At 35.5% G+C, this 112,446-nt stretch overlaps 17 protein-coding genes and 2 long non-coding RNA genes across 34 annotated transcripts in view; 10 read left to right on the top strand and 9 right to left on the bottom strand.

The window, feature by feature from the left end:
• The window catches only part of LOC111792335 (protein FAR-RED IMPAIRED RESPONSE 1-like), a 4,978-nt gene extending 916 nt beyond the window's left edge, over positions 1–4,062 (top strand). For both annotated transcript variants that reach the window (XM_023673739.1, XM_023673731.1), the window contains exons 2-8: positions 576–2,866; positions 2,947–3,003; positions 3,090–3,158; positions 3,221–3,292; positions 3,383–3,454; positions 3,546–3,587; positions 3,672–4,062. In XM_023673739.1, coding sequence (XP_023529507.1) covers positions 809–2,866; positions 2,947–3,003; positions 3,090–3,158; positions 3,221–3,292; positions 3,383–3,454; positions 3,546–3,587; positions 3,672–3,728 — 2,427 coding nt within the window. In that variant the 5' untranslated portion in view covers positions 576–808 and the 3' untranslated portion in view covers positions 3,729–4,062. The remainder of the gene's footprint in view (positions 1–575; positions 2,867–2,946; positions 3,004–3,089; positions 3,159–3,220; positions 3,293–3,382; positions 3,455–3,545; positions 3,588–3,671) is intronic.
• Positions 3,961–10,423, bottom strand: LOC111792362 (cytochrome P450 97B2, chloroplastic). The gene is made up of 14 exons (XM_023673773.1): positions 10,048–10,423; positions 9,581–9,761; positions 9,260–9,367; positions 7,669–7,753; positions 7,346–7,584; positions 6,942–7,115; positions 6,016–6,063; positions 5,860–5,919; positions 5,568–5,654; positions 5,372–5,460; positions 5,106–5,197; positions 4,786–4,847; positions 4,478–4,627; positions 3,961–4,388 (listed from the first exon to the last, which is right to left on the bottom strand). The coding sequence occupies exons 1-14, from the start codon at positions 10,188–10,190 to the stop codon at positions 4,164–4,166; spliced, it is 1,743 nt and encodes a 580-aa protein (XP_023529541.1). The 5' UTR covers positions 10,191–10,423; the 3' UTR covers positions 3,961–4,163.
• Positions 10,424–13,980: 3,557 nt separating this feature from the next.
• Positions 13,981–14,947, top strand: LOC111792371 (VQ motif-containing protein 22-like). The gene has a single exon (XM_023673784.1). It carries the CDS (start codon positions 14,126–14,128, stop codon positions 14,783–14,785), a length of 660 nt encoding a protein of 219 aa, XP_023529552.1. The 5' UTR covers positions 13,981–14,125; the 3' UTR covers positions 14,786–14,947.
• A 1,977-nt stretch (positions 14,948–16,924) lies between these two features.
• LOC111792356 (ATPase WRNIP1) lies at positions 16,925–19,075 on the top strand. The gene has a single exon (XM_023673763.1). It carries the CDS (start codon positions 17,107–17,109, stop codon positions 18,868–18,870), a length of 1,764 nt encoding a protein of 587 aa, XP_023529531.1. The 5' UTR covers positions 16,925–17,106; the 3' UTR covers positions 18,871–19,075.
• A 1,532-nt stretch (positions 19,076–20,607) lies between these two features.
• On the top strand, positions 20,608–22,663 carry LOC111793376 (probable carotenoid cleavage dioxygenase 4, chloroplastic). Its single transcript, XM_023675255.1, has one exon. It carries the CDS (start codon positions 20,758–20,760, stop codon positions 22,516–22,518), a length of 1,761 nt encoding a protein of 586 aa, XP_023531023.1. The 5' UTR covers positions 20,608–20,757; the 3' UTR covers positions 22,519–22,663.
• Positions 22,664–23,048: 385 nt separating this feature from the next.
• On the bottom strand, positions 23,049–26,801 carry LOC111798922 (probable apyrase 7). 2 transcript variants are annotated; one of them, XM_023682285.1, is made up of 3 exons: positions 24,585–26,801; positions 24,360–24,488; positions 23,049–23,653 (listed from the first exon to the last, which is right to left on the bottom strand). In XM_023682285.1, exons 1-3 carry the CDS (start codon positions 26,311–26,313, stop codon positions 23,343–23,345), a joined length of 2,169 nt encoding a protein of 722 aa, XP_023538053.1. In that variant the 5' UTR covers positions 26,314–26,801; the 3' UTR covers positions 23,049–23,342. The 2 variants fall into 2 exon arrangements, with proteins under 2 accessions (XP_023538053.1, XP_023538046.1); XM_023682278.1 differs by having other exon boundaries at positions 24,360–26,477; positions 26,580–26,801.
• Positions 26,802–27,421: 620 nt separating this feature from the next.
• On the bottom strand, positions 27,422–31,163 carry LOC111791981 (ABC transporter G family member 14-like). Its single transcript, XM_023673437.1, has 5 exons — positions 30,950–31,163; positions 30,057–30,864; positions 29,285–29,461; positions 28,858–29,048; positions 27,422–28,147 (listed from the first exon to the last, which is right to left on the bottom strand). The coding sequence occupies exons 1-5, from the start codon at positions 31,034–31,036 to the stop codon at positions 27,497–27,499; spliced, it is 1,914 nt and encodes a 637-aa protein (XP_023529205.1). The 5' UTR covers positions 31,037–31,163; the 3' UTR covers positions 27,422–27,496.
• Positions 31,164–43,140: 11,977 nt separating this feature from the next.
• LOC111789324 lies at positions 43,141–47,391 on the top strand. 5 transcript variants are annotated; one of them, XR_002814318.1, is made up of 6 exons: positions 43,141–43,263; positions 44,598–44,681; positions 44,995–45,040; positions 45,138–45,214; positions 46,815–46,906; positions 47,183–47,391. It is a non-coding gene; the product is annotated as an uncharacterized LOC111789324 (long non-coding RNA). The 5 variants fall into 5 exon arrangements; XR_002814315.1 differs by having other exon boundaries at positions 47,180–47,391; XR_002814311.1 differs by having other exon boundaries at positions 47,173–47,391.
• Positions 47,392–49,484: 2,093 nt separating this feature from the next.
• On the top strand, positions 49,485–51,524 carry LOC111779303 (glycine-rich protein A3-like). The gene is made up of 3 exons (XM_023659429.1): positions 49,485–49,589; positions 50,524–50,811; positions 51,054–51,524. The coding sequence occupies exons 2-3, from the start codon at positions 50,544–50,546 to the stop codon at positions 51,299–51,301; spliced, it is 516 nt and encodes a 171-aa protein (XP_023515197.1). The 5' UTR covers positions 49,485–49,589; positions 50,524–50,543; the 3' UTR covers positions 51,302–51,524.
• A 7,102-nt stretch (positions 51,525–58,626) lies between these two features.
• On the top strand, positions 58,627–61,301 carry LOC111790974 (abscisic acid 8'-hydroxylase 1-like). The gene is made up of 7 exons (XM_023672127.1): positions 58,627–58,889; positions 58,978–59,296; positions 59,395–59,781; positions 59,875–60,046; positions 60,120–60,226; positions 60,332–60,450; positions 61,180–61,301. Exons 1-7 carry the CDS (start codon positions 58,693–58,695, stop codon positions 61,271–61,273), a joined length of 1,395 nt encoding a protein of 464 aa, XP_023527895.1. The 5' UTR covers positions 58,627–58,692; the 3' UTR covers positions 61,274–61,301.
• Positions 61,302–61,795: 494 nt separating this feature from the next.
• On the top strand, positions 61,796–62,847 carry LOC111778909. Its single transcript, XR_002812614.1, has 3 exons — positions 61,796–61,841; positions 61,947–62,065; positions 62,795–62,847. It is a non-coding gene; the product is annotated as an uncharacterized LOC111778909 (long non-coding RNA).
• A 1,496-nt stretch (positions 62,848–64,343) lies between these two features.
• Positions 64,344–69,993, bottom strand: LOC111790708. Of its 3 annotated transcripts, none has more exons than XR_002814546.1 (9): positions 69,655–69,993; positions 69,375–69,443; positions 69,038–69,067; positions 68,073–68,105; positions 67,416–67,486; positions 67,050–67,131; positions 66,314–66,406; positions 65,968–66,102; positions 64,344–64,576 (listed from the first exon to the last, which is right to left on the bottom strand). XR_002814546.1 is itself a non-coding variant. In XM_023671735.1 (8 exons), the coding sequence occupies exons 1-8, from the start codon at positions 69,760–69,762 to the stop codon at positions 66,043–66,045; spliced, it is 546 nt and encodes a 181-aa protein (XP_023527503.1). In that variant the 5' UTR covers positions 69,763–69,993; the 3' UTR covers positions 65,691–66,042. The 3 variants fall into 3 exon arrangements, 1 of the variants encoding a protein (XP_023527503.1); XR_002814547.1 differs by lacking the exon at positions 64,344–64,576 and adding an exon at positions 64,908–65,072; XM_023671735.1 differs by lacking the exon at positions 64,344–64,576 and having other exon boundaries at positions 65,691–66,102.
• Positions 69,994–70,446: 453 nt separating this feature from the next.
• On the bottom strand, positions 70,447–71,362 carry LOC111803449. Its single transcript, XM_023687851.1, has 3 exons — positions 71,258–71,362; positions 70,963–71,180; positions 70,447–70,684 (listed from the first exon to the last, which is right to left on the bottom strand). The coding sequence occupies exons 1-3, from the start codon at positions 71,360–71,362 to the stop codon at positions 70,447–70,449; spliced, it is 561 nt and encodes a 186-aa protein (XP_023543619.1).
• A 1,725-nt stretch (positions 71,363–73,087) lies between these two features.
• On the top strand, positions 73,088–73,723 carry LOC111790256. The gene has a single exon (XM_023671153.1). The coding sequence runs from the start codon at positions 73,121–73,123 to the stop codon at positions 73,721–73,723; it is 603 nt and encodes a 200-aa protein (XP_023526921.1). The 5' UTR covers positions 73,088–73,120.
• A 5,143-nt stretch (positions 73,724–78,866) lies between these two features.
• On the bottom strand, positions 78,867–87,164 carry LOC111803351 (beta-amylase 8-like). 4 transcript variants are annotated; one of them, XM_023687723.1, is made up of 11 exons: positions 86,578–87,164; positions 85,897–85,918; positions 85,697–85,794; positions 84,949–85,029; positions 84,601–84,804; positions 83,801–83,995; positions 83,426–83,590; positions 82,897–83,157; positions 81,076–81,288; positions 80,380–80,602; positions 78,867–80,055 (listed from the first exon to the last, which is right to left on the bottom strand). In XM_023687723.1, exons 1-11 carry the CDS (start codon positions 86,992–86,994, stop codon positions 80,024–80,026), a joined length of 1,911 nt encoding a protein of 636 aa, XP_023543491.1. In that variant the 5' UTR covers positions 86,995–87,164; the 3' UTR covers positions 78,867–80,023. The 4 variants fall into 4 exon arrangements, with proteins under 4 accessions (XP_023543491.1, XP_023543499.1, XP_023543483.1 ...); XM_023687731.1 differs by having other exon boundaries at positions 85,697–85,785; XM_023687715.1 differs by having other exon boundaries at positions 85,697–85,918.
• Positions 87,165–87,671: 507 nt separating this feature from the next.
• Positions 87,672–94,413, bottom strand: LOC111800659. Of its 3 annotated transcripts, none has more exons than XM_023684460.1 (8): positions 94,238–94,413; positions 94,092–94,161; positions 91,148–91,407; positions 89,707–90,783; positions 89,402–89,596; positions 89,166–89,317; positions 88,931–89,041; positions 87,672–87,993 (listed from the first exon to the last, which is right to left on the bottom strand). In XM_023684460.1, the coding sequence occupies exons 3-8, from the start codon at positions 91,334–91,336 to the stop codon at positions 87,927–87,929; spliced, it is 1,791 nt and encodes a 596-aa protein (XP_023540228.1). In that variant the 5' UTR covers positions 91,337–91,407; positions 94,092–94,161; positions 94,238–94,413; the 3' UTR covers positions 87,672–87,926. The 3 variants fall into 3 exon arrangements, with proteins under 3 accessions (XP_023540228.1, XP_023540237.1, XP_023540244.1); XM_023684469.1 differs by having other exon boundaries at positions 94,092–94,156; XM_023684476.1 differs by lacking the exons at positions 94,092–94,161; positions 94,238–94,413 and having other exon boundaries at positions 89,166–89,296; positions 91,148–91,864.
• Positions 94,414–95,539: 1,126 nt separating this feature from the next.
• LOC111800679 (pectin acetylesterase 8-like) lies at positions 95,540–98,792 on the bottom strand. The gene is made up of 13 exons (XM_023684487.1): positions 98,587–98,792; positions 98,207–98,334; positions 98,019–98,101; positions 97,804–97,933; positions 97,605–97,684; positions 97,411–97,497; positions 97,175–97,299; positions 97,033–97,093; positions 96,884–96,937; positions 96,730–96,807; positions 96,538–96,643; positions 96,039–96,184; positions 95,540–95,928 (listed from the first exon to the last, which is right to left on the bottom strand). Exons 2-13 carry the CDS (start codon positions 98,325–98,327, stop codon positions 95,824–95,826), a joined length of 1,176 nt encoding a protein of 391 aa, XP_023540255.1. The 5' UTR covers positions 98,328–98,334; positions 98,587–98,792; the 3' UTR covers positions 95,540–95,823.
• Positions 98,793–102,382: 3,590 nt separating this feature from the next.
• Positions 102,383–106,211, top strand: LOC111801979 (pentatricopeptide repeat-containing protein At4g19440, chloroplastic-like). 3 transcript variants are annotated; one of them, XM_023686249.1, is made up of 5 exons: positions 102,383–105,036; positions 105,143–105,258; positions 105,377–105,522; positions 105,633–105,725; positions 106,084–106,211. In XM_023686249.1, the coding sequence occupies exon 1, from the start codon at positions 102,552–102,554 to the stop codon at positions 105,018–105,020; it is 2,469 nt and encodes an 822-aa protein (XP_023542017.1). In that variant the 5' UTR covers positions 102,383–102,551; the 3' UTR covers positions 105,021–105,036; positions 105,143–105,258; positions 105,377–105,522; positions 105,633–105,725; positions 106,084–106,211. The 3 variants fall into 3 exon arrangements, with proteins under 3 accessions (XP_023542017.1, XP_023542002.1, XP_023542009.1); XM_023686234.1 differs by having other exon boundaries at positions 102,383–105,258; XM_023686241.1 differs by having other exon boundaries at positions 102,383–105,258; positions 105,377–105,540.
• A 961-nt stretch (positions 106,212–107,172) lies between these two features.
• LOC111801998 (phosphatidyl-myo-inositol mannosyltransferase) lies at positions 107,173–108,852 on the bottom strand. The gene has a single exon (XM_023686261.1). The coding sequence runs from the start codon at positions 108,769–108,771 to the stop codon at positions 107,233–107,235; it is 1,539 nt and encodes a 512-aa protein (XP_023542029.1). The 5' UTR covers positions 108,772–108,852; the 3' UTR covers positions 107,173–107,232.
• Between the last annotated feature and the right edge of the window lie 3,594 nt (positions 108,853–112,446).

Genomic DNA, 112,446 nt, shown 5'->3' with positions numbered 1-112,446 from the left:
TCCCCCCCCCCCCTATATCTGTTTTTTTGCTGAGGGAGTATCGATGGAGAATTGTATCTATATGTTTAGCGTTCTTAATGGGGTTTGGGAAATGTGCCATTCAATAGTTGCTGCTCCTTCCCCTCCCACTTAGTTTTAGCTAAGCCGAGAAGGGTTTTTCTGTATGTTTGGTTTCTCTATCAGAGTTGGGAAATTATGTCCTTATAGTACTCCGTACTTCTTGAATTGGGTTTCTGTCGATTATCACTTCTAGACTTTTGTCTCTGAGTTGCTAACAAATCTCTGTGCTTTTAGTCAGCGTAAAAGTTGACGTTTTAATGAACTTTCCTTTCAAGAATCTTGCGACATTAGGTCGGGATTGTCTACAGGATTTCTAAAAAACAGGCAAATTGCAGTTCTCACAGATTTTAATGTCAGTCGTAGTGTAGATTTTGTAACTTATGGAGGAATATATGTTTAAAGTATTCGATGCCTCATTTGTTTGTAATTCGATGTCCCTGTTTTTAAAGTCTTTAATCTTGTGAATGTTGGCATTTGGTAATCTACATACTAAGTGTATTTGATTTGTTGAACAGGGTGAATTAAATAGCTTGAATAATGGATTTGAGAGTTCCTGGATTATGCCTTGGGATGTTGTCAAGTAAAGTGAGTATGATCTCTCTTATCATTTCAGGATTATATAGAAAATGACTTGCAGGGAAATTCTGTCAAAGAGACAGATTGTAAATTATGCTTTGATGAAAAGGAAAGGATTATGTAGCAACATCTAGGTGAGATGTGAAAACTCTGCTTCTTACTGCTGGAAAAAATGGTCGACGTTGTGGCTGAAATGCATGATAGAGATGATGGAATTGTTAGTTTACCAAAGGACATCCTGTTTGAAAGGGACATAGATTTTGAGCCACGGAGTGGAATTGAATTTGAATCCCACGAAGCTGCATACACATTTTATCAAGAGTATGCCAAATCAATGGGATTCACCACATCGATTAAGAATAGTCGACGTTCAAAGAAATCAAAAGAGTTTATTGATGCAAAATTTGCATGTTCAAGATATGGAGTTACTCCAGAATCTGAGAATGGAAATAGTCGAAGGCCAAGCATGAAAAAAACCGACTGTAAAGCCAGTATGCATGTGAAGAGAAGGCCAGATGGAAGATGGATTATTCATGAGTTCATAAAAGATCATAATCATGAGTTTTTACCTGCTCTTGCATATCATTTCCGCATCCATAGGAATGTAAAGCTTGCAGAGAAGAACAACATCGACATATTACATGCTGTTAGTGAAAGAACACGGAGGATGTATGTTGAGATGTCGAAAAAACGTGGCGTGTACAGAAATGTCGGTTTCCCGCAGATTGACACAACTTATCAGTTCAACAAAGGCCAGTATTTAGCGCTTGATGACGGTGATGCGCAAGTATTGCTGGAGTATTTTAAGCGTATCCAAAAGGAGAATCCTTACTTTTTCTATGCTATAGACTTAAATGAAGAGCAGCGTCTGAGAAACTTGTTTTGGGTCGATGCCAAAAGTAGGAACGATTATGTTAGTTTCAGTGACGTTGTTTCATTCGATATATCATACATTAAAACCAATGATAAGCTTCCCTTTGCTCCTTTCATTGGAGTGAACCATCACGGGCAGTCAATGGTGCTTGGTTGTGCATTGGCTGCAGATTGCACTAAACCAACATTTACCTGGTTGTTGAAGACATGGCTTAGAGCAATGGATGGTCAAGCTCCCAAAGTTATCATTACCGATCAGGACAAAGCCTTGAAATTAGCCATTGAAGAAGTGTTTCCAAATACCCGCCATTGCTTTGCTCTTTGGCATATAATGGAAAAGATTCCTGAAACTCTTGCTCATGTAATCAAACGACACGAAAACTTCTTGTCAAAATTTAAAAAGTGCATTTTGAAGTCGTGGACGGATGAGCAATTTGATATGAGATGGTGGAAGCTGGTTACTAGATTTGAGCTTCAAGATGACAAATGGATTCAATCATTATATGATGATCGTAGAAAATGGGTACCAACTTATATGGAGGAAATCTTCTTGGCTGGAATGTCAACTGCTCAACGTTCTGATAGTACGAACGCTTTCTTTGACAAATACGTTCAGAAGAAAATTACGCTTAAGGAGTTCTTGAAACAATATGGAAACATTCTGCAAAATAGATATGAAGAGGAAACAATAGCAGATTTTGATACATTACACAAACAACCAGCCTTGAAATCTCCTTCTCCCTGGGAAAAACAAATGTCTACAATTTACACGCACACAATATTTAAGAAATTCCAAGTTGAAGTTTTGGGCGTAGTTGGCTGTCATCCAAGAAAAGAAAGTGAAGATGGTGGCATTACTACATTCAGAGTTCTGGACTGTGAGAAAGATGAGCATTTTTTAGTGAAGTGGCATGAATTGAACTCTGAAGTTTCTTGTTTCTGTCGTTTGTTTGAATATAATGGTTTTCTTTGTAGACATGCATTGATTGTGTTACATATGCATCGTTTTTCAAGCATCCCACCTCAATATCTTCTAAAAAGGTGGACAAAAGATGCAAAGAGCAGGCAAGCAAATACTACTGAAGGAACAGACTTCAGACAGAACAGAGTACAACGTTACAATGATCTATGTATAAAAGCTATTGAATTAAGTGAAGAAGGATCACAATCAGAGGAGTGTTATAATATTGTCATTCGTGCATTAGTAGAAGCTCTGAAGAATTGTGTCAATATTAACAACTCAAAAAGTGCTCCAGCAGAATCGAGCGTTAATGTCTACGGTCTACGTGAGGAAGAGGAGAACCAAGAAAGCATAGCTGCTAAAGCAAATAAGAGGAGTACGAACAGAAAACGAAAGGTTGGTTTTCCAGTCAGTGTTTGATATGCTAAGACAAACAAGGCAGAAACATTTTTTGATTCTGGAATTCCTTTGTTCAGGTACAAACAGAAACAGATATGATACTTGATGAATCCCAGAACAACTTGCAGCAAATGGTTGAATCTCCCTACTATGTTCTTCGTTAGCAATGTGCATTTATCATCATAGATAAGCAAATTCTTATTGGATTTTCTACTTGCAGGATGGTTTAATCTCAGATAGCATGACCCTGAGTGGATATTATGGATCCCAACAGAATGTTCAAGGATTGGTAGGATATTTTATTAGCTTATGACTTCATAGATGCTATTGTTAAGCTACTGGTGATTGCAGGTACAGTTGAACTTGATGGAGCCTCCCCGCGATGCGTCGTATTATGTCAATCAACAAAGTATTCAAGGGCTGGTTAGTCTTGCTATGGTTCTGTTAGATACTCAATGATCATGAAGGTTGTTTAATTGTTTATGAATCAAGTTCAATATATTCTTTTTTCAGGGACAATTGAATACAATTACAGCCAGTCAGGATGGGTTTTTTGGGGCGCAGCATAATGGCATTCATGCACTGGTATCTGAGATTATTTCAAAAAATATACTAGAGGGAACGTTTTCTTCAACAGATATCTGAAAGATCTTTTTCTGGTTGAATTTACATACAGGTGGATTATCGGCCAGCAACAAGTTATAGTTATAGTTTACAGGTCTGTTTAATAAGTTATTTTAGAACTGTGCTGCAATCTTTTGTTGGTGGTTTGACTGTTCTTAACCTGTAAAAACTATTGCAGGATGAGCAACATTTAAGATCTGCCCAGCTTCATGGCAGTACTTCAAGACATACTTGATGAACCAACAGACATCTTTTCATGGTTAGTTGAGTTGTACAAAAAGTATATACATGACACAGGCCCAGACGCCGTAGTATGCCACGTAGTTTCGATACTCAATTGTCTTTTACTTAGAATAGTGATAGAAGAAAAAGCTGCATATTTATCAGTTAGCTTAGCTTTGTTATTTAGGCTGTCCAAAGAGCAGTTTCATCTCAACAAGTTGATAAATGCTTAGTTCCAAGAGTAATCTGTTCGATTCGACTCTCTGTCGAGAATTCTTACTCAACATGTATATTTCTGCTCGAGGATAACGCACCATTATTGATGAGCTGAACCGACATCCAATGAACTAAATTCTCCCCAGTGAGAAGAAAGATATATATTTCCCAAGCATTATCATGTAGCACAAATAAGTGTACCATATTCATGGGGTGACAAGAATGTTAGCTATCAATTTACTTGTGATCTTCTTCTCAGTTTGCACCACAACCCACTTTTGGTATGTATGGTAGCCCCAGTGACTAGTTCCACAGATTCTGGACTTCCTTTTAGTTGCACATCAAACTTCTGCAGCAACATGGCCAGTGCTATAGTTGACTCCATTAGAGCAAATTGATCTCCCACACATTTTCTAGGTCCTCCTCCAAATGGCAAGAAGGAAAAGTCTGATATAATCTGAGATAGTCGTCGGAATGAATCCATCATTAACCGATATTGATCATGATGCATCTGTTTTATATTAGGACCAATGGTTGGTACGTTACCTCATTTGGGTATAGAGCTCCCGGGCTTCTAGAAGGATCGAAACCATCCCATCCTTCGATTCCATCGCTCACTTTGTTTACCTGAAATCTCTCTGGTTCGAAATCTTGAGGGTTATCCCAGAAGTATGGGGATCTATGGAGATTGTAAACCTAAAAGTTACAGAATAGGTTCATGAAAAGCAAGTAGACAACATGCAAATGGAAGAGAGTGAAAGAGACATCAGAATATTCTCAGCTTTACCACAAAAAAGAACCAATGCAATTAAAAACACTCAGAATAAGCACCTCCAGTGCCATCTTCAACTTACAGAGATGAAGATGTCAGTCCCTGCAGGAATTGGATATCCATTTTTGTCACCATTATATCCTCCTGCACAATTACCATTGCACACATGGCTTAAGGGTATAATAACAGCATTATCTTTAAGGTTGAAAAGACGAGAGAGAAGACCATTCGACTAAACTTTGTGTATGCTTAACATATTCAACCATCAAAGCTGAACAGCTCTTCTTAGCTAGCTCTAGCTTTCCAGAACACATTCAGGACATGGTGATTTAAACAGAAAATTTCCCTTCAATGTTCTCTTTGCACCACTTACATGTGATGAAGGTTATTTTCAGTTGGTACCTGGTAATGTATCTGGTTTGAGAGCTCGTCTTATTAGCAATGGTGGTTGAGGAAACAAACGAAGAGTCTCCGCAATGATAAGTCTGATGTACCTGATAGCATATTACAAAACTGTAAGTACCAAACTTCACTCAAGCAAATATGCTCACAAATCTATGAAAATTGGAACAACTGAACTGATGTGTCTCCATTTTAACTCTTAAGCTTTGAGGGAAACAAAAAAGAGAGTATTAAGCAGAATACTTGGAAACAGAGATCTTTCTTACTTCAATTCTTTGAGTAATTCAAAATTTGGCCTTCCCTTGCCAAGAACCAAATCAATCTCTTCTTGAGCTCTTTTCATTTTTGAAGGGTTCTGCAAAACCAACAATGAGGCCTTACCTTAAACAAAAGAAGCCATCATAGAACTTGAATCTATATCACTTTATGAATGATGGCAACGAGGCAGAGCCAAATGCTTACTTGTGCAAGCAAAAAAACAGCCCATGTAAGCACAGCAGCAGTTGTTTCATGGCCAGCAATAAGCATCGTCATCAGATCATCCCTAAGCTGTTGACATTACATATGTAGATGTGAAAGTTGATCAAGGTAAACACATTTTCCCCATTTATAATCTGATAGGTAAGGAAAAATCTGAGACCTTCCTATCCACTTGAACACTTTTTAGACACTTACCCGAAAAGTATTACTCTATTGTAGCCTAACTACCTAGCAACATTCGACTTCACAACTTAAACTTTGACTATCGCTTTACCTGTCGATCATCGACATCAGCTCCCCGCATATCAACTAAGAAACGCAAAAGGCTGACATCCTGAAAAATATGACATAATACAGTGAGCCATTTATGATCTTTGTGAAGCATCTAAAGTACAACACCTGTAAACACTCAGGAGGATAGAAGAGACACCTTAAGATTTAAATAGTCCCTTTGCTGCAATTTCTCGACATCGGCTTCCTGTTAGGAGATGCAACCAAAGTCAAGTCCAGGCTGTTGCTTCAAACAAATTTGTTCTGACATGCCTACACAATGAGTAACTAAGGTGTGTACTAATTAAAGGCACCTGTGACATGGAAAACAAAGGACAGATCTATGCCTTGCTTCACCATGGAAGAAGAAAAGAAAAAAACAGCTCAAAAAGGTTCAAGCAAGAAAGAGTAGTTTCTTAAACTAGCTTGCCAGTTATTGCTTTCAATAGATTTTTCAAATATGGGTCTTAGGCTCATAGTTGGAAGAAGAATTCGGTATGTTGATGTCCTAATCAATAACCTACTATGAACTATTTGTGTATCTTGCTCAAACAATGTGTTTATTTCTACAAGAAAATAAAAACACAGCCACGGGTAGAGATTTGAAAACATGATCGAGTTTTGTAGTTGTAGCAGCCAAAGTCCACCGCTAGCAGATATTGTCCTTCTTGAGATTTCCCTTCTAGGTTTTCCCTTAAGGTTTTAAAACGTGTCTGTTAGGGAGAGGTTTCCACACCCTTGTAAAGAATGTTTCGTTTCCTTCTCCAACCAATGTGGGATCTCACAATCTACCCCCTTTGGGTGCCCAGCGTCCTCGTTGGCATACTGCCTGGTGTATGGCTCTGATACCATTTGTAACAGCCAAAACCCGCCGCTAGCAGATATTGTCCTCTTTAAGCTTTCCCTTTCAGGCTTCCCCTCAACGTAAAAGAATGAAATTTAACTTATAAAGAATATTCCATGCTAAAAGATCATCAATATGAATATAAATTGCAAACGATAGCAACATGGCAAGATTTCCTACTTTCCTAGAAAAGTTTACTTCACCAGAAAAATTTGCCAACTAAGTGTCAAGCCTCAGCTCACCTCTCGGGTTTCTCTTGCGTTTCGTATTAGGCCATCGAGACAGTCGTTAATAACCTTAAGGTCACTATGGAATTTACGTTGCCTTGGGACTATCCACCTTGCCAAAGGTACTTTCCAATATGGGATATAGAAAGTTGATCTATGCTCTGCTTCAAAAAGGGTTCCATATACAGCCTGCAAAATATTTGTAAAAGTGCTGATTAAGAATGCTTGATGTTCATGGTTTAGGTATGCACTAGACATAAAATTAAGACGACAAAAACCATACGATCTCTAAAAATAACGGGACACCAGACACAACCTGGATCATGTTACAAAGAGGTTCCAAATCCTAGCTTGATAACGAAAAACAAACCACCGTATACGTGTAGGATTATAATGTGGATAGTTTGATTTCTTCAAACCTTAATCACTGGGGATTCCTTGGTTACAGAACCAAAATCATAGTTGAAAACACCAAGTCCAATGATATCAAGAGCCAAATTTGAAAACTCTGCTTCCATATCCAACTCAATGGTTTTATCCTCCTGACCTTCACCTTCTCCTAAAAGCTTCTCTAATTTTCGTATCGATCGTTCTGAACAATCAGCGAACACTTTGGCCATAGCTTCCAAGTATAACGCGTGGAATCCAGGAGCTATAACTGTAACTCAAAATGAAATCATTTAACATCTTTAAAAGGTTATAAAGCAGAAGTCAATATATTGATCAAATTTTGCTTGCTCACCTCGTCTCCTCTGCTTCCAAGTGTCTAAGTCAGCTGGTATTAGTCCTTTACCCATTATGGGTTCTAGAATATCAGCAAGCACTCCCTAGTTGAGTATATTTACAGTACCAATAAGACGTTATGACAACACAAAGTGCTAAGTATATTTGATTAGTATGGAATTTTACACGAATATTGCGGCTAATCTGAAGAAAAGCTGTAAGAACATCGACAATACTAGCCATGTCCTCTACTGTATTGATAGTGACCAAATTCACTCAAACCAACAAATCAGTGTACTAACGTTTTAGCTAATCTTTCATGTGGTTGTTTACATAACTATTAAACAGATAAATTCAGATGTTACATTTTCCTTTCCAGAAAAGAGATAACAACATCAGGATAGTACAAGAAAAAAAGTGGTAGATGGTCCATGTAACGACCCGAGGCCACCGCTAGTAGATCTTGTCCACTTTGGCCCATTACGTATCGCTGTTAACCTCACGGTTTTGATACGCATCTACTTGGGAGAGGTTTCCACACCCTTATAAGGAATGTTTCGTTCCCCTATTTGTAACAACCCGAGGCCACCGCTAGTAGATATTACCTGTTTTGGCCCGTTACGTATCGTCGTCAGCCTCACGGTTTTAAAATGGGTCTACTAGGAAGCGGTTTCCACACCCTTATATGAAATGTTTCGTTCTCCCATTTGTAACAACCCAAGGCTACCGCTAGCAAATATTATCTGCTTTGACCCGTTACATAACATCGTCGTCGCCTCACAGTTTTAAATCGCGTCTACTAGGGAGAGGTTACCACACTCTTATAAGGAATGTTTCGTCCTCCATTTGTAACAACCCGAGGCCACCGCTAGCAAATATTGTCCGCTTTGGCCCATTACGCATCGTCGTTAGCCTCACGGTTTTAAAACGTGTCTACTAGGAGAGGTTTACACACCCATATAAGGAATGTTTCGTTCCCTCATTTGTAACAGCGCAAGGCCACCACTAACAGATATTGTCCGCTTTGGCTCATTACGTATCGCCGTCAGCCTCACGGTTTTAAAACACATCTACTAGGGAGAAGTTTCCACACTCTTATAAAGAATGTTTCGTTCCCCCATTTGTAACAACTCGAGGCCATCGCTAGCAAATATCGTCCACTTTGATCCATTAGGTATCGCTATCAGCTTCACAGTTTTAAAACGCATCTACTAGAGAGAGGTTTCCACACTCTTACAAGAAATGTTTCGTTCCCCCATTTGTAACAACCCGAGGCCACCGCTAACAAATGCTGTCCGCTTTGACCCATTACGTATCGCTGTTAGCCTCACAGTTTTAAAACGTGTCTACTAGGGAGAGGTTTCCACACTCTTGCAAGGAATATTCGTTCCCCCATTTGTAACAACCCGAGGCCATTGCTAGCACATATTGCCCGCTTTGGCTCATTAAGCCTCACAGTTTTAAAACGCGTCAACTAGGGAGAAGTTTCCACACCCTTGTAAGGAATGTTTCGTTCCCCTCTCCAACCAATGTGGGATCTCATACTTCAAAATCTAGCTGAATTATACACCGCCTAACAATCAGAAAGAAAGAAGTTGATTCAACATTACCTTATCATAACTAAATGCATTTTCTCGAAGAATATATCTTGCCACAATGGGATCCGATACAACAACAAAGGCTTTTGGTCCAAAGGCAAGTTTATAAACAGATCCATGCTGCAACATGAAGAAAGAAATCAACAGGTAAATGTTCATTCCAAACCGAAGAAACATAGAGGACTTAGAGGACTTTTACACAACAATGTCCAACCATGTCGAACTAGCCACAACGTCAACCAATCAACGACATTATAAGGCGTATAAGGGAACGAGTGTCCTTGTAAGGTCAGTTGAAGAAACTGATGAACAAGTTATGAAAGATATGCATACCTCTAAGAACCAATCATATAGTGCAAAAAAGAGTGGGCGACCAAACAAATCAGAGACTGCACCTTCAGCTATCGGCATAGATCCAAGATTTCCACCGTTTAACAAATTAGTTAGAAGATTGCTTGCATTGTCAAGTAAATTTCTCTTAGTTTTAGGTTCATCAACTTGAGTTGATTGGCATCTGCACAAACATTCAAACGATTGCCCTATAAACAACGAGTTCTACAAGCATAGCCACACTCTCTAAACAGAACAACAAAAACTACAGCGAATTTGAATGAATCAATCAAGATCCATTTCCGAAACCCACGAATGATTTCCCAAAAAATATTGAAAAACAAGAGAAAACAAGCATATATATGCTATCTATCTGAGAATCAACCCAAACTTTCACCAAATTAAACTCACGAAAACAACTGAAATAGAAGCGAAAATCATCAGCAATGAAGAAAAACCGAAACAATTACCTAAGAACACGACCTCTACGATTGGATTTGAGATACTTGGCGGGTCGTCGCGGCATACCCACAAACCCAAATTCATTTTTCTGAAGGTTTCCATTGAAGACAGCGGAAGGCAGATTCGATAGGGAACTGGCCGCCATTACCATTCCCACAAACCAACCGAGCGGTGAAGCTTAATAAGTAAATCACTTGATGAACTGAGTGGAAGTGGGAGATAAACTTTTTTATTTCTTCAAAAGGAAAATCTATGGTACGGAAGGTCACAAAGGATTCGCAGTGCCTGACCTAATAAAGCTCTGTGGGAAAATGGTCGTCTGCTGAAGGATACTTTCGGTTGGTAAGATAAGAATTGAGGTGGGTGCTGGGTGAGTAGTGCCGCTTACGAGCTGTCCACAAGCAGCAGATTTTGCGTGTTCGTCGTTAGTACACTTGAAATTGGATACTCAACGAGTTATGCACATCTAAATTTATGTTTTGGGTCGTAAGATTATGATTTGTTTGTCGTTACTAATCGTCGTCAGCCTCATAGTTTTAAAACGCGTCTATTAGGTAGAGGTTTCCATGTCCTTACAAGAGACGTTTCGTTCCCCTTACAATCTACCTCCTTGGGAAACCTTCAGTTTACACCCTTATAGAAAATGTTCCGTTCTCCTCACAATTCACCTCATTAGGGGTCAGTTCTCCTCACAATTCACCTCATTAGGGGTCAGTGTCCTTGTTGGCACACCATTCAGTAACCTGGCTATAATACCATTGGTAACAACTCAAACTCACTACTAATAGATATTGTCTGCTTTAGCCCGTTACGTGTCGCCATCAACATCATGGCTTAAAAACGTTGCTGTTAGGAAAATTTTTCCACGCCCTTATAAGAAAAAGGTTGATTTGTTAATCACATCATCTAAAAAAAAAGAGTAATTAAGAAGGTACCGAGTAATTTCCACTTAAAAGAGGGACCGAGTTGAAAATGAAATTTAATCTTATTGAAATTTTGAAATGGACCAGACGACTAGACTCTCGTGATAGAAATGTTTGACTTTTAATTTCAAATTTTTACTCTTTATTTACCTTTTTCTTCCGTCAAATAAATAAATTAATGTCAATTATTATTTACTTTAGTTTTTCATTTTTTAACTTTAAAAAAAAAATAAAAACACGTTAATAGGAAAATAACTCAATTAATTAAAATATAAAAAATATAAAAACTAATAAATGAAATTATTTGATTATTCTTAATCATTTTATTAAGATTAATTTTATAGTTACAAATTATACAAAATAATAATAATAATAATAATAATAAAGTAAAAATTCTGTCCTTATCCTCAATTTTGACCGCAATCTTAGGCAAGACTCGGTCTTCCTTGTCCTACTCTATCCCATCAACCCTAATTTGAATTCTAGAGCTTTTGTTTCACANGTTTAGATTTAAATTTTATAACCTTAAATGATACAATAAAGTAATAAGTTAAATAGATGTTCGTATTGATATAGATCAACGGTCAAGAATAAACAGTTCTATTTATATTGACATAGATCGATGACTAAAAATAAACTGTTCTAATCATACTTGCATAGATCGAGGACTTGGAACAAAAAAATTTATTCATATTGATATAGAACGATGACCGGTTCGTTTTCAAGTAATAAATGTAGATTTTCAAATCAACTTTTAAAGGGAGTCAAAAGCCACCCACCAACAAAATAACTCGACCACGTAAATGTGATTATGATGTCATTAATTTGCACNTTTTTTTTTTTTTTTTTTTTTTTTTTTTTTTTTTTTTTTTTTTTTAGGAAGCCCCTTTTCTTTTTGGGTAAGTGAGAAAAGTGAAGCAAAACACGAAAAAAAAAATTGAATATTCAAACGTCATGATTAATTTTGTGTCGTTTTTGTTTGGTTTGGTGAATCATTTATCTTCGTTGAAACATATTAGATTTTGTCGAGGGTAAAAAAAATAGATTACTAGTCATTTAAATCACAATCTACTCAAGTCGAACTAGTGTCAACGATGACATTGGGCCTCAAATTGGGTAGATTGTGAGATCCCACGTCAGTTAGAAAGGAGAATGGGACGTCGAAGGGCCTCGTAGCGGTGGATTAAAGACCTCACATTGATTGAAGAGGAAAACGAAACATTCTTTATAAGGGTGTGGAAACCTCTCTTTAGTATACGCGCATTAAAAATCTAAAGAAAAATCCAAGAGAGAAAGTTAAAAAAAAAAAACAATATCTACTGGCGGTTGGCTACTAAATATGTTCTTTAGGCCAGTATATCAAGATATATTTATTTATTTTTTCTTTTTATAATAGTATTTTATTATGAAAAACATTTAAAATAATTAATGTAATTCACTTTATTTTATTATAAACTCAACATTCAACGTTTAAAATACTTATTTTATTCTAACTTTTCAAAATATCTATTTTGATTCTTTAAAAAATAAAATAAAATAACCCTTTATTTAAAATTTCAATAAAAAAAACATATTTAAAACATAAAATAAACGAACCTTCGTGTGGACACAGATCCCATGACACAACCAACAAACAACATTCTATCCATAATTTGGTCTTTTAATTTTCTCTATTTTCTCTTAATAATATGATAAAGACTTTTATGAACATACATACCCACATTCTGATTCTTTGTCTCTACCACTGCCATCTGGGTGGCGGCGGCTGGCCGTTGAAGACAAACGTGATCCGAGCATCGGTTGCGACGTCGTGTAGAGGCGGCAGCAACCGCCGGCCGCCGTTTTCTGTCGTCACTCGTGGAGGAGATGAACCAGAGAGCGGCAGCGAACAGTGCCGGTGGGGGCTTGGGCGGCTGAACCTTCGTCGGAGGGGAGAGGAAGGTTCGAGGAAAAAGACAAAAAGTTGTCTTTTCAGGATTTTTAATAAATAAAATAAAATAAAAATAAAACCCCAACTTTTCTCAATCCCTTTTATACCCTTTTGTTTAATTTCTAAAATATTAAACTCTTAATTAATTAGAAAAATAAAAATTATAATTATAATTATCCTTGATTAAATTTAAGTAATATTTAGAAAGTGGGCGTTACTGTGGCATTATTTTATTATATAATGTTTGTTATCGGTGTATAATAAACTTTAAAAAATATATATATTTTTCAAACCTTAGTATTATCATACCATGTGATATCCACTCACCTAGTACTTGCTTTAACCAACATATGCGACTTTGAGGTCACTCACATTAATACACACCACAAATCACATTAGCATAAATAAAATAAACCAACTTCGATCCGTACTCACCATAACCAACAGGGTTGGTGGACGGAGTGGGAAATACCCCATTAAGAGGAGAATGAGTGATGTAACGTCCCAAGTCTATAATATTGTCTTCATAAGCTCTCATGGGACCTCGTACCAATGGAGAGAGTATTCTTTATTTATAAACTCATGATCATTCCCTAAATTAGCAGAGGTGGGACTTTCATCATCGAACAGGACCCAAAAAGGATCCTATCTACTGGTGATGGGTTTGGGCCGTTACAAATGGTATCAGAGCCAGATATAGAATGATGTGCTAGCGAAGAGGCTGAACCTCGAAGGAGGGTGGACACGAGGCGGTGTGCGAGCTAGAACGTTGGGGTCCGAAGGGGGTGGATTGAGAGGTCCCACGTCGATTGGAGGAGGGAACGAGTGACAGGGAGAAGAATGAAACATTATTTACAAGGGTGTAGAAACCTCTACAAACACGTTTAGCTAAAAGAGAAAGCCTAAAGAAGACAATATCTGCTAGTGGTGGACTTGAGGTGTTGCGCGTGAATGACACTGTTAGTTAAATGGGGACAAAAACGTAGACCAGTCCGTCCCCGACCCTGCTAATCCGGTCGTTATCTTAAAAAATAAAAAAAAATAAGAAAAGAGGAAAGAAAATTATTCCATTAATTTGGTCTTTAGTTTGACTAGAGTGATTCAACCATAAATATGACTTCAGCTCCTTCAACTATCCTTCCATTCTTACCAAAACCAGAACACTCAAGAAAAAAAAAAACAAGAACACGAACAGAGATAGGGATTTTCTTTACCTCTTGGCTGTGTTAAATCATGTCCAGCCCCGGCGATTGGCTTCAATTTTACCATCAAAATCTTTCTACCACGGCGGCGCCACCACCTCCTTCCGATTTACCTACCTCCTCTGCAATGATCTTTGCAGAACGAGTTTCTGACGCCACCGCCGTCCCCACTACTTCCGCTGCTATCATCGGAAGTTCGGCTGGAAACACCGGCTTGAATCCGGAAGGTCGTGTCGGAAAGCCGATTCGTCGCCGGTCCAGAGCGTCACGGCGGACTCCGACGACGTTGCTCAACACGGATACGACGAATTTCAGAGCGATGGTTCAGCAATTCACTGGCGGTCCGACTTCTTCTTTCGCCTCATCGATTTCCCCCAATTTTCCGCTAGGGTTCCGCGGGATTTGTCAATCGAATTTCGGCACTCCACCGAACGCCGTGATTTCTCCACCGTCTGATTATCTACAACCGCCGCAGTTTTATCATTCCAACCCCCAGCCGTTCATGTTTCCGGCCGCTGCACATGGCGGAGACTTTATGCAGAGGATATCCGTTGCGAGGCCGGCTAATGACGGAGCCACCGGAGATGGATTTCTGATGGAAAGTGCGGTTTCTTCTCAAATTCCTACCACCGGAGCTTCTGCAGATTCCTCCAACAAGACCAATCACGGTAATGGTGGCTCACTGTTCTGACTCCGGCGAAGGAACTCCGACGCCGATGACTGATCCGATTAATTTTATAGAGTATGTAGAAATATCTGATAATTTGATATATATTTTAGGATTTTCTTAGTTTTTTCTTTGGTGGGTATATTGAGATAATACTAGAAGAAATGGGAATTTGGCTTTTATTTATTTATTTATTTATTTTGATTTTTCTTATTTTGTGATTAAAAGGGAGTTAAAGGTTTTATTTATTTAATTTTTCCTAAAATTTTATGCATTTTATTTTAATGGACGACATAATGGGAGAAGTTTTGACCGAGCTAGGTCCTCGTATAGTCATATGCTTATTCTAGAAATTACTCTTTAGTAATTTTTTTCAGTTATGGCTTTGATCGGGAACATCAATTTTCAGTTGAAATCTCCTCTATTAAAATTTCGATAGAGAAAGCAACGTTATAACAATTTTGATAGCATATAACCTAAATAAGAAGACGGGACTTAGATTGTATTCAATGACCAGGGGCATATACGTAATTTCACATTTTACTTTGCAATACTTACCCCTCAATCCTTATCAAAGGGTTAATAAATAAAATGGTTTCCACATGGGTATTTTATATTAAAAAAAAAAAAACTTGTAGGGCTTTTATTATTATTATTTTTTTATTCTTTTGTCACGCTAATTTCATGTGTATGATTCTCCATTCAAAATTAATTTTAATAATTTTGATTTTATCGGTTCATCTCAAATTATATATATATATATATATATATATATATATTTCTGATAGATGATTGGAATTAAGACATATTTAAGTATTTGATTTTATTATGTTAGTGGAATAATAATAATTAAAAAAAAAAATCTAACAAGGTATTTCAAAACTGGAACAAAACACCTTTTAATGGTGTTCTCGTAGCAGACACGTTTGAAAAGTTTGAGGGAAAGCCCTAAGAGCACAATATTTATTAGTGGTGGATCTGAGGAGTTACATTCCAAGCTCGTGATTCATGTAAAACTATTAAAATATTGACTTTAAGAATTATAGAATAAGTCATCAAATAAATTATTTTAAAGAAAATAATAATTTTTCATTGTCGTGTGCCCCTTCAATGTACTAAAATATGTATATTGGTCGGGTCACTGAAAAAGGAGGATATACTTGTATAAATAGTGACTTTCAATTCTTTTAAGCTTTTCTATCCTCAAAATCGCTCTCATTCGAACGTAATCTCGGTTCATTCATGTAGTCCACATGAAATACGAGAGCCAAATTAATTAAAAGAAAATTCCATTTTTACCCTTGAGGGAGATGACATGAAATAGGATGGAAAGAGGGAGTGAATCTTAGGTAATGCACCACTCATCACACATCACAAAGACCCCACTAAACTAAACCCATTCAAAAGTCAAATCCCAACACTAATGCCCTCATAAATGCCTTATGATTCACTAAGATCTTCATTAACCTTTAATGGTTGAATCACCCTAATTTTGGTCCTCTTTTTTCATATAATTCCAAACTTGTTCGCGTGCATATTCAATAGTCTGTGACACAACCAACTTGACTCTACACTAGACCAAGTCATTCAGCTCGACCTTACCTTTACCCACGACAAAGATCTTTCAATACAATGTCGCATTTCATCGTCTCATCTCAATTCCCAAGTAACACGACCCATATATCTTGACGACATTCCAAATTACACGATGCCATCTGTAAGAAAAAATAAATATATTTATTTAATTTTATTCCCAACCATTTAGCTTAGTCGTTTATTGTTTCCTTCAAATTTCTAAAAAATTATTTAATTAAAATTTGATGAAATAAATATTTAATTGCTTTAAATTTTATAATAAGTTCAGAATTTTGTTAATGCTATAATGATAATAATAATATTTTTATTTTAGTTTATAAATATTAAATTTGGTAACGGAATTGATTGAAACATCGAAAATGGGCTTAAATTCAAGGCCCAAAAGTGAGCCCAATAAGGATTTGGTGTTCTCGTTAGTATTAGTTTGTATTTTTTTATATTATTTTATTGCATTTAATTAATATATAAAAATTAAATTATAAATTATAGTTTTGTAGTAGCTAAAAAAAGGAACAAAAAGTTGGAAAAAGAAGGATAGTGATAGTGAGGTTGCGGGATAAAGGTTGGAAGCAGTGTTCATATTCATTATTCTCTCTTTCGTTTTGATGTGCAGAGAGAGAGAGAGAGAGAGAGAGAGAGAGAGAGAGAGAGAGAGATCCGCATTCCCCCACTGAGCAGTAAAGCAGTATCAATACTGTGCTGAGATTTTGGAGGAGGAGGAAGAAGAAGAAGAAGAGGTAGAGATTTCAATGGGGGAAGAAATGGAGCAACTGGTAAACATGGGTTTTCCCGACGAACTGGCGGCGCAAGCTTTAGCTGCTACCGGCGGTAAGTCTACTCTCAAAGCCACGGAATGGATTCTCACACATAAATCCTCTTCTTGTTCTTCTCCTTCACCTTCACCTTGCCCCAAGCCCAATCTCCCTATTTCGAACCCTAATGTCCAGCCCAAGCTCGACCGCTTCTTCCTCTTCCAGTCCCGCCCTCCGACCACGCCCTCCGCTGCGCTTCCTCAATCGGTTCAGAAACGAGACCCTGCTGCTATCGATTCCGACGTTGCTGACCTTAACCTCCCCCAACTCTCCTCTAAGCGTCCGAAACTCTTGTCCTCCTCGATCGTATCGGTACCGGATTCTTCTGCTGGGAAGGGGAATCAGCCTCCGGACGAGCCTCTGTCGGAGCGGATGCGGCCTCGAAATGTCGATGATGTGGTAGGGCAAGATCATCTACTGGCGAAGAATTCGATACTTCGTTCTGCGCTGGAATGTAATCGATTGCCTTCGATTATCCTTTGGGGTCCGCCTGGTACAGGTAAGACCTCCATTGCCAAAGCTATTGTAGGTTCCACTTCTTCTTTCTCTCAGTCTTTTCGATTTGTGTCCCTGTCTGCTGTGACTTCGGGCGTTAAGGACGTTAGGGATGCTGTTGAGGAAGCTAGAAAAACTAGAATCAAGAACAATAAGAGGACTGTTTTGTTTCTGGATGAGGTTCACAGGTTCAACAAATCCCAACAGGATTCCTTTTTGCCTGTCATTGAAGATGGAAGCATCATCTTCTTGGGTGCCACTACCGAGAATCCTTCTTTCCATTTGATCACCCCTTTGTTGTCTAGATGTAGAGTTCTTACACTTAACGTATTGAAACCCCACCATGTTTCCGTGATTTTAAAACGAGCTATTGATGATTCTGAGAAGGGACTAGCTCGAACTATTTCCATGGGGGTTCAGGTTGGGGATGAGGCCATTGATTTCTTAGCTGCTAATTGTGATGGCGATGCCAGGACTGCTTTGAATGCATTGGAGATCTCTGCTATCACTGCTGCAGCCCGATCCAACCCCGCCCAAATTGACGATTGCAATGTAGAAGATGCCAACGGGAATGCCGTAAGGAATCGAGGCGACACGGCCTCATCATCGTCTGGGGCCGTTGTTACTCTTGATGATGTGAAGGAGGCACTCCAATGTAAGCATCTTGCTTATGATAAAGCAGGGGAGGAGCACTACAATCTCATAAGTGCACTTCATAAATCCTTGAGAGGGAGCGATGCAGATGCTTCAATTTATTGGTTGGCAAGAATGTTGGAAGGTGGAGAACAGCCTCTGTATATAGCTAGAAGACTTGTAAGGTTTGCAAGCGAAGACGTCGGGTTGGCCGATCCATTGGCTCTGAATCAGGCTGTTTCTTGCTATCAAGCCTGCCATTTCATTGGCATGCCCGAGTGCAATGTCATTCTCGCGCAATGTGTGGCTTACTTAGCACTCGCCCCGAAGTCAATTGCGGTGTACCAAGCCATGGGAGCTGCACAGAAGGCTGTGAGGGAATCAGTTGGGCAAAATGAAGGCGTGCCTCTTCATCTTAGGAATGCTCCAACAAAGCTGATGAAGGAAATTGGATATGGGAAAGGCTATATTTACACCCCAGACAATCCCTCCGCAGCTCAAAGCTTTCTTCCACCATCTCTTCAAGGTTACAAATTTCTCAACTGGCCAGAATCACAAGGTACACAAAAATGACCAGTTAACGGTAAGTTTTCTGGTGAATACCTGTTTTTTGGGACTTTTAACTTTCTTTTTGTGGAGCTTTAAACATTTTAGTCCTTTTTCTGTTTGCCATTTTCTTGGCAGGTCCTTATCATTGCATTAATGTTGATGTTTGAATGTAATGATGAATTCTGTGTGCCCCATCTGTCTATCAATGCCTTGATTTTGTATTGTTCCATGCCCTCCCTCCCTCCCTGCCCCTCCTAAGAATCTTATCAATAATTTGATGAAAATGACTGTTATGAATGAAGATGTGGGCTTATAAACATTACTACAAATGGTAATGGGTTTCTTTGTTTAGTTGTTTCGGTCTTGTATTGTAAGAACTAAAGAAAGGTAATTGAATATGAATGTGAATGGGTTCATTTTTGGACCTAAAGGCTGGCTTGGCCTTGGCTGCTGCAGCATAGTGGCTGGCTGATGAATTAGCGTCCCATATGGAAAATGTTATCCTCCATGGATGAGGAGAGCTTCCCCTCTCATCAACCATGGCGGCGCTACATTCATCCAAAAGCCTCGCCGGAGCAGCAGCAGCTGCAACTGCAACTGAACTGGATGATTTGATTGCTCATTAACACATCAAAAATCATGTGGGGATCTCTGTTTAATGGAGCCAAAATTGAGTTGATGTGTTGCTTAACTGTTGGATAGCTCATAATGGAGCAAGCAAGACGACTATGTTGCAGGCCATGATGATGAAGTTGGGCTCATAATAGATAGCTCATTAAGAATTATCCTCTCCTTTTATTTTGTGGAGCACAATATAATCTATTATCCCCTTGCGTGTGATGGTGACTATTGAATCATTATTCCACCTATGCTTCCAATTTAATGGCAATAACTATGTTAGTACCCTCTCATATTTCAATTTTTGGCCATCTTTCAGCTATATCTTTGATAGTAGATAGCCAAAAATCGAAATAACACTCTCCCATCTCAGCTATTCGAGCGTCTCAACGTAGATAGCTTTGTCTTTTTTCAGTCATCCAAATTTTTAGATAACCCAACTCATACAAGACCCATTCATAAAAATCCAAACTTTTTTATTCAAAAAGTCTTCATTAGCCACTTGTCACATATAATTATCAAAGCTCTACCTGCCCTTTGCTAACCGAGCTCGACTATTTTGTGTATTCACGCAACATCTTATTAATACGTCACATCTTAGACATTATTTATTATTATTATTTGGTTCAATAATGTTTGAAAATATGGTGCCACATAATTCAATTGACATTGAAAATTGTTGAACAAAATTTGGAACTCTAAAATTTATATTTTCTTATAAAAATAAAATATAAAAAATCTGTTTAGGCTAGCCACAGTGGGCCCACAGGTCCATTATGGATGCTATCACAAGGCCCACTGTTTCTTAGTTGGCCCCACTTCTTAAATTTTCATGTAATATATAGGTGTTTTTATTTTTTTTTTCAATTATTACTTTCTTTTTAATTTTTTTCAAGGTTCAACGTAAACGGTGGGATGCAAGCAAAGGGAACAACAACGACTTACATCATATAAATAAGGCAACAACAACGACTTACATCATATAAATAAGGCAACAACAACGACTTACATCATATAACAATCGGATACGAAAAAGTTGGTAAATAAAATATATGAATGAACCAATACTATAATAAAATAATTAAAAAAAAACTTAAAAGATCTTAAAATTAATATCTATTACCAATCTTTTTTCAATAATAAGAGACTACAAAAGTTATGGCGGCGCCCTCCCCTCTGTGTAAAAGAAAAAAGAAACAAATAATTCCTATTTTACCCTTTCCCCCTTTAAATTCGTATCACCGTTTTTTCGACTTCTGAGAAAATTGCAGGTTTTTCACTCCTTTTCGGATCATGGACGCCATTTTTTCCCCTTTCCTCACCGGCGGAAACCTCCTCCTCTCTCCGCCAATCTCCACCGCCCGACCGCCCTTTTCTGTGGCCATAACATCCGTTTTTACCGAAGAAACCCCCAAAACCGTGAAAAAAACGAATGCCGATTCTCCATCTCCCCGACGACCTCCTCCTCCTGCAATGGCGAAGGGCCCTTCCACCACACGACTCGAACCATCTTTACCGGCGAGGTTTTTCAATGCCTTTGACGACCTGATCAACAACTTCATAAACCCGCCGGTCAGTCCGTCGGTCGATCCACGGTACGTCCTTGCCGACAACTTCGCTCCGGTGGACGAGCTACCACCGACGGAGTGTGAAGTCATCCAAGGCTCGTTGCCTTCGTCTCTCAACGGCGCGTACATTCGTAACGGCCCGAATCCGCAGTACCTTCCCCGTGGGCCCTACCATTTGTTCGACGGCGACGGGATGCTTCACTCGCTTCGAATCTCCAACGGCCGAGCCGTTCTGTGCAGTCGTTATGTCAAGACTTACAAATACACTCTGGAGCGTGATGCTGGTCATCCTGTTTTCCCCAATGTTTTCTCCGGCTTCAATGGACTCACAGCCTCCGCCGCTCGGGGCGCCGTCGCAGCCGGCCGGGTGTTAACCGGCCAGTACAATCCGGCAAACGGCATTGGCCTTGCCAACACTAGTGTCGCTTTCTTTGGCGACCGCCTTTACGCCCTAGGTGAGTCCGATTTACCGTATTCGATCCGATTGGCTCCGAACGGCGAAATTGAAACTCTCGGCCGCCAGGATTTCGACGGAAATCTGTTTATGAGTATGACGGCTCATCCGAAATCCGATCCCGATACTGGTGAAACATTCGCGTTTCGGTACGGTCCTCTGCCTCCGTTTTTAACCTTCTTTCGATTCGACAAAAACGGAGCCAAACAGTCCGATGTGCCGATATTTTCGATGAATCGACCTTCCTTCCTGCACGATTTTGCAATTACGAAAAAGTACGCTGTATTTACAGAGATTCAGATTGGATTTAACCCTATGCTGATGATAATGGAAGGACGATCTCCAGTTGGAACAGATCCATCGACAGTTTCAAGAGTAGGACTAATTCCTCGATACGCTAACGACGAATCGAAGATGAAGTGGTTCGATGTACCTGGATTTAACCTGATTCACGCCATTAACGCTTGGGATGAAGACGACGCTGTGGTTCTGCTGGCGCCGAACATTCTCTCCGTCGAACACACGCTGGAGAGAATGGATCTGGTTCACGCCTTAATCGAGGAGGTCAGAATCGACTTGAAAACAGGAATAGTTACGCGGCGGCCATTGTCTACCAGAAACCTAGACTTCGGAGTGATAAATCCGTCGTACATCGGGAAGAAGAACAGGTTCATATACGCCGGCGTTGGAGATCCAATGCCTAAGATATCGGGAGTAGTAAAGCTCGACGTGTCTCAGCAAGAACGCCGAGACTGCATCGTTGCGAGTAGGATTTTCGGGCCTGGTTGCTACGGCGGCGAGCCGTTTTTCGTGCCGAGGGAAAGGGAAAGTTCCGACGAGACGGCGTTGGAGGAAGACGACGGATATGTTGTCTCGTACGTTCACGATGAAAACTCCGGCGAGTCGAAGTTCATCGTCATGGACGCCAAGTCGCCGAAGCTCGAGATTATCGCTGTCGTGAAGCTGCCGCGGCGGGTCCCTTACGGCTTCCACGGATTGTTTGTGAAAGAAACTGATCTCAATAAGCTATGAAATGAAATTAACCAACAATAATTTTAGGCCGAACCGGACCGCTCGAGTCGGTTCTCCGCTTAGATGGGTCATCATGAAGTAGATTTTGTATACCCATCTTCTTATATATATATATATATATTATAGTCTTAGACCATTTCACAAATTATTTTTATTTCTTTAGAATTTGTAATTGTAAAAATTATCGGTAAGTCTTAAGAGGTTTTATTATAATCATAAAGTGGTATTTTTGTTCCTTCTTGCACCCATCAACCTATCACTGTCGTTCTCGGCTAGGGCCATAGTGATGTAGCGCTTCAAGTGCGTGCGCCTATGCCACACTTGTCTAGGTTCTTGCGTAGTTGAATGGGGCCACTCGAGGGTCGCCAGTTCTTTTGTGACACGTGAGAGTCACAACCTACTCTCTTTACTGAAAAACTTCTCATTCTCATTTTTCTTCTTTTCTTCCATCACTATAGTGAACGAGTATTTTGTTGGGTCTTAAAGTACTAATTATAATGAGGCTTATTCATTTCGGGATATGTCGAGGCTTTAACGGGACTATATATGCACATCTACTTCTCATATAAAAATTGTTCCTTCAGATACAGAAAGAACTCCTAAATTGAATTCATGAACCTCTATGCAAACTTTTTCCATATATATTATCTATTCAAGAGTCAGAAAAGCAATGCAGGGGGGAAGGGAGTCAAATTAGTAGTGTCTACCAAAATTTCTGAAGTCTGCTTCTTCTAAAACCCTCAGCATCTGTGTGTTTCATTGGCCAACGACGAAGAAACATCCTCTCGAGATTGCGATCATCTACACTTTGAAGCCTGCTTCTTCTAAACCTTCACCATGTGTGTTTCAGCCGATGTCAATGACAGATCCTCTCGAGATTGCGAACGTCTACTTTGAAGGCGCATCTGACTACGACGTGGGGTCCAGAACGAACCGACGCTGTTATTGTCAAATTGCATTTGGCCAAGACTATTTGAAGAATAGCTATGCGAGACCATACTGCTGGATGACCGGTGCATGGATGACTCCATAAGTTGGATGCCACTACTGCTGCCAAAGCCATGTCCTAAGCCAAAGGGTCTTTCTTGAGAGCCTTTAACTGTTGGACTCAGTGGCATCTTCACTCTGCCATCCCCTGTCACACCATGTTTGACATTGCATTCATCATACTTTATACCAAAAAGAAGCTATCTTACAGAAAAAGCAGTCGAGATAACTAGATTAGATCCGAAACAATTTTATATACTTGTATCGATGTGCGAACGACCGAGTTTTTTTCAAGCTTTGAATGGTGCTTAAAATGATATTTGGTTTGAGGATAGATAAAAATGCATCTTCTACTTGGCACAAGCCTAGTATTTTACAATGATGCAAAAAATGCATTCAAAAGTGTATAACCTGAAGACAAGTTATACAACAACAATGGAGATTCAAACTTTTGATCTTTTTAGTTGATGGTATAATGCCTTAACCAGTTGAGATGCCCTTAAGTTAGAGAGTAACCGTTTCTTTTTTAGCTTTTCAACTTCCACAAGATCAGATGAAGATATATCGATCCACAGAAAACGTCACGATGACAATAACAAAGCTATGAGAATATGCATTCAGACCAAAAACCATTCTAGTAGATGAAATCTTCATGCATGAAAGGTTCCTCCATAAAACGAAATTTTAACATCCCATCAAATCAAAGATTGGCTTTAACACATTCACATTGCTCATGCGACTAAGATATTTCATGATAGACAAGCTCAACAAGAAGATTCACATATAAATATTAGAACACAGTCAGATATTGCAATGTAAAAAAAACATAAGATATTACAGGTGTAGAAACGTACCAGAACTCATTGGACTCCACCGCTGTAACCGAAAAGGAGATGGAATGTTTAGAACAGATGTGGTAGAGACAGTATTATGCCGGAAAATTGGGAGATAGGGTCTCCGAAAAAATCTAGGTATTGCACTACCTACACAGGATAATGCAAAAAGCAGGAAAAACAATGACGTGAACAAAACAACGATAAGAATTAGAGGATCTATCTTCATTTTAAAAATTTTATAACCATGGAGATGTAGCCTGGTTGTAACTGCAGACGTTTTCCCCGCCTCCAACAGCGAAACCCCGAGAGTCCAAGTTGTACTCCCCGAACCAATAATAATTTGTTTATCAGTAATATGCAACCCCTCTCTAAGGAGCGAGACTACATATGGTGCCCTAAAGCAGTATTGCTCAATAAAGGGCTGTGGAGCAACACTAGCCCGTGCAACTTCCCAAGGTTTCTCACAAAATTTGTGACCCTTTTCTAATACATCATCAAGTGCAGCCTCTGAAGTCAGATTGAAAAATCGAAACACCACGAAGAAACCAGAAATGGCATAAAAATTCCCATACGGTGGAGGGTAGTCATTAGTTATGGCACATGGTTGCACATCACAATCAAGTCCAGTGCTCGTATTTGACCATTCGGAAAAATTTACTGCAACTTTAGCAAGTGCAGAACATTCTTCCCAATTCGGAGCACCAATCAGCCTTAGAGAAATTCCTGAATTACCTCCTCTACCCAACAATTTTCCACACTGGTTACAGGTATACTTCTCATTGTACCCAGAATGCAGGCAAGGGTGGTTAAGCTTAAATTTAGACAGGTCTAGCTTTTCATGTTCTTGAATCCTTCTTAATAGATGGACAACAGACTTCCCAAATGCATCATTTAAACCATACCCAGTAAGCGAATAAGCATTAAGATGATAATCAACATTTCCGATTCTAATGTTCAAACTCGACTCATTTCGTTCCTTGCTTTCAAAAGTTACTTGCAAGGAAGACCCTCCCAAATCAAGTGCCCCATATGTTAGTTCCCTTGGTTTAACCCCCAACAATTGTTTTTGATAGTTAAGGGCAATCCATCCATAGTAAGCCTCTTCTGTACCTGTAATGGTTTTAACCCATTCTCTCTGGCAAAGAAAGCGCGAACTCTTTAATATAGACCAAGCATTGTCCAGAATCCATTTCGAATCTGCAGGTGGTAGTTTTCTAACTCCAGCGGTCGCATAGAGGAAAAGAGAAGTGCTTTCATGGGCACGCTTAGGAATCTGCTTCTCAGCCCAATGAAGCAGAGGTTTAATTGCTTTCTTCAAACCAGTCACATTACGAACCAACTTATCAAGCCCTGGTTCTGTTTCCATTCGATCATAAGCCCGTCCGCTCTGAGACTTCGATTTCTTCTTCTGTCCTGTATATGACCTGATGGCAATGGGAAGGGCTCCATCTTTCTTATAATTAATATTTGCTTGATATACATAAGCTCGAGTGCCAGTACTTCCACAGTCAAGCACCACAAAGTATCTTGGTGTTCCATGAGACCAATATGAATAAATATACATAGAAACCGTATAAATTAGAAAACAAACGAGCAAAAGACACAGAAAAAGAACAATTGTTCGCACCCACTTCTTGATCGGCCACCGGGAGGAGCCTCCAGGCAATGCCTTCTCCTTCGAGAAACTAGAGCCAGCATTCTCTCGCTGGAGCGTTCTAAAATCAGAAGCTGCATTCCCAAGTCCATGATTACCCTCTTCGAGATCAAGTCTACGGTAAGCAGAGAGATCCTGAAGAGACGATGAAAGCCTTATATTGTTCTTAAGCGCAGGACTTGAAAATCCAGCAACAAGAGGAGGCGAAGAATCGATCAACGGAGGCGACGATGATTTATACGCATCCGTAGAAGACTGTCGGCCCGACAAACGACTGGCTACAGACGAGAAAACATCCCTAAATCTACCCAACACCATTTTTCTCTGATTCGGCACAAAACTTCAATAATTCCTCAGAAACGCACCAAAATCCTTCATTATAACAACTGAATTGCGTAACTCTAGATCACAGTGATCCCCAAAAACCACAGTAGAGAGAGTGTGTGTGGGGATGTTAAAATTGAAGTTCGTCCGCGGATTGACTAGAGGGATCGATTAAAAAACATGGCGAGAAATCACGGTACAGAAGTGCATTGAACAGAATGAATGGGAGAGAGAGTTTAGGTTTAAGGATTAAGACTGACCTGAAGAGCAGATTATGAATTAAGATTACATCGAAAATGGCAGTTTGGATTGAGAGAATTACAGTTTCTCCTTCTTCTTCGCCGCTTTCTGGTCTCAATCTCATCAGACGATCAGATTCAGATCCACCTTCAGCGACAACCTACTCTGCCAGCAAGTGCCATCGGACCAAACCCCTCTTCCTCTTCCTCCCTCTTTCTCTATTTTTCTTTTTAATTAAATTTTAATTTCACTTGTATTTTCCCTTTCCACTCTTCATTAAAAATAATAATAATATTAAAATCTAAATATTTTTCAGCTAAATTATATATATATATAAAATCCAAAGCTTTTATTATCTCAAAAATTATAATATTTTCTCCGACTTTTTATAAATATTTCAAAATTATCTCTAAGGTATAAAAACATTCACATATTGAACAAAAATATGGTAATTATCTAAATTTATATGTCGGTGATATAATATTTTTTAAATTAAATTTAAAATAATGATATAGTGACATTTTGTTCAACCTTCTGAGATATAAATTTAGAGGTATTTTTTAGAATTTAATTTAATTTTTTTCTTACCATAAATATGAATTTTTATTAAAATAAAATTAATTCGTAATGGGTTTTGGACACGATGATTCAATTAATGGTTTTTTTTGTTGGGTTGCTCCAATTTTTTATTATTTGGCCCGCTTTCCTAACTAGGCGAGCCGCCCGTCTTTTTATATAAAAATTTTAAGATATCTATTTCAGTCGGAGATTAATTGAAAATATTAAACTAAATAATCAAATTGAAATTAAATTAAACGGTCGAGAAAATTATGATATGATATGATATGATATATATATTTGTCGGGATGATAGAAAACAAATTACAAAAACATATAATTTTACCAAAAAGAAAAAAAGAAAAAAAACCGAAAGATTTTCATCTCAATCTGACCCTATGAAGAGCCAAATACGCAATCAAGCGGTAACCCACCAACATGAGCGCCATAATACAGACACAAACCCACAGCCCATCCAACCCGACAGATTTAACGGCCGGGAAATCCGCCACCCGACAAAGCTCCCCATTCCGACACTCGTAAACGTCGTCGTTTTGATACTGCACACCCAGGAGCAGCTTGTAGCAGTAGTAGCTGTAGCTGAGGTACTTCATCCAGAGGATGAAGGGGGGGATTTGTTGGATGTAGTAGCCGCCGGCGATGAGGAAGACGAGGGTGGTGACGGAGGCGAGGGTGGTGGCCTGCTTGACGTCCATGAGGATGGCGCCGAAGGCCAAGCCGAGGCTTTGGGAGACGAGGACGCTGTAGAGGACGATGAGGAGGGAGAGGAGGAAGGTGGGTGGGTGGGGGTTGAGGCCTCCCATGAAGTAGATTATGAATACGAAGGCTGTGGGGAGGGCCAGCTCTAATGGGAGGTCGCCCACTGTGCGCGCTAGAAAGTAGGAGGACAGACGGTACATGCCGGATGAGCGCTCCTTTATTAGCATGCTGCGCTCTTGTGGGAATGTGAACACTGCGTTGTACAGTGGGTAGAACCCCCAAAATACTGAGAAGAAGAACAGCAACGCTATCTGAAAACGTCAAATTGTAGCGTTGTCAGAACAAATAGAGCCCGAGATCGAGATTATATTTTCAATTCTCATTTCTTACCCGTCTAAATCCTGATTTCGCTTACGATTTTCAAATATTGAAAAGGGTTTAATGAGATGGGGGCCGTCCAAATTTCGATTTTGTTCACGATCTTCAAATATTGAAAAAAGTTTAGAGAGAGATGGGATCGGAGATGGAGACTATATTCTCAATTCCAGTCTACGACCCCATCTAAATCTCGGTTTCGGTCATGATTTTCAAATCTTGGAAAAGGCTTAGAGAGAGATGGGGTTGGAGACGGAGATTATATTTTCAGTCTCAGTCTCCGACTCCATCCAAATCCCGATTTTGTTTACAATCTTCAAATATTGAAAAGGATTTAGAGAGTGACGGGGACTAAGAATATAATCTCCATCTTTAACCCATTCCAAATCCTGATTTCGTTCACGATAATCAAATACGGAAAAGGGTTTAGAGAGAGATGGGATTAGAGACTGGGACTAAAAATATAATCTCCCTCTCCGACTCCATCCAAATCTTGATTTGGTTAACAATATTCAAACATTGAAAAGGGTTTAGAGAGATGAGGTGGGAGATGGTAATTATATTCTCCGTCCCTATTCAAATCTCGGGTTGGAATCACGATGTTCAAAGGGTTTAGAGAGAGAAGAAATAAGAAAGAGATTCTTACGCGATCTTCAATGTGAGAGGATGGAGTGTGCCACCAAAGGAGTCCACCAAGAAAAGCAACGCTAATGACTTGAAAAATCCTCAGGCGATTGAAGGCGTCATATCGTCTCTCCTTCAGCCCTCTCTGCAACAGCACTCTGAATTGATACCACCAGCTGGTGCACCACTCCTCTGTGCATTTCCTTTCTCTCTCTACACCCACACCACACCACACCACACCATCCACCAATTAATCATCATTCGAATCCAATTCCTTTCTCAAATCATTCATTTTCCTTAAAATCTCTGTTCATTATCCAATTCCATTCCTGTTTTCTATACTTTTTCTTCAATGGGTTTCGTTAAAAATTAAATCTTTTTTGCTTTTGATCCATCTTACTTTAGATAAACAACAAAAAAATGTGTTTTTGAATGAGTGGGATTATTACTTGAGGCATCTTTTGCATAGTTGGTGAAGTTATTGGCATCCAAACTGCAAAGCTCAGCCTTCAAAGTGGAGGAAATGTTCTTGTCATAAGCTGAAATTAGTGCTTCCTTCACTCCCTTTTGTTCTTCTTCTATGTTCTCTCCTCCCTCATTTGCATACTTTGAATCAGGGGCAATTCCTGTCATTAAAAAAAAAAAAAAATTAAGTGTAACTGTCCAAGCCCACGATCTATATTTGCATCAATACGTGTAACAGTCCAAGCTCACAATCTATACTTATAAAGAATGTTTGGTTCTATTCACTAACCCACGTGTGATCTCACAATTCACTATCCTCAGCGCCTAGCGTCTTCACTAGCACTCATTCCCTCCTCAAATTGATGTGAGACCCCCAATCCACCTCCTGGTCCAATGTCTGACACTCGTTCCCTTCTCTAATTAACGTGGGACTCAATCCACCACCTTTTGAGCCAGCTTCTTCACTAACACTCAATCCACCTCTTTCATGGCTAGAGTCCTTACTAGCACACTGCCTTGTGTCCACCCCCTTTCAGAACTCGGTCTACTTGCCCAGTTTTTAACTCTAATACCATTTGTAACTGCTCAAGCCTACCGCTAGTAGATATTCTACTTTTTAAGCTTTCATTTTTGGGTGCTAGAAACAGGTTTCCACATCTTTATAAAAAATATTTTTTTTTCCTCCCCATCGACGTAGGATCTCAAAATATGCAAAAAAAAACTGAGTGTATTAAGAAAAAGAAAAGATTAGCATACCATTTGCAAGATCAAGAAGGAGATCAGCTGGATTGATTGTAATGGAAGTTGAGAATCCAATGGAGGAGAAGTAATCCATGGCAGATGAAGCTGAGCCATAGTAGATAGGGCTGCCTTCCGACAGCAAAATAACCTTATCAAACATGTGGTAGAGGCGGCTCGACGGTTGGTGAATCGTCGTCACGACGGTCCGACCGCCACTCGCTAACCGTTTAATGGTGGTAAGAATTCTCATGGCAGTGGTCGAGTCCAAGCCGGAGGTAGGCTCATCCAGCAACAGCAAGCTTGGGTTAATCAGCATCTCTTGACCAATACTAACTCTTTTCTTCTCTCCGCCGGAGATTCCCCGGAAAAGTGGGCCGCCGATCATACTATTGCGACACCGAGTCAGACCCAACTCGGAGATGACTCGCTCAACGGCTTGGGCTTTGTCATCGGCGGTCAGGGAGGAAGGGAGGCGGAGAAGGGCAGTGAAGAGAAGGGTTTCAGCAACGGTTAAATGAGGGTACAAAACGTCATCTTGAGCAACAAACCCAGTCCGGCGCTTGGTGGCGCCGGAAAATGGCTGGCCGTTGTAAGTGATTTTACCGGAGAGTTTCCCGGATAAACGGCCGCCAAGAGCCGTCAAAAGGGTAGTTTTACCGCTGCCGGAAGGGCCAAGCATGGCAAGGATTTCCCCGGGTAAGACAACGCCACTAAGGCCATTGAGAATGGTTTTTTCTCTAGTAGCTTCCAACGAACCACCGCCGCCGCCAAAGCAGCCGCCGCCTTTCCCTTGTAATTTCACTTTATAAACGAGTTCTTCAAACTGTAAAATCAAATTAACCACTCCATAAAAATCAAATAAGCTTAGATTAAGAAAATTACAGAAATGAAAGGTAAAAAAAAATGACCTTGAGAGTAACTGTGAGAAGGGGAAGCTGATGGTGGACATTATTGGTTTGGTAAGCAAGAACGGCGTCGTTCTGAGGATCAGACATTTCCTGGAAACTTGGAAGAGCTTCAAATCTTGTCTGGCTTCTAAACTCTGTTGGATTTGTTGTTTCTTAACTCTGTTTCATAAGAACAGAGAATTGGGAAATGGGTTTTTTTTTNTTTTTTTTTTTTTTTTTTTTTTTTTTTTTTTTTTTTTTTTTTTTGAATTGAAAGCTGAGAGAGCAAAGAAATAAATATATAGGGGAGAGGAGAGAGAGAGATGAGAGAGAGAGAAATTGAATAAAATAAAATAAAATAAAATAAAATAAAATAAAATAAAAAAATAAAAAAGCCTTTTTTTCTGATTTTCTCTCTCCCCCTGATGGGATTCCACCATCTTTGCTTTGCCTTTCTCTTTTCTATTAGTTTATTCTCTTATTTGCTTTCTTCACCATTCTTTATATTAACTCCTTTTAACCCTACTATTAAAGCCGGGTCTAGTTGGGTCGAGTTGGTTTGAAATGTCCAACCATTAAGGGTCGAGTCCAGTTGAGTTGGGTTGAGTCGAGTTGGTTTGAAATGACTTTTTTTTAATGGTTATATGGGTAGGCGTAGAAACATATGATTCGATTTTCTCTCTCTAAAGTTACATACCCGTCTATTAGTAAACCTCATATTGTTGTTCCGAGTTCAGTTACATTTAAGGTATATTTATCATTGACTTTGAAAAACATGTTTTGATGTCATTTTTTATAATGGTAAAAGTGATAACAAGACATTAATTATCAGCTCAAAAGTCAAAGTTTGACACATTTTGACTTTGATCCCTATCTAGGACGAGGGACGGGTTGAGCGTCTACTTTTTTTATTTTTTTAAAAAAAGAAATTAATGATTACCAAACTCATGAAGAAAAAGGGAATTCACTTGTTGTGATGCACTTAGTGTTTAAAAATTAGGATTCAACTTCATAAATCATAATCATCATTCATTTTGCCTTCCATTCATCTATTTTTTTTATTCATTAATATCATCATTTTTCCAATAAACTTCATTCATTAACTAAAGTTCATCTTTGTGGATTCTTTGAAAGCTACCTACAAACCCATTTTCTCAATATAATATAATATCTTTTCGGGTAATATAGTTTTCTAGAAAAGTTGTCTCCAGTCAGTTGACTATTTTCGTCCGTTTTATTCAGAGATCAAATATCTTAATCCAATATATATTATATTTGTAAGATCCCACATCATTTGGAGAGGACAACAAAACATTCTTTAATAGGGCGTTTTAAAACCCTCAATGATACCTAACAAGCTAAAGCAACCAATATCTGCTAACGATGGGTTTGAGCTGTTACAAATGGTATTAGAGTCAGATATCTTAATCCAATATATATTATATTTGTAAGATCCCAAATGAGTTGGAGATGAGAACAAAACATTCTTTATAAGGACGTTTTAAAAGCAACCAATATCTGCTAATGATGGGCTTGAGCTGTTACAAATGGTATCAGAGTCAGACACCAAGTCGCGTGTGTCACTGAGGACGTCAGACCACTCAAATCAAAGCTACAATAATTCTTTTCATACTTTTTTTTTTTATGAAAGTCACGTTACGAGCATATTAGATGGAACTAAACAGAGTTTCGATCACTCGCATTTAACAAATAAAATCTTTTAAGAGACATATTCGTAGTAAAAGATATATATATATTAAATTTGGTCCACTCGTTTAAATTTAGTAAGGAGTAAGGAAAGAAACAACATGACTCAGATTCCGACACATAAATATATAAACACATGAAGAGGTTGGGGGAAGAATTTTTTAAATTTGACAATACAAAGAGGGGGCCTCTTGGGCGGTTGCCATGGCTTTACTTTTTGTTGCAGATAAACCCTTTTTTTTTATGCCTTTTTTTCTTTTTTTCTTTTTTTAAAAAAATTCAATTCCGACTAAGACATCAATTATTATCACATTATCTGTAGGCTTGAGTTGTTATAAATAGTATCAGTCCAACGTTCTGCTAGCGAAGACAATGTACCATTTTCAAACTGGGAGAATGACAGTGATATGTAATAGGCTAAAGTGGATAATATCGACTAATAGTGGTCTTGAGCTGCTATAGATGATATCAAAACCAGACATTGAGCGTTGTACCAGTGAAGACGCTGAGCCCAAAGAGGTGGATTTTGAAATTCCACTTCCGTTACAAAATTTGGTTTATTTAAAAATTTTTAATGGTAATTTTATGAATTATTATTGGATTATATTTTCTTAAATTTTATTATCTCCCTAAAAAAGTGGAAAGAATCATATTCACTAAGTCTCCAACCATGAAATATTTATGGAAATTTTTTTAAAAATTAAATTAAAAAAAAAAAAAAAAAAAAAAACATAAAACATAAGAACCTTTTACTGGAATGAGATTCTTACAACTTTAAGTTAAAAACCCAAATTTATTAAAATAAATATAAACTTTTTTTAAAAAACTTTTTAAGAAAATTAAAATAAAATATGCCTTTACAAACCATACGAAGAAATGGGTATTAAAAATTTAGGGTTTAGGGTTTAGCGTTTAGGGTTTAACCCTAAACCCTATTGTCAATAATTCCAACACAAAGCTAGGGTTCATCCTTTTCGGGACGATGCTAAGATTTCTTTTAAGTACAGACAAAATTTTTAACATTTTTAAAAATTGCATTTGTATTTTCACAATTTCTTCACAACGATGTTTATCTTTTCTATGACAAAATATTTGAATTGTTAGTCGAATTTTAAGGGTAGGACATTTTGAGAGGACGAGTGATAGAAGTGAAAAAACATACGATACTTTCTTGAAGTGACAACATTATTTTCTCTCTTCGAGTGATCAAAACGGTTTATCTCGAAAATGAGGAGGTGGGGGAGAAACTTCCTTCACGTGGAAGGATCTATGGGCAAATTCCTTAATATTGAAGGATCTAGGCGCAAATTTCTTCATCTCGAAGTTTTGTGTGTTTTTCTTTTTCGGTCTCTTTTTAGGAAAAGAAATGACAATACGAGAAGTGGCTTACACCCGACTTATAGACCTCAAAAAACAATCATCAATGACCGACCCGTCTTAACATTTCATTAGACAAAAACAAAAATAATTCAAAATTTCAATTTCTTCGAATCAAACCATTTCATTTTTCAAACAAAAACGACAATTCTAAGAAATCGAGCATTATAAACTTTTCAAAGATACTATAAAAACAAAGTTCGAAAGCAAAAGAAAATTAGGTTAGATATAAGTAGGCCATGTTCGGAAGACACTTTAGAGTCTATGAGTAGAAGTTTCAACTAGCTATTACGATGGTCAAACATAGAATAAGATGTCGAATAAAAAATCACATGTAGTGCACGTGTCCAATTCTTATATATTTATTGACCCGAAAAAAAAAAACAATGTCTTTAACATCAAATATACCTATCTATTAATTAGGGTTAGCTTTTATTTTTGTTTGGGGCCATCTTTATATCATCAAAGAATAAATTTGAAAGGAACAAAACTTTGATTGGTGCATGGAATTAGGAGATCAAAGTTGGACTCAATTTGGTTATAGGGAGAGAGGAAAAGGGATAAAGGCATAGATTAATTGAATTCGATTGATATTAGTTACATCGGTCCCGACTACCTCGAAATATTCAACCTAAATCATAGAAGTTGAATTAGATTAGATTTTAAAAAAAAAAATTGGGTTGTGTTCGAAATTTTGGAAAACCAAAAATTCGGGTGGGTTCGTGGGTTGATTTTTTTTTATTGGGTCAATCCGACCCATCTAAAAAATAGGGTTATAATTCGACCGTATGGTACCCTACTTTTAAGATTATTACGAAAATTAAGAATATTTAATGTTTGTAACTAATGTTAGTGACCCACTGTGACTGGTAAGTGTTTAATATTTGAGGTTTACGAGTTACTAGTTATTAACATAACATGTATTATGGACCAGGATAATTTTTTAAATAATTAAAAAAAAAAAAACACAACCGACACCCCAACTCAACCTTACCGTGGTTGAGTTAGGTTGTGAACTCTATTCGGGTTAAAATTTTAAGTTAGTCCAAAAGATCTTTCGAACCCAACCAAGTTAGTAGGGTTAATTTCTACCTGGTTTAAATTATTTTATGCAAAATTAGGTGAGTCAATGGGTATAATTTTAATAGTTGGGACTAAGCCAACCAAATAACTGGCTCTGCCATTGGTTTGATGTGAACCAGACTTCCTCACCTCCAATCCGCCCCATTTAATTTCTCATAACGTTTTGTTCAATTTTACATATATTGGGGTTAGATTTTTTCCGAGAAATTTTTAGGGATCAGATTTTCACTAAAAAAAACTAATCCTTATTTACGATTACTATTTCCTCAATCTTGATTGAATCAAATTAAATTATTTTGTATATATATATTCGTGTGTGTATTAAATCTAGATAGAATAGGAACACGTTCACGTTTAGGTAACAAATAAAGAAGTCACCCTCAGCATTTCTCCCGTTTTTTACCTAAATAGTGATTCTCACCGAGTGGACGAAAAATGAGCATCCCATCTATTTTAAACACAAAGCTTGTTGAGAGTACTTGTTGTTCGTGTTTCTTGTTTATACCGACTATTATTCCTTGTGTTCGGGTTGGCCACGAAAATTACATCTCCACCAACTTTGGCTTTTAAAATATGGTGATTGAACCTTCAATGAAATTTGGGAAACATTCAAAAGGCTGATGCTCTTAAAAGTAAAGTATAAAAACCTAACTTCCCATGCAAATTTTGTAAAAAAGAAAAAAAAAAAGAATTTAACCAAATCTTAAAATATAATAATAATATTATTATTATTGTTTACAAAAATTTGTAAACCACGTGACTTTTACAAATAAGCATGTGTTTTAAAAAAAAATAATAAATAAATAGAGCGATCTGTCTCAAAATATATATATATATAGTCCGGTAATTATTTATTAAAATTTTTAATTTTAATTTTATATTTAATAGATACCTAAAAAATTTAATATATATTTTATACAAAATAAAATAAATAAAAGGATTAAGAACTAAGATATCGTTTTTAACTAAAGATGTCTACGGGGCAAGGATTTGGACAGAGTTGGAGGAGTGGACGGGAACGGAGAATACGATCTCTGTCATCGGTCCCATTTAGTTAACGGGTAAAAATCTCTTTGCACTCCCTTTTCTTTCCTTATTTCAATGAGGATTCGAGTTTCGGTAGGACCTCCAGTAAAAAAAATTTCTTATTTTCTATTTCACAACCAATTGTCGGGTAGGCGGTCGAGTTTCAAAATGATAATATATTTTATATTAAAGAATCTCCCAAATGACATATGAAAAAATATATATATATATATATATATATTGCTTTTTTTCTTAAAAAGCCCGCAGAGATTCTTATATTCCCTTATAAACAGTTTCTCACCCCTCCCTTTTTCTAATTTTCTAGAGAGAGAATTAAAAAAAATTAAAAGAATATTGTTAAAAAAAAAAACCATAAATCTTAATTATTATTTTTTAATTAAAAGAAAAGTAAAATTCCTTTCCCTAACTTTGAATGAATAATATAATTATTTAATTCAAAGTGTCGGTGACGCTCGACGTACTTGAATTAAATACGTTTATTGTTAATGACTAAATTTTGTTCTCTTTTTTATGTTCGGGCTGTGAATCGTCTTCAATTTTTTTCGAGATAAAATATGTGAAAACACGACATAAAAAAGTTTAATTGGAATATGAAAAAATTCGACTTTTTTTTTTTTTTTTTAGTAAAATAAATATACCGTGAGAATTCAAAACTTCGATACGAAGAGAAATAGATGTCTTGAATCATCGAGTAATAAGAGAAGAAAATGATCGATAAAAATTTAATTGTCCACTACATAAGCACTTTCTTCGATTAAAGAGAGGTAAAATCTAGTCACTTCTTCCTACTCGATAGTTATATGCAGTAAGCCGTTGTTGTTGTCTTTTGATTACAATTTCAATTTCTCAAACCTTGCTTTCAAAATTTCTCTGCCCCGTTTTTTAAAACTTTCTTCTTGAACTCGGGCTAGAGGCTCGAGCATACGTTGATTGCTTGTAGGCGACGTAAGAACGAATAGGCTTAACTCACTTGTTGCTGGGAAGTGAGTGACGCACAATTGCAAGTTCACTGCTATCAAAGTGCGATTATGACAAGTAGTATTTTGAAAGTAAAAAGAGGGAGAGAAAATACCTCGAGCGAATGTTTGAGTACCAGGCGCTATGGCGTTATACTAACTCATGTCATACTCACAGAAAAAGCTCAAACGACCTTCAACAAAAGGGTACCTGTACCCGAAACCAATACAGGTGGATAGGTAGAGAATATCAAGGGGCGCAAGACAACTTTCGCCAAGGTTTTTACACTTAGAAGTTAACGTGGTTGGTGGCATTTTCAAGCCTTTCATTTCACTCTTCAATTATTGTGTTATCTTTTGGTCAAAACCACTATGTTTTTCCAATCATTTCATTGCCTTAAATGGTTACAACTTCATTAAAACAATATTCCATTTTAAGCTAGTTTTATATTCATCTCAACCATAGATTTGAACTGATCTAGTTCGATTTCATCGTTCTAAGCTAACCATAGTGATCATAAGTTTTCGAGATTTATTTAAGTAGCTATTTTGAAACTCTTCCTAAACTATAACTTGTCGGAATTGCTCGGTAAATAGCTATTTGATTTTAGTGTATAATCATAGTAGCCGGTCGTAATGCAAAGTCGTTTTCCTTATAATTATACAACATGCGACTATTAAAGAGTTGTCAATTAACTTTTAACAGTGAACTGTCTCGATTGACAGAGTACACATTTGTATCACAGTAATCAGTAGATAAAACGTCATGTCCTTTATGCATATGATATACAATGCCGTTTTATCAAGTTATCGTGTATGGAGACTGTTAGGAACTCTCCAACTATCTAAATATTTCTAAATTTACAAGGGTCCATGTTATGAGCTTCCGTTAAAGTTTCGTATAAATTTTCACTTCGATTTTGATCGGTAACACTATTTGAGTTGTTATTTGAAGTTAAATTTTTTTTCGATAAACCAAATCAAAATATTTCAGCTAAAAATATTGCCCAATAAAAAATCGACACAAAAGAGTATACTCTAAGTAATATTTTTTAAAATTTACCAGTGGTTAAAATCAGATTAGACGTAATTAAAATTCACCTCGTAAAATAATCGAGATTTGTACCTATATTTATAAATTTTGTATTTTGTATTTGATACTCGATAAATTTAATTTTTTTATAAAAAAAGTAGCTATATAAATATTTTATTTTTAGGTATAATAATTAAATACACATAAAATTTAAATTTAACTAATAAAATATTACCAAAAAATAAGATATAAAATATTTGTGGGAACAAAATCAGAAATTGGTGGGGCCAAACAAAGGAATTGAGAGCCGTACGATCTCAGTGCATGCGAATATAAAATTACATATTTAATATATTTAAAAAAAAAATCAATTTACTAATGATTTATTTATTACAAAGTTGTGGCTAGTGGGCCGTGGGCCAAGCCCACAGTACTATTTACATCATGCGCATATCTTTATCTAAATCTACACACAACAATATCTCTAATATTTATTCTTTTAATATTTTCCAAAAATACTCATTTTTCAATCGGACGGTCAGAAATCAGTCTCCAGTTTTTTTTATTTCAACGTGGTGCGGAGGGTAAGATCGTCTTTGAGCAGTAACTGCGCTTTGTCGTTTAGTCAGTTCCAGAGTTTAGTTAGGATTTCGAAACGTGTCACGCACAAAAAATTAAAAAAAGATTTCCTTTTTCTTTTTTGCTTTAATTTAAAAAAAAAAGNAAAAAAAAAAAAAAAAAAAAAAAAAAAAAAAAAAAAAATCTTATCAGTCAATTTACTCGACCTACTTTTAATTACGAAGACGGGACAAGCCTTCAGTGAATTTCGGGATGAGTTTCATGATTAGGGGACGAAAAAAAGGTGACCAATATGCATACGAAACATATATTTGTTAGCACATCGATATCATTTCAGTGTCTGTTTCACACGAGTGTGAAGATCTAAATTTTAAATCTTGACGGGTTACATCAAAATAAATAAATAAATAAATAAATAATATATGTGTATGAGGCATGCATAGAGAATCCATTTTTGAGGTGGATGACCACTTAGAACATTAATGGAGATGATGCTCCAACTGATTGCAACTCATTTAATTTATATTATCTTTAAATATGTCATATTTCATTGCTTTTTTTATACAAAAATAACTGTATGGTTTGTATTTATGTGTATTAAAGGCTTAATCTTAGTTAAAAAGTAGTTTAGGGTAATGGAAATCTGACGATATAAGATAAGATAATTTGTTTAACGTCTGATCTTTATTATAAAATGTAACCCATGTGATATAAATAATTTATAGTATGACATACTTTCAAAATTGTATATGTAAGATTCCATATTGTTTGGAGAGGGGAACGAAATATTCTTTATAAGGATGTGGATACCTCTACCTAGTAGACGCATTTTAAAATCTTGAGAATAATATTTGGTAGTGGTGGGCTTGAACTGTTACAAATGGTATTAAAGTTAGACACCATGTAGTGTGTCAGCGAAGACGTTGGAGCTCGAATGAGGGTGGATTGTGAGATCTCACATCGATTGGAGAGGGAAACGAGTGTCAGCGAGAACGCTGGCCTCGATGGGAGATGGATTGTTAGATCTCATATCGATTGGAGAGGGGAACGAAGTATATCTTTTATAAGGGTGTAGGGTGTGAAAACATCTTTTTAGCATACGTGTTTTAAAATCTTGAGGAGAAGCCTGAAAGGGAAAACACAGAGAGAACAATATCTGCTAGCTTTATAGTTTATTTTAAAGCAGTGAACCGAACGTTTTGTGAGGTGAATATGATAAAGCTCAATGTACTTCCCGTGAGCTCGAGAAAAGGACACATGCCCTAAAAATATAGGGGTAGGGACTAGAAATAATTGATTAATATGGAGAAATAATTGATTAATATGCAAAGGAAAAGANAAAAAAAAAAAAAAAAAAAAAGTAACACATTTTACATGCAAAAAAAGAGAATGGTGGCATAGGCACCAAACCATGTCGACCAAGAGCGAGTGGAATGACAAGTAAGCATATATTAAAGGCTAAGCTAAAGATATATATATATATATTTGTATTTATAAAGAAAGATTTTGTTAGAGACAGGAGAGGCCAACTCGCAGAGGTGAATCTCACGCGTGTCTCTCTCTCTCTCTCTCTCTTGTTTCTTTTTGTTCGTGCTTCCACACCCACCTCAACTCACTCCCAAATAAAGTCGACCCCATTTAAGATTTGGATCATAATTTAAAATTGAAACTCGTAACCTAATGACTTAGCGACATAACCCAGTTCCTTATTTCTCGAGCCAAGATCGTCTTCATACATCCGAGATCATCTAACATACAATTGTTGAGGATTATTGGGAGTGAATCTCGATATTGGTTAATTTAGTGGAAGAGGTTTATAAGTGAGGAATACCCAAAGCAAAACCATGAGATCTTATGCTCAAAGTGGACAATATCATATCATTGTGGAGATCCGTGATTCCTAACATGACATCAGAATCATGCCCTAAACTTAGCCATGACAATAGAATTCTCAAATATCGAATAAAGAATTGTGAGTCTCGTAGGTGTAGTAAAAAAGGACTAAAGTGTCGAACAAATGGTTACAACCCTTGAAATTCCCCGAGTCAAGAGTTCTTATTTTGAGACTATATTAAACTATCTAAGTTAGACTTGGAAATGACAGTAAAAGAGTATTTGTGCTTTCATTTAGCCAATGACTATATTTCTTTACAATTCTATATAATTTAAGTTTTATAAGGTCGACCTTGTAGAGTGGTTCTGTGATGTTCCACATTGGTTGGGGAGGAGAACAAATCACCCTTTATAAGAGTGTGGAAACCTTCCCTTAGCAGACGCGTTTTAAAGCCTTGAGGGGAAGCCCGAAAGGGAAAGCCCAAAGAGGACAATATCTGCTAGCGGTGAATCTGAGTCGTTACAGGTTCGAGTCTCAAACGGAAACCTTCCCCTAGCAGACACGTTTTAAAGCCTTGAGGGGAAGCCCGAAAGGGAAAGCCCAAAGAGGAGGACAATATCTGCTAGCGGTGGATCTGGGTCGTTACAAGTTCGAGTCTCAAACACGTGTTTTTGTCTTTAAATATTTAATTAAATCTTACTTTCTCAGATCGAACAAATTGTTGAAAAAGAGAAGATCATAATTTTAAATGTCATATATTTTCTTATTTTCAACACGCTTATAATTGTTTCTCTATCCCTACATCTAGGGTGTATACTTTAAAAAACGGCTACTTTCTTGTCCAACAAACTCGACTAACCATTCTCAAGTGGGATCAAATGACATGATCGAATTGTTTGATGGATTTTGTCTGTATTATTTGACCCAACTTAACACGCCTCCTAACATCATTTCACGTGAAATCAGTAAGATTCTTTATTAAATTAAAAGAGATTGTCTAAGATATTATAAGAATCGTGATAGAGATAAAAACCCTAATGAAAGAGTTCGAGTTGAATTAGTGCTCGTTAAGATAATGTAAACTAGTGATTGGGAATGAGATGAGTACCTTGATCTAAAAAGAGAAGGTAGATGACAATTATTTATAACATCTATCGAATTTCAAAGTAGCACGAGTTGTCCGTACTTGAGCTCGAGAAAGATTTTTTACATTGATTCTGTCTGTTTCAACTCCACCCGTCATTCATGTTGTGTAGTGTAGCTGAAGGATGCCCCCGAAAAAAATGGAATGCTGCTTCGTTCAGTTGGATACGTCGAATCCCGTATAACAAGCGAGCTTTTTACCCTCAAATTCAAAGACGAAATTTATGATGAAATACCCTAGTGATGTCAAAGAATATTCGAGCTAGGAAGAGGATCTATTCCAAATAAAAGTGGTCGGTGAAATGCAAAAACGTATCCCCATTTTTTTTTATTTATGCCATTTTAAGTTGGCCATGATATCATTTGAATTAGTGGTCGGGAGTTTTCAAAAAATTTAATGACTTGAAAAATCAAAATTAGGTTGGTTCATAGATTTCCATAAAACTAGATTGGGTTGAATTGAACCGACCTGAATTTATTGTTAATTTTTAAAAAGATATTTTTACCATGCAAATATATTTATTTATTATTTATTCTCGAGCATCTCATAATTTTTTTTTAATACACAGATAATTTCTTAAAATATATATTCGTTAAGTTGAAAATTTTACAACTCGAATAATTAGGTTGAATCTAAAAAATATCTGATTAAACCTAACCCATAAACACGACCAATAATTTAATCGTAAGTGATTATATAAATAAACGAGTGACTTGTCGGCGCAATATGAATAAAATAAATAAATTAATTAATTAATAAAGATTTTAGGTTTTGTTTGCAACTATTGCAAGTGGGAAAAAAAGGAATAATTGATAATTGGAAAGAGGTATATCTGAGTTTATCATATTAATAATAATAACAACGATAATATTTAGCTTAAAAGGCACGCGCGCACAATCACGAAATCACTCTCACGTAAGCATGAGACCTGCGCCGACATGTCGTTTGATTTGGGCTTCTCTTGGGCTCTCAACATTTTTTTAAAATTATGTCTAAATTAATAAAAATAATTGTAAATTTTATATTTTGTCTAAAAAAAATATTTATAATCTTTTAAATAGTCAATACTTAATTTAAAAAATAAATTATTAAAAAGTTTTAAGATATTTTTATTTTATGACCCATGAAATTTTAATATATATATATATATTGAAATTGATTGAAAGATTGAATATTTCGAGAATATAGCTCGTGGAATCAACAAATTATGTCGTATAAATATAATAAAAAGATTTAATTACTACATTAAGTTCAATTGTGTGCTATCTTAATTTAGTTTATGTTTGATGTCTTATTAAATAGGAAAAGTTTAGAATATTAAAATTTAATTATAGATATTAAAAAATAATACGACTAAAATTGTGTAATTTTTTTAAAAAATAACAATTTAGTTTATTTATTTATTTTATTTTTAAACTTTATTATTAGTAATTTTTTAGGTTAGGACAAATTCATTACCGAGAGTAAATGGATGTGCATATTCATCTCTGGGAATTCCGCGGCATTCTTCTCGTTTCTTCCCGCGGCGAAATTCCGATCTTAGTTTCAACGTTCCTCAAGCTCGATCAACCTCAGGTTCATCTCTTGTTCATGATTTTGTAGTATTTTTATGTTACTAGTGGCTGATAAAATTGTCTGCCTCATACCTTTCGAAAATTTTTACGACTCGGCAATTTCAGGAACGGTTACCCTTGCTTCAAGTATTGGATCTTAGGTTATTATGTTGTGATGTTCCGATGAGGGAAACCTAATTTATTGTATATGTGAGATTCAATTTCTGAGTTCAACTACTTTCTGCTTCCCGTTCTTTATGATCAGCCTCTTTTTCCTCTACTTTCTAGTTTGTACTGATGTATATGTATCGCTGTTATTATTGCTTGTTGTGAACTTGTCTTTAGTTCTGTAAATTCTTGTTAATACATCAGTTGCATTGTACGTTTGTTTGCTTCGAAACACATCTTTTGATTGCTATTGTCTTATCTAGTGCTGACTTTTAGGTACTGCATTAATGTAAATCCTTATTCAGACGTTATATTCTGTTATCAGATTAGTTGAGTAAAAATTATTTGCTAATAGGGGATCGATCTGCTTTATTCTTGTTCCCACTACCTTAGTATTCGTATCATCATATTGCCTTAAGATACGACATCGAGTAGAATTATTTTTCTATTGAAAGTTATAAATTTCCCTCTTAATGAATGGGGTTCAAGTGGAGAGAGACAAGTTGGTTGAGAGTGATTGGTAAGATAATATTCCAATCTTAATGTTGAACTATGTTGTGGGGCAACTTTTAAGCCTTTAAGATTAATGATTTGTGGCAGGTGGTAGTTGTACTTTTGAAAGAAAAGGAAGAATGTGACTGTAGTGCAGAAATTGACAAACGCCTATGGGAGAAAGGGGGAGACTGGAATTGGAGAGAAGTAAAAGAGATTCATTAATTTAGTGGTTTGTTTGTTTGAGCAGATGAAAAATTTCTGTGTATTCTGATTACTGAAAGATAAAGAAAGTGTTATAACAGGTATCTAGTATGTTGAGAATTTGAGTTAACTGTTCCTTCGGGAAGAGAAGGGGAGAAGGTCGGTTCAAACTTGGGGATCCTGAAGAACTCAAACTGGTCAAACTGGATGGAAGCAAATCTTACAATCAAACAAATGTTGCTTTAAATTATTGGCATACTCCTAAAACACTGAAATTATTACTCATAATACACGATACCTTTTAGTTATTGGGCTTAAAGTTTTAGATTTCATCCTTGAAATAGGATTGTTCTTGCTTGAATTTCTGTTCCCAATCAATTATTTTAGCCTCACGTTAATTGTAGATTTGGCTTGTTCTGTAAAAGATAGAAATATTTGCGGTGTATTTCTTTTCGACATGGTAGATGTGTTGAAAAGTTCTTTGGTATGCAGAGCCCTGAGATCAGAAAGGACGAGATCTAGGAGGAAAGCTTAAAAGCATCACTACATGGTAAAGACAGAGTTGGGATGCCAGAGGTTAACAAAATTCTCTCTACCCCAATTCAATGATCCAAGTCTAAGAAATGTGGAAATGGAACATCAAAAAGATATCTGGTCATCAGGGATTTACCTTGTTTTTCCATTGTTTATTTCATGTTTAACAACACGTGAAATCACTGAATCTATGTCCATAACCTAAATCTGAATCCCTCTGCACTGATTTTGTTCATCCATTTCCTTCATCGTTGCTCTTTTTCTTTTCTGATTTATGTTTATTCAGAAAATACCTTGCTAAGCTTTAACCATGTTCTATATATACATGATTTTTTCCCCTTTTCCTATATGTTAGGCATGAGATCAAACGAGGTCAAAGTGGATAGGCTCTGACCATTTTGGTTACTTCTTTATACTCTTCTATTCCTCTTCAAAAGGCTTGTGCTTTTCAGATTTTGATCTTGCTTAATCTAATCAATATCACTGTCACTGCAGCAGGGGTGTGCCTTTGGGTTCATGAATGGAACTAGAAGCTGCTCTGTGGTTTTGTTAGACTCGCACTTGCGGCCTTACCTGTGAGCCTCATTTAATAAATTCATCTGTGAAGGACTGATTAGAAAGTGTCTCTCTGCTAATTCCATGTTTTGCTTTTCGTTCATCTTGACATCTTTATTTCAAGTGCGCTTGTGGGTTGTTCTGACCTGAAAATCATACTTTTGCTGAATCTGGAAGAATAGATTATCTTCCCTTTACTTTATAGCATATGCTGATCTGACCTGAAATTTATGACATTGGCACTCATGACATCCATAATCTATCTGGATTCGCTCTGGTTTCTTGTAGGCCATCTACTTATTTTTCTTTTTAATTGGACAATCTAGGTTCATTTTTAATCTATCATTTTTTAGTAACAAAAAGAAAGTGAAAAAGAGCACCCATTAAGAGTGAACGGTCTAAATTTATCACTAGACACTGGCAGACTGCCGCAGAGAATCCAGGCCCCATGTTTGATTATATTGCCATGGTCCCACTGATCTAATGCCTCTACTTTTAGGATTCCCATTTCTTCTTTTTCTTTATTTATTTCCATGAAATGACTTCCAAAGGGTATTGAGTTTAGATTTTTAGGGGTGGACGTGCGTTGAATATATGCCTAGAAAGTTCTCTAGGTGCGTTTAGCTTGATTTTAGTATGTCTTAGTTAAGAAATTTGGATTTACATAATGAATTTGGATTGTACAAAGGAATAAGTTATAGAAGCTTGTATCTCTGGACATGTGTTTGGTTCACGAATTTATAGTAGAGTTTTGAGGGAATTCTTGGTCAGAAACCAGTCGGTAGAAACTACCCGCTTTCAAATGACACGCTTTTCTTTTGTGATGATGTAGATGGGAATGTTAAAAGCTTGGTAGTCCATCATAAATCTGTTGCTTCTTCGTTTGGGACTAGCTATGAATAAGGCGAAAACTGCCCCTCATAGGCACCAACATCAACATCCAAAAAGTTGAATATCAACTACATTGTGGAAAGACTGCCTTGTAATTATCTAAGCTTCCCTTTAGGTGGAAATTTTCGATCGTTTGCTTTCAGGGATTCGCTTGAGGACAAAGCAAGTCTAAGTTAGATAAATGGGGAGAGAGAGAGAGAGAACCCGACTTCTTTCAAAAGCTAGGAGATTGATTTTGGCAAAGTCCGTCCTGAATAGTCTCACTATCAATTATTTTTCTCTTTAGGTAGTTCCTTGGGCTGGGATTCCATCTACCTATGGCCCTTAGGTTGTTCTCTTCCTTTTTTCTGGAATATAAATCCTTGTTTCTTGTAAAAACTGTTGTAAAGGTTAGTTCATATAAAATGTGAGTTTTATAGCATAAGTTTATGTGCTTGTATCGAAGGATAAGCAAACGGACCTATCTAACATAGGTTCGACTTCTTAAAGTTGTAAGGTTCCTCAGCTTTGAGCCCAATACATCCCCCAACCTTTAGAGCAGATTTATAGATTAAAAGTGTGACTTGGGGGGTAAGTTGCTCACAATTGTCATGTATTAGTTTTGGGTTTAAATTAATATATTGGTGTAAATGGTTATCTTAGGGTTTTCTATTAAATGAATTTTAATGCAATTGTTCATCCAATTCAATTAGATCTCTCAATTGGTTTTTTTTAAAAACTATTCCGCAGGTAAAAAGCCGATCCATTAACTAGATGTAGACCATTGGTTGATTTGAGAACCGACATCAATGGCAATGGGCAGTGGTCGGGTTTTAACCAAGGTAAATTCTCTCCCCCAATTGACCATATTACTAAGTAAAATTACGTTTTGCCCCTTTGCTCCTAGGCCCTTGTGGGTATGGATCCTAATCTTTCTCCACGGAATTGGCCCTACGGCCCACGAGACATGGATTTCTCAAAGGGTGCTTTTCATAACAACATTTTATATTTGCGAGAGAAAAGAAGAAAAAAAAGAAGCAAATCCAATTGATCTTACCATCTATTAATATTATTAATGTTATTATTATTGATCTTTGATATCTACCAGCTTTCAGCAGATCGACTATTCTTGTGAAACAGCCCAATGATCCCACCATATTTAGTTGGCCAGGTAACTTGTTGGATATTAAATCTTAGGTAGTCAATTACAATGGTTTACTCATTCTAGGTAATTTTTCTCTAATTGATCTCTAGACCAACCTTTACTTGTTGTGATAGATGTATATTATTGATAGAATGTTTCATTAATTTACATCTATCATTATATTACTGATATATATTACTGATAGATGTGACTGTAAAAAAAAAATGTAAAAGTGTTTAAATAGGGAACCAAATGATTTAAAAAGATTGTCATATTGGCAAAATTAGAGTTCTAGGAACGTGAATTGCACCCATTTAAAATTTTTATTTTGGGAGTCTAGGCATGGATGGAAACTCCCATGGGAACGGGTCCATCCCATTCCCTATTGGGACGTAAATGTAGTTGAGGATAGAGAGTTTATTTTGGTCTTATAATTTTTGGGAAATGAAATTGGAAATTGGAATGTATCCGAGGGAAATTCGATCATTCACCTCTTGGTCAATGATATAATATTCGTTGTTAATCTTTGTATTTATTAATTTAAAAAAGTGATAAAATGTGAAAAAGTTGATTAGAAATAATGAATTAAAAAAGTAAAAAATTATTCCCCGAAGATATAGATGAAAACAATGAAGATATATTTGACCTTTTTGCTCTATTGTTCCTTCTTATCTCTAACCTTCGTCCCCTCGAGCCAAAATCTTCTAAGGTCAAAAGTTCAAACTCGATGACCACTCAACATTCACTCCAACCAAAAATCGAGTCAAGCCCATTCATCATTGAGTTATTACTATTTAACTATTTGCCAATAGAATTAATGAATTTTGCAACAAATATCAATAATTGGAATATTGTAAAAAGAAATATCTATTAAAAATAATTTATTCGTGCTCTATTGAGGTTCAAATTGAAAATTTGAAAGGAAGGGATAAAAAGAAATGTCATTTTGTATTTTATATAAATTTTATATTCCCATTTATCAAGAGGCTTAATTTAAATAATCGAACATTAAAATAAAGTTAAAATAATTTTCAACTTGAATAAACTTAATAACAATAGTGTATCTTTTTTGACTAAATCCAATTCCACTCCTAATTTTCAACCAGGCTTTAATTTCTAAACAGAATTAACTTGTAAATTACTCATAAATTGTAATAATTATATATCCAAAGGTCCAAACCAACCAACCACCACACCACAATTCACATATTCTTTTACCAAATAAATTAATTATTTTGGATGTACTTGAAAAAAATCCCTTCTAGATTTTCTTTTACAATATTAATTAAATTATCAATTTAATCTTTAAATTTGTATCTAATAAATTCTTGAACTTTCAATTCTTCATCGAATAAATTTTTTATATTTGTGTCCAATAAATATTCAATGAACTTGTGCCAGATTCTATATTAATTGGAGAGGAGGACAAAATATTCTTTATAAGAGTGTGAAAATCTTTCTGCGGTAGATAGCGTTTTAAAATCGTGAGAATGACGACAATATATAACGGGTTAAAGCAAACAATATCTACTAGTGGTGGGTTTTTTATGTAGATATACTCGAAAAGTCAAAGCTCTATAAAGCCATCCCCCGAAGTGGGCTTCTCTTGAGATATTTATTTATTTGAAATTTCATGTCTTGATCATGGTATGTGGGGATGGCATTTATTCACGTTCTTGATGGCCCTTCCAAGTTGATTCCATCAAATTTATTTTATTATAGGATATTTGCTTCCTTTTTTTATATATATATAAATAAAATCTATGAATTAAAAAATAGGTTAAAAATTAGGTTGGTTTAACAATATATTTATTACTATTTTTTAAATAGTCAAATGGGTCTACTTTTTTAGATATTAATAAATTAACGATCATTCAATTGACCATACGCTATCAACTTCGAATTCTCGTGTCCACATATTGATGAATTAAAAAAAAAACTTTATAATTTTATATTTTAAAAAAATAATAAAAATAATTTTTTTGTTATTTTCTTACTCAAAATTTTAATTGAAACTTTATTTTAGGAATATATTAATTTAAATTTTGCGGAATTAAAATTAAAATTATGATCTAAAATTAATATTATTTTTGGTACAGATCTAAATCAAGCCATTAGAATTTTATCCAAAAAGAAAATTTAATATTAACAGATATATTGAAAGTGTGACGAATACATGAGTGCCACGTGTCGAAAGAGGCGTTTGTTTGAATATTCGAACGCGTCGAAATCGCGTTAACTTTATCTTTGCGCGATAAAATGAAGGAAAAAAAAAAACAAAAAAAAATATATATTTTATTTCTCGTCGCTCATATAAGGAATTCTTCAAAATTTCAATTCTCCTCGTCTCTCTTTCAAGAACCAAATCGCTCATTTCATTGGTAAGTTCTCTCTCTCTCGTCTACGAGTTTTCTATGGATTCGAAGTTTGCTTTGAACTGTGTGTTAGAGAGAAATCGGAACTCTAAATATGTATCGGTAGCGGATGTATGCTTTGATTTTACCTTATTTGTTGTGAATCTGGAATTCGTGATTTTAGGTGAAGCTTTTGGTTGAAATATGATGATTTATGGTGTGTGTAGTGGATTTTTAATGGAGAAATTTGTTCTAATGAATTGTGAATTGATTTTTGTTGTTTGATCCTTGGAATCTCCATACCGGATTGGTAATGTTTTGGATTGGAAGTCTTGAATGTTGATTTCAAATGTGTTTGTGTATGTGTCTGCGCTTTGGACTGTGTGTTATATGCTGAGATCGTGAATTTACAATCGGTGATTGATTACGCGTTCTGAATCGGTGATCGGTTGCGAATGCGTAAGTCTTAGTCTTATGCGAACAATTTTTGTGTCATGCTCGGTCTTCATCGCTCTTACGGAAAGTTGAATCTCAAATATCTTTAGAAGTGATATTATATAGGATGCAAATATGAAGTTCACTTTAGTTTAAAAGAATTGTATACGTGAGTTGAGATTTTAAAGTTCTGTCTAAATTTGTCTCATTTAAATTTCCATGGTAGAAATATTACATTAACTTTGCCGCTCTTAAAAAACATTTTTAGGGAAAAGTTTGTCCTCGTCCATGAATATCTTTCTTTCTCCTCTGTTTTCGATGTTCTTAACTGTGTAGAAGTTTTGTTAGGACATCATAATATGTTAAACTACTACGGGGCTTAGACCTGTATGGTATATCAATATAGATGTTGCATTTACCTGAATATACAAGATCTTTTCGTCCCTAATTGATACTGGACTATGTTCAGATCCATAAAAAGATTTGATATATTCATATATATGACTGTTTGTTGTCAATTTCTCAGTTATTATTAGCTGATAAACCATGGGGGGTGGAAAAGATAAACATGACGAATCTGACAAAGGTTTATTCTCGCATCTGGCTCATGGTGTTGCTCATGGAGCTGGATATCCTCCTCCTGGGGGATATCCTCCGCCTGGAGGCTATCCACCACCTGGAGGGTATCCCCCACCTGGAGGGTATCCTCCATCTCATGGCTATCCACCCCAAGGATATCCCCCCGCCCAAGGTTACCCCCCAGCTGGCTATCCTCCTGGTGCATATCCTGGACCCTCTGCTCCACACCATTCAGGTATTTATCCTTTTTTTACATATAATCGTCTGGAAAACTTGTTAGATCATTAGTTCGTTATTTTTATTAAGTAAGGTTTATAATTTCGATTACCTCGACCGAAAGCTGCTGTAAGCAACAGAATTGTTTTGAAGCAAAACTTCAGTAAAATTTCCCAGGAACATTGGAGTATCCTAATCCTGTTTATGGTTATATTGCATAACTTGTATACAGTTACTGATTCCAAATATTCTTAAATGCAGGTCACGGTGTAGCAGGAATGCTGGCAGGTGGTGCTGCCGCTGCAGCAGCTGCATATGGAGCTCACCATGTCGCCCATGGTGCTGGTCATTACCCCCACGGCGTTGCTCAATATGGTCATGGTCATGGTCATGGTTATGGTCATGGTCATGGTGGAAAATTCAAGCACCATGGAAAGTTCAAGCAGGGGAAGTTTGGGAAGCACAAACATGGGAAGCATGGTGGTGGCAAATTCAAGAAGTGGAAGTGATTTTTCTGCCATCACATTTCACCACCGACCCTTCTTCTTCAGTGGCTTCCAAGAATGGCCTCGGTACAGATGGTAGGGTACCATCTTCTTCTCTAATCCCTGTTATGTCCAGAGAACTTTGGATGTTGTTATTTTACTCTTGTTATCTTAACTGCTGTTTAATGCCTTCTGTACTATGCTTCTGGACATCAATAATCTGGATCTTTTCTCGTTTTCTTGTCAACCTCTTTCTTTCAATTTCCCTTTTTTTTTTTTTGGATATGAGAACTGGGTCGGAACGAAAGATAAAGAATGGGAATTTTGGGCCCAACACTTGCGTGGTTGGGGTATTGGGTCATGTATTTTGAATTTGTTTTAATCGAAATGAGTAGGACAAGTAGTGCTGCACTGGATCCAAAACTTTAGTACATCATTTTTCTAAATAAATATATATTGGCCAATATAAATGAAATTTTTTCACAAACAAACACCTTTGGGAAGTTCATCAAATATTTTAATTTAAGTAATTAAATTTTGGTTATAAAGTTGCTCAGTCACTTAAAGATGTTTTATGAATTAATGAAATTTAACATTTTGAAATTTTTTAATCTATTTCAACATCTAAAAATTTTCTTATGTTCTTTTTAGAAAAAAAATATTTGTAAATTAAAATTTTCTTTTTTTGAAATTAAAATAATTTTTAACGTTACCAAAGTCTAAGTAAATAAAACTCGTGGTTGCCAAAGTCTAAATAGGGTAATGCACTCGTTCTTCGCGAATAGTAATGGTAAATTTTGTTTAAGAGAGAACGTGTCCGGCAACCTAAAAGAAACTTACACGTTGGTGTAGTACTTCAATGTTATTGCATTCATCTTTCCTTTTAGTTTCTCCCGTTCTTTTATTTGAATTCCCAAAAATGCAATAAGGCTAACGGTAAATTACATGAGTCAATGACATATCTTTGAATGAGATGGAGTGAGATTTCACATCGAGTGGATAGGGGAGCAAAGTAATTCTTATAAGGGTGTGAAAATCTCTTCCTACCAAACGCGTTTTAAAAACATAAGGCTGACAACGATACGTAACAGACCAAAACAGACAATTTCAATTAGGTCAAAAGTGAACTGGATCGAGCTAGACCAAAACATCATAAACTTTGGTCGCACTCTGAAGTCAACTAAGGAACTTCTCTCGTGTTTGGTAGCCCGATTCCCTTCATGTTGCTACCCATCTTATTTCGTGCTAGGCTTTGTATACTTTGTCTTTTATGTTGGATTAATATCACTCATATCTAATTTAAGTGGCTTTGTTCGTGTTCAGAGTAAGAATACAATTTTAAAAAAACGCTCTTTTAAAGAAACTAATGTCACAAATCAATTAATAATCAACAAAAATATAACATTTCAAAAGATTGAAACAAATAAAGACGTGAAAAATGATATTTTTTTTAGCAAAAATGAAAAAAAAATCAAATGGAGGAAATACAAAACAACTGGCTTTGTCTGGTTTACTCTAATCTCAATTATTAACATTATTAACTAATTAATTAAAATAATAATCAGTAATCAATTAATTAATACTTTTTTTCTTATTACAATAAATAAATAAATCAATTTTCACAAGATTTAATTTTTTAAAGAAAACATTAGTGAATAAATACATAATAATATTAAAATAATGAGTTTTTTTTTCTTTTTCCAAAAAGTTATAAATAAAAACATATAATAATATGATATAAGAGAATTAGATTAGTTTAATAAAATAAAATTAAGGAGAATAAACAAAATTACACAATAATCGAGAAGTTTTTTAAATTTATAATTTAATTTAATTATTGAAAATTACACCGTACACAAGATGTACGTGCATGTGTAGTTCAAATCATATGTAAACACGTGTCCCAAAATTCATGGATTTCCACACCCGTTCGTAACTTTAGTATGCCCCACACAACGCGTTTTCATTGGACCACGTAGATTAAGCTACATTGACTTTCTTATATTTATATTTATTTATCTTCATTTTTATTTTAAAAAAGAAAAAGACATTTTATTTGACTCTATTATTTCTTTAGTGAAGATTATTTGAGGGGTCCTTCACTACATTAACATCTTAATCATATATTAATACACGTGTAAGCATATAATTGGATAGACTTGATTTTCTCGACCGTTGATTTTGATTTTTCTAATGTTATTAATTTTAATAGCGTTGAAAAAAAAATCAATAATATTTAAAATGTGTCATTTAATTTGTTGGCAATTGAACGTCTTTTTCTTAAAAGTATCAAAAATAAATAAGATAATAAAATATATTGAGAAAATAGATACGTATCTTTGTTGACTCTCAAAAGTAAACGACTAAAATGAAAATAGAGAAATATACATTTTATAATATATTTTAAATTATTAAAAACTAATATAAATTTACTTGACAACTGTCATCTAATATTATTAGATATTTAAATATTAAATAACGTCTAAAATTATAACGATAAAATGTTATAGGACACGACTACACCTATCAATTTATGTGTTAAAAATAAAATTAAAAAAATATACTTAAATATGCTATTGACACGTATTTATATATAATCAAATTTTTATATTTTTTTTATCATTGAAATAATGTATTAACGATCCGTTAAAAAATTATTATATGATTTTTGTCACGTAATAATACCTCATTATTTAATAATTTATTTGAATTTATCGCAAACTTGATTTTTATTTATTTAAATGAATAAATTATCGAAAATATATATATATATATTTTTTCAAAATAATGATTAAATCCCTAAAGAGGTTAGAAAATGAGATGCAAAAAGTGAAGCAAATAAAAGTTTATAATAATTAAAAATCCATTAATTTTAAAATTCCGTACACCCTCCTAGACACTCCAATATTATATTATTAATATTGTGGGGTTTACAATATATTTTATTTGTCTTTATATATATATTTAATTATTTAATTCTGTCTTATTCCCATGCACATAATTTCTTACCGTTAAATTACTCATATGCTTAAATTTATTTGATGAAGCCCAAATGTGGATCATATTCTTTGAATTAATGAGTGTCACGTCACATAATTATTACAAATAACTATATAGTTTTGATTAGAAATTTATCCACAAATTCAATGTATTTATGTGAAAATTAAGAAGGGGGCAATTATTATTGAAAATTAAAAAAAAAATTAAAAATTAAAAATAAAAAGTTGACTTTTTGGTCTCTCCCCATGGTTTTATACAAATTAGGTGGAAAATTTAATTAAAATAAGATAAAATATGAAATAACGAAAATTAAATCAGTGATCAATTTAACAAAATATATATATATATATATATATAAAATCCACGACCCAAGTGATAAATTTAAAGTTAGGCAGGAAAAAAGTAGGTACATCACATTCAAATCTTTACGTATGTCATTTTCAAATCAATCCATTCAATAATTCACACGTTAAAATTTTATAAAATAGTATAGACAAATTACACGGAAGAAAGTATATAAGAGTTTGATATGAATATTAAAAATTAATCAATATTTTTTATATTTTAAAAAGATTATAGGTAACCGTCTGTTAAGGAGAGTTTCCATACTTTTATAAAGAACGTGGGATCTCACAATTCACTATCCTTGGAGGTCGAGCGTCCTCGCTGACGCTCTCTTCTCTCTTGTATATTTTTATTTAATGGTAAAAAAAATAATTAAAATTTTTATTTACAAAAATATTTGTGGATATCCAGAAAAAAAAAATAATATTTTGTATGATTTGGTTATGGGAGTGAGATTTTTTTTTTATTAAAATTGTTGGGAGTGGAAGATCTCCATCTCTTTCTCGTTTCACTATAAAATATATAAAACAAAATAATAGCTGGAACCCAACAATATTTCACATTTAATAAATTAATAATAAATAAAATAAGGTTACAAAATCTCTTCGACCAAATTTCAGACAATTTCATCGCCACTTGTCCAATTCACGAACTTTGCTGTCATAATTAAACGGAAATGATTTTTTATTTATTTTATTTTGAGATGTTTTAATAATATACTATGTTGTTTATTTATCATATAATATACCATATTATATGCGTTACGTTACGGCGCAACACGTATATATTTTCGTAAAATTTCATTTAAAACTTAGGTATAAGAAAGTTAATCAAAATGATTTGTAAGATTAGAAGAGATCGAGAATTTGATTTGGGTTTGTTCATAGGAAGGTTTAGGTCTTTTTTGTTGTCATTTGAAGAAGGAAAAAACATGGTTGGTACTTGGTACAGCTTTGTTCTTTGTCTTTTCAATTGTTTTAAAACATATTTTAAATGATAGTATGAAAGTAGGAATGCACTGTTTTAACTTAAGATCTACGAAATTAAATGTAATTACCTTATGTAAGTTTTATAGTCTTTAATTGTGATACCATCGTCAATTGTACAGGGTGTCTTGACTCTACCTGAAATATAAAAGTAGAAAATGACTGGAGTATTTTGAGAAATACTCGTGATTCCACTACTGAGGTTAGAGAATGTAAACACATGCAATCATGATTAGATACCTAATATTTAAGATCATTATAGAGATGGCCTCATTTGTACTTCCCTACACGCCCACATGTGCAAGCGTGAGCCCACTATGCGGTTTGCACATCCTTTAGGCCCATCATCATAATGTATGTGTCTGTATTCATAATCATAAAAGGGGAGTATCACGATGTAAATGAACATATAATATGCATGAGATCCATACACTTTTCGTTCTAAAATCATTCATATCATACAACTTCATACATCATTCGCATATTACTCTGAGTAACATGCCTGTATAAATTTTCACACATTCATCATTTATAACATCATTTAGGAGTTGTGTATTAAAAACCTCATGCAACATGACATATCGTACATGTACATTATTGTAACATGAGATATCATTATATCATGTCATCATTATCGTAACATATCATAATATCGTATCAAATAATATCATCATATCATCATTATAAAACATCACAATATCATAACAACATAAATGACACATGCAGGAGTCATTCAACAACCATGGAAAAGTTGTGTTGAAGTTTGTACATATTTACTTAGTTTTGTCTTATGAATTTCTAATGATTGAGCTCTGTATTTCTGCACCAACCTCCCCTCGCCGGCGGCATGGAACCCACCTGCGTCAATTCTAGGGCTCAACGTCAAGACCATCCTTTTAACTTACAAACAGGACGACTCCATTTCCGACCAACCTCAATTCTTCCTTCTTTACGCTGTCCTTTGACTCCATTGTCACCCGTCTTTGATGCTTCAAAGAAAAGAAAAAGAAGATGTTGTCAGAGAGGGGAGAAGGGACCCTCGATCGAAGTACACCGACACTGTAATATGACCTATGTCCAGTATTAGAATCAAGATTTGAAATTTAGATTCAACACCTAATGATTTGGCATTTCCTTACATCCGGCGACACGATCACATTACCTTCTTACTTCCAAGACTGAAAATTATCTCCCACAAACTAATTTACGTCTGTATGTGTTTTGTCTTCACTCATTAACTGGGTATAATAAAGCGATAATTTAGATTTATAATTAATGAAATTACTCTTAAAATAATGAATTAAATTAAATTAAATATCAGTTGTATCAAATAGAACCAAACTTAAGTGGTTTAAAAATTTATTAGACATTTTAAAAATAAATATACAATAGATATTTTAAAAAGCTTAAACGCGTTTATTAAATACTTATGATCTTGTTTAATATAATTAAGTAACGTAGAATATTTAAAAATTAATTTTGAGAAAATAGAAGATAAAGTGAGAGAGAGACATGCATGCTAACCATGGTCAAGGAAGTATAATTTAACAGTAAACATTTCTAATTTTCTTCAATTAATTTAATAAAAGTCAAAGGCTTAAAATATATATACATATAACAAAAAAAAATTATCATCATCGTGTAATGATTACATCTTAGAAACATTGCATCGAATTAATATTTTTTTATTAATTTAAAATATTAATAATTTTGGACTTATATATATACTCAACTTGGTTTGTTACGTGTCGATTAATACATGAAAAAAATTTGCTCGATAATTATTTTTTTAATATAAAAAATTAATGGTTTGACAATTTATACTTATAAATAAAAGAAATTGATATAAGACTTTATCGATAGTCCAAAATATTTGAAAATTTAAACTTTAATGTAAAATGTTAAGACTTTAAGTGTGACGAAATGATTGAGATTTGATGTATAATAATGAGGATTATTTTATGAGTTTGATGGAGAAAAATTATTTAAAATTAATATAATATATGAATCCTATGTGTATAAATATAAATAATTTTCATTATTGAGGAAGCGAAAGTCAACTACATCGGTTAGTTGTGCATGCATGCTATTTGGATAGGGTTTGATCGTAATTATTATTATTAATTTTTTCAAAATTGAATTGTTGGGGGTTTGTTTACGATCATAGCTATCAATTTTTCGAATCGTATTGATTTAATGATCGAAAGATTTGACATCAAAATAAAAGTTGACTTATTTGATAAACGTGTTAAAAATAATATTAATTTAATGTATTTTGAGTAAACTTTTAAAAACTATATAATTATTTTATATTAATGTATCAATTTAATCTCTCGTCTTTCTTCTTATTGTTAGTAAATTCTTATCGGGATTTCGAAAGAATTATGTTTATATGGGAAAGGAAAAAAAATTAATTATTCACGAGGAAATGGTGAAAAAATTAAAATAATATCACACAAAAAAGACTGACTTCTACACCCGAGCTAACTCTCTTTTTCCACATTTTTATGAAATTATTAAAAAATTTAACAATACTATCTTTAAATTAGTCTCAAGCTATAAGAACGGAAGATCTAACTTTCTCGAAGGGATCAAAATTATAATTTAACAAAAAATAAAAAATAAAAAAACCTCATATCGAGATGAATATATGTCGTTGGATTTCTCATATGGGTTATAACTTTTGTGTTTAGTCAACGTGTTTGAATCTCGGTCCCAATGTAGCTAGCTAATCATTTACTCGAATCAGCTACTGATGAACTCGAATTTCTATAATTATTTCAAAAAATAATAAATAAATAAATAAAATAAAAAAATAAAAAAAAATCCCCTTTTTGCCTTAGCCGAAGGAGGATCCGCCGCACGCTTTTTTGTTGGGTTGGGACACGTGCGGAGTGAGTCCCTTTCCTTCTTCCCTTCGATCCTTGTCCTAAAATTACTTCTTTTTTATTTTTTAAATTAAAAAAAAAAAATACCAGTAGAGAGAGAAGAGGAGAGAGAAAACTCCCCTTCCCTATTTCCTTCTTCCCTATATATATACCCCTTTCGTATTCCCTCCTTTCTTCACCAAACCATATCACAACCATGTTCTTCCCTTTCATCCTCGCCGCCGCCGCCGCCATCTTCTTCTTCTTCTTCTTCCATTCTCTTTTCAAATTCTCCGCCTCTGTTCGCCGGAAACCACCTCTTCCACCGGGCTCAATGGGCTGGCCTTACATCGGTGAAACCCTCCAACTCTACTCTCAAGATCCCAACGTCTTCTTTGCCTCCAAGAAGAAGAGGTGGCCGTTTCTTTTCTCTATCTTGTTTTTTTGGGTGTTTTTTTTTCAAATGGGGTTTTGATGAACTCTGTTTTTATTTTTTATTCAGATATGGTCCAATTTTCAAGTCCCACATATTGGGTTATCCTTGTGTGATGCTTTCAAGTCCCGAAGCTGTGAAATTTGTGTTGGTTACTAAAGCCCATCTCTTTAAGCCGACATTCCCAGCTAGTAAAGAAAGAATGTTGGGAAAAAATGGCATATTTTTTCACCAAGGTGAGTATCATGCCAAATTGAGACGCCTCGTCCTCCGAACATTCATGCCTGAGTCCATCAAAAACATCGTACCCACCATCGAATCCATCGCTAAGAACACCATACAATCATGGAATGGACAATTGATCAACACCTTCCAAGAAATGAAAATGGTAAGAAAAAAACAGAGGAGCTCTGTTTTTGTTTTGCTCTGTTTTTGAATTATTGGTGTTTTTCTTAGCTGATTCTTTAATCTTTATGTTTTCTTTAGTTCGCATTCGAGGTTTCTTTGCTATCAATATTTGGAAAAGATGAAGCTCTTTACTTCGAAGATCTTAAACGATGCTATTACATTCTTGAAAAAGGGTACAATTCGATGCCCATAAACTTGCCAAGAACACTCTTCCACGAGGCCATGAAAGCTAGGAAGGATCTAGCGCGTATCTTAAACAAGATCCTCACAACCAGGAGGGAAACGAAGCGGGATTACAACGACCTCCTCGGATCATTCATGAGCGAAAAGGAAGGCCTCACTGACGAACAGATAGCCGACAATGTCATCGGCATCATCTTCGCAGCTCGCGACACGACAGCGAGTGTTCTAACATGGATCTTGAAGTTCCTAGGAGAAAACCCAAGTGTTCTTCAAGCTGTTACCGTACGACCCATTTCTCAAAACCAAGAAATATGTGTAATTTGAATTGGGTCGAGCTTGGAAACTGAAAATTCTCCTCTGTTTTTGGGTTTACAGGATGAACAAGAAGCAATAATGAATGAAAAACAGAGTAGAGAAGATAATAATCTCACCTGGGGTGACGCGAAAAACATGCCGATTACTTCAAGGGTGATTCAAGAAACTCTAAGAGTTGCTTCGGTTTTGTCATTTACTTTCAGAGAAGCAGTGGAAGATGTTGAATTTGACGGTGAGTTTTGGATTAAAAACAGAGTTCCTCTGTTTTTCTGTGTCTAGAAACCCTCATTTCATTTGTGTTTCAGGGTATTTGATTCCAAAGGGATGGAAAGTTTTGCCTCTGTTCAGGAACATTCATCGTAGCTCTGAGAATTTTGCTCAGCCTGACAAGTTTGATCCTTCGAGATTTGAGGTAAAAATGTTTTGTTGTTTTTACTTACTTCATTTAGCAAAACAGAGGAGTGTGAATCTAAGGCTAAAAATGAATGATTTGTGTTTGATATGATGATTGGAACAGGTGGCTCAGAAACCCAATACGTATATGCCATTTGGCAATGGGACCCACTCCTGTCCGGGAAATGAATTGGCCAAGCTGGAGATGTTGGTTTTACTCCATCATTTAACCACAAACTACAGGTGCCTATGCCTAAATTTTTACTATGATCAAGTTTAATCTAAGTTTCTTTTACCACAAACTGCTACTTTTTACTTTTTACACTTTCCTTGTTTAAATCACTAAATTTTCACATTCTACCACCAAAAAAATAACTCAAATCGAGTTTGAAAAGGAGTGTTTTTACAGAAACGAAAAACAACCCAGATCGAGTTTCACAACGAGCATTTTAGGAGGATTTTTTGGAAAAAAAAAAAACAACCTATATGGAATTTCAAAACGTGAATTTTAGTAAGTTTTTTCAGAAACAAAAATCAACCCAAATTGAGTTTCAAAACGTGCATTTTAGTAGTTTTTTTCCCAAAACGAAAAACAACCCAAATGGAGTTTCAAAACTTAGCTGGGTTTTTTTTAAACAACCCAAATCAAGTTTCGAAACAGGTATTTTAGCAAGTTTTTTCAAAAACAAAAATAACCCGAGTTTCAAAACGTGCATTTTAGCAGGATTTTTCTAAAACAACCCAAATAAGGTTTAGAAACCGGCATTTTAGCAAGTTTTTTCAAAAACAAAAACAACCCAGATCGAGTTTCAAAACGAACATTTTAACAAGTCTCTTCAAAAACATTAAATAACCTAAATCGAGCTTCAAAACTGGCATTATAATACTTCTTTTCGAAAACGAAAAGCAATCTAGATCGAGTTTGAATGAAAATTATGGGTGAATTGATTGATTTGGTGTAAAAAATTGCAGGTGGAATGTAGTGGGAGATGAAGAAGGGATTCAATATGGTCCATTTGCTCTTCCCCACAACGGATTGCCCATTAGAATATCTCTCAAGAAATAAAAATAGAAAAAAAGAAATTAATAAATTTGGAAAAAAAAAAAAAAAAAAAAAAAGGACGTTGTTTTCTGGGGGAAAGGGGACAGTCTCTGACTCAAAACAGAGTCATTATTAATCATAGATGGATATACTCTAAACACCCAACCCACAAATACTCCAAAATATCAACGGTCCTCATTTTTTGTAAAATTTAATTTAATTTAATTTTTTTTTTTTTACAATTTTCATTATTTACTTTTAAATACCAATTTTTTTTTTTTTATTTTCTTTTTTGTTGTAGCCAAGAATTGCCGCCGCAAGGCTATTAAATATCATATAATAAATCTTATTTTTCAGTTATTTGATGATCACATTAATTTCATTTTCTTCCCATTTTTTATTCCTTTAATTATTCAACTTGAAATTATAAAAAATATGTTATGTTATATATTTTATGAAAATTACTAAGAAAATAATTTATGAAAAGCTTATCCCAACGTAATTTCTATGTATAGGCCAATTACTAGAATTGGATTAATTAATAANTGAGAATTTTGCTCAGCCTGACAAGTTTGATCCTTCGAGATTTGAGGTAAAAATGTTTTGTTGTTTTTACTTACTTCATTTAGCAAAACAGAGGAGTGTGAATCTAAGGCTAAAAATGAATGATTTGTGTTTGATATGATGATTGGAACAGGTGGCTCAGAAACCCAATACGTATATGCCATTTGGCAATGGGACCCACTCCTGTCCGGGAAATGAATTGGCCAAGCTGGAGATGTTGGTTTTACTCCATCATTTAACCACAAACTACAGGTGCCTATGCCTAAATTTTTACTATGATCAAGTTTAATCTAAGTTTCTTTTACCACAAACTGCTACTTTTTACTTTTTACACTTTCCTTGTTTAAATCACTAAATTTTCACATTCTACCACCAAAAAAATAACTCAAATCGAGTTTGAAAAGGAGTGTTTTTACAGAAACGAAAAACAACCCAGATCGAGTTTCACAACGAGCATTTTAGGAGGATTTTTTGGAAAAAAAAAAAACAACCTATATGGAATTTCAAAACGTGAATTTTAGTAAGTTTTTTCAGAAACAAAAATCAACCCAAATTGAGTTTCAAAACGTGCATTTTAGTAGTTTTTTTCCCAAAACGAAAAACAACCCAAATGGAGTTTCAAAACTTAGCTGGGTTTTTTTTAAACAACCCAAATCAAGTTTCGAAACAGGTATTTTAGCAAGTTTTTTCAAAAACAAAAATAACCCGAGTTTCAAAACGTGCATTTTAGCAGGATTTTTCTAAAACAACCCAAATAAGGTTTAGAAACCGGCATTTTAGCAAGTTTTTTCAAAAACAAAAACAACCCAGATCGAGTTTCAAAACGAACATTTTAACAAGTCTCTTCAAAAACATTAAATAACCTAAATCGAGCTTCAAAACTGGCATTATAATACTTCTTTTCGAAAACGAAAAGCAATCTAGATCGAGTTTGAATGAAAATTATGGGTGAATTGATTGATTTGGTGTAAAAAATTGCAGGTGGAATGTAGTGGGAGATGAAGAAGGGATTCAATATGGTCCATTTGCTCTTCCNAAAAAAAAAAAAAAAAAAAAAAAAAAAAAAAAAAAAAAAAAAAAAAAAAAAAAGGACGTTGTTTTCTGGGGGAAAGGGGACAGTCTCTGACTCAAAACAGAGTCATTATTAATCATAGATGGATATACTCTAAACACCCAACCCACAAATACTCCAAAATATCAACGGTCCTCATTTTTTGTAAAATTTAATTTAATTTAATTTTTTTTTTTTTACAATTTTCATTATTTACTTTTAAATACCAATTTTTTTTTTTTTATTTTCTTTTTTGTTGTAGCCAAGAATTGCCGCCGCAAGGCTATTAAATATCATATAATAAATCTTATTTTTCAGTTATTTGATGATCACATTAATTTCATTTTCTTCCCATTTTTTATTCCTTTAATTATTCAACTTGAAATTATAAAAAATATGTTATGTTATATATTTTATGAAAATTACTAAGAAAATAATTTATGAAAAGCTTATCCCAACGTAATTTCTATGTATAGGCCAATTACTAGAATTGGATTAATTAATAAATTAAAATATAATTTAAACTAAAAACGTTTTATTATATATGATGTCATATTTTGGAAATAATAAATCATCTCCATGGACTTTGAATATTTAACTTTCAACAACAGAATATAAAATTACATTTATCACAAAATTTAATTCTTTCCTCACACTTATCACTGGGCTCGAAACTAGAACGATGATTCAAGTGGAATCAAAATTCGATCTAAAACTTAGTTCAAAGTTAAAGTTAATCAAATTCACCTCGCTTGTGTGTTAGAAATATGCATTTTAAAGATTGGACTAACTTATAGAGCCGATCATTTGAATCGATTTAAATCGTTTCCTCAAGTTGGTTTAATGGACTATATGTACTTGCATATATATAATATTTTTGTATGTTAAAAAAATAAATTATCTTAATATTTTAAAAATATATATAATTTAGATACTATTGAACGATTTAATGCAATAAGTTAATCCAAACTCAATTTAAGAATGAGTATTTTTTTAATAGTTATACTATTTAGTAATCTTAATTATCGAACCATTGCTATGACTCTTCCAAAAAGCTTACTATTCGTTATATTCCTTTATTTTTGCTCGATAGCACATTAATGACTGATGGGTAAACGATTGAGCTATAAAAATTTGAACAACGTTCGTTTAAATGTCTCATTAGACATACCCCACATGAAAAGTGGATCACTTTTAGGTGCCTTCTTCCTATTACGAAGCATGCTCAATCAAGTTCGCTTTCATTCACATACATAGAATATGCTTGGAATCTCTATTTAGACTTTGATCCAAGATATTTACATATCGGAATATATCAAGCTCTTTCCATTATGGATATTTTAAAATATGCCTGATTTAGTTCAAATGTTTTTAATATCTTAACTAGTTAAGTCTTTGATGACAGACGCTTATCTTAATTATGTAATTTTTTAGGTTAAATTATACAAAAATAAACATAATTTAACGATAATAAATATCTAGCTCTAAATTTGCAATTTTCTATTGTAATTATCCATTCAATGGATTTTAAAACATTGGCCAGAACAGATATTTTCACTTTAAAAATTATATTATAAAGTGTTTTTGTTGATATTTGATAGTTAAATAATTTAAGGCTAATAATGACATCCCCATCATGTGGGGGATTCATGGTTTGGACTTCTGTGCAAGTACTGACTGTGGCTGCCTTCGTTGACTTTTGTTTCCAACGCCTATAAATTAAATCATATTAAAATAATAAGTGAGAGAAAATATTAAAATAATGAGAGAAAGTTATCTTAAAAATAAAAATAAAAATATTGTGCTCACTTATTATTCTTATTTAAGTTAAGGCAAGACATATAAAAAGGGAAAAAAATATTGAAAAAGACAATAAATATCTTATTTTAAGGAATTAAATTTATAAATTTTAAAATTTAAGAACTAAATAATAATTTGTAATTTACATTAGTATTTATTTGTCAACATTAACTTTATTTATTTTTCAAGGTCGAAAATTACAATTATTGCATAAAAAAAAAAAGAGAGACAAGACAAAAAAACGTATATTCTTAAAAGAAAAACAAATGATATATTAGCTGTAAAGATATTATGGGAGAGAGAGAGAGAGCAAAATTAGCATCAAATGATGTATGTGAGAGAGAGAGAGAGAGAGAGGGACACGTGGTGCAACAAAAAGAGCTGAAGTTGGTCTTATTGCATTCGTGGCTGCAATTTTTAATAAGAAGACAAAAAAGATTGCATATTATATTTATTTGGACAAGACTATAATATTGTTTTAAAAATGATGTTTGAAAAGCTACAATATTATATTTTAATTTTTTTAAAAATATTTTAAAATTATCCTGATAGTAATGCGAATGAAAAATTGACATATTAAGTATTGTATTTTAATGATTAATCCAAATAAATATTCGAGTATTGAAGTCCGTCATTTCATGTTATCATCACATCAATTCATTACAACAGTTACTCTGAGCAGCNAAAAAAAAAAAAAAAAAAAAAAAAAAAAAAAAAAAAAAAAAAAAAAAAAAAAAAACTCTCTAATCATTTAAATACATTTCCTCATTACTTAGAATGATCTAATCAACCAAAATTCAATGAATTTGAGATTCGGTTGTCATGCTAAATCACAATTTAATAGTGACAAATACCATAAATTTAGAGATATTCAAATGTCAATCGCTTAATTTGGTTAACAAAAGTCATTTCATGGAAATAATTCACCCACCCATAAAAGTCAATCACTTACTTTTCTTATAAAGATTATAATATATATTGACAAATGAAATTATGAGATATGAAATTCAAATATTGAGTGGAATATTTGCATCACCAAGAAATTTCTGTGAAATGTTGCCCATAAATATTCTGACTGATCATATATACCTAAATAAAATTGGACTAAGCTAAAGAAAAAAGCCATATAGAGATTTCACAGAGAGTGGAAGAGGAAAAACAAAAGCCATATAGAGATTTCTCTTATAGAAAGACAAAGCGGTTGAATTGACAGAAGAACACATGATCCACAACATAAAACATATTAAGCTTGAGCTAAGCTGAAGAAATTTACACAAAGAAATCTACTGAATTACATACTGACCTCATTATTCAACGCCAATCCCAGAGGGCATTTAACAGGACGAAATCAAATAGGATGGCAACAGGCAGCAGCGAGTTATGTGTCGCAGGTCCCGTTATCACCATCAGTTGGAGAAGCTCTGCATCTGATTCTTAGCTGTGAGCATTTGCGGATTAGATATAGGGCTTAGAAACTAGTTCTTGAATTTTATTTTCTCTTCAAGATGGTTTAAATTCTTGGAACTTTCATCAGAAAACAATCAATATTTTCAGACTTTGCCATTAATGAACACATTTTTTAAGATTAAACTGTCTTAAAAAATACCAATTGGGTCATTGGGTCATTGGAAAGCAAATAAAAGTTGCACCTTCTCAACAGCATCAGCCATGCCCGAGGCATCTTCCACTCCTTTCTTAAGGACATCGATACGGGCTTGAATATGCCGGTTCTGTTCCTCAGACTAGAAAAAGTTTCAATCATAAGAAACTTGTAAACTTAATTTGTCAAGAAATTGCCACGTATACCATAAAAATCTAGTGAAGGAATTGATTGATAGTATCTGCTATGATTCTTTGAGAAGCCACACAGCATTAATTGGCAGCTGGCAAGGACCATAAAAGAAAAGACAGCACAGATTGTTTTTGGGAACTAAAGTGGAAAGGACGGTACAGGAAGATGCATAAAATACAAAGTAGAAAGAGTACCACAGGGAGACACGCCCAAGAAATACAAGCAAACAAAAGCAAATGCATTATTGAGCCTTTTTTACCTAAAAGCTAAGATGCGTGCTTACAGATGGATCAGAGCATACTCATTTGTTTCAATTTTCAATCACAGAAAAAAGATCCATTGGACACAAAACTACCAGTAATGTTGTGACTTTAAGAATTCAGTTCTTCTAAAGGGAAATGCGGTGATATGCTAAGATTTACCAATGAAGAAAGGCCTAAATTCTTCCATTACACTTGAATCAATTAAGAATGACCCCCTCCCCCTCCCTCTCACCCACAGAAATAAATAATTATAAAACAAGAGTAACAATGTCAGTTAAGCTGGTTTGTTTTTAGATAGAGAAGTTCGCTACTGTTACAAGAGTTGCATACCGTTTTCAGCATGTCCTTCAAGTGTTGGATCTCATTCTTCCTTGTCATGGACAGATAATTAGCAATATCCATTATATTAGTCCTGCATTAGATATTGTTATTTGTTAACTCCATCTGAGAAATTCAATCTGTAAAGGCCGCCCAAGGAAGCCCGACTTTAATAGATCACTTCCCATGCCTTTGCGTAACGAAAAACAAGGGAAAATTGCATAAACCACCATGAATTGTTATACTTCCAATCACATTTCAAATTTTCATCCAAACATTATATATAATTATACATCAAATCATTGATTTAACTATCAGAGAACCCAACTTATTTGGACCACTAATTGAGAAAGTAACCTCCCAGCAGAAGATACCTACTTCTTGGAGTACAATGGATCTAGATCTTGTTCTTCCAAAAGTTGTTCAACGTTATCAAGTACACGTCCTACCTGCATAAATCAAAACTATTACAATGAGGCAAACAATCACACAATGGAAGAGGAAAAATCACCTGACATAGATACAAATGATTAACAATGCATCATCACTTCAAACAAAACCCCAACAAATTACAATTACTCACGACAAAGCACAAGTGACGCAGTTAGAAATTGAGAAGAAAAATTATCATTAAAGAAGTGAAATAATAGAGAATGTTGATTACTTTTCCTGTAATCCTATCATGTGAACCATCACGATCAATCTCACATATTTTCGCTAATTCTTACCCACCATCACCTATTTGGACAAAGGCATCTGACACATTCAAGACTGTGCAACTGGTTGAGTTTTTTAGAACTAATACATCAATAATTTCAATGAAGGCCCTCACTGTAATCCTATTGAACTTATGCCTTAAAATTATATATATACATATATACACATGAAGGGAAAAAAATGAAAAGGAGACAGAAAATCATTGAATTGGATCAGATCGAAAAAATCAACTNCCCCCCATCCCAACAAATCTGACACATCCAACAAGCAAGAGCCAATTGTAAATAACCAAAACAAGTCAACAGACAGGAGAATTACCTGGGTTTCAATACATAATGACTCAAACTCGTCCTGTATATTTCAGAAATGGCAGTGTTATTGAACAGAAGTGCAATATGTAAAAAGAGAATTAAAATGAAATGTTGTCGATAACCACATAAATGTAAAAGATGAGAAGCCTATTGTAGGATTTATTTCAAGACAGGGTTAGGTGAATAGCCAACAGCAATGGACGAGGAAAACCGCACTAGACTATGGCAAACGCCTAGGTTCGGGTGATTGCATGGGTTACTTTTTGCAAAAGGCGAAGGCAATTTGCATGCTACTGATACACAAATATTGCGTGTTTTTTAGAAACTTTTCTTTTTTCCATTTCCTATCTCTTAGAGACAGAAGCAATCAAATTTTGTGTTATCATGGCTTGTTATCTTCTATTAACAATATATAAGTATATTCTTTCTATTCTAAATCATGTGTCTCGTTGCAGCGCAGAAATGAGAACTTCCATGCTAAAAATTTGTATACAATAATTAGAGAAGAAAATCCAAAGACTATAAAGAGTTATGATTATTCTATGACATGATTATAACTAAAAAGAACATCCAATTGGAACAACAGTAAGCGTAAGCATAGAATAAGCACATTATGCCATTAAAGATGTTCGGGAGCAATTTTGAAATGGTTAAAATCGCTTTAGTCGTATTCAAATCAGTCCCAAACATGATTTTAATTATTCAAAAACCATTTTGATGAATTTAAAATTACATTTAAAACTGTAAAATTAATACTAAGATGCTCTTGAATGATGATTTTGAAGGATTAAAGGCATGTAACTTGAACATGACAAAAGTGATTTGGCAATTTCAATATCACTCTCATACATGTTCTAAGTGCCTTAACGTTGAGAAAAAGAAAGAAACAACATAATCATATTGCTAAACAAGAGATCCCGAAATGGAATCGTCAGGATGGACTCCGAAGCAAAATCTTGAATGGAAATATACCTCTATGTTTCCATGCAAAGAAGTTATAACCTGAAAGTTCGATGAACACCAAAATGCATTATTCCAATGTCCAAAGAGACTAAAAGCAATAAGAATATATGTAAATTCTTAACATGTAAACCAAATAACATGCTGCTAACCATGAAGACAACGCATGATTTGCACATTCACAAAACTAAGAATGATCCACGCAAGAAAACGTCCAAGAATCATATTAGAAGAAACACAAGATCTCCAATTTAAATTATAGCATCTGTGTCCACAGGATGTTAATTTTCTTTCACCACATCTTTCCTGTGAGGATGGGGGAAGACATAAAAGAGCAGCACAGTAGTACCTGAACGAATAGACGATGAAGATTTTCTTGCTCCGCGGTCGTAAATCCCGAAAAGCATTCCCGAAACTCCTTTACGAAACAAAAAAGCACAACTATACAAAATTTACTGTCTCTTTCAAAAGAAAAGTAACCTATAGATATCTCTCATAACCAAATTGCCACTTGATAAGGAAATTTTTATTCCAAAGCATCAATTCCACACCATTTCCAGAAACAAATATGAACAAAAGGTTACTAAAGTATAGAACATTATACACATTATAGCAACTTTCGTGCTTACCTCCCTGGAACAGGAAGTCAGGAGAGAACGAACGGCGAGCTTGAACGACTTTGTCAGATCAATCAGGCTGGAGCTAAGCGGAGTACCAATCTCGTGCTTCTTCTCCATTTTCAAAACGTTTATACACTTCAATCCCCAACCCTACCTCGCTAAATTCCACGCCAACATATAACTCTGCGAAAATGGCGCGATAACAACATAAAACAGAAATTAGAAAACGGCAGCAAGTGAGCGAGTTGCTGATGACTCCGGTCAGTGCCGGCGAGTCACGGCTTCAACGACAAAAAAAAGACGAACAGACGAAGAAGTTGAATTCGAAGGCGGGAGGTTTTTGGCGTTGAAACTTGGTAATTATGTAATATTTCAAACATAGAGGGTCAATATTGTAAATATAACAAAATTGAATCCCAAATTTGTTATTAACGGCCCAAGTGGCCCAGTACTAATTGCCAGATGGGCCGACCCGAGCTCCGTACGGATTCTTTTTGTGCTGCTAATGCTTTTATTCATATATATATATATATAAAAGAAACTGTTATATTTAATTTAATTTAAAAAAATTGTTCAATTATTATACCAAAAAAAAAAAACTATCAAATTCGTGTGTATTTTCCCCAATTTACAATTATAAAAAATAAGGCTGTTAGCTGGAGATCCAAGAGGCCCTTCTTCCAGTGAAAGCGCCATCCACAGGACACATGGCATCCGTGGAGCTCTCGTCAATGGCGCTTCGCCGCCTTCTTCCGATCGCCGCCGTTGCCGTTCCCGTTGCGACGCTTTTCTTTCTTTTTATTATTTTGGCAGTGTACTAGTTTTTCTGGATTCGTCGATCTGAAGGCTCTTCCTCAAGACTGCTACGGCGGAGCAGACGATCGAACATGTCGAAACGAGGATCAGAATTGCTGCGGCGATGTATACGCCGCTCTTCACCAAATAACACTCGCCGCTCAACCAGCCCGCACCGTATTGTTGCTGTCTGCTCATACTCGTCGCCGCGCTCAGTAGCAATATCACCACGGTAAAGCTTGCCCTAGAACATCAAATCTCCTCTTGAATTTCATTTCCGATTTGAATTGATTATTTCGTTTCATGAATAATCAACTATTAGCAAATTCTTACAAATTTCTTTGAAGATTCTGAATCAGAAGAATGAATTATTAGCAAATTCTCAAGAAATTGAACATAAACATGAATGAGACTAGATGATGAGTTCTTGAAATTGAAGATTTATGACTCTTGATTGGTGATTTGAACGACTTTTGTAAGGCTGGTCAAACAGTTAAAACAAGAGAAATGAACCAAACCTACCAAGAAATAACAAGAAGAATTATGGCCAAAATTGATCTTCTAGGAGGTTGTTGATCATTGCTTTTCTTCCCTCTTGAGTTCAAACTGCAACTTGTGCAGAACAAAACATTTCCAATAACTTGAGCAATAACCAAACACGCCAATGCTGCAACTCCATATCTAAATGCTTGACTTTCTGGCAAATAGCACAGTTTCCCATCCAATCTGAGGTCTTTGGTCTACAAAAAAAGAGGGAAAAGTTAGCCAAAAACCAAATTCTTAATGAACAAATACACTTGTGCGATGAATTCTATACCTTTGTTCTGTGTAATTCTGCAGCTATACACGACACAATGGCGACAAGTGCGAAGGAGACGACGATCGAGAGGCTTAAGGCGTAGACGAAACGGCGTTTTTCCATGGCGGGGAGTGGTGTTATGAGGAGAATGAATATAAAACACAGGAAAAGGCGTAGCTTCAATGTGACTAAAGAGGAAATTGGGAGCTCTTAAGGGGCTTTTCTATTTTTTGTGTGTGTGTTTGTGTGTGGGATTGCTTGTTGCTTTTGTGTTAGTTGTTGAAATTGTTCTTTCAAGAGGCTTTTTTTTTTAGTTGCTTGGAATGAGAGTTACCAGTTTATTTGAGAACAACCTGTATGGAAAATTTGAAAGAATTGTATTTAATTTTCTTTAATAATTTCTTTTTTGGGAATTAATTTGACTTAGAGTTCAATTTAGTTATATTATATTCAATAATGGCAGGCTATTTCCAATTAGGATTGGGGATATTTGCATGTGAATGAATGGAGGAAAATTCCAAGTTTTACATGGAATTTGTAAACTAATTTATGGCAGCATGAGTGATTAAGTTGGGTCGGGATTAAACATTTTTTTGACTCGTTTTAATTATTTGACTCGTTTTAATTATTTGAGCCGTTAAATTTTTAATCTAAGAAAACCTTATTAAATAATGTGGGTTAGATTAGTTCGGATTGTGTCATCACTAGTATTGCCTTCTTTGAACGTTTCCTTGTTGGGATGAGGTAATGTTTTATTTTTCTCTCCAACCAATGTGGGATCTCACACAGATTCTTAGCTAGATATATGAAAAAAATTTAAAGTTCTTTCTCATATACTTCTAATTCAATCAAAATGGTACCTAAAAATCTTGATCTATTGCTCGTTTATAGCAAAAAAAGTTCGTGTAAAGTTGTGGATATTTGATATCGTGTAAAAAAATTTGGTCTATGTCACTTTTAATGTTTAATTCAAATCTTAATTTTTGAACCAATAAGAAATCAATACCTTTTATTACACACTTTCTAACAAATGAGACGTCAAATACGTGAAGAATTAGAGATTAGACAAAAGAGAGATTTTTACTCCGACTTCTTTTTTTATGCACGTAGCCATCACTCAAGTGATATAATGAGTCTGAATCTCTTCACTCAAATTCATTAGACAATAGCTCCATAGATGCTGCTCTCTATTATTGTTGAGTAAAGAACACTAAGAGGAGTGCTCTCCTATTCCGACTTCTCCAGAGCCTCCAGTAGTACAGTCGAGACAGCGATGGGTTCTCTGCCCTTGCGGTGATAGAGCGACAAAAGTTTTGAGAATTCAAGAGAAGGTCACAATGAGATGAGTCGTTTTATCATCACGATAGGTGTTGAGTGAAAGTGCAGTCATGTATGCAGCTAAGGCTTCCTAACATACCGGTGGACTTGAACCTGGTTCCTAATGACCCAGTCCCTAATGACCCAGGAACAATAAAATTCTAATGAACCAGTTTCGAACTTTGGAATCGAATTATTCTATTTAGTCTAGGTACTTTAAACAATGTTGTAACGACCCAAATTTGTGAGTAGTGAGGAAAGAATTCCATTAGCAGTAGGGAATTAGCGGTGCAAGTTTGGTATTTAACTTCACAACAATATTAAGCTCATCCAAACAAATTTTTTTTTTTTTTTTTCAGAATTTAAATGCCTTGCAACCAGGAAAAGTAGAGATACTAAAACCTTTCCCTCCAAATTAAAATTCGAATTCTGCCAAAAAGATAAATAAAAACAATAATTAAATATCTCAATACAAAAGCGGAGTCAAATTACCTCATAATTTCAAGAAATTCGCCGCCGGATGTTGCCGGCCGCTTCATCAAATCGGCGATCTCCGACCACCAAATGCCCCCGAAACTGATCTCCAACGCAAAGCGCCGCACTCATCCGCTCATTTGGTTCGCTGCCGTTCTCTGTACTCTGGTTTCGATCGCCGTCATAATCGCCGGTGTCGGCGTCTTCATTGGCTACCTAGTGATCCACCCTAGGATTCCGATGATCCGTGTCATCGGCGCTCATCTCAATAACTTCCAGAACGACATCGCCGGACGCCTCGAGGTTCAGTTAACGATCCTCGTCGAGGCGGAGAATGATAACGCGAAAGCGCACGCGAGTTTCTCCGATACGAGATTGTTCAAGAGTTTTCTAGGGCTAAACATCGCTGAGCTTGTAGCCGATCCATTCGATGTGAGGAAGAACAGCTCTGTCCAGTTCCATTACGCCGTGAATTCGATTAAGATTCCTTTGAATCCAGAGCAGATGGAGGAAGTCGATTTCGTGTTGAAGACGGATCTGATCCAGTTCAATTTGAACGGGGACACGAGAGTTCAATGGCGAGTTGGATTGTTTGGATCCGTGAAATTCGTATGCCAAATTCATTGCGGGCTTCAATTTCATCATTCCAACGGAACGTACTTGATTTCACCTTGTAGTTCTCGAGCAAAATGATTTCTCCGTTCTTGGGATAATTCTAGTACGGAACAATTTCCGTTCCATTTCTTGGGAAATTAGACGATTCGTAGTGCGTATTGAGAATTCTGGTTCGAAATTAAGTTATATAATTTGTAAAGTTAAATATGAGTTATCTTGAATTTGAATTTAGTTAATATTTATCGAAATTATAATATTTTAATCAGTTGAATATAGCAATAAAGTGAGTAATTTTGTTGTATTAAAGAAAAAATAATAATTGAGTATAATTATTAATAGACCCAATAATTAAATTTACAAAGAATAATTGAGATGATTTTATTAATGAAATAATAAATAAATAAAAAATCCCAGCTTGATTTTGTTGCCTACGATTGGATGCTACAGACTGGAAATTCATAATGATTTTATTCAATTTTAATGCCATTATTGAATAATTAATGGAAACTTTTTGTAAAATAATTTTTTTAAAAAATTATTGATTTTCAGGACCTAATAGTTAGCATTTAAAAAATGGGTAAAATATGCTGTCAAAAGTTTTAATTTGTAGGGTAAATTATATAGCACTAGTTATTCTTATACTTTAAAATTTTCAATTTTACCCTTTAAATCTTTAATTATTTACTAGATTAATAAAATAAATAATTTACAATATATGCATTGATGGCATAAAGGCGTGAATGGAACAAAATTGACAATGCATTCGGTTTAAACTTGATTTTTATATTGGCTCGATTTTCTTGAATATAAATTTAAAAAATAGTTCGATGAATTTTGATATGAACCAAAATACATCAATCATACAATCTATTTCAATGAAGATGTGAAGAAAATATTGTTGAAATTATCAAAAATATTTTAATTCATGCCACATCGAAAAAGAACGAAATTTCATGTTATAAATTTTGAGTTGATTACAATTTAGAATAATTTAGAGTTATTGAATTTCATTAATGTATTTTAAGACTTTTTATTTACTGAGTTACAAGTTAATTATGACCATGTTACAACTCTTGGAATGCCTTTAATTAGTTTCATTTTGAGGTTATATAAAGTCATGTATATTGTATTTGTAAGTGGACTTAAAAAATATAGTAAAAAAAGCTAAAAAAAGCTATGTGCTTTTTTTCGCCAATGACTAAGTTTGTTTGCAATTCTATGTAGCTTAGGTTGCATGTAGAATCATTCAAGCTCGACATGATCAATCTTGTTTGTGGAATGATTCGAATCTCAATCAAATGTTCTTGCCTTGAGATATTTGATTAACAAGAATCATTCAAGCTAGACATGATCGATCTTGCTTGTGGAGTGATTCGAATCTCAAACAAGTGTTCTTGCCTTGAGATATTTGATCAACAACGTAATCCGAATCTTACTCCCGTTGTAGTGATTTCCACGTATCAAATTTAGTTTTAGTTGATATGGGGTAGTTTTGTGGGCGATTTTGTTGATATGTTTAAAAGATTTGATTTTAACATCCGTATCGACAATAAAATATTAGAAAGACAAAAAGCTAATTCAAGCATGCTCGGGATATGACACTACTATCTCAAAAGTCCGTAATTTTATCTTCACTTCATAATTATCGAACTAAAAAAGAAATATATATATAGAGAGAGAGATATATAGATATATATATTAAAGGAGGTCAAATATGTTTTGCCGCTAGGCTAAAAAGGCAAATTAGAGCAGCGGCCATTGCTCCTAAACCAACGAACAAATGCGGTCCCCTAATATCGGAAAGGATAAAAAGTTTATATCAAAATCTAATTTTATTATATTCCCTTACCCGCATAATTTAAATACTTTTTATTGATTGAGACGTACGTCTTAAATAATTATGTGATACTCAAAGTAAACGAGGGATATATGAATGAACCAAAGATCATATTTCAATAAAAGTAATCATGAGTATGGAATGACTGAATTGATGAAAAAGTTAAATTTAAAATCATTATTTATATTAACCATGTACATTTTTTTAAATATATATTTAATATAAATTTAATAATAATTTAGACGATTATTATTTAATTACTCGTTTTTTTTTTAAATTAAAAAAAAATTAATTTAAATTTAAAAATAATTAAGATATTAAATTTATAATTCAACCAATAATTTGAAAGGTAAGATTTGCTAGAAGATTTTGGAGCCGGGAAGAAATAAGGTCACAGTGGCTCTCCTCTGTTCCATAATATAGTGTAGCGACGATCATTGAGTGCGGGTGGACCCCCCAATGTTTCAGCCTATCAGAGCCGTTAGATTGACGCGGCTTCTCAGTTGGCGGTGGACACGTGTCTTCATCGTCTTCGATTCTGGTTGCTATAAAGGCCCCTGAACCGGCCATGGTTCTTCTCGCTCTGCGTAGGGTTTAATCTCCGTCCTCTCTCTCTGTTTGCCTCTTCTTTCCGTCGTCTTAATCTTTCGCGGGCAATTTCTCGGCGTTGTTTCTTCTCAGTTATACACCGGCGGTCTCTAATTCGCTTGGTGCAGGTCGGGAACTGTTTCGCTCCGGTTTGCGTTTGCCGACGGCCGGCATCTCCTCATCTTCTTTTTCTGTTTTTCTCTGCTTCTATTTCTTTTACTTTTTGCTTCATTTCTTTGCCGCCGTGTGGTTTAGCTTGTTCGGGAAATGTTTGGGCGAATTGGATCCCGCCTTGCATCAACTGAATCGGAAACCGTGGTGAAGATTGCTTGGATTCTTACCTTCCTACAGATCTCAGGTACGGAGTTTCTCTTACTTTCGAGAGAGAACGAGTTAATTTAATTGTTCGCATTTTTCATGATTGGAGTTGTAGAACTTTGTTGCTAGTTTCGATTTCTCTCCATGACTGAAATTAATAACCGGTTTGAAAATTACTTAATAGATCTGGTCTGTGCTCTGAATCTTGTTTAATTATCTTTCTTCCTTTTTCGTCCGCTTTCGGAGTTGACTACTGAAGAGCTTTAGCTGTGTTTCGAATTGAGGCTAATGTTCGTATATCATAGAGCCAGATTTATTGTCGTTTAAGTTATTTGGTTTCTGTTTATTGCTTCCATCCATGAAACACAATGACAGATGTTACCTCTAATTTTCAACATAAAAGTCTGATACAAGTCCGTATGGAATAACGGAACTGTTAGAACTTTGTGTATCATAGAGCCAGATTTATTATCGTTGAAGGTATTTGGTTTCAGTTTATTGCTTCCATCCATGGAACACAATGAGAGATGCTACTTCTAATTTTGACATAAAACTTCGATTCGAATCCGTATAGAATAACGGAACTGTTAGAACATTATATTCATATTCTGCTCCTGCTAAAAAATCTAAGGTCAAAGAAAAGAGAGAGAGAGAGAGATGACAATAATCTTTGAACTGCTGTTTACCTTGTAATAGTGTTTGGTCCAATTAATTGATCTGTTCGCGAATGATGAGTTTGACAAAAAGGCGACCAGTTTGTAAGTTGTATTCTTCTGGTAATTCTTGTATGACTGTAGAATTCCCCGCCAAACCAGGTTTCCTGAAATTTTGTGCCCTTCGTTTGCATAGTGCAGAGTAGAACTAGAATAATGAAACTAGTATTCCGGAAAAGAGGGGATTTGTTTTCATTTGTCGGTTCATGGGCCGTCTGGCTCCATCATTCCATGATAATAGCCTATGTAAATGGAGACATTCCGATTCCTTCCGTTCGGAAATTAAGTAGAAGTGAACTGATTGTGTTTCATTGTAATAGGAAGTAGCCAGTAGGTTTTGTGGTTGGTAGGTGGTTCACCATAAAAGCTAAAATTGTTTGTTATAAAATTATTTTTTAAACTTGTAATACCTTTTTAAAATTGTTCTTCGTCTCATTTTTACTAAGAAACCATTCAGGCATATGTAACTTTTTGTTCTTGTGTTTTTTGCTTTTTTTAGGTATATTATTAAAATGATAGTTCAATTAGTTAAGTGCTCCTTCTACGTGAACTCAAAATAGGGATGAGATAAATTTTAATAGATTTAAACTCAATTTTCCTATTAAATCAAACATTGGACTTCAAAGTTAAAGCTATTTTGGATAGCACAAATTTAATATTTTTAATTTTCAACTTTAGGCATATGTTGCTGGTCATTATGGAAAAAACAAACCATTGTCAATTATATAAAAGCTTATCTTGTGAAAAGAAGACCTAACTATTGTGTTACTTATGTCTAGATAATATACTTTTTCGAGCATCTTGCCTTTTCTCCTCTCCCAGCTTTTAACTAGCTACCACGTAGTTTATAGGAGCTGGATTTGGACTTTTGGTTTCTTTGTAACATTAATGAGAACCATAAATTCATTAGGTTTTGTAACTGGCTTTCATTTATTTTTGGTATGGGTCATAGTTAGCATATTCTGCATTATTTATCTAATTATTTTTAATTTAATTTGCATATGTCATATTGATCTTTGAATTTTAAAATGTGTCTAAGATGGATTTTGCAATTAGATGGTGTTCTCTAAATTTAAGTTGTGTTCACTAAATTTCTTAAATTTGTCTCCTTGATTTTTTTTTTCTAACCTATTTGATTTTTTTTTTTTAATTTACAGTTTTATTAAACATAAAATTGATTTTTTTCCTTTTTAAATATACACTTTAATCTTATATTGAGACGGTTTTTTAATTTTAAAATATAGACTTATTTGATATTTTGATGAAGTTTATTCTTAAAATCATTAATAGCAGAAGCATGATTTGTTTCTAAATCATCTATTGATGCAATGCAAAAACATTATAATTATAATTCTAGAACATCTAATGATTTGTGATTCCATTAATTTGACTTGATTGTTGTTGTTGTAGTAGTTTGTTTGTTTTTAGGGCCAAATAGATTTTTGATTCTTGAAGTTTGAAGGTAGCAGCAGGTAGCGTCAATTTGATTTTAGAAAATTTAAAATAAACACTTTTGATACTGAAATTTGAAAAGGTTCCTGCCCCTCCATCCTCTTCTTTTTCCTCGGAGTTATCCATTTGTAATGTCTCACATTGGTTGGGGAGGAAAACAAAACATCAAGATGTGGAGACTTTCCTCTAGAAGACGTGTTTGAAAGCCTTGAGGAGAAACCCGAAAGGGAAAGCTCAAAAAAGACAATATTTGCTAGCGATGGATCTGGGTCGTTCCACAATTACTCCTCATGAATATATTTATAGTACTTTTCCCCTCTCTTATCTTTTCCCTTTGCTTTCTCTCTAAGCTTTTCTTTCTTCCTAACATTTCATCCCTGTAACTTTCTCTCTTTAATTACCTTTTACTGCATTTATATCTCTACGAAGCATAAATTTCTACCAATGTTGATACCCCATAAATTTCCCTCTTATATTTCTCTAACTGCTGCAAACATTAAAAATAAATAAATAAACATTACCAAACATGATTTCACTTCATTATTTTCTATAAGCTAAGAAATCAAAATGTGTTGTCTTTAATTAATTAACTGAAAAAAAAAAACCATTTAACAAAATGATAAAAAAATGTTAGGGAGAGAACTTCGAGCCCTTCGGCCGTTCAATAACAGCTCTCTCCCCAGGATTGGTACATAATGTTAATTATAGTTTATGCCTAAAAGAATCGGTAAACACCAATGGCAATTTTAACTCTAAAAAAACTGATTCTCTCCATTGTAGTAATGAGTGAGAGTGTCCAAGATTTCTAAAGAGAGAAGATAAAGAGTTCTTTACCCCAACCACTAGATTTTTCTTCCTGTTTTTTCTCTTAAAACTCTAAAAAATGTTTATCAAGTCTTTTTCTGTATAGTAAGCTTAAGGCTTATTAGATCATTTAAAGATATATTACTCACTAACCTAAGAGTCTAAGAACTAAAAGTGTACAAATCTGGGAGACAAAGGAAAGGAAGGCAAGATTTTAGTCCACGTTGACTCCAAAGTCATTACCTATTCTTGAAAACCCTCATGAAAGAAAAATGATCTTATATTTCATAGCTCTCTCTACCTTAAACATCGACTCTCATCCATAAGCTTGAAGGTTAACCACAACTTCTAGAGAGAGAAGTTGAAGACATCAACCACAAAGCTAAGGGATTTTTTTTCCTTTTTTTCTGGACAGATATAAATGGGGTTGAAGTTTGAAGCCATGATATATATTTTAAACCAACTAAATTTTCCCAGCTGAACGGTCACTAACAAACTCTAATGGGTTCATCATTCAAAGGCAGCAACTTAAAAAACGACGCATAGAAGATGAAATTTACAATCACTATGCTCTTTTACGAGGTTTGAGATGACAATAATTTACCTGAACATGTCTAGAACGGTAGCTACAGTTTGCAATCCATGTATGAGTAAGAATTTTGCACTTCAACAGGGCACCAAATCGTCTACTATCTCGCCTGCAAAAGATTGTTAAAATGGTAACAGCCAAACAAATATTATGAATCCAAGTGCCATATATCTTCAAGGTTAAGCAAATAACTTCTATTCTTCAAAAACCCTGTTTGAATTGTACTATAAAGAATTATGCATTATGAACATTATATATATATATATATATATATATATATAGAGGGAGAGAGAGAGAGAGAGATAGTTATATATATGGATAGATATAGGTATCCATTTATAATTTCCTGATGCATCAACCCATTACCCTAAGATAATTTCCTGATGCATCAACCCATTACCCTAAGATAAGGACAAACAAATTAAATACTTACCATGCATGCACTTAATGAAGTAGTCCAACTCCGGAAAGCAAACCGCTCCTTGAATCAAAGCAGCAGGCTGCTGACGATATGCAAAGAAAGAGAAATGATGGCGATCAGGGTCATTCCTCGGTTTTGCCATATCAATAATTCTCATATGTCCTTCTCTGTCATAGCACGAAAGGGAATTTTCACCAGCTACAGCTAAGCCTCGATCCCAAGCAGAATTTAAAATCTGTAGACGAGGCATGGAAATTTCCCTTTAAAGGCATTCATAAGGGAGAAGGAACAGAATAATAGAGAACAGAAACAGTTAAATTTCAACATGATAATGGTTACTACTACACACTAGATGTCGAGAAATAAAGAAATTGTTTTGAGACCAGTTCTCTGTCAGTGCTTTCAAATCTGGTGCTAGAAAATTTTGAACAAACGACAGGTACACTTAATATTATTGATCATACTGAACTCATATCACAGTTTACAAATTTGAGATTTTGAAAGGTATAAATGTTTTTTATTTTTTTAAAATGGTAACCATTGCAGCCACGTCTTCCCCTACGTTTTGTTGCTTTCAATAACATTGGAAAACGGCACATTAACCTTTATCAAGGCATTAATCAATGGCCAGAAAAATCATAGCGAAGGCACCCATAGAAGCTCAATGGTGCAAAGAAAAAGGCAAAAGATACTACAAAAGTTCATCACCTGCCAACTCAAACTTTCTGGATCAGCCAATGCATCATCCACTTCCTGACCAGTAACTGGCATGCCAGAGCATACGAGTTTGACTATTACAGAGTGTTTCTTCAGAACATCTAAAACAGGGGAGTAACCATCTTGGTTAGAGGGGTTATAAAACCCAGCTGTGAGCTCTGCCGCATGACTAGAAGTTTTGTACCACCAATAAACTGCAGGAATCTGTGTTAACAAAAACATGCATTTAACTGATTCCGCAATAAGTCCATGACCGGATGCCTTACGATTGATTGATAGAGACATGAAACATATCAGAAGTTGAACTCATGAAGCGAGGACCAAAGTTGGAAAATGAGTAACAGGATGCTGATTGTCTTAAAGAAGTTGTACCCATGATTGAAGATTAACTATGCAAGTAGGGAGTACAGATACGATGGTTGTACCGAGAAAAAAAAAGTATGCATGGGAATCGAAAATACAGCCGTTGTTCTACTGGAATTTTCATCCCTATAAAACATACAATGATAGTTGAGAGACATGATTACATACTCATGCTTGCTCAATATATTGACCTAGGCTTCATCAAATGGAATGCAACAAACTTGGATAGGTGGGCGAATAATGGAGAAGACAATAGAGGAGAGACAGGACGAGAGATATGGGGGTTTTATCATAGTGTGACCCTCTAGATTCAACTCTCGAACCTCAAAAGCTCCAAGATACTAATAGACTCGTTTCCCCAGTTGGAAAATTCTGAACACTAATAGACTCTTTACTTCCCTCGTTTTCATAGCGGAATATTTATTACACCCAAATCCTCTTTGCCACTTCCGATATAGGCACCCATTATTCTCTCTGTTAGCTCAGTGTCTTATACCCATAATGCCGATAGAAAATAACACTCTACACTTCCCTTCTCACATAAAGTATATGTAACTTACAAGGGTTGAGTCCTAGGCTCCTAACATTTCTTACAATTTACAACCAGGTATTGTGTATGTCACACCCCATAAACAAAATTTGGAATCCGGATTTGGCACTTAATGGCCCCAACATTCCCATGTATCCTTTGCGACATGGTCACATTACTTACTCCTCACTTTTAAGAGTAAAAACTATCCCTACAGACCAAAGAAGTCCTTCCAACATGTTTTGTCCTCACTAACATTAAGAAAATTCTCAAAAGATCACCCATCGTAGAATTGCTCCAAGCAAAACATGTTTGCTTATGGAGTTCCTATGATTGATCCACCAAAAAGGAAAGTGCACTTTGTTGATATAGACTTTTAATTCTTTTAAGCTTTTCTTAACTATCATACTATCATATTCTAAGAATCACTCTCATTCGGATGTGGTCTTCAGTTTGTTCATGTACCCCTCTTTTATTCAAGTGTCACATGCCCACCAACTGCCACGTTGGTTTGTCCCCAAACCACATCTCACTAGGAAAGGTACCGCTCTGATACCATTTGTAATGCACCATGTTTAGGATTCGGAATCCAGATTCGGGCCTGAGGCATCAAAGTGTACCCATGAGAAGGAAGACAATTTAATGCAAGTCCCACTAACAAAGAAAAACCTACATTCAAACAAATCCTGAATAAAATAATGTGCTCCAAGAAGCACATCTGGTCATAATGCTAATTAAAAATAAGTTCTCAATGAGAAGGTGACTTGTCAATGGCCTGACGGTGGAAAATTTCAAGAAGAATTAATCACCCAAAGAGCAAGGGACAAATTCATGAAAAGGCAATCATTACGATAAGTCACTAGCAACGGAAAAAACTTGCACAAAGCTAAGGTTGACCAGTGAGATGAACACTCTCATACCTTAACGATAAATTTTGTTTCCTCAAAGACAAGGCTTGCAAGAGACAAGACATTATCTACATGATATATCAGCATCTGCGCATACCATTGGAGGAAAAAGCGCCCATAGTAACTATCATAATCACCTCGTTCACAGAAGAACCCTGATTCATGTGGTCTAGAATTGTATTGTCCAGAATTATCAGGTCCTCTAGCCCAGAATGAGTGACCACGAAGCCCAGCAGCTTTGCGCAGACTCTGTTGTAGATACTTATCATAACACTGCACATCAAATTTGCCAAAGTTAACAATCAGCTATCCAATGGTCCCAAATTATTCCACTTGGTCTTACAAGGTGATGGGCCATTATGGTCCATTTTTATGAGTAGGTTCATTACTTTCAAGTAGAGCTTTCAAGGTCACATATAGCATGACAATTGTTGTCTATACTACATGCTGATAGAACCCTCCTGATATATGAAACACAATACTCAATGAATACTAAGAATGGGAGATTATCAATATGATGAAGAGAATGTTTAAGAGATACCTGAAACTCACCAATACCAGGATAGCTCCATCCCATTCTTTTTGAGAAAGAAGGATATTTTAGCTCTCCAGATGCCCCCAGTCCTACTTCAATCGCAGAGACAAAACCCTCAGCAAACAAATCATTGAACTCAGTATGAAAGCTTCGCATGAAGTCAAAATAGACCTATAAATATTTAAGATTCCGTTAGGTACATAAATCCAGGTTATAATAGGGGTGATAATATAAAAGTATCTCATGGCCAGAACTGGAAAGAAAATTACATCGTAGGCATATAGAATTCATCAAACTAAAATAAAAAATTAGATATACAAGGTTATCACAGTTTGACATCCTGTAAGTTGCAGTGTTATAGCACACAAAATGCTTCATCACCTCCATGCCAGTTCTTCCTCTTAAAACTCTCTCTTTGTCAATGCCCCAAGATAGACAATCCTCATTCCTCCTTCCTTCACGATCTGTAAAGAATATATCGGGGTTTTCCTTCCCTATCTCCAAAACCCATTGTGGGAGGTTGATAAATGCATCACCAGATTCAGTTCCCTCACATGCATGGAATGCCATCACAACCTTTCGAAAAAACATTTCCAAAAGTGATTCGACAATGGTTAGGAAATAAAGACAATTAACCATGGTTGTTTTATGAGCTTTAGACAATAATCATTAATCACAATGCTCCTAAAGCAGGCTAGGAATTTTCATGACCATGATCGCATCTCAGAGAAATACCTCTGAAACCCAAGGTTAACGGTGATTCTTATTTTAAATCCAAAATACATAACAGCAATTTGAGGACCGGTAAAACAAAAAGAGACTAAATGTGACAACAATCCAGATGGGTGCATAAGCAGCAAGTAAAGGTCATATTAGAATACTCAAAACGATCCTAAATATGACAAGAGTTTGTTCCCATCAAGATCAATGCAATGATATAGCCTTTTGCAACTAATTGGCCAATCAATAAATTGGGTTCTCTGGAAATGTAAAAATCATGACGAAGTAGATAACATAAACAATTTATGTTGGTGATAAAATAAACAAAGGGAAACTCCTTAAGGACTTATCTATAGCATATATACCGATGGGTTTCTTCTACTTCTACTTTCATTTAGATTTCACATGATTTGACCTACATACAAATGGAGCCATACGTGCAGCTCATCATTGGGAAATACCTGCAATTTCAGCTTGAATTCTCGTATGATGTTAAAAAGGTCTCTATAGCCAGACCACACATACTTCTGTGGGTTCCAAGCTTCTATGATACCCCACCAACAATCCACAATAACACCATCAACATTTAGTGCTTTCAAATGACTTAACTCCTGTCTAACGCCATCAGGATCAATCAACAGACAGAAGTTGTTTATAAAACCAGTCTGGCATGAAAGTTTGGGATACATTAGCAATTAAAATTTTGACGAAGTGAAAGCGACATAGAAGGTAAATCTGAAGANAAAAAAAAAAAAAAAAAAAAAAAAAAAAAAAAAAAAAAAAAAAAAAAAAAAAAAAAAACCACTTACTGAAAGCGTTACATAAACAGGGACATAAGGAGTGCCTCCGAATTGACTCTCATTCTCCCTAGGGCGAATATCTTGTATAAGCTGTGCATCAGTTGACCAAAAGTTTGATTTTTCAAACTCAAAATCTTTAAAAAAAAAAAAAAATCAGGGAAGCAGGCAGATATAAAGGAACGTGCTTGATACATGACAGAGTTTTGATACGGATCAGACATCTACAGTAATACTTCCCAAAATTTAAAATAAAATAAATTATAGCTTAGAATCACAATTAAAGTGAAAATGAACCAATAAATTTTGACAATATCAACAGTTTCTTAATTTCCTATGCAGAAGGGGAAACCCATCATTTTATTTCTCAACTACAATGGAAGACTTCAGCCTTTTTTAGGACATAGCATCATGCGTCACTTGAGAGAGACATATACAGGATGAATGGAATCTAATTCATTACTTAGACCTCTTTGTTCCATTCAAAATAGACAAATCTCTATATTAACACTACGTATGTATGCTTTACATTGTCAATGTCCTAACTGATCCATCTTTGTAAAATGAAGTAGAGGACTTTCACGTCCTTAAAGGCATTAGGAATACCTGATGTACAATAAAACATCACTTACACGTGTGAAAGGAAACAAAAGGTTTAACTTAAAGTTATTTAAATAATACTACGTTACTTTTCTAAGAAATTAGCACAGCACAATAAAGTTGGATGGGAGAAAAGGAGCTAGTTAGTGAAAAACTTTACCTGATCTTCCAGGCAGTGAGCTGAGTTAAGAGGGCTCAAAGCTGCATACTTCTCATTCTTTGCATCTCTTTCCGTGATAACAACCGAATCTAAAGATGCTGGAGATAAGCTCTCATCAATTCTATGAACAGATGGCTGACAATCTAAAGCTGCTTTAATAGAGCAACTCTTAAAAGAAACGGATGAGATAGGGCTTTCACCTGACCTTACAGGAAATGCTGCCTGTGAAGTATTTACAATCAACAGTTACCAAGGCTTTAGAAAGAACGGATAATACAGTGGATTTAAGCAGCAGCATAGAAACTAGGACAACCAAATTAGAGCATACTTTTTGTATGATGACATATTTTATATCTTATAATCCTAATTGGAAAGACAGGTAGAGTGCGAAGCGTTCGATCTATATCATCTTCCTCAAGTTTAAACTCTTAACACAATCTACGTTGTTTGCTAGAATAAAGGCAACCATATACGACAGATGCACGAAGGTTTTCCAACGACAGTAGAAACTTATGAAGCATTGCCAGATATTCATACCTAAATTATAGCACAAGTCTTAAATTACCATTTGCTCTAAAAGTATCGATAAAACTGCGAAAATAAGCAATGAGTTGATTGTTGAGCCTGTGTTACTATCACCTGTCGTTGACACTTCATTTACGTTCCATATTTCCTTTTGCAGCGTTCATCATTAGCAATTTCAGAGTAATGCTCTTGTCGTGTTCCTTTAAATCACGTTCATCATTTTCGATTCTTTTAGTGGCATCAGAGATCAATCCATGATTGTTTTAAAGAATTCATAGAGATAAACTAAGAACGAAAAAATTAGCGTGACAATGACTCTTGAAAAAAGCGCGAAAAGTTTAACCAAAAGTACCAACCTCTTGGGACTGAGAAGGCGGAGTGGAGTGCCTGTATGTGGTGCCATCGACCTCGACAACCCAACCAGCCTCCCTAGCAAGCGCGGCCAGCACATCATTCATATCAGCGCGAGCAGGAAGGGGGAAGTTACCATACTGGCGGAGTCCCGCCAGTATTCGACTAGTAATGGCTCGGCGATGGCGCTCACGAAGCTTCGTCCGCTCTTTTTCCTTCTCTCTCTCTCTCTTTGCCTTGCCGCCAGTAGCAGAAGCCGTGGAAGTTGTCTGTCCTATAGCAGCAGCGGTGGCGGCAAAACCACGAGGACGACGAGGCGGCGGCTGCGGAGGTTGAAGCTGGTGCGATAAATAGTCGGAAACATTATTGGCTCGGGGTTGAAGATCTTGATGGAAACTATCGTCGTTCAAGCTGCCGCTCATCTTCGTCGAATTCTTGCAACTTACAAACAATATCGAATTACATTGATTCGTTCGAACCAGTAGCTCTTAGGAATTCCGATTGCAGCTATCCTTCCCGCCCATTCCCTCCGGCAAGACGACGCGCCTTTGCCTCGCGCTCATAGCTGATTAAGCAAACAAACAAATCTCTCTTCCCGATACAGAAAATTAAAAAAACCGACAACTATATATATATATATATATATATAAATATTATTTTTAAAAAATCAATAATTATAAAAATCTCAATTAATTGATCTTTTTTTTTTTTTCTTTTCTCGCACTCTTTATTCCTCTTTTTTCTTTTATTCATCAATATATTTCCTCCACTTATATTGCGCAGAAATTTAAATTTGTATTTATTAAATATATTGCTTAATTAAGAATGTTTGGATTTATGATATAAATATATATATAAAGTAAAATAAAAATTTCAAATAAGTTGGAATAAATTTTTTTATCTACTTCTTATGTTAAATTTAATATAAAAATTACCTTGATATCAGAATTTAGATTAAGCTAGATAAACTTATAAATATTTATAATTAAAAAATATTTTATGGGAAATTTTGGTTTATTTCTTAAATTAAATGAAAATGTTAATTAAGCAATAAAAAAAAACAAAATTTATGGGGAAAAGTGGGGAAAAAGACAGGAAGTGTAGAGAAAAGACTTTCATTATCTTATTCACAATCTTGGACAGGAGAAGAAGGCTCGTGAGATTCTCTTTTGGGTCCATTTTCATTACAACACTCTAGCAAGTCAATACTTATAAAAAGGACACCACAAATCATAGAACAAAAACCAGAATTTCAGCATCATTTTCATACCCATTCATCATCTTTTCCCTTGCAATATTCTCACCAGCCAACCAAAAAGAATCACAGACAGCGGGTTTTCGAAATGAATTGCCTTCACATGACATCGTCTGGTAACGCATCTGATCTGCTGCATATGTCACCTCGACAGAGTGGACATACCCTGCATAATAACACAGACGAGCAAGTCAGGTTGGTTGAACTTCAGTAGCGTGAAAACTATACACATCGATCGAGTCAAAAGTAGGATTCATTTGTTCGACTGTTCAACGAGTCGTTGGTTGAGGCACAATGTATCTAATATGAGTATTATCAAGTCAGGCCCACCCCATGAATGATGTCTGTGAAAGCCATGAATGGTCGAACTTCAGTAGCATGAAAACTATACACATCGATCGTGTCAAAAGTAGGATCTTGTTCGACTGTTCAACAAGTCGTTGGTTGAGGCACAATGTATCTAATATCAGTATTATCAAGTCAGGCCCACCCCATGAATGATGTATGTGAAAGCCATGAATGGTCGAACTTCAGTAGCGTGAAAACTATACACATCGATCGAGTCAAAAGTAGGATTCATTTGTTCGACTGTTCAACGAGTCGTTGGTTGAGGCACAATGTATCTAATATGAGTATTATCAAGTCAGGCCCACCCCATGAATGATGTCTGTGAAAGCCATGAATGGTCGAACTTCAGTAGCATGAAAACTATACACATCGATCGTGTCAAAAGTAGGATCTTGTTCGACTGTTCAACAAGTCGTTGGTTGAGGCACAATGTATCTAATATCAGTATTATCAAGTCAGGCCCACCCCATGAATGATGTATGTGAAAGCCATGAATGGTCGAACTTCAGTAGCATGAAAACTATACACATCGATCGAGTCAAAAGTAGGATTCATTTGTTCGACTGTTCAACGAGTCGTTGGTTGAGGCACAATGATCTAATATGAGTATTATCAAGTCAGGCCCACCCCATGAATGATGTCTGTGAAAGCCAGTGTATGATGTTCCAAAAATACCAGAAAATGAGGCATTCATCCATGTATGCTAATTGTATACAGTTCGAGATGCAGAAAACGGTATGTGAACCAGTTAATACCTGTGGATTTCCTTCAGCCACTTATCGACACACGCTGTGTGAAACTCATGATGGCAAGGCAACACTCTCATGCTGTCTCCTTCATCGTACTCGACCAGGCATATGTAGCATCTGTGGATTTATAGTATAAAAGGTGGGACACATCAGACAAATGTTGGACTAAACACGAAAAGAGCTATGCGTGCGAAAGAATATGTGGAATGAATGTCTTAAACAAGAAAGAGCATATGCTTACTGGGCAGCTTCCTCGTTTTGATGCTTTTGCAACTTGGAATAAAATTTAACGGGCATAGAATCTACAATATCGTTCGGAGCAGGCAGAGAGCCAATCGAAGATGCAGGACGGGACGATAAGACTACAGATTGCTGGTGAATTTCATCCAGAACCTAATTAAATTAAGTACAGAGATTCAATAGTATAGATAAAATGCGAGGAAAGTAAGCAGAGAAGATGACAGAACATTGACTTACCTCAAATAAGGCTTCAGCTAACATTACAATTCTTGATATACTAGCTCTAGCATCAGTGTTATCATTTACATTTGTGTCACGATTATTGATACGACAAGTACAATGACCCGTCCTATGTCGACCAGATAATATACACGATCTCTCGTGCCCAGATAGGTTCTCAAAGCGACTTCCCAACCGCTGTAGGGCACGAACCTGAATGAGTGGATTCAAGAGAGAAAAAAAAGACCAACATTACAACATTTTTATACTATTGCATCTCTACCATAGCATAAAAATGAACTCCATCAAGAATAATTACAAACCTGGGAACGTATTCGTCTTCTCCGCTCAAGGAAATTTGACCGGTGTTCGAGCAAATCGTGATATCTAGCTTCTCGAGGCCGAGTGGTTTCCATTTCATTATCTTGGGTGCTAAACAGGGAACTAGATAGACTAGGAGCTGGATAACCTGACGTTGTTGGAGAGGTCATAGCATTATCTTCAGATGATGAAGCCCTTGTCTCAGCAGTCCGAACATGTCGGTCATCGCCACTCTGACTAGCATCTCTCTCCTCTCCCTCTTGTTGCTGAGGACACAATGTGAAGTCAGATAACGATGATCTACGAAGAACCCTATCTCGGAGTCTTCCAACGCTAAGGGTCCGACTGAAACGAAAATTCTGTTCAACTGGTTCCCTAGATCCAGTCTGTCTATCAGATTGTCTAATCTCACTGCTTTCATTTTCAGGTAGATTTCGAGGATGGGAAACGTTTCCATCAGGCTCTACTCGGGCATTATCACAATCACGAGCCACATTGTGGGTAGAAGAAACTGCCTGATTGTCTTGTAAGTTAGTAGAAAGATCAGAAGGTAGTGTATTTAGCCTAAAATTAGCAGGACCATCTCCATGATACTGAGTATGAGTTGCACTAGCTAAGGACGCAGGAAGCGAGTCCCTACCTTGCTGCATTTCATCTCGATCATCCAAGCCTCCGACAGGTCCATTCGACAAACGAAGCCCGTCTTCGTCATTCAACATTGAGAGATTAGTTGAAGACAAAGGATAAGATCTAGATGATCCTAACCTGCTTGCTCTACTCAGTCTGAAGCTTACATTACCGGGAACAAAACTAAAGCGAGAAAGGAAGTTACTCGAAGACTTCAACGGTTCGAGGGAGGTTGCATGGGAAGAAGTACTACCAGCTCTAGGGGCGGTAACAGCACCACCGGTTTGATCCCATCCATCAAGTTCAACATTCGACGTTACGCAAGGTGCTTCAACAGACTCCTCAGCTTTGACCCTTCTGTAACCCTCAATTTTCTTCTGATCTAATGCTTGAGCAGTATGATTTGCAGATGAACAATAATGAGCATTCTTTTTGTTATCACTTTCACAATCCTGCAGAAGAACACATAACCCAAGTGAACATAACGAACATCGTCAATCAACCTCTAATTTTGTTCAGAGAGATCATTAGAAATTAAAACTGCCCATCATAAATCAAATACAAGAACCATTTATACAATAATCCAAATTGCATGGGCAGAACATGCTGGAATTCTATAGAAATATAAACAAGAAAATTAACATGAATCGAAAGACAACAGACAACGCAAAGTTAAAACACTACTAAGTTTTGTGCAAATATGAAGTCCATTCTCCAGAAATCGAATGCCAAAACAATAAAAAAAAAACACCAACAAAGATGCAGAAATTCGAATCTCAATCCATCTTGAAAAAAAAGGGGAAGAAAATCCCGTACATTATCGTCATTGTCGCTATGGTGCGATCCAGAGAGCGTCCCAAGGCAAGAACACTGGAAAACTCTCCGGCCTTTGGATCTCCTCCTCCGGATTCTCCCGGAACTCGAAAGAGTCGCCGCCAACGACGATGAAGACGGCGGCGGCGACGGCAGCGAACTGCACGACGGTTTACTCCCGCTGGATCCCATCCCTCGAAACCAACGCCGATCCTACTCCATGGAAAAATCCAAAAAGTGGCAAAGATTCGAACAATCCAGATCTAGAAAGACTCCATAAACACCGATTTCAAATTAATGAGAGATTAAAAGGAATGAAGGAGAATTGGGAAAGTAAAAAAGAAAGGAAAGCATGGGATTGGAAGCATATTGTGGCGAGTAGATGAGAGAAAGAGACAAAGTAACTCGCAGAGCAGAGATGTGGAACGGAAATGGGGTCCCTTTCTTGATTATCCAAATGCTAAGCGAAGCAAAGCAAATGATAAGGAACCCATGTAGCGTAATTTTGAGTGAGGATTTAATAGCAATACATAAATTAGAGTTGAGCGATGTTGATTGATTTTCAGATCGAAAAGACGAAGAACATGCCGTTTTCTCTGCCTCCGTTTGAGGGAAAAATTCAAACACCCGACCCTTCGAAAATTGCACCCCCTGGGCCACCGGGCTCAGTTCTGTGTACTTTCTTCTTGGGCCTTCCTTTGTCTTCCAGTTCTCATCTTCCCATCATTTTCTTTTTTTTTATTGAAATTGTGGCGGGCAACTAAAAAAAATTAATTCACTTTTATTTCTTTTTTAATGCAAAACTTCCACAAATTTTGCACAGGAAGCCCCCCCAACACTTTCAAATTTAAAACCTGACCACAAGTCGAAGTAACCGAACAAACAAGAATTTAGTGAAGCAAGCTCCAAAAAGAACATTATTTACACTTTTTTAGTTAACTTTATAGTCGATTTGTGTTNAAAAAAAAAAAAAAAAAAAAAACAAGGCATACTATAAATTTAGGCCTATATTAACCGATATCAAATAACATTTGTTTTATAGCTTTGTAATAGTCAAAAGTTGCTTGAAGAAAAAATATTTGCATTTTTCTCCATCCGTCAATTCATGGTTGAAAGAATTCTAGTGATGAAATAGTAAATTATTGTAATGAAACACGGAAGAAACAGCTAAAATTCCACATCAGTTAGATAATGAGTCAAGGATTTGTCGTTCTTTTCCATTAGTTAGATTTGTCATTCATACAAGGTTTTTACTTCAAGGCAACTAAGAGTGTTCTTTTCTATAATGAATGTTTCGTTCTCTCCTCCCGTCGATGTGGGACTTCACAATCCACCTATCTTGGGAGCTCAATGTCCTCATTGACACACTGCCTGGTGTCTGATACTTATATCATTTTGTAACAATTCAAGCTCATCACTAACAAACATTGTTTGTTTTGACTCATTACATATTGTCTTAACTCTTACGGTTTTAAAACACGTTTACTACGGAGAAGCTTCTCTGCCCTTGTAAGGAATATCTTGTTCCTCTCTCCAATCGAGGTGAGACCTCAGAAAAATAAAGTTCCATCAATGTTAGATTCGTTTCGATAAAAACCAAACTACATATTTACGTTGTAACTAATACAGCATGAATGGCAGAGAAGCAATTGCTAATATTGTTTTTTTTTATTAATACAGTCTCTTTATGTCACAACTCACGAGTTGTGGAAAAAAGCTAAAAGCCCTTTGGTCCATTTGGTGGTTGCTATTGCCCGAGAATATTGGATTAAAAGTAGACATCCCAAGTTTCAAGGTAAAGATAGAAAAGGCTAGTTGATATCAGAACTGTTCTAGTGTGTTCTTGGTTTCTACATAAATATCTCTGCAGTTTCAACTGTTCCATAAGCATTATTCTGCTGTAATCCCATGGCATTGGGAGGTTTTCTTTTTCCACCGAGAATATCTTATCCTGCTCTTGGTACTTTTACTTTTAGATATATTACTTGTGAGATCCAACATCGATTGGAAAGGAGAACGAAATATTCTTTGTAAAGTTGTGGAAACATCTTCCTAATAGATGCGTTTTAAAATCGTGAGGCGGGCGGCAATATGTAACTGGCCAAAGCAGACAATATCTATTATTGATGGGCTTGGGCCGTTACAAATGGTATTAGAACTAGGTACCGAGTGGTGTGCTAGAGAGGACGTTGAGCACCGAAGGGGAGTGGATTGTAAGATCACGCATTGGCTGGAGAGAGGAACGAAACGTTTTTTATAAGGGTGTGAAAACCTTTCACTAACAGACGCGTTTTAAAAGCCTTGAAGAGAAGCCCGAAAGGGAACGCTTAAAGAGAATAATATAATCTTGAGGGGAAGGTCGAAAGTGAAAGTTTAAAGAGGACTATATAATCTTGAGGGGGAAGCCAGGAAAAACTCAATCAGGACAATATCTGCTAGCAGTAGGCTAAAATATAATCTTGAAGTTAAACTCGAAAGGGGAAGCTCAAAGAGGATAATATCTATTAGCAATTAGTTTGGACGTATAGACAATAACCACGCAAAGATTAGGATCTTTTAAATAAACAAACGAATCATGAAAGAACATATACAATAATGATTGAAAGCAAAAGCTTAGACAAATAAACATGTCTAATGCCCAAAGACTGCATCATTCTACACAGGGATGCGTGGGATCCATCCTAATGCTTCAGCTCAATGCTCAAACTTCAATAAAATCACAATTAAATACTAAATTTTATCCTTCAGACAAATCTCGAGAAGAGACCAAAAAAGCAAACAAAAGGTATGAGATGTTAAATTAAGCCACATGTGCATAAAAAATTGCAAGTTGTCAATCAACAAAGTGAAGTGCATAAGAAATCAATCACCAAGAACCCTAGACAACAACGAACAAACGAAATTGCAAGTTACGAGCACATTCAAAGCGGAAATCCAGACGACTTACATAGTCGACGGCAAGCGGGAAGGTCTAGTTGGATCATAATTGATCGAGACAGCAGCCTTCGATGCCTGGCCTACAATAAACAAACAAACATCCATTAAAAACGTATCCGAGCACATAGATTCAACATGGCGTTGGGCGCTGGTTACCGATGGTGCCATTGCTGCCGGATGCCCATTTGTTCCAAGCTTCCATTTACGCGAAACCCTCCGGACGTCTTAAGCTTCCATGGAAATGAACCAGTGAGCTCTAGCAAATATCTCGTTCGTCCGAATTGGTTGAAGACATTTCCCGGGACGACTAAATTTTTCTTACGCTGTATTAAACTATAAATGATTGAATTTAGGTCTCCTAGGAGGGTATTGTTTATTTGTTTTTTAATTTATAAAAGCTTGCAAATTAGGTTACATATTTGTTAAGACGAAACTCAACCTCACGGCTAGTAGACGACATTTGGACTAACTTTCTCTTTTGGGCTTCTCGTTTCAAATTTCTCCTTAAAGTTTTTAAAACGCATATTTCTCATAACTCAATCCCTTCGTGGTCCCAACGTCCTCCCTATCATTAGTCCCCCTCTCCAAGTGATGTGGGATCTCACAATCCACCATCTTCAGGATCTAGCGTCTTCGTTGGCACAGTGTTCACCCCCTTTAGAGCTCAACGTCCTCATTGGCACACCGTCCAGTGTCCACCCCCTCCGGGGCTCGCGTACTCACTGGCACACCACTCGGTGTCTGGCTCTAATACCATTTGTAACAGTTTAAACCCATCGCTAACAAATATTGTCCGCTATAACCCATTACGTATCCCTATTAGCCTCACGGTTCTAATACGTGTCTGCTAATAAGAGGTTTCCACACGCTTATAAAACAAGACATCGTTTCCTTCTCCAATCAATATGGGATCACAAAAATGGTAAGTACGAGTTAATTATTATTACTATTTATTTTAAAATACATACTCAATCATGAACGTTCAAAACCGTAGTCAACTCGAGAGGAATGGTACGTCTAGGATGATTTAAAATCAGTGCGGGGAAACGGTGCATTGTTGATCAAGCGTTCCTAAGAAGACTTATAGTCAACAAAGTACATACTCAACCATGAACGTTCAATCCCGTAGTCAACTCGAGAGCAATGGTACATCTAGGATGACTTAAAATCAGCATGGGGGAAATGGTGCATTGTTGATCAAGCGTTCCTAAAAAGACTTATAGTCAACAAAGTACGTACTCAACCATGAACGTTCAAAACCGTAGTCAACTCGAGAGGAATGGTACATATAGGATGGCTTAAAATGAGCGTGGGGGAAACAGTGCATGGTTGATCAAGCACTCGTAATATGGCTTATAGGTTCAACGAGCGTGTTCATTGCATGTGTTCTTGGCTTATAGTTGCCTATTCAAATCTTTTAAAGATTATCAGCTGAATATTAAAAGCTCAAACAATAAATAGAGAGAATATAATATATTATGTGATATTCAGTTTCATAGAATACAAAGGCTCAAACAATATGAAAATGCTAAGCTAATACACAATTCAAACAATCGAAGACGACGACGACAACGACGACACACCCCGAGTTCGGTGCAGCGACAGCCTTCGTTCTTATTTTCGAGCTCTTGATGAATGATGCTTCATTGTATTCAAACTGTATACTTGTGTTTTTTTTTTCTCTGTTATAAACAATAACGTAATCTGTGTTAATAAACCCGTCATTAGGGGTCGTATTTCGTTTAAAAAATGCGGTTATGGCATGTCGGGTTACACGGGTATGGACAATCGATCTTCTGGAACACACTCCTGTCGAAAAACCAGTCTCCAATCGCCTTTGCAATGGGCTGCATTTTAAAATTTGATAAAAGAGTTGGTACTTTCAAGAACAAAGAAAATGAAGTTTACGTTCGAGTAATAACTTTCGATGTCGATGTCGATATCGATATCAATTTACCGTGTTACTGATCTTGGGAGAGTCTGCTCTTAGCCATGTCTCCTGCATTTCAGTTTGGCAATGCGCATAGCAAGAATCTATGAACAATCCTCTTGATGAAGGGTGTCCAAAGCCATTCAATGCATTCAAAAACTTATCCCTGAAATCTAAATCAAAACCAGAAAGATCAAAACAAACACTTTTGATGTAACGGCCCAAACCCATCGCTAGCAGATATTGTTCTCTTTGGGCTTTTCTTTTTGGGCTTCCCTTCAAGGTTTTTAAAACGCGTCTGTAGGGAGAGGTTTCCACGCCCTTATAAAGGGTGCTTCGTTCTCCTCCCCAACCGATGTAGGTATCAGAGTTAGACTCCGGACAATGTGCCAGCAAGGAGGCTGTTCCTTGAAGCGGGTAGACACGAGGCGATGTGTCAGTAAGGATACTGGGCCTCAAAGGGGGTGGATTTGGTGGGGGTCTCACATCGAATGGAGAAAGGAACGAGTGTCAGCGAGGGAGCTACCTTGTAAGGTTTCAAGCTGAATAGACGAGCAGTTTTTGATGTCGTTCTTGCAGTTATTCCAAATATGGCGTGGATCGGCAACACCGGGCACCAGAATGTTCCTTACCTGAATATTCATTCAGCAAACAGTTAAGCAACAAACTCGAGCTCGAAAGTCGGGTTATTTACACGTTTAGACGGTATGATCTTTACCTGCCATGAATCATAAGCTGCATTTACAATAAAGATTGGAGTCCGAACGAGCTGAATCACATTTTGGGGGAAGAAACACTGCAGAAGTTTGGATGAGAAACATAGGATTCATCGAAACGAAGAACACGACATGTTTCCTCGATCGAAAACTTACCAACTCGGGTTTCATTTTTGAAGTGCATTGTACAGGCAAATTCCTAGCTGAACCCTGTTAAGTTCATAAGATGCAAGAAGAACATTCCAATGGTAAATGGATCGATCATCGACGCCAAAGAAAGTCGAGAACGATAGAGAGGAACATACATGAGTGGCGACTATATCGCTAAAGAACTCCTCGATATGCTGTGCTCCAGAGACATCTTTCCTGGTATTCAACATTATGACATTAGATCAACACGAACGACGAACGACGAAAGCCGAGATACGAGAAGTAATACGAGCTTACACGTTGACGAAGTATCCTGCATCTGAGACACACTTTACTTTGGTAGTAGGAGGAAGTAAAGATTTGAAGATATCACAATGCAAAATGGAACCTAATCCACCGGCCGAACATCCCGAGAGAATAGCCTGCGTTAACGACATAAGATCGATGCGAGAGGTGTACTTGTATAGATCATAATGTGTAGTAACAAACAAGCAAGTTCAGTTCAGTTCAGTTCAGTTCGGTTCGGTTCATACGTTCTTCGCGTTCTTCATTCCCTTGGCGAGTAGATCATCGATCACGGCCCGAAAAATTCTTTTTCCTCTGAAATGCAGATTGGTTGCCTGATCCAAGGTATCATCACTAGTTCAGAAATGCCACGGAGGGGTAAATATCATTCATTCTCACAATGTTGATCAGTAAAGGAGTGTTCGAAACCATTGCTACTTACGGGATCAACGGCTTCGACGTCTCCGGTGAACGAAGATCCATCGCAGTATCGAATTTTGATTCTATTCCAGTTATAAAAATCTATAGCATAGAAGTATTGTTGTTATAGCAGAGATAATAGATTCGAACGGTTCATCCAAGGCTATATGTAAAGAATGTCTCGTTCTCCTCCCCAAGTAACATGGAATCTCACACTATACCTGGATTGAATTCTCGTTGGTTACTCAAAAGCCCAGAAAACGCAAGCTCGGTTGCCATGGCCTTAGACGAACCTAAACGAGTATCCCGACGCAGGACGCAAGTCTTGACATCGCTGCACCATCCTCCTCCCTAAGAATGAAATTAGTTTCAACAAATAATCAACAAAAATGCATATTCTTGAATGAATTTTTCAGCTCAAAGTGAAAGAACAAACCTCTAGCTGAATCAACCAATTGTTAACACCAGCGCCTAACCCTTCACTCAAGTGATAAGCTGGAGGGCTACCATCCAAACAAACTACAAAGTGGTTCAATCAAAAAAACTAAATTAAACACTCGAGTCCATTGAGTCGATCGAGTTGATCAAGTTGGTCGAGTTGGTCGAGTGGGTCGGGTTTCTTACCAGCTCCTTTGACACTAGGTTCACGAACATAAGTAATCCCCACAATAGTACACTGTGTTCTAATAAAAAACTGAAGAGATGCAATAAAAAATAGCCATAAACCAAAATTTTCACTGCCCATCTTCTTCCTGCATAGATAAACAAAATCCATTCAAATAAATTCGTTTTTGGGTCAAAATAAGAATCCAAAAATGGATTAATCTTGTTTTCTTGATTAACAAACAACCCAAATGATTAAAAAACACAATAAACAACAAATCTTCTGGAAAAAACAACTTCAAAAATGATTTATATCTGAAATAATCTAACAAAAACAAGAAACCCACAAGGATTTATCAAAGAACATGAAGAACAGAAGAGGAAAAGATTGATAAAAATACCTGGAACAGGAAAAGTCAGCAATGGCGGAATGAAATGGGTTGGAGTTCTGTTTGTTGGTTCTGGAAATCGAAATGTGGGTTTGTTTATATACAGAATTATAAAGAGACTAATGAATAATGATTGAAGATTTATGTTCATATTTAGAATGTGTTGTTACAGATATAGAGCGTCGAACCCAAGATCCGACAACTCATTCCAATTTCCAAGTCCAACCAAAGCCAAACGAATTCAAAGATAATAGTAAAAACTTCGCCGTGTTTTTTTTTTTTTTTTTTGTTCACCCGACCCGACCCGGATTTCATCGGACACGAATGACGAATCTTGTCGTTGTGGGCCCCACACCCTCTTCTGCAACGACCTGCTTAAATATAGGTCAAGTTAAAAATGACTCGAAATATTATTCGGTGGATGGATGCCCACCGTATACGCTATGCACAACTTTATTGGTTAAGAATAAATTCTCCCAAGTCTTTTTTTGGATTTATTTACTTTTTATATTACCGTCGTATTAAAATTTTTATTCTCACCAGTTTAAAGGGATTTTTTACCTAAAATATTATTTTACTCAAAACTTTTAATATTCTATCGAATACGGTATTTAAATAAATATGACGTTTAAGTAAATAAAAAGTATATAAATGAATCGAATCTTCGATAATATATATATATATATTTTTTTTTTTTTTTTTTTTTTTGAATAAATTGAAAAGTAATAATAATTTATATATAATTAGTATTATAATACAAAAGTATCCATTGGGTTGTGTTGTTTGTCTGCAAGTGGAAGTCAAAAGGAAAGCTCCCATTTATGGTCCAATGGACAGTGAGCGATTAGGACATGTATCCCACCGACATGGTTTTGGTTAACAAAGTAACATGCCTTTTTTTTTTCTTTTTTTTTTTTTAATTTTACTAATTTTATTCTCCTAAATTAAATAATTGACTTTTTAATTTCTCCCTTTCTCTTTTATTATTTTAAAAATTTTAATATTAAACCTTAAAAACATGAATGGTCTGCTTTAGTCTATTTAGTCTATTAGGTATGTTGTCATAATGTATCTATTAGGGAGAGATTTCTACACCAGTTTCGTTATTATCTTATGAAATCTCACAGCATGTCAATTATTTCTTAATTTTTTATATCAAAACGTAAAAAATTAAATATTGGAATATGTGTCAACTATTGAATTTTTCACGTTGAGATATGAAAATTTAAATACGAAATTTCAAATAAATTAATACATGTAAATTATTGATGAATATTCCCGATAAAATATGTAAATTCAAAATTTTAAATATAAGATCTGAAAAGTAAGTTAATAAATGAAAATGACGGAGTTTTATGCAAATAGCCTTACCAAAAAAATGTCCTTACCAAAAAAAAATTATGAAAATATAATGATAATTAAGAAAAATAATGCATTTTTTGGATCACTAATTAAGTATTTTGAATTAATCAAGTAGTCAATGCTTAATTAAATGAGAGTTAGCAATATTAATGTGTTTAATTTTTCAATCTTCTGAATATGTATATTTATTTGTAAGTTTAATTCATTTTTATTTTGATTCTCTGTGATTAAATGTATTTTATTTAGAATAATTTTATGTCGGGTGACCTTATAAAAAAAAATTTAGAATGCATGTGAGTGAACGTCTTCACTCTTAAGGAGCGGGAATTCTATGTTGGGTGACCTCTTATAAATTTTCCTGACGAGCATAAATTGAAATATCAATAATTATGGTATTTAAATTGCGAGATTCCTTACTTAAAAAGAAGTCAATAAAATTTGTTTTTTTGTTTAAAAAATGTAACAAAAAATTAAAATATTTTCTTAATAAAGATAAAACCCATAGGGGAGAAATTGGAAGAAAAAGAAATTTAATTATAAAAATAAAAATTCATCCAATAACTGACTAAATGTAATTTATAAAATTCATCCAATAATTATTTAGGGAATTTGTTGAGAAATTAAAAGAATTTAATGCAGATATAAATGAATATTCTGGAAAAAAAAAATTGGGCAAAATTAAATTAGAAGAAAAGGTTGGTTTTAAAATGTGTAGTGGAGAGAGGAAAAGGAAAGGCAGAGCTCTTTGGTTCACACGAATTGGACGGCGATGGACTCAATCCAGCTACAAAGTTCACCTCAAATTGGCTAACTTTTTTCCTCAATTTTTCAAACCATTTTTCTTTCTAAATTATATTAAGATGGGAAACACATCACATGTGAAATCTATACCTAAATGGCAAATAAAATAATTATTAAATTAACTAAACAATTATATTATATAAATTAATAGATACTTATTTTGATTATTATCTGCAAAATTTCTTATTTATTTTTCGAGAATTTATTTATAAATAAAATGAAAAAAATATAAAATATCATAATAAAAATTTTAATTTAAATATTAGAACATAATTTTTTAGAAATTTAAATTTTAATATTACAATGTAATTTTAAAATAACAATAAACTGTCTCTCGTTCTCATTTAGCTGATAGAAAAAAATGTTTCTCGCGCGTGTAAATAAATTAAAATTATTAAATACGTAAATGATTTAATAGTAAGAATAAAAGTGAGAATATACCAAAAAGTGAAATTAAAGTGGGAAGGAATTGAAATGAATGACAGCGGGTTGGATAGATAAGGTCTCATGCATCTTGCAGTAAAGTAGTGGGGGTGGAACAAATAAAGTATATATAAAATCCTAATATTAATAATAAAATTTTAAATTTTAACCAAACCTATTAAAATGTTGTCCCACATGGAAATGATTATGAGTTTATAATCATAAAATACTCTCTTTATTAATATAAGGTTTTTTTGGAAAATCTTAAAGTAAAGTCATAAGAACTTATAATAATAAAATTGCGATTTCTCTCTATAATTTTAAAAATACATTTTAACTAGAAAAGTTTATTTATAATTTCTTGATAATGAATGAATATTTTTTTTTTCTTAATAAATAAACTCGAACCCTTAATAAAATATTGCAATTTCATATTTTAATTTTTAAGTTATGTATTAATATATGGGGGGATGTGCATGCAATTACATATAGGACCTATCAATCAAATAAATATTTCATAACTTTTCTTAAAAATAATTTATACCAATCCATGTGACATTATTCGTGACGACCATGGTCGCCATAATTAATATTTTAAAATATTACAATAATAATCTTTTAATAATACAAGAAAAGTAATGAATATGTTGGGCTCTCCAGCTTACGAAGTGTAATTAAAAATTTGATTTATTTATTTATGTGTAATTAAAAAAATAATTAAAAAATCAAGAAATAAAGAGACATTTTTATATTTTATTGTATGGTAATGGTTGGTCTAATTATCAGTCACAATCAAATTCAAGTGGATACTAATATAATCCTTATCTCAATTTTGTGGAAGAGATATATCTATCTCTATTAATAATTCATCATTAAAAAAAAAAAAAAAAACTTTATTCATAGGATAATATCAAAATAATTTGAATTTTTTATTTTTTTCTTGAGCTATATATTGATTATTATCTAGAAATTTAATGAACAATAATTAAAAGAAAATTATTTTTTAATAATGTTTATTTTCGGCTGATTTTTTTGCCAAAAAGCCCAACAATAGTCCAAAGAATATGGGCCGAGTCATCATAAAAAGCCCAATAACAGTCCAAGGAATATGGGCCGAAGCCCATTTGACAATTAGGAATTGTCCAACCCGCCATTTTTACATTCCAGCACTTGAAAACTTCGACTTCTACCAAGATCAGCCGCTCAATTTCTTCTCTCGTGGCCCAACGCCGGGGCCTCCACGTTCTTCCCCGCCCGCCCTCTCCTCCCTCTCTGCCTCCGATCTCATAGCTTTTTCCTCCATCCTTAACAATCCTGTTCAACTTTCTTGATTGATTTAAGCTTTTCAATCCATTCTTCGTTAACTTCTAATCTGTAACCTTTGTTCTTCAATGCATTTGACTAGATTTAAAATCAATAAGACAGTTCCTGTGTTGTTTCCCTTCTCGCGCCGGTTGGCTTGTGTGTTATCGACCCAACCGCATAAAGAACACCACCAGGAGCCGCCATGGCAGCTCCAGGATCAGTTGTTATATTCGGTATCTTCTATTCTCTCTAATTCGTCTCTGGACTCTTCTAAATGTAGAGCTCTGTTGCCTCATTTGTCTCCTCTTGAGTTTGATCGGATGTTCTTCTCCGTTGGATTGAAAGCCAATCCCAAAACTTGTCTTAACTTCTTCTACTTTGCTTCTGACTCTTTCAAATTTCGGTTTACCATTCGTTCTTATTGTATATTAGTTCTTTTGCTTATCAATTCCAAGTTTTTACCCCCCGCGAGATTGCTTCTGATTCGTTTGATAGATGGGAAGCTCCCGGTGTTGAATTTCGATTTGAATAAGCTTCACATTGAGATAGCTAATGCATTGTTAGGTTTAACTTCAGTTGTTGGGCGGTTTGAATGGACACAGGCTTTTGATTTGTTGATACATGTATACAGCACACAATTCAGGAATCTTGGATTTGGTTGCGCTGTTGATGCGTTTTATTTGTTTGCTCAGAAGGGAATTTTTCCGTCATTGAAAACTTGCAATTTTTTATTGAGCTCTTTGGTGAAGGATAACGAACTTGAAAAATGTTGTGAAGTATTTGAAGTGATGTCCCGTGGTGTTCGTCCAGATGTTTTCTTGTTTACGAATGTAATAAACGCTCTGTGCAAGGGAGGGAAGATGGAAAATGCCATTGAGTTATTCTTGAAAATGGAGAAGTCAGGTATTTCTCCTAATGTTGTTACTTATAATAGTATTATTCATGGTTTTTGCCAGAATGGGAGATTAGATGATGCCTTCAAGCTCAAGGAGAAGATGATCATAGAAGGGGTAAAGCCAAGTCTTATAACTTATAGTGTGCTTATTAATGGTTTGACAAAACTCGAAAAATTTGACGAAGCAAATCACGTTTTAAATGAAATGGTAGACACGGGTTTTGTTCCGAATGCAGTTGTGTACAATACTTTAATTGATGGATACTGCAAAATGGGCAATATCAATGAAGCTCTTAAGATTAGAGATGTGATGATATCCAAAAATATAACTCATACTTCAGTTACTTTATATTCTCTCATGATAGGGTTTTGCAAGAGTAATCAAATCGAGCGAGCGGAGAATTCTCTAGAGGAGATATTATCTCAAGGGCTATCTATAAACCGTGTTACTTGTTATTCGGTTATCCACTGGTTATGTACAGAGTCGAGATTCGATTCTGCATTGCGATTTACCATGGTGATGTTATCAAAGAACTTCAGGCCTAGTGATCATCTGTTGACCATATTGGTATGTGGACTCTGTAAGGATGGTAAACATTTAGACGCAACTGAGCTTTGGTTTAGGTTATTGGAGAAAGGCTCTCCAGCGAATACAGCGACCTCTAACGCTCTAATACATGGACTTTGTGGAGCTGGTAATTTGCAGGAGGCTGTGAGAATACTCAAGGAGATGTTGGAGAGGGGTTTTCCATTGGATCGGATCACATACAATACACTCATTTTAGGTTATTGCAAAGCGGGAAAAGTCGAGGAATGCTTTAGACTTAAAGACGAGATGACTAAGCTAGGCATTGAACCAGACATCTACACTTGCAATTTGCTATTGCATGGACTGTGTAATGCAGGAAAATTGGATGGTGCTATTAAGCTTTGGGATGAATTCAAAGCTAATGGATTGGTTTCTAATGTTTACACTTATGGGGTAATGATGGATGGTTATTGTAAAGCTAACAGAATGGAAGATGTTGAAGAATTATTCAATGAGATGGTCACTAAGAAAATGGAGCTAAGTACCATTGTCTATAATATATTAATCAGAGCAAACTGTCATAGCGGAAATGTTGTTGCAGCTTTGCAAGTTCGTGATGATATGAAAAGTAAGGGAATGTTTCCAACTTGTTCCACGTATTCATCTCTAATACACGGTATGTGCAACGTTGGCCGTGTTGAAGAAGCGAAACAGCTTATCGATGAAATGAGAGGGGAGGGATTGTTGACGAATGTTGTTTGTTATACTGCGTTAATTGGCGGTTATTGTAAGCTAGGGCGAATGGATATTGCTGAATCTACTTTGCTTGAAATGATCTCTTTTAACATACGACCTAATAAATTTACGTACACGGTCATGATTGACGGGTACTGTAAATTAGGGAATATGGAAGAAGCTAATAAGCTTCTGAGCAAGATGAAAGAAAGTGGAATCGTCCCAGATGTTGTTACTTACAATACCTTGACTAATGGATTATACAAGGGGAAGGACATGGATGAAGCTTATAAAATCTGTGATCAAATGTCCACGGCTCGATTATCTTTAGATGAAATTACTTACACTACTCTCGTACACGGTTGGAATCGACCTACAATTGCTAGCCAAGACTGATCAAATTTTTACAGAGGTTTCTCATTACCTCATTAAATTCTGTTGATAATGTGATTATTGCTTCACGTTCAACTGATCTGAAATTTCTACCTCTGTTCTATCATTGATTTTTATTTCATCAGTGACAAGATCCATCGGTATCGTTTTCTTTATTCATTCGGAAATATCGGAGGCTATCCGCCTTCTCTCATCCAAACGAAATAGCCAAAAATGGAAGAGACGTCTTTAGTGTCTGCAGGTTGGTAGGCTTTGTTTTATAGCGTGTTCTATTTCCACTTTGTATATAATGTCATTAGTTTATACGTCGGCTACCGGTGAAGCATATGTTCTGAAAATTTGATATTGTTTTTTAACAGATCAGGAAATGCTTAGCTGCCTATTGAAATAGTGCGTCGATAACATAAGGCGATCAGTTGAGATCCTCACCGATAGAAAAAGATGGCAGTTTGTTTAATGATAGAGTGTCATAGCATCTCCGACCCAAACCCAGTGATGAAAATTGGTAAACATATTAGATCTCGTATGTAATTTTCTTGTTTATATCTAGATTTTCCATAACTTTTAACTGAGTATTTATTGTGTTGATGTAAATTATACGTGGCTGGTTCGCAGGGGAAAATGTCGTATTTGAGAGTTGTTCATAAGAACTGCTTCTATGCACAGATTGGAATGGAAAGCAGAAATGGCTCTCATCTGCATGAACGTGTAAGTTCATCTACTCCATCTTTTGATCAATTTCTTTGTCAACTAAATGTAATATGGTCCAGTGGTTAGTCAAGGTGCGTGTAAGTAGGCATGGACACTCACATATAAAGAATTTTTTGGCTCGAAGGAAAAACATATACGACCACCTTACTTGAACAGGATTGGATTTGGTGCATAGGTTGCACATTTGTTCTTGAGCTGTCTGTGATTGTTCTTGACTCTTGAAAGGGCCTAGCTCTATTTCCCTTTTGTGAATTCAGAAGCAATTAGGTAGTCTTGGATGGAGCTACAGGCCCTTGTTAAACATGCCTTTAACTGTTCTTGTCACTGAACCAATTGATCTGGGTGTTAACTGCAGCCCCACCTCCATCAGGAATGCTCTCGAGGATCTTCTCGTGGCCTTTTGGATAATAAACTCCAGTTTGTCCATTGAGCATCCATGTGGCTACCTCATCCCTCACATGGTGAGATCCCACATTGATTGGGGAGGAGAATGAAGTATTCTTTATAAGCGTGTAGAAACCTCTTCCTAGCAAACGCGTTTTAAAAACCTTAAGGTGAAGCCCGAAAGTGAAAGCCCAAAGAAGACAATATCGGCTAGCGGTGGTCTTGGGCCGTTATACACATTGCTCTCGTTACTCTTCAGTTCCTTGCTTTCTGTTTCAACTCTCTCCCTCATCATATCTGGAGAAGAGGAAGCCCTTTCGCCCAATGGGTGTGCCAAACAATGCAACGAAGTCAGTAAAACAAGGTAATGTACTATACCGATATATCTTATGTATTTTTGTATACATCTCACTGCCCCCTGTAATCGAACTAACTGCCCGACTGAACCTATTGGACACTACGAAATTTATCGAAGCCGAACTAACGGATTATTTTTCGATTTCTACTTCAAATGGACCTAGTTGAGTTGGTTCAATTGCTCTCCTTAGTTTTGGTCTGCAGAATTCTTGTTGCAGATCAAGGACAAGATCATGATGAAAAATATGAATGATAAACAAATTTCTGATGTTCTTAAAATTATTTGTTCTTGTAGAAAAACAGATTCATAAAACAGGAGAAATTAGATCATGGGGGTGAGAGTTGAAGGGTCTTACGTGAAGAACATGGAGTTCATTGTCTGAGCCTCTCTCACAAATGCAGTGGCCAAGCCATATCTTCTCCAAATAAGGTAAGTGAAGATGGGCCTGTTTTGTATTTATAGCTGAAAATAGAGGCTACCCATTTCCTAAATCCCAATGAGGTGAATTTGTCATTTTACTCTTATACCCCCACTCCTTGGAGTTGGTTTGTGAAAACGAACCTTCAAAATTCCTCTGGAATTGGGCATTATGGACTTTGCACTCACGCTAAGCCAATGATTATGAGAATTTTTGTTATAGAGGCAGAGCTAGAAATTCTATGCACCAACTTTTTATTAACTTTTAATGGGTAAAAATTTCAAATTATGAAAAGAAATGGTTGATCCCAACATTCAAATTTGAACAAAATTAACCTTCCCTTTTTAAGGATAATTACAAAAAGCTTCATATCTGATGCAGAGAAATAGCCTCTCATAAGCCAGAGCCATCTTCCGAGCGGTGAACATGGACGCCGCATATCGCCGGCAGGCCTTTCCCCGGCGCCTCAACCGATCGGAACCCTCTTTAGCTACCACTTCCAGCGTCTCCACCAATGATTCCACATTTGGAGCGAAGAGGAATCCGTACTCATCATCAACAACAATGGTGCCCTTTATGCTCGGAAACCTTGACGCCATTACAGGTTTCCCGCTTGCCATAGCCTCCATCAGAGTCAGGTCCAATCCCTGTGGCCGTAGCGTTGGATTCACGAAGATGTCGATCGAATTGTAGAAAGCCCTAAGTTCTGACGGACTCATCGATCCTAAAACCAGAACTCGAGGACCTAGATCCCTGTACCGCTGTTCCCATGGTCCTGCTCCGGCGACGATCAGGTAGATGTTCGGATGCTGCTCTGTGATGATGGAGAAAGCTTCGTGAAGTAGCGGATGGCCTTTGTCTTTCACTAATCTTCCGGCGACTCCGAGGACTAGACTTGCGTTTCCAGGTATTCCGATTCGAGCCCTAAATTCTTGACCTAATTTGAAATCCTCGCCGAAATCGTCCTCGTCGACGCCATTGACGATCACATGGACTCTTCTGCTTGGAATTTGGTACACATCTCGGAGCATCTCTCCGCAACTGTCGCTAATCGCGACGTGGTGAGCGTAATTTTTGAAGAATCGAATCTCGTTCAGTACCTTCGGGACATCGCCTTGAATATTCATGTTGAAGGCCGGCGACATCGGCTCGTTCGGCCGGCGTGCTAGGTCCTGGAATAAGTCCGATTGCAAGCTCTCTAGGGCAATCCCATGCCAAGAAACTGCGAGATTCGAGAGCTTTTTGGCTACTCCGTGAGGAAGTGCAACGCTTTCTGTGTGAACAACGTCGAACGGTTCTCGGCGGTTTTCTTCTTCGTATTGCTCCCAAGCTTTGTTGTAGCGCCACCGGCCTGGTTCACCGTCGTGCCAATGGATGTACGGCGCTGAAGTTGCAGACGAGAGGTTTTGAACAACGCCATAATCGGGCAGTGGTGAGGTGAAAACATGAACGCGATGGCCACGGCGAGACAGAGCCGTGTGAAGCGTATAAGCATGTCGCTCCATTCCACCTGGGGTTGTTCCGATCGGCCATTTTCTTGAGAAGACAGCAATTTTGAGAGCAACAGGTGGGGGAAGATCTTCAGAGAAAGCTAGGCGATTCCACGAAAATTGAGCATCGCGAAGGTCTCCAAACCATGAGTTCAGGCGGGCGGTGGAGGTAGAAAGGGAGCAGACAGAGATGGTGGAAGTGTGGAGGAGAAACAGAGTGGGGACTGTGAAGAGAACGATGAAGAAAAGGGTGGTACAGAGATTGCAGTGGGAGAGGGAAACAGTGGATTTCTTTTGGAATTTGGAGTTGAAAGCCATGGTTGGGGATGGAGAAGAAGAAAGGGATATGGGAAATGAAGAAGATGGAGTGTCTTTTTTGGGGTTGAATTCCATGGAAATTGTTTTTGGAAGAAAAGTTTGGAGGGGAAAGTGGGGGAGTTGGGTACGCACTGAAGCAAAGTGGAAAGGAGTTTTGTGAGTTCTTTTTTTTTGGTTTATTTTGGTCTCAAAGTGCGCTTCTCGCGGCCTTTCCCATTGAAAAAGGTTGAATATTTTCCACCGTTTTTGCTTCTTCCAGTTCAAGGCTGCTCTCTACCACATGAAACGCAATACGTCTCTGCCTCTCTCTCCTCATTAACAAATGGTGTTGGCCGTCAGTCCGGTCAAGCCTACTGCTAATTGATATTGTCTTGATTAGGTTGCAGATACTATCTTCATTGAATTTTTTCTCTTGGACTTCTTGAACGGCAGTCTTTCGGTGTCTTCATTGGGTGGCAAATAGTGTCTTCATTGGATTTTTTCTCTTGGACTTCTTTTCAAGGTTTTTAAAACAGAGTTATTAGGGAGAGATTTCGATATCCTTATAACAATTGTTTCGTTCTCCACTCTAACCGATGTGAGGTCTCACAATCCACCCTCCTTGATGGTCCAGCGTTAGGTGTCTAGCTCTAATATCATTTGTAACAACTAAGCCTACCATCAAAGAGGATAATATCTATTAGCCGATGTGAGGTCTCACAATCCACCCTCCTTGGTGGTTCAGCTTTTGGTGTCTGACTCTAATACCATTTGTAACAGTCTAAGCCTAATGTTAAAGAGGACAATATCTGTTAGCCAATGTGAGGTCTCACAATTCACACAATTCACCCTCCTTGGTGGTTCAACGTTCTGTGTTTGGCTTTAATACCATTTGTAAAAGCCTAAGTCTACCTTAAAGAGGGCAATATCTATTAGAAATGGACTTGAGCGGTTACCGCCAGAGACTTTTGAGTGTGATATGGAAGAGAGGCTTAGGAAGTCAACCCCAGAAGGGTAGGAGACAAAGCTGCATTGTAATGAGGCAGGTTTTGGGGAAATTTGTATTGCAAGTATTTGATGCGGATCCATGCAGTTCACATGCTGTGGCTTCTTCTTGAAGAAAAGAGGTATTTATTATTCTTATTGGTAATCTGTCCTTGAAACTTGAAATTTTTTCTCTCTAAGTTGTTGCTTTGATAAGCTGAATGTTTTGCTACTCTGTTCTTCAAAACAATCTTGGGAATTGTGCTTTGGTAGATCTGATTCATCCATCATTCATAGTTCTGTTTGTTCTTGAGTTCAATTCCGAGTCTTGTTTTAACTTCTAACATTTATTATTAGACTCTTAGAAAGGTGAGGACAATCCCATCAAAGACGAGAAACTCTTCATTTACATATTGTAGCATTCAAGATTCACAAATATATTCACATAGAACCTTGGCAGGTTTTTGCCAAAATAGATGCACACACAAATCATCTGTGGCTCACAGTAGCCAGAGATGATTGCGGAAGATTTCCGCACCCTGTTCTCCATTTTGGCCTTAGCAGAGTCCCCATTTCTGGCATTTTTTGGGTGAGGCAGAGGCAGAACTAGTGGCCAGAATTAACAATGGCTGCCATTCTGGGTCTGTCTTTAGGATTCAAGTTGGTGCCCTGCATTGGAGGCCAAGACTGGTCATTCACTTTTCTCGTTTTCCCACAAAGCCAAGGCCGGATTATGTGTGAGTGAATAAGCTTGACTTGTCCCTTTCCTTGAATCCGTCTACAAAAGCCTAGAGGACATTGTGTGTGTTGACTTAGCAAAAGAAGTTATTAACTTGAAACAATCTTAGGATAATTGTTGGCAGTTATTAACTTGAGTAAGTTTAGAAAAATTGTTAATCGTGACTAACTTGTCGCGAAAGTTTAGGACATTTGCTAGTACTTTCTCCCGTATAAATACGGTCACATGTAGGTTCTATTCACAACAACCATGATAATTGAATGTTTAAGGTTCTTTCATTCAAATGATCTCTTCCCTTAATTTGTTCTTTCTACATAATTTATTTGTTTCAATATGTTTCGATCGTGGGTCATATCTAACATTATACATGATGATCTGTGAGAGTTACCGAGTTGTGGCTTGTTGTGGCTTTGCCCAATCCACAAGGTTTTGGTCATTCTTTGCTCCTGGATCATCCGTTGCACTTCTTACAGCAATGTTTGAAAGTAGCACCTTGAAATTATATACGTCACTTTTCGTTGTCAAGTGCCTTGATGGACATTAGGTGTCATATGTATTTCACTATGTACAGCAATGTTTGGTGTTCAATGTAAATGATTGTTATTCATCATATTATATATATATTTTATAAGAAGGATTTTAAGTGATTTCAAGTTCTAACAAATTTTAAATGAAGTCGGTTGTTTATTATCGTATGATATATATATTATGTCTATTAACCTATTGATAGTCGAAATTTTGAATGTCAATGATGAATGATGAAAAATATCAAAGTCTCAAAGTTTATAGATTTTGATAAAAAAAACATAGATAAAATATTAATACGTTTAGCCACGAAATCAACACTAAGACATCATCACCGTGAATGATACAAAGTCAAGTATCACCTAAAAAATAGTAGCTTACATACATGCATCATCACTAATTATCTACGTTGTAGTTCTAAGGTACCATATTTAATTGTCTCTATCTCAAGATTCTTATTTAATTTTTTTTAAACAAAATTAAATCATGAGTTTTTTTCATAGTCGGTGGAGAAGCGGCATCTTTTTTTTTTCTTTTTTTTTTTTAATTTTGATAAATTTAATATATTTCTATATATGAATTTCTTATCTGTAATGCATGTCACATTTTAAGTTTCACTTACCATTTATATTTCAAAGATTTTTGACTTTTAATTATTTCGTATTAGTTACAAAGTAATTTTACCGTCAAATAATTTGTTAAGTTTAGAAACCCAACTCATTTATAAAAATTCTCCTTAATTTATATTATAATAATGTTGAAATTCGAATAAAAAAGAAAAAAATCTCACATGAATTTATCGGTGTGACAACTCTAAGGAAAAAAATGAAGATTATGTCAGACTCAATTCAGTTAAGAATTAAACGACGTGTTTATAAAAAGTAATCTTTTGCCTATTTCGAAAAGATTAATTAATTGAATTCAAATTTATCTAAATAATAGAAATAATAAATACATAAATATATAAATATATATATTTTAGAAAGGTATAGAATCTCAATTAATTTAAATTTCAACCATCCTAAAAGGGAAAAACAACCCTATGATTTGCATTAAAAATTGCAATTTTTCATATAAATTCGTTATGCAAACATGGAAAATAATGCCTTTATTCTTGTCTCTTATCTCTTATTTCTGATCTGTGTCTGAATTTTTACCTATTGAATAATTTTTAAATTATTTTTTTAAAAAATGTGTGAGGTTAAAAATTCAAATACCTTATTTATTGAATTATGATACATATTATATATCGACCGCTTTCTGTTTTTTATAACAAATTATGATAACTTGAATTTCATGAATTAATGTACAAAACTTCAAAAAAAAGTTTTCTTTTTTAAAACAAAAATCCAAGTAGGAAGTTGTTTTAAATACAAACTTAGAGTAAAAATTGAATTAATAAATATTTTATCTTAGAAAATTTTAATTAATTATACTTAAATATTAAACATGTCTTCCATAATTTATGGTCCATCGGACTTTATTATTATAATTATTATTTACCTAAAAAATATATTAAAAAA

This window comes from Cucurbita pepo, chromosome LG01, assembly GCF_002806865.2.
Source record: "Cucurbita pepo subsp. pepo cultivar mu-cu-16 chromosome LG01, ASM280686v2, whole genome shotgun sequence".
Classification (NCBI taxonomy): Eukaryota; Viridiplantae; Streptophyta; class Magnoliopsida; order Cucurbitales; family Cucurbitaceae; genus Cucurbita; species Cucurbita pepo.
The sequence above is the reverse complement of the archived record's forward strand: the minus strand, read 5'-3'. Positions and strand labels throughout refer to the sequence as shown.

What these genes read in the sequence shown, in the direction of transcription:
- LOC111792362 (XM_023673773.1), bottom strand. Translation starts at nt 10,190, where the DNA reads ATGGTAATGGCGGCCAGTTCCCTATCGAATCTGCCTTCCGCTGTCTTC. An exon ending in AGGAATCCCCAGTGATTAAG is followed by an intron (nt 7,116 to 7,345) that starts GTTTGAAGAAAT and finishes AATATTTTGCAG; the next exon opens with GCTGTATATGGAACCCTTTT. An exon ending in GAGCTCTATACCCAAATGAG is followed by an intron (nt 4,389 to 4,477) that starts GTAACGTACCAA and finishes CGACTATCTCAG; the next exon opens with ATTATATCAGACTTTTCCTT.
- LOC111792371 (XM_023673784.1), top strand. Translation starts at nt 14,126, where the DNA reads ATGTCCAGCCCCGGCGATTGGCTTCAATTTTACCATCAAAATCTTTCT.
- LOC111792356 (XM_023673763.1), top strand. Translation starts at nt 17,107, where the DNA reads ATGGGGGAAGAAATGGAGCAACTGGTAAACATGGGTTTTCCCGACGAA.
- LOC111793376 (XM_023675255.1), top strand. Translation starts at nt 20,758, where the DNA reads ATGGACGCCATTTTTTCCCCTTTCCTCACCGGCGGAAACCTCCTCCTC.
- LOC111798922 (XM_023682278.1), bottom strand. Translation starts at nt 26,313, where the DNA reads ATGGTGTTGGGTAGATTTAGGGATGTTTTCTCGTCTGTAGCCAGTCGT. An exon ending in GTGGAGTCCAATGAGTTCTG is followed by an intron (nt 23,654 to 24,359) that starts GTACGTTTCTAC and finishes ATGGTGTGACAG; the next exon opens with GGGATGGCAGAGTGAAGATG.
- LOC111791981 (XM_023673437.1), bottom strand. Translation starts at nt 31,036, where the DNA reads ATGTCTGATCCTCAGAACGACGCCGTTCTTGCTTACCAAACCAATAAT. An exon ending in CCTTCTTGATCTTGCAAATG is followed by an intron (nt 29,462 to 30,056) that starts GTATGCTAATCT and finishes TTTTAATGACAG; the next exon opens with GAATTGCCCCTGATTCAAAG. An exon ending in CTATGCAAAAGATGCCTCAA is followed by an intron (nt 29,049 to 29,284) that starts GTAATAATCCCA and finishes GTGTGGGTGTAG; the next exon opens with AGAGAGAAAGGAAATGCACA.
- LOC111779303 (XM_023659429.1), top strand. Translation starts at nt 50,544, where the DNA reads ATGGGGGGTGGAAAAGATAAACATGACGAATCTGACAAAGGTTTATTC. An exon ending in CTCTGCTCCACACCATTCAG is followed by an intron (nt 50,812 to 51,053) that starts GTATTTATCCTT and finishes TCTTAAATGCAG; the next exon opens with GTCACGGTGTAGCAGGAATG.
- LOC111790974 (XM_023672127.1), top strand. Translation starts at nt 58,693, where the DNA reads ATGTTCTTCCCTTTCATCCTCGCCGCCGCCGCCGCCATCTTCTTCTTC. An exon ending in CCTTCCAAGAAATGAAAATG is followed by an intron (nt 59,297 to 59,394) that starts GTAAGAAAAAAA and finishes TGTTTTCTTTAG; the next exon opens with TTCGCATTCGAGGTTTCTTT. An exon ending in GGAAGATGTTGAATTTGACG is followed by an intron (nt 60,047 to 60,119) that starts GTGAGTTTTGGA and finishes TTTGTGTTTCAG; the next exon opens with GGTATTTGATTCCAAAGGGA.
- LOC111790708 (XM_023671735.1), bottom strand. Translation starts at nt 69,762, where the DNA reads ATGGAGAAGAAGCACGAGATTGGTACTCCGCTTAGCTCCAGCCTGATT. An exon ending in TTCATCGTCTATTCGTTCAG is followed by an intron (nt 69,068 to 69,374) that starts GTACTACTGTGC and finishes TCGAACTTTCAG; the next exon opens with GTTATAACTTCTTTGCATGG. An exon ending in TGAAGGACATGCTGAAAACG is followed by an intron (nt 66,407 to 67,049) that starts GTATGCAACTCT and finishes AACTTTTTCTAG; the next exon opens with TCTGAGGAACAGAACCGGCA.
- LOC111803449 (XM_023687851.1), bottom strand. Translation starts at nt 71,362, where the DNA reads ATGGAAAAACGCCGTTTCGTCTACGCCTTAAGCCTCTCGATCGTCGTC. An exon ending in CAGAATTACACAGAACAAAG is followed by an intron (nt 71,181 to 71,257) that starts GTATAGAATTCA and finishes CTTTTTTTGTAG; the next exon opens with ACCAAAGACCTCAGATTGGA. An exon ending in ATTCTTCTTGTTATTTCTTG is followed by an intron (nt 70,685 to 70,962) that starts GTAGGTTTGGTT and finishes TTGATGTTCTAG; the next exon opens with GGCAAGCTTTACCGTGGTGA.
- LOC111790256 (XM_023671153.1), top strand. Translation starts at nt 73,121, where the DNA reads ATGCCCCCGAAACTGATCTCCAACGCAAAGCGCCGCACTCATCCGCTC.
- LOC111803351 (XM_023687715.1), bottom strand. Translation starts at nt 86,994, where the DNA reads ATGAGCGGCAGCTTGAACGACGATAGTTTCCATCAAGATCTTCAACCC. An exon ending in CTGTTTATGTAACGCTTTCA is followed by an intron (nt 84,805 to 84,948) that starts GTAAGTGGTTTT and finishes CTTTCATGCCAG; the next exon opens with ACTGGTTTTATAAACAACTT. An exon ending in CTTCATTAAGTGCATGCATG is followed by an intron (nt 80,056 to 80,379) that starts GTAAGTATTTAA and finishes AATCTTTTGCAG; the next exon opens with GCGAGATAGTAGACGATTTG.
- LOC111800659 (XM_023684460.1), bottom strand. Translation starts at nt 91,336, where the DNA reads ATGGGATCCAGCGGGAGTAAACCGTCGTGCAGTTCGCTGCCGTCGCCG. An exon ending in TAGCTGAAGCCTTATTTGAG is followed by an intron (nt 89,318 to 89,401) that starts GTAAGTCAATGT and finishes TAATTTAATTAG; the next exon opens with GTTCTGGATGAAATTCACCA. An exon ending in TGGCTGAAGGAAATCCACAG is followed by an intron (nt 87,994 to 88,930) that starts GTATTAACTGGT and finishes GTTATTATGCAG; the next exon opens with GGTATGTCCACTCTGTCGAG.
- LOC111800679 (XM_023684487.1), bottom strand. Translation starts at nt 98,327, where the DNA reads ATGGGCAGTGAAAATTTTGGTTTATGGCTATTTTTTATTGCATCTCTT. An exon ending in GCAGGATACTTCGTCAACGT is followed by an intron (nt 97,094 to 97,174) that starts GTAAGCTCGTAT and finishes GTTGAATACCAG; the next exon opens with GAAAGATGTCTCTGGAGCAC. An exon ending in CTCCCAAGATCAGTAACACG is followed by an intron (nt 95,929 to 96,038) that starts GTAAATTGATAT and finishes TTTAAAATGCAG; the next exon opens with CCCATTGCAAAGGCGATTGG.
- LOC111801979 (XM_023686249.1), top strand. Translation starts at nt 102,552, where the DNA reads ATGCATTTGACTAGATTTAAAATCAATAAGACAGTTCCTGTGTTGTTT.
- LOC111801998 (XM_023686261.1), bottom strand. Translation starts at nt 108,771, where the DNA reads ATGGAATTCAACCCCAAAAAAGACACTCCATCTTCTTCATTTCCCATA.